The sequence below is a fragment of the Vipera ursinii genome (genome assembly GCF_947247035.1).
Source record: "Vipera ursinii genome assembly, chromosome: Z".
Classification (NCBI taxonomy): Eukaryota; Metazoa; Chordata; class Lepidosauria; order Squamata; family Viperidae; genus Vipera; species Vipera ursinii.
This window is the reverse complement of record NC_139517.1, coordinates 54,275,026-54,419,204: the sequence shown is the minus strand read 5'-3', so window position 1 is coordinate 54,419,204 and position 144,179 is coordinate 54,275,026. Positions and strand designations below refer to the sequence as shown.

Genomic DNA, 144,179 nt, shown 5'->3' with positions numbered 1-144,179 from the left:
TGCAGTCTGTTACTGTTTAAGAGAGTCTTGTTGACAACTTAGAAAATAGATAAGATACAAGCAACCTTGAAATAACAGCTGCAAGAAATTCAGCTCTGCTTCTCACTTAGTGGACTTTTTGATTGTAAGCTTTTAGTTTAATATTTATTTATTTATTTATTTATTTATTTATTTATTTTTATAAACCGCCCTTCTCCCGAGGGACTCGGGGCGGTGTACAGAATAAGGTAGGTATACAGAATGAACAATAGTGAAAAAACAAAACAAAAACAATAGTAAAAAAACAAACTGGGACCCCAATTAGAGCTATCAGGCCAGGCCGGACTGCTGGAACAGGTAAGTTTTTAAGTCGCGCCGGAAGGTGCGGAGGTCGGGGGCCATCCGGATTTCGGTTGGTAAGCTGTTCCAGAGGGCTGGCGCACCCACTGAGAATGCCCTCCCCCTGGGGGCCACCAGCCGACATTCCTTGAGCGGTGGCACCCTGAGGAGGCCCTCTCTGTGGGAGCGCACAGGACGGTGGGGTGCTGACATTGGCAGAAGGTGCTCCCGTAGGTAGTCCGGACCCATGCCATGTAGGGCTTTGTATGTCATTGTTAGCACCTTGAACTTCACACGGAAGGCAACTGGAAGCCAGTGCAGCGCACGAAGGAGAGGTGTGATATGGGAGTATCGGGAGGCTCCCAAGAGTGTCCGTGCCGCTGCACTTTACACCAGTTGAAGCTTCCGAGTGGATCTCAAGGGCAGCCCCATGTAGAGAGTGTTACAATAGTCTAGGCGAGAGGTCACAAGAGCATGGGTGACTGTACGTAAGGCATCCAAGTCCAGATAAGGCCGTAATTGGTGAACTAGTCGAACCCGGGAGAAGGCCCCCTTGGTCACAGCTCCTATGTGATCTTCCAGGGAGAGCTGCGAGTCAAGGAGGACACCCAGGTTGCGGGCCCTATCAACAGGGGGTAGTAACTTGTCCCCGATGTTAAGGGATGGGATGTTCTGAGTATCCTGGCTTGCCGGTACGTACAGCCATTCAGTCTTCTCCGGGTTCAGTTGAAGCCTGTTCCTCCCCATCCATTCCCGGACCGCTTTCAGGCAGCGGGACATCACGTCGAGGGCATCACTGATGTTGTTTGGAGTTGAGATGAAAAGCTGGGTGTCATCAGCATACTGATGGTACCCTACTCCAAAGCTGCGAATGATCTCGCCCAGCGGTTTCATGTAGATGTTGAACAGGAGAGGCGAGAGGACCGACCCCTGAGGGACTCCGCAAGCGAGAGGCCTCGGGGTCGACCTCTGTCCCCCTGCCAGCACCGACTGCGAGCGACCCTGGAGAAAGGAGGAGAACCAACGCAGAACCGTGCCTCCCACTCCCAGTCCCCTGAGGCATCGCAGCAAGATACCATGGTCGATGGTATCGAAAGCCGCCGAGAGGTCTAATAAGACTAGGACAGAGGAATGGCCCCTGTCCCGGGCTCTCCAGAGATCATTTATCAGAGCGACCAATGCCGTCTCCGTGCTGTAGCCCGGCCTGAAGCCCGATTGGTACGGGTCTAGATAAACTGCTTCATCCAGGACCTGAGGGAGTTGGTGCGCCACCACGCTCTCAACAACCTTCGCAAGGAAGCGAAGATTGGAGACTGGACGAAAGTTATTCAATGAGGATGGGTCCAAGGTGGGCTTCTTGAGGAGAGGTCTCACCACCGCCTCCTTCAAGGTGGTGGGGAAGTGACCCTCACTCAGAGAAGCGGAGATGACCGCCAGGAACCAGCCTCGTGTCCCCTCTCGAGCTGCATAAGCCAGCCAGGAAGGGCACGGGTCCAGTAAGCATGTGGAGGAGCTCAACCTCCTCATAATCCTGTCCACTTCCTTAGGAGTCACAGGATCAAATTCCTCCCAGATGACGTCGACAAGACTGTCCATGCCTTGTTCTTCCAGCTCAGCCCAGTTGGAGTCCAGGCCGGTTCGAATCCGAGCAATTTTATCCAGCAGATATTGACCGAATTCCTCGGCTCGACCCTGCAAGGATTCCTCCCTCACCTCTTGGTTCAGTAGGGAGCGAGTCACCCTGAACAAGGCAGCCGGGCGATTATCTGCGGACGCGATGAGGGTGGAAAAGTAGTTGGATTTTGCCACCCTTATCGCAGCGAGATAAGACCTGGTGAGGATTCTTAGTCGCAATCAGTCAGATTCGGATCGACTGGATCTCCAACGGCTCTCTAGGCCCCGTCTCCGACGCTTCATCTCCCGGAGCTCCACGGTGAACCATGGGGCTCGCTGGGATCTGCGCCGGGTCAGAGGCCGCAAGGGTACAACTCGGTCCAGAGCCTCCGTGGCTGCCTTTTCCCAGGCTTCCACTAAGGCATCCGCCGAGCTGTGAGCAGGGAGTGCATGTGCGTCCCCGAGCGCTGCCTGGAACCTATCAGGGTCCGTTAGGTGCCTGGGGCGGTACCATCTGGTTGGCACCGCGCACCCACGGCGGGGGGTGGCAAAGGGGAAGTCTAGCCGCAGGAGGTGATGATCGGTCCATGACAGGGGCGTAACAGTCGTGGCACCCCCACCGATATCATCGCACCACCGTCCAGACAAGAACACCAAGTCTGGGGTGTGGCCTCTCTCATGAGTCGGTCCAGAAATTATTTGCGACAGGTCCATGGCCGCCATGGAAGCCATGAACTCCCGAGCCAGATCGGACGATCCTCCCAGGGACGGTAGGTTAAAGTCGCCCAAGACCATGAGTTTTGGGAATTCAACCACCAACCCTGAGAGGACATCGAGTAGCTCGGGCAGGGCTGCCGCTGCAGTACGCCATTGGTTATTGTCGGCGACTGATCCTCGTTTCTCACCATCGCGAATGGTCGTAGGCCTGGCCTGTGTTATGGTACCCGGAAGGCCTGCCTTCCCCGAGCAGCCATACTCTTTTCCCGCCCCCCTCCCTAACCCGACAAAAAACTTAACAAGAAACTTAACCAGGGGCCTCTTGTTGGTCTTGTGATGGAGGCCCCTGACCCTGCCTGGCCATCTCTCAGAGGCCCAATGGTCGGGCCTGTCATCGAGGTTTGATGTATTGAAGGCAGGACGAACCCAGGAGAGGGGGGAACTCCTGAGGGCGAGTAGATCTATGCTAGAATATTGAAGAAGCATAGGGAGTATTGGGGAGCATTGGGAAGGCGGTCCCCTGGGTGGAGCATTAGAAGGAGGGTCTAGTCGGGTAGGTGGGTATCTGGACCGTCATCCAACCACTGCCACTTGGTTGGGTGAACCCCAGAAGCAGGCCACTCCCCATCCTTTCACGATGGGTTGTGATTCTGCTTCTGGGGGTGGTCCAGGACCCACTCTGGGTGAAGCATACCCCATAGAGCTCTCACCTCTATGGGGCTGCAGGTGTAGGACAGGCCACTCTGCCACCGTGGCTTACACCCAGGCCCATCATGTCCTGTGGGGCGAGGGAGGGCAGGGGGTTCGGAGCTGGTGGAGGCCAGATGTTGATGGCCTCGGTGGTCTAGTCGCCGTCATCTCCAACAGTCAGCTGCATCCTGGCGTCTTTAGGGGTGTTGATCGGCACAGAGATACCGTCGGCACCTAGGGTGCGGGCCGGGGACGCCACGCCGCATCTAGTGGTGCTGCCGTCGAGGGGTTTTCGGTGAGTTGGTTGACCGGGGCCTGGAGAAGCTTAGCGCCGCTGTCAAAGGCCCCTCGGTGGTGGTCGATCGGGTCCGCATAGCCGGTCTGCGGCATCTCCTTGATCCCAGGGAGATGCCGCCGTTGTTCAGGAGCAGGCCAGGAGGTCGAAGCAGGGCAACGACTCCGGTCCTGCTCAGGGCGGTTGCTGCGGCTGTCTCTTCCGCCGCCTAGCTGATCCATTTGATCCGCGGGGTCTTTCCTGATCATCCCAGGTGCCGCTGTTGCCCAGGGAGGCATAATAGGGAGCCGAGGGTGGAAGCACCGGCCCCACTCCGGATGGCTGCAGCAGTTGCAGCGGCTCAGGGGCAGGTTAGAGGCGCCCCATCGCCACTGCTCCCGCCGGTGTTCAGGCCCGTGGGGAGATGATAGGCTAGGGCCCCGCGGGGTTCTCGCCGTCGCCGTTGCCGACGATGCCGCTGCCTCTGCTACCCAGCTGGTCCGCGGCGCCTCCGTTGGTCGCTTGGGGACGCCGCCGGAGTTGAACAGGTGGGGGGGTCGGGGCAGGGCAGAGATGTTGGCCCCTCTTGGATGGCTGTAATGGTTGTGGTGGCTTAGGGGTGGGCCGGTGATGACTCGCCGCCACTGCCACCGTCGCTGCCTGGCTCCATGAATAGACGACCAGACTGGGGCTGGAGAGTCGTCGCCGCCATCGCTGCCGTCCTCGCCGTCGGCGTCTCCGCCGCCCTTGCCCGGTGATCGGGATCGTGGGGGATCGCGGACCAGGGCCCACGAAGCTCTCACTGCCGACGCCGATGAAGATGCCGCCGCCTCCGCCATCCAGCTGGTCCGCAACGTCTCCGCCCATCGCCTGGAGACGCCGCCGTCGCCCGGGAGCCGGTCAAGGGGCCGGGGCAGAGCAGAGCCTCCGCCCCCCCGGATAGCTGCGATGGTTGTCGTGGTCCAGGAGCGGGCTTGGAGACGCCCTGCCGCCACCGCCACCGTCGCTGCCGGTTCCCTGAATAGGCGACCAGACTGGGAAAGAAGAGTCGTCCCCGCCGCCGCTGTCATCCTCGCCGCCGGCGCCCCCGCCGCACAGCTGATCCGCGGAGACGCCGCTGCCGCCCGGGAGCCAATCAGGGGGCCGGGGAAGAGCAGAGCCTCCGGCCCCTCCTGGATGCCTGCCAAGGGCCAGGGGTCGGGCCTGGGGAAGCCCTGCCGCCACTGCTATCGTGGCTGCCGGCTCCCCGAATAGGCGACCGAACTGGAGCTGGGGAGTCGTCGCCATCGCCGCTGTAGTCGCCGCTGTAGTCCTCGCCGCCGGCGCCTCTGCCGCACAGCTGATCCGCGGAGACGCCGCCCCTGCCCGGCAGCATGAACAGCGGTGGAGGCAGGGCAGAGGTGCTGGCCCCCGTTTATAACGGTTGCCAACGGCCCAGGCGGCGAGGCGGAGATGTCCCGGCACCCCTGCAGCTGTTTCGGGAGGCAGCGGGCGGCACCATTGCCCAGCTCATCTGCCCGAATTTCTGGCCCCACCCCAGGGGTCTGCTGACATCCCTGGGGGGCTCCTGGGGGGACGCCTTACCGTTGGGGGCTACGGAGCTCTCCCCAGCGCGTCCGCCATCTTTGGAGCCGGGGAAAAAATATATACCACAATGGAAGAAGAACAGGAATGGACTTTTTCTATAGAGAAAGATCAGGAACAAATTCTTTGCAGGTTAAAAGCAATTGTTCAAACTCTTGTCACAGCTGGTGATGAAATAAGAAATGGCAGGAAAAAACAAGAAAGCAGTCTGCAAACTCAAATTGTGACTGAAACTAAAGAATTATCTATACAGAATTCTACAGAAAAAGTTGAACAATCAAATACTATGACAGAAGATTTAACTACTCAACAAATACAGATGATACAGAAAAGTTACAGAAAAGAAATTGATAAAAGAGAAAAAAGAAAGGACTTTCTTTATAAATCTGAAGCAACCTGAGGATCAAAAAGAAAAACTGATGAAAGAGAAGATAAACATTTTGGGACAACCACGTCAAGAGGGAAAATCAAGGAGATGACCTGCTAGATCTGCTAGTCCGCTCAAAAAGATGGCAATTGGATGGCCTTTTCAATGCCAAACAATAGCCACAGCAATACAAGGAGATCTGTTTGATGATTTAAAAGCAAAGACACAGAAGATGATTTGGCAAAGAAAGAAAGCTAGAATAAGACTGAAAAGGAACGGGGTTGTGATTTACACATGGGATTTAAAATAGAATATACTGAAATAGATAAGACATGTATTCTGAACATAAAACACTGTAATGACTTGACATAAAGAAAATTTTGGTTATGCAAAATTAGAAGTATAAATACTAAAATAAGAACATTATATTGTGTTATTAATTTGTTGAGGTAGATGGTAAGAATCTATATATAAGATGTGTATTACAATTTGTGAGGAATTGTGATAAAGGAACTGTGGTTAATTAAAAAATTAAAAAAATTAACTTTAAACATTACATTTAAATATTTTAGGGAAAATTAAAATGGGGGAAAGCTTATTAGATTACTGATTGGCTAAAAGATTGAATATGAAAACAACAAAGATTTGAATATAAGATATTGTTATGAGCTTTGATAAAGAAAAATTTTGGTTAGGTAAAATTTAGAAGTATAAACATTAATAATTAAATCTGATTATTGGTCTGTGGTAAAATGCTAATAGTAAAAAAATAGTCTTAAATATGAGATAGTAGACATAAAGAGGAAAAAAAGAGGAAATATTAAATGTGGAAATAAAAGAAATCTGGGTCATTAAATTTGAGATTTTAAGATACTTGAGGATTACTAGAAAATAAGAATATTACCTGATTAATTTGTATTGTATTATTACTTTGTTGATGTAGACGACAAGAATCTATACAGATATGTATTCTGAATACTAAACTGTGGGGTAACCATGATAGAAATTGGGGTCATTTAAATTGGGAAATGATAAAGATTAAACGTTAAATTTAAAATATTAACGGAAAATTAGAATCAAGAAAAATCTATTAGGTCATTGATTGTCTGAAAGATTGAATGTTAAATTAATTAAGATATGCATAAACTGAAGATTATTGATGAATGTTAGAAAGCTATTTTCTGTTTGATTGATAGAATAAGAATTGTGTTGATCTGAATATGAGACAGTACATATCAAGGGGGGAAGACAGGGAACTAGTTACTGTAATACTTTGAGATTTGTATTGATGATATTTAAATGTACTCAGCCACCACGTTGCTTTTCAAATATGTGAACGTAATACTGGAAAATTAATAAAAAACTTAAAATTAAAAAAATAACACTGAATAATTTCCTCCCAGTTTGCCCTATAAAGCTCCTGTAAAATATTTCACATCAAGCAAACTACAGAATCAAAAAATTACAGATCAGTCAGCTTGAAATCAATATTTTGGGAAATCTTTAAAAAGATAATTAAGCAATAGATTTGTGAATACCTAGAAATGAACAGGACAATTAATAGAAGCCAGAATGGGTTTATTAAAAACAGATCATGTTAGATAAGCCTTATTGCCTTCTTTGATAAAGTGACTAAATTAGTGCATCAAGAACTACTGTTGACACAGTATACTTGGAATCAGTACAGGATTTAATAAATGGATTAATAGTCCTCAATAGAACTACATCTACATGGAACGAGGCATGCAGTGGCATATCTCAAGGTTCTGTCTTGGCCCCAGTACTCTTCAACACTTTAATAAATTATCTAGATGACAGGATAGAAGAGAAACATATCAGATTTGCAGAAGACATCAAGTTGGACAATGGACTCAAGATTCAGAAGAATCTTGACAGACTTGAGCAGAATAAACAGAATAATAGAATTGGGAGGGACTTTGGAAGAGGTTTTCCAGTCCACCTTCCCTGCTCAAGGAGGAGATCCAATACCATTCCAGGCTGTCAGTCTCTTCTTAAAAGCCTCCAGTATTAATTGTTTGGGTATTTAAAATTGTGTCCCTCAACTGCAAGAAAAGATTGCCCATACATATTTGTAAATAGATCCATAACCAAAGTATATGAGATTTAAAAAGGAAAAAGACAAGATTGCCCACTGTCCCCTCTTGGTTTTTTTAGTTCTTGAAATATTGTATAGAGACATAAGACAAGATGAAAGGATTTAGACATACAAATTAAAAAACAGTCAAACATATTAAGAATTTTGCGAATGACTTGGTTCTGAATTTGCAGACCTTTTAAAGGGAATTGAACTTTTTACAAGTAAAGTAAAAACATGGGGCATTAGCAGTTTTCAAACAAAGACAAAGATGCTAACAAAAACATAAAGATACAGAAAAGAATAACAGAGTTGGACCTTAGAGATCTTCTAGTCTAACCCCCTACTCAAGCAAGAGACCCTATACCATCCCAGACAAGTGGCTGTCCAGTCTCTTCTTAAAAAATCTCCGGTGATGGAGCACCCACAGCTTCTGAAGGCAAGCTGTTCCATTGATTTATTGTTCTCAGTTTAGGAAAATTGTCCTTAGTTATATGTTGCTTCTCTCTTTGATTAATTTCCATCCATTGCTTCTTGTCTTGCCTTCTGGTATATCGGAAAATAGATTGACTACCTCTTCTTTGTGGCAGTCCCTCAAATATTGGAACACTGCTATCATATCACCCCTAGACCTTCTTTTTACTAGATTAGACATACTAATTCCTTCAACTGTTCTTCCTAATTTTTAACTTTCAGCCTCCTAATCATTTTTGTTGCTCTTTTCTGCTCTCTTTCCAGGATTTTGGAAAAGAGCAACAAAGAAAATAAAGAAAACAAAAAGCATTAGGCCCTATCCAAAGAGGTTCAGTTCAGTGATGAGAAAAGTAAGGACCTGTACCTATACAGTAGACATGTCAAACACAAGGCCCGGGGGGCAGATCCGGCCCACAAAGTGGTTTCATGTGGCCCGTGAAGCCATCCTGGAAACAGTGAGGGAACGGCCCCTGCTACCTTGGCTCTGGCCCAGGCCGGCCAGGAGCCAATGTACAATTTTGTGGTGGTCATCTATGCTGAAATACATTCAGTCTTAGCTCCACAAGGCCATCTGGAAACAGTGAGGGACTGGCCCCTGCTGCATCGGCCCCACCCTGGGTGCACGCTAGGGAGGCATCACCCTTTGTGAGGAATGAAGAAATGCACCATCACCTGGAAGTGGCCAGCACATGGCCCTGCCTACTTCAGCATTGTGCTTCTCTTCAGATTTGTGCCACCTGGCTCAGCCTCTCAGCGCTGTGAGGAGAGGGCTATGTGCTGGCCACTTCCAGGCGATGGTACATTTCTTCATTCCCCAGCTGTGTTTCTTGCCTGTTTTTCTCCCTCCCTCATCTCAAATATTTTCCCATCACTCTGTTCTTAGGAAGGAAGGAAGGAAGGAAGGAAGGAAGGAAGGAAGGAAGGAAGGAAGGAAGGAAGGAAGGAAGGAAGGAAGGAGAGGGAGAGTCTGAGGGAAGTCCTGCCTTAGTCCTTCCCTGCTGCCCTTTCACCATCCCCTTGCCCCCTCCTCCTGGCCTAATCTGGGTGGTCTCCCATCCTATTGCTAAGGAAGCTTTGGAAACAAAGCCAGGTCTCCTCACATGGAGAGGAAGTGGGCCTCCCTCTTGACGTTGCCCTCATACCCATCATGAGCAACCTGGCTAAGGAGAGCAAGCACAGCAGCTGGGCACCCCCTTGGGGAAGTGGGGGTGGTCTTAGTGCTGCAGGTGCTTGAGGGCTAGGCTGGGCATTTGACCTCTGCATCACTGTCCAGCTTCCCCCCCCCATGGCCTGAGAGGAACAGTGAGGCTCCTCCAGTGGACCATGCCTCGGCACTAGCCCCAGTCCCATCTCCTTCTGCCAGAGACCCTCAGATCTGTGCCACTCCTGCCCTTGATGCAAATGATGTAGAGCTGGCCACGCCCACCCAGTAGGACATGCCCAACCTGACCACACCCACCTGGCCCGCCAAGGGCAACTGCAATGCTGATGCAGCCCTCAATGAAATTGAGTTTGACACCCCTGGAATAGGTGGTACCTGACTAAACTGTAGTAACTGTGAGAGGGATCTAGTTTTCCTCCTGGACCATCCCTTAAGTATCAGTCAGCAGTGTGCTGCAGTTGCCAAAAAAACAGTGCAGTCCTAGACTTGATCAACTGAGAGATAAAATCAAGATCACAAGAAGTGATAGTACCACTCAATACTGCACCAGTGAACCCACACTTGGAATATGTCTAGTTCTGGTCACCACAATACAGAAAAGATACTGAGACCCTAGAAAGAGTGTAGAGAAGAGCAACAAAGATGAGAAGAGTTGTGGAGGCTAAACTGTATCATGGATAAGGGAACTAGATATGTCTAACCTAATGAAAAGAAGGATTAGGGGTGACATGACAGCAGGTTTCCAATATTTGAGGGACTGCCACAGAGAGGTGGGGGTTGACCTATTCTTCAAAGCACCTGAGAGCAGGACAAGAAGTAATGGGTGGGAGCTTGTTAAAGACAGATCCTACCTGGAGCTAAGAACTATTTTCCTAACAAGAGCAATTAACCTGTGGGAAGAATCCAGAGAAAGAAATATTTTGGGAAATATTAAAAAGGCAGAATATATTTCTGGAATATTGGAGAAGATCTTTAAAAGGCAGAAACTTCTCCCTCCCTCCCGCCAGAAAACTCAGCAGAAACAAGCTTTTAGAAATGCAGATTAATAATCAATTTAGGAAAGTTGGGGCCAGAAATCTAGAAGCTATGAGATTAGGAAGACAAAGACCTCTAAAATCTACATTCCCCACCCAAACTCTAAAAAACATGACCTTTGGGGACATAATAGGATTAACATACAAATACCAAAAAAGCACACTCAGATTCAGGTCAAAGTACATGACACAGGAAATACAAAGCCTCAAACAGGATCAGGAAACAACCTCAAGAGACCCAGAATGTATAAAAACCCACCACTCCCAGCAACATGTGGTCAGCTTTCCCAGAGCCACTTTTCTGTCTGGATCTGCTCTTCAATAAACTACTGTGTTTCTGGAATCATGGGTATAGAAATAGTCAAGAAAATAAAATATCTAGGGATTAATATTACGGCTAGATGCACCTCACTCAAAAAAGACAATTATGATAATGTAGTGAATCAAATAAAAGGTGATCTGGAAAGATGGGGAAACCTAAAACTCTTATTATTGGGAAGAATCGCTGTCATCAAGATGAATATCCTGCCCAAAATTCTGTTTCTGTTCCAGAATATCCCAATACAACTCGATTCTAAGTTTTTTCGAAATTTGAATAAATTATCATTAAATTTTGTTTGGCAGGGAAAAAAATCAAGAATTAAATTGAAATATTTACAAGACACGAAGGAAAATGGGGGTTTTGGATTGCCAGACTGGGAATTATATTACCACGCCGCGGCTCTGAGTTGGATTAGAGAATGGGTAATTTTGAAAAATAGAAGACTATTAACTTTAGAGGGTCACGATTTGCAATATGGCTGGCATGCTTTTCTATGGACGGAGAAACAAGGTCTTTTCTCACATTTTCAAAAACATCGGATTAGGCAAGCGCTACTTAATACCTGGAAAAAAATTAGATCTCACAATTACACTAAAGTACCGGTCTGGCTATCCACCCTTGAAGCGATTGTTTACCCAAATATATTTGATGTGGGTAACATAATTTCATACAAGGATATTATGAATGAGGAGGGGAAATTGAAACTTAGGAATGAACTAGAATCACAAGGTATAAAACTCGATTGGTGGGCCTACTTACAAATCCAATCAAGATTTAGGAAGGATAAAAAAGAATGGGGGATATATACCTCTGAAACAGCATTGGATAAAATATTATTGGGCCCAGACTCCAAACAGATAAAGAAATTATATAAATTGCTTTTGGGATATAAGCTGTTTGAAGAGCAAGTGAAGGATCCCATGTTGATTTGGGCTAACAATTTAGGACATAACATTGATTTAGGTACTTGGCAAACAATTTGGGACAGAAATAAAAGGATAACACTGGCCTCATCTTATAAAGAAAATTTATTTAAAATGTTTTATCGATGGCATCTTCCCCCAGCCCGTATAGCAAAAATGTATACAACAGCATCTCCCAAATGTTGGAAGTGCTCTGAGGAGATAGGCACATATTTCCATACGTGGTGGTCTTGCAGTAAAACACAAAAATTTTGGAAAATGATTTGGATTTGGCTGAAAGAAATACTAAAACAAGATATTGAGTTTAGTCCAGAACTTTTCTTGTTGGGAATTACGAAAGAGAAATATCCTAAAGATGTGCTATATTTGATGATCCATATTATCACAGCAGCTAGGAAGTCATTTGCGCAAAAATGGAAAAAGAATGAGATCCCAGGAGAAAAAGAGGTTATTAGGAAAATTTGGGATTGCGCAGAAATGGACAAACTAACTTTGGAACTAAAGAATAAAGATCAATCAGATTATTATAGAATTTGGAACAAATTGTATCTTTGGAGGGATAAAAAGAAAGGTCTCTATTAGGTTTTACAGACTAGCTTATTGTTTTAAATATTGTGTTATTTCACTGATTTGTAATTTAAGTGTATTTAAGTGTATTTTTGATGTACATATATACATGTATATATATATATTTGAACATTGTAGACAAGAAGGCTTGTCAGCCCGCTGGTACTGTGTCCAATGTTTTTAAACAATAAACTGAATTTTAAAAAAAACACAACTAAAAAAAAATAAATAAATAAACTACTGTGTTTCTTACTTTCTTTTGGGCTCTGAAGTAAGCAGTAGGATTTATTTTTAGAGAGGGTTTACTTTTTGCGAGTACCGATAGGCCGCGAGCATGTGGAGGTAGGGTGGGGGTTATGCATGGGGTGGAGAAGCAATGTGGCAGTGAGAGTGTGGTGCAGGGTGGGTGGAGTGTGCATGCCCTTCCCATGCCAGGCCAACCCCTGCAGCCCTGGGGTAGCCATGCTGGGCAGTGGTAGGGTGCCAAGGTGGCAGGTGGAATGCCAAAGGCTCAGGAAGGGATGGTGATGAAACAGGTGGGCATCCTGACATCAGCACCCATGCCTTTCCTTTCCTGACTCCCAGCCCCATGCCATTTTCCTTCATGATCTGCCGACACCGTGTGCAGGGAAACAAAAGAAATTTGTGTGTGGGGGGGGAAGTCAATCAATCAATTGCAACTTCTCACAAAGTTGGAATTGATTGACCTTTTTCCCCACCCACAAACTTGTTTTGTTTCCCTGCATGTGGCAGTGGCAGATCTTGAAGGAGAAACATCATGGGGCTGGGAGTTAGGTAAGGAAAGGCATGGGTGCTACAGCAGGAAGCCCACCCACTTCACCACCCTCCCTCCCCAAGCATCTGGCTCTCCACCTGCCACCTCGGCACCCTTCCCACCACTGCCCAATATGGCCACCCTGGGGCAGCACTTGGAGCCTCCAGGAGCTACAGGGATCCATGTGTGCCTTTTTCATGCTGCTGGTTTTGGTGCTGTGTCTGGCAAACAGTGTTTGCCTTGCTGTTTTTGGTGGCACTTTTTGGGGCGGCACTTTTTTATCCCCATTCACAGTGTGGCCACCATCCAATTACCATGCCGCCTCTCAGGAGGACAGTGTCAGCTGCCAATGCAACAGTGGGGAAGATGAAAGGCAAGATCAGCCTGGTGGGGGTGAGAAACTAAGCGGCACAAAAAACAGTGCTCAGAGCCTCCAGGAGCTGCAGGCATCCGGGCGTACCCTTTGCAGTCATCCTCCTGCAAAGTACAGCTTCTCCCTGTAAACAATCCAGCTTGCCCAGGGTTAGGTTGACCATCACAGGAGGCTCGTCCCACATGTTCAGTGGAGCTGGAGGACAGGGCCAGGCCAGGCCAGGCCTCACGCAACAGCCAACCTGTCTCCAGTTGAGCTGGATTGCTTCAGCTGTGAGGAGCCTGGCCTAAGGTTTCCTGAGGCTAATGGGAATTGCAGCCCACTGCAACTGAACAATTTAGCTGAGCTGCAAAATTGAACTCACAGCAGCGGGTTCTCAATGGCACTACATCCACATGGAGAGAAGGTAGCAGTGGGGTACCACAAGGTTTCATCTTAGGCTCAGTAGTCTTCAGTATCTTCATAAATGACTTAGATGAGGGAATTGAAGGGGAACTCATCAAATTTGCAGATTTCACCAAACTGACAGAAGTAGCCAAAACACCAGAAGACAAACTCAGGATCCGAAAAGATCTTGACAAACTTGAACAATGGGCCCTGTCCAACAAAATGAGCTTCAATGTGGAGAAAAGCAGAGTTTTACATTTAGGCAGGAAAAATCAAAAGCACAAGTACAGACTAGATGAGACCTGGCTTAAAAACAGTAACTGTGAGAGGGACCTTGGAATCCTAGTGGATGATCTCATGACCATGAGCCAGCAGTGTGCAGCAGCAGCCAAAAAAGCTAATACAATCCTTGGTTCTATGAACAGAGGCATAGAATCAACATAAGATAGAAAAATGTGTGTTAGATAGCATCACCACCAGATGGATTCGTAGCTGGCTGACAGGCCGTACTCAGCATGTGGTCCTCAATGGAACTGTATTTACATGGAAGGAAGTGTGTAGTGGGGTGCCCCAGGGCTCTGTTCTGGGCCCAGTGCTCTTCAACATCTTCATCAACGATTTGGATGAGGGGATAGATGGGGAACTCATCAAATTTGCAGATGACACCAAGCTGGCAGGAATAGCCAATACTCCAGAAGGTAGGCTTAAGATACAGGAGGATCTGGACAGACTCGAACACTGGGTACTATCTAACAAAATGAAATTCAATTGTGCAGGGGGTTGGACTAGATGACCTCCAAGGTCCCTTCCAACTTATGATGATGATGATTATCATACAAAGTATTAGAACCTCTTTACAAAACCCTAGTAAGACCACACTTGGAATACTGCAGCCAATTTTGGTCACCATATCACAAAAAAGATGTTGAGAGCCTGGAAAAAATTCAGAGAAGAGCGACTATGATGATCAAAGGCCTGGAGACTAAAACATACGAAGAATGGCTGCAGGACTTGGGTTTGGCTAATCTAAAGAAAAGAAATAGGGGAGACATAATAGCAGTATTCCAGTATCTGAGGGACTGCCATGAAGATGAGGGGGTCACGTTATTCACAAAAGCACCAGAGGCAAGGACAAGAAACAATGGTTGGAACCTAGAGAGAAGAGAGAAGCAACCTAGAATTAAGGAGAAACTTCCTGACAGTGAGGACAATTAACCAGTGGAACAGCTTGCCTCCAGAAATCGTGGGTGATCCATCACTGGAGATTTTTAAGAGGAGACTAGACAGTCATTTGTCTGAGATGGTATAGGTTCTCTTGCTTGAGCTGGACTAGAAAACCTCCAAGGTCCCTTCTAGCTCTATTCTATTCTAATCTTTGAAGGATAGAAGGCTGAGTCAATCTTGAGCAGATCAGGTTCAAACTTCTGGTAGTGGGAATGCAGTTATCCTACAATACTGCATTCTAACCACTGCACTACCCCTGCTAGAAAGCATTGACATCTAAATATAATAAAGTATTTGTTTTGTAACCTTGATTTTTTTAAAAAAAAAATAGCAAACAGGGGACCAAATTGTGTAATAGTTGCTGCTCATTTCTTTCCAGCTGAAGAGCAACACTGCCATCTACTGGAAAATGGTAGATTCTAGTCTTAATAATGATAATTTTATTATACTTTACTGTATTCTGCAGAATTCTCATACCTGTATGATTTGCATTACTAAGGTTTTTGAGAATATTAAAAGCAACATTGAGGAAAACAAAAAGCTACTCATTTTATGACAGATTCCAGTCTTCTCTTTTACAATTGCAGTATGCATTTCAATTCCCACCACCCACCTATCACCCCCTCCATCTCTTCCTTTTTGGTCACCCTGCTTTTGGCCACCATTGTCTATACCTGCTGCTTTCCACCAACCACCTTTTTTTCCTCCTGATGATGATGAGGAAGCATCCTTCTGAGGCAGCTGCTAGCTTTTCACAACACCTTGCAATGCCCCATGAGATCTTCACTATGCTTCCGTAATGTTTTTTCAAGAACTTCTTATTCTTTAATGTATGTCATGATCAGCTATGTCAAAAACCAATTTTTAACATTCTCAGCTTCTTTGATTTATAAACAAGGAGATTATTCAACCTGCCCTAAAACATAAAGGTCTCTCTCTAAAGGATGAATATTTTACAAAAAAAAATCTTGCTAAAAAATTAAACACTTTTTAAAAACTGAAATGATACATTCTAAAGAGACAGATATAGAACATAGAATTCGAAGGGACCCCTAGTCTTCTAATCTTTTAGTCCAACCCACTGCTCGAGCAGGAGATCCTATACCATTTCAACAAATGGTTGTCCAGTCTCTTTTTGAAAGCCTCCAGTGATGGAGCACTCACAATTACTGAATGCTAGCTATTCCATTGATTGCTTGCTCTTGCCATTAGGAAATTTCTTCTTAGTTCTAGGTTGCTTCTCTCCTTGGTTAGTTTCCAACCATTGTTTTTTGACTTGCCTTTTGGTGCTTTGGAAAATAATTTGATCCCCTCAAATACTGGAACACTGTTATCATGTCATCCCTAATCCTTCTTTTCATTAGACTAGAAATATCCAGTTCCTGTATCTGTTTTTCATATGTTTTAGCCTCTAGCTCCCTAATCATTTTTGTTGCTCTTCTCTGTACATTTACTAGAGTCTCAATATCTTTTTCTTATTGTGGTGACCTGAAATGGATGCATATAAGTAGCCCTTGACTTACAACAACAATTGAGTCCAAAATGTCTGTTGTTAAGTGAGACATTTGTTAAGTAAATTTTGCCACATTTTATAACCTTTCTTGTCTCACTTGTTAAGTGAATCACTGCAGTTGATAAGTTAGTAACCTGATTGTTAAGTGAATCAGGCTTCCCCATTGACTTTGCTTGTCAGAAGGTCTGAAAAGGGGATCACAGGACTCTGGGACACAACAACTTTCATAAATATGAACTGGCTGCCAAACATCTCAGTTTTGATCATATGATCATGGGGATGCTGCAAAGATCATAAGTGTGAAAACAGTCATGTCACTTTTTTCAGTGCTGTTATAACTTTGAATGGTCAATAAATGAATTGTTGTAAGTTAAGGACTACCTGTATTCCATGTGTGGTCTTACTTTGTAAAGCAATACTAGAACATCATGTGATCTTGATTCTTAACCCTCTATTTATGCAGCCTAGAATTGCACTGGCTTTTTGGCTGCTGCTGCACACTGTTGGCTCATATTTAAGTGATTGTCAACTAGGACTCCAAAATTCCTCTGGCAATTACTGGCATTAAGCCAAGTTTCATCTAACCTATATAGTTGGTTTTTCTTGCCTAAGTGTAAAACCATACTTTTCTCTACACTGAATTTCATTTTGTTAGATAGGGTGCAGTGTTCAGGTCTGCCAAGATCTTTTTGGATCTTGAGCTTGTTTTCTGGGATATTGGCTTAGTATCATTTGCAAAGTACCTGCCAGCTTAGTATCATTTGCAAATTTGATGAGTTCCCCTTCAATTCCCTTGTCTAAATAGTTTATAAAGATATTGAAGAGTACTGGGCCTAAAACGGTAACCTCTGGGTACCCCACTGCTTACTTCCCTCCAGGTAGATGTAGTTCTATTGAGAACTACACAAAGAATCAGATTTGTCAGCCTGTACAAATCTACCGGATGGTGCTGCTGTTGATCCTACATTTACTAACTTGACAAGAAGTAGGTTGTGGTCTACTTTATTAAATGCTTTACTGAAATCTAAATATACTATATCCACAGCATTTCACTGATCTACTAATTTGGTTCAAAAATGGAATAAGATTGGTTTGGCATGATCTATTTTTGACAAACCCCATGTTGGCTTCTAGGTGTTTGCATATTTGTTGCTTGATTATTTTTTCCAAGATCTTCCAGGTATTGATGTCAGTCTGATTGGTCTGTAATTTCCTGGCTCTGTTTTTCCCCCTTTTTTGAAGATGGGGACTACATCAGCTCTTTTGCATTCCTCAGATAATTCCGCAGTGATCCAAAACTTTGAAAGATATGTTTCAATGGTTCTGCAATCACACCTGCCAGTTCCTTCAAAATTCTGGGATGTAGTCCATCAGGACCAGTGATTTGAATCCATCTAGAGCTGGCAGGTGTTCTCTTACCTTATTTTTACATATTTTAATTTGCATTCCTAACCTGTCATTTATCCCTTTTTCCCCCTCTCAGCTGGTCTGAGAGTTCTTGGTGCAACCACGCTGGTTTTTTCTTTTTAGTTTTCTTGGTTTTCTTTTTTAGTGGTATTGAACTGGACTGGTCTTTTATAATCATGTTTTTCAGAGTTTCACATCCTTCTTGAGTTGAATTGCCTTTTAAGATTATCATCCATGGGCTCCTTCCCAAGCTGTCTCTGAATGTGTTAAAATCAGTTCTTTTAAGGTCTAAAACACTAGTTTGATTATGTTTTGTTATTATATTGAATACTAATATATCATGATCACTCTCCCCTAAAGTAAGTGCAATTTCAATCCCCTTCATCACTTCTTCTCTGTTGATAAGTATAAGAACCAGTATAGCTCTTCTCCTAGTTGCCACCTCTACCTTTTGGGTGATGAAATTATCAGCTAAAGGTAAAGGTAAAGGTTCCCCCACACATGCGTGCTAGTCGTTTCCAACTCTAGGGGCTGGTGCTCATCTCCATTTCAAAGCCAAAGAGCCAGCGCTTGTCCAAGGACATCTCCATGGTCATGTGGCCAGCATGACTAGACACCAAAGGTGCACAGAACACTGTTACCTTCCCACCATAGTGGTCCCTATTTTTCTACTTGCATTTTTACGTGCTTTCGAACTGCTAGGTTGGCAGAAGCTGGGACAAGTAACAGGCGCTCACTCTGTTACGCAGCACTCGGGATTTGACCCGCCAAACTGCTGACCTTCTGATTGACAAGCTCAGCATCCTAACCCACTGAGCCACTGCATCCCTACTTATCAGCTAGGTTGGTCCAAATAAATGTTTAATTTCCATGCTTTCTCTTCTGTCCAAGCCTAGTCTTTTCCTCCCTTCACTTTTTTCATTTGTTTGTTTGTTTGTCAGGCTTTGTTCTGAAATGATATATGAGAAATTAACATATTTTAAATATTATTGATAAGGTAAACCATAGAAGTAAAAAATTGGCATGGTATTTCTTCATACTGAAAAACCCTTGACAATTTGGAATGGCCTTTTGCATTTGCAGTCCTGGAAAAGATGGCTTGAGTCTCCATTTTCTTTAGAGATAAATTTATAAGAAAATATATTTTAAAAAACACCCCAAAAGCCAAAATTCTAGAGAATTGTCTCATCACCAGAATGTACTACACTGAAGGGGCAAGAAATAAATTATTCACAGTAGAATAGAATAGATTTTGAAGGTTGCAAATCCATTTCAGCCTAAAATATTCTTATTGAATTTCACCATATATTCCCTCTAATGAGATTGAACTAGATTTGTGTTTGCTAATAGCTGCAAAGATTTTTTGTGCTTTTTTGGGAAAGTATTTTGATCTTGTTAAAGAATGAGTAAATGATTTTGAAGATCAAACTGATAGTGAATACTCAGAATTCTGTTTTTTAAATAAGATAAGATCTGAATCTCATACTCACACCTGATTCTTATCCCACTGATTGAAACATCCAGCTCTAGTTTCCCCTTCAGATGAAATGATAATATGATAATAAGATTCACATACTTTGGCCATGCATAAATAGATAGCCTTGGATTGTGTTATATGCTTTTGACTCATTTGTTGAGTTCTCTATATCTAGTTTTAGAACTTATGTGGAGAACAAATAATGTTTTAAGTCATACTTATGCAGAAATATTGAAAATTCAAAAGAATTCAAGAAGGGAGGACTCTGTCCAGTATGGTGCTCTGAGCTAGCAGCACATATTTTTGTTCTGATAGACAATGGCTGGTTTGGTAGCTACAGAACAGGTCTCTGTAGCTACTTTGCTCCTGGATTAGAAAAGGAGTGGCATGGAATCACCCTGAAGCTTCTTGGATTGCATTCCTTGGCCAGGGGAGTGAATACTCAGTGTATTTCTTCTCCCTGGTAACTTTGCAAAAGAAGAGGATTGACATCATGTCTGCCCAGCCACTGTCTTCAAAGACACTGTTATGTTTCGGGTTCGGACAAGCAGGAAAGACGCCAGGCAGACGAGTACAGAAGGATAGTTGCTTTATTCATAACTTTAACTGTACTGACAGTTAGGGGTATCCATGCACTCTTTATATAGTCTCCCATAGTCTGAACAACCAATCAGATTGAACCCATCATTCCCGCCAAGTTGACTGTACCCTGGACTGGAAGTCCCATCTGTGTTGCTGGAGAACCGTTAGCTTTCCAGCGTACACATAATAAAGTCTTTCCAAAAGCTCAATACATACCACCCCTTCCCCTTTTAAGGAACAGACATTATAACCCTTGACATTTAAAGATTATGATTCACCTTCTCGGATGTGCAGTGTATAGGTTGCACACAATGAGACTAAAGACAGCTTTGCTATTCTGCCAGTAGTATTACACCACCTAAAAGTACAAGTGGACTACAACGAAATTAAAGAATGATTTTCTGAGAGATTTACTCTCTGTTAATCCCTTTTCAGTATGCAATGCAACCTAATACATGTTGATCCCCAGAAAACAATGGGCATACTCACAAGCTGGTAATCAAGTTTACACAATGCTTTGTCTTATTTGACTACATAGTCAGCAAGGTATGCAGGTGGCCTGTGAGGCCGTGAGGAACATCTTTGAGTTCCACCCACTTTGTGGTGTAGCAACTTATTTGGCGCCCAGGTGAGTTCATGGCCTTCTGTGCTGGAGAATCTGAGGATGGAGGATTGCTTTGGCTGTCCTCGCCCAGTAGGCCCACCCCAGAGTCAAAACTTGAAGCAGAGTGAGCGCAGTGGTCACTGGAGTTTGGCTGATCCGACTGATCAGGGGTTCCATGTTACACCTCTGTGCTGTCTTGGCCCTCTTCAGACTCAAAACCTGCTGTGTGCTGAAAATGCTGATAGGGAGGATAAGAGCTAGCCTGTGTGCCAGCTTGATAACTACAAGAGGGACTAGTACCCCCATACTCACTTAGTGACTGTTCTGGAAATCTCTTCCTTAGTTGGTCCACGTACCGTCTTACCACATGCCCTCCCTCCACCCTTACTATGTATGATAGTGGCCCTGATTTGTCAACCACCTTCCCCAGAACCCACAAATGTCCCAGCCCATAATTTCTGGCCCAGATCGAATCACCAGGTTGTAGCCCCCTCAGGGGTTTGGGTTGAGCAACATCTGATGCCACTCTGTCTGGATGGAGTCTGTCCAGCTTATTGATAAGGCGTCTGCCCCAGCAAAGCTCCGCAGGACTTTTTCCTGCGGTTGTTCAACGTGTGGTGTTGACAAAGTAGAAAGTCTGCTAGTCTGTGGTGCCAGTCACCTGTGATGATGTGCTTGAGTGCGTCTTTGGTCGTTCTCACCATTCATTCTGCTTGTCCATTTGATGATGGTTGGAATGGTGCAGATGTGGCATCTCTGATCATGTTTGCTCTGAGGAAAGCCTGAAACTCAGCAGCAGTAAATTGAGCCCCATTATCTGAAACCATGACATCAGGTAGCCCATGTGTACCAAAAAGTTTCTTCAGCACCTGGATGGTCCTAGCAGTAGTTATATTGGGGACTGGAACTACTTCCAGCCATTTTGAGTGGCTATCCACTACAATTAAGAATAGCTGTGCTTGAAAAGGCCCAGCGTAATCAATATGAATCCTGGACCAGGGCATGTGAGTTGCCTCCCATCTATGGACAGGTGCCTGAGGCATTTCAGGTCTTGACCTTTGGCAGATATAGCAACCCTGTACCTGCTCCTCAACAGCCTTATCTAAACCAGGCCACCACAGGTAGCTTATAGCTAATGCTTTCATGCAAGGACTGTAGTACTCTATACCTCAAAACTGAGGGAATAATGACTCTATTACCCCATAACAAACATCCTTTGTGTGCAGATAACTCATGCCTTCTGATAAAATAACTCTGGAATTCAGGGCCTGGACTTCTGTCTTGCCATCCCATGAATACCCATGACAATACTCTGCTTAGAATTCTATTTGTAGCAGTTTCAGCAGCAATGTCCCCAGCATGGAGGGGGAATTCAGGTAACTCGTGTATGGACAGTATTTGAGCAGCAGGGGCTGGATCAGGATCCATAAGAGCTAAGCGTAGCCTACTGAGGCCATCTGCATGGCCCATTTCCTTTCCAGGTTTGTGAATCATCTTGAAATTATAAGCAGACAAAAATATGGACCATCTGAGCATTCTAGGTGATAATATGTGGGGGGTTTGCTTATCTGTTGTGAATAAGCCCAAAAGAGGTTTGTGATGATGATGATGATAATAATAATAATAATAATAATAATAATAATAATAATAATAATAATAATAATAATAATAATAATAATAATAATAATAATAATAATAATTTTATTTGTATACCGCCCTTCTCCCGAAGGACTCAGGGCAGTGAACAGGACAAACATATAAAAGTACAAAGATACAAAAGTTAAAAAAGAATTAAACGAAATGCCCAAGCTAAAACAATAGGTAAATATATTTACAACAACAATAAAATCCCAACCCATCCCCCATCAGGCCAGGCCGGCTTGTTTGAACAAATAAGTCTTCAGATTGCGTCAGAAGGAGCGAAGGTCGGGTGCCATCCGGAGCTCAACCGGCAATTGATTCCATAAATCTGGGGCGCCCACAGAGAAGGACCTCCCCCTGGGGGCCACCAGACGACATTTGACTGGTGGCACCCTGAGGAGGCCCTCTCTGTGGGAACGCCCAGGGCAGAGGGAAGTTGATGCCGGCAGCAGGTGATCCCTAAGGTACTCCAGACCCATGCCATGTAGGGCCTTGAAAACCATTACCAGAACCTTGAATCTCACTCGGAAGACAACTGGGAGCCAATGCAGCTCATGGAGCAGAGGTGTAACATGGGAGTATAGGGAGACTCCCAGCACAAATCTCGCGGCTGCATTCTGTACCAGTTGGTGGTCCTCAAGGGCAGCCCCATGTAGAGAGCATTGCAGTAGTCTAACCGAGAGGTCACGAGCGCATGAGTGATTGTACGCAGGGCATCCCGGTCTAGATAGGGCTGCAACTGGCGCACCAGGCAAACCTGGGCGAAGGCCCCCCTAGTCACAGTTATTATGTGGTCTTCCAGAGTAAGCTGTGAATCTAGGAGGACTCCCAAGTTGCGAGCCCTATCTACGGGGGGTAATAGCTCACCCCCCATAGAAAGAGATGGAATATTCTGAATATCCCGAGATGCCGGTATGTACAACCACTCAGTTGAGTTGAAGCCTGTTCCTCCCCATCCAGACCCGAACCGCTTCCAGGCAACAGGACATCATGTCGAGGGCATAACTGGGGTGGTTTGGGGTCGAAATAAAAAGCTGGGTATCATCAGCGTACTGATGATACCCAACTCCAAAACCACGAATGATCTCACCCAGAGGTTTCATGTAGATGTTGAACAGGACAGGTGAAAGGACCGACCCCTGAGGAACTCCACAAGCGAGAGGCCTTGAGGTCGACCTTTGCCCCCTGCCGACACCGACTGCGAACGTCCCAGGAGATAGGAGGAGAACCACTGAAAAACTGTGCCTCCCACTCCCAATCCCCTGAGACGCCGCAGCAGGATACCATGGTCGATGGTATCGAAAGCCGCTGAGAGGTCTAATAGGACTAGGACAGAGGAATATCCCCTGTCCCGGGCCCTCCAGAGATCATTCACCAGAGCGACCAATGCCGTCTCCATGCTGTACCCGGGCATGAAACCCAATTGTTATGGGTCTAGATAATCAGCTTCATCCAGAACCAGAGGGAGCTGATGCGTCACCACACTCTCAACAACCTTCGCAAGAAAGCGAAGATTGGAGACCGGACGAAAGTTATTTAACACAGCTGGGTCCAAGGCAGGCTTCTTGAGGAGAGGTCTCACCACCGCCTCCTTCAAGATGGCGGGAAAACTGCTCTCACTCAAAGAGGCAGATATAACCGCCTCGAACCAGCCTCGTGTCCCCTCCCGAGCCGCATAAACCAGCCAGGAAGGGCACGGGTCCAATAAACATGTGGTGGAGCTCAACCTCCCCATAATCCTGTCCACTTCCTCTGGAGTCACAGGATCAAACTCCTCCCAGATAACATTGACAAGACCACCCGTGTCCTGATCATCAGACTCTGCCCAGTTGGAGTCCAGACCGGTCCGAATCTGAGCGATTTTGTCCAACAGATGTTGACTAAACACCTTGGCACAACCCTGCAAGGGTTCCTCCCTCACCTCCTGATTAAGGAGGGAGCGGGTCACCCTGAACAGGGCGGCCAGGCAGTTATCTGCGGACGCGATGAGGGTAGCAAAGTGATTAGACCTCACCGCCCTTATCGCTGCGAGATAAGACCTAATATAGGTTCTTAGTCACAATCGGTCGGATTCGGATCGGCTGGACCTCCAACAGCTCTCTAGGCCCCGTCTCCGACACTTCATCTCCCGAAGCTCCACGGAGAACCATGGAGCTCGCTGGGATCTGCACCGGGTCAGGGGCCGCAAGGGTACAACTCGGTCAAGTGCCTCCGTGGCTGCCCTTTCCCAGGCTTCCACTAAGGCATCCGCCGAGTTGTGAGCAACGGAGGCAGGTGGGGACCCCAGTGCTGCCTGGAACCTATCAGGGTCCATTAAGCGCCTGGGGCGGAACCATCTAGTTGGCTCCACACACCCACGGCGGGGAGTGGCAAAACCAGCCGCAGGAGATGATGATCGGTCCATGACAGGGGCATAACACAGCTCTCCTTGCATAATCATATAGGAGCTGTGTCTAGGGGGGCCTTCGCTCAGGTTCACCTGGTGCATCAGTTGTGGCCCTATCTAGACCGGGATGCCTTGCGCACAGTCACCTATGCACTCGTGACCTCCCGTTTGGACTACTGCAATGCTCTCTACATGGGGCTGCCCTTGAGGACTACTTGGAGGCTCCAGCTGGTGCAGAATGCAGCTGCGCGAGTGGTGGTGGGGGCTTCCCAATACTCCCATGTAACACCTCTACTCCGTGAGCTGCATTGGCTTCTGGTTGTCCTCCAGGTAAGATTCAAGGTGCTGGTTATGACCTATAAAGCCCTAAATGGCATGGGTCCAGGTTACTTACGGGAGCATCTGCTGCCGGTATCAACTTCTCTTCGTCCAGTGCGCTCCCACAGAGAGGGCCTCCTTAGGGTGCCGTCGGTCAAAGAGTGTCGACTGGCGGCCCTCAGGGGAAGGGCGTTCTCTGTGGGCGCGCCAGAACTTTGGAACTGTTTACCGGTGGAGCTCCGGACGGCTCCCGACCTTCGCTCCTTCCGACGTGACCTAAAAACATATTTATTTGAACAAGCCGGCCTGGTCTGATGGGTTTAGGGGTATTTTAACGTTTTGTATTAATCTATTGAATTGGGTTATTGTATTTAATATTTCTTTTAATTTTTGGGACTTCCGGTGGCTGCGCGGCGCCGGAGACAGCCTTCCCGGGCTGCCCGCGGCTCAGCTGTGTGTTTTTTCGCCCGAAACAGCGCCGATCAGCTGTTCGGGCGAATTTGAAGCCCCCTCCTCGGGAGAAGAGGAGGGGGTGAGGCCCCAGGTAGGGGTCGAGTTCTCCGGGGACGCCTGAGCTTGGAGCTTGGGCGGCTGAAGGATTGAACTCCCCCGAAGCCTGGGTTGCTCCCAGCTGGCCAGCGTCTCTGCTCCGGATTTCTTGGAGCAGAGCCAGGCGTCTGCGACCACCCCTGCCTGAAGAAAGGACTATGGATTAAAGGAGCAGGCAGAGCGGTACAAGAGGAAAAGGTGAAGAGGATTATTTTATTATACTCTCGAGCTTGATGGACTTTTTAAACTTTAAGTGAAAGTGCGTCACAATTGAAAAGTAAAAGATGGCGGCTAAACCTCCCCCTAAAACTCTTCGGAGTGGTGGATCTTCTCCGGTGCAACAATCATCATTACAGGCGTTGCACCCTCCTGATGTACTGACACCGAAGGACTTACGAGATGCTCTGGATAAACATGCCCAGGTACTTTTGGAATCAATTAATCAATCAATTGGTGATAAATTTGCACAGATGGAGGAGAAATTGGAGAAACTGGAGGAGAGAATGGAAGAGAGGATGGAACAGAAGTTCAGCGTGATGAAGGTAGACATTTTGTCTTCAGTGCATAAAGTGGCGGAATGTGTGGAAGATTTGGATGAAAAAGTGGATGATTTGACCCAAAAGAATGCAATATTAGAAGTAAAAGTACGGGAGAATGAAAATTTAAGAGACAAAATGGAAAGGGAGTTAAGCCTTGCCCAATATTACCAGATGCAGTTTGCTGTTAGAATCAGAGGTTTAAAAGAGAATATTAAGGAAGATTTAAAGCAGCTGGTTTCTGAGGCTCTCGAAGTGGTATTGAACCAGCCAGCATCTGAAATAAGAGCAGCTATGGATAAAGTGTTCCGTGTGAATTCATGGATTGCCAGACAGAGAAAGTTGCCTAGAGATGTGGTGGTTTACTTTGCAAAAAGAGAAATTAGAGATGAAGTTATACAAGCTGCCTATGATGCTAAAGTTGTGATTGCTGATCAAGAAGTCTTGGTTTTAAAAGAAATCCCTCCAAAGATTTTAAGGAGAAGGAAGGACTTTACATTTCTTGTGCAAGAGCTCAAGCAACGAGATATAAGGTTCAGATGGGAGATTCCAGATGGGCTGATGGTGATGTATGAAGGTAAAAGGTATCGGCTGATTACTGTGAAGCAAGCGCGTGATTTCTACAATAATGTTTTAAAAGCAACCCCATTAACACTTCTGGAAGCTGCAAAGGGATCTGGAGAAGGAGAACATCAAGAGGATGAAACAGAGGAAAATGGTGCTGGAGGAGATCAAGCTATAACTTCTTTGGATGATCTTAGAGAGCAAAGGGTAACGCGTGCTGCTTTAAAACGAGCAAAGAAAATAAAAGAACAAGATCAGCAAAAGTCTTCGGAACTTTCACAACGTACTTACAGCCAAGCAGTGGGAGGAGCACGGCCTAAAGAAGATAGTCCTATCAAAGCAGTGCTCCAAGAGCTTTGGGAGGATATGCATGGCAACTAAATTCTTAACCTGGAACGTTAATGGACTAAATTCACCACAGAAGAGGAAGAAAGTTTTTCAATATTTAAAACAATTTAAGATAGATGTTATATGTTTGCAAGAAACGCATATTAGAGTTTTGGATCAAAAGTATTTATCGAACTCGAGGTTGGGTACGCAATTTGTTGCTTCTGCAGAGAACAAGAAAAATGGAGTGGTTGTTTATGTTAAAAGTGCCTTAACAGCAGACTTAATTGAAGCAGATAAGCATGGAAGATATGTTATGATTGAGCTGCTGTTAGAAGGTAAAAAGACGCTTTTAGTTGGACTATATGCACCTAATCAACAACAAGCTGACTTTTTTAGTTTACTTCACACAAAGCTTACCCAGTTGGATTATAAATCTTTTATTTTTATGGGGGACTGGAATGGTGTTTTGGATGTACCATTGGACAAGGCTGGAGTTTTCAAGCGCATTCCAAGTCATGCTAGATTGCCTAAATCTTTTTTTGAAATGAAGGATGACCTGGAATTGCGACATATTTTGCGTGAGAGACATTTGCAGGAGAAGGATTATACTTTTTATTCTGATAGACATCAATCTTTTTCGAGGATTGATTTTATTTTGCTGACTAATGATTTTTTTTTGAGGACTAAAAAGGTGAAGATTTGTGCAAGAACTATCTCTGATCACAGTCCAGTTTGGTTAGAGATTGATAAGGAGAAAAGAGACAGGCGCTCGTGGCGCGTAAATGAGAATTTGTTTAGAAATCAGAGAAATGTGGAAGAATGCAAACAGCGGATGAAGGATTTTTTTGAGATTAACATGAATAAGGGTACCTCTATGGATATGGTTTGGGATGCTAGCAAGGCCTATATGAGAGGGGTGTTGATATATATGAATAATAAACATAGACGTGCAGTGGAAACTAGAAGGAAAGAACTGGAGAATGAAATAAAGGAAAAAGAAAAGGCTTTGATTTTGAACTCAGAGGATGTGAAGACCAAGGAGGCTATTAGACTGTTAAGAGGACAATTTGATAAATTAATGGCTGATCAAGTGGCAACCAATCTGCAGTTTGCTAGGCATAATACTTTTTGCAACGCTAATAAACCAGGCAGATGGTTAGCTTATAGATTGAGGAAAAAACAAAGGGCTTCTAATATAGATAAGATTGAGTATAAAGGAAGGGTTGTGTTTCAACAGAACCTTATTAAGGATGCTATTGTGGATTTCTATTCGAAATTATATGCTAAAGAGGAAATTAATGAAAAAGATATTGATATATATTTGGAGAATGCTAGCATCCCGGTTCTTACGCAAGTACAAAAAGAGGGGATTAATCAACTGATTACAGAAGAAGAAATTTTTACAGCAATTAAGGAATTGAAGGTGGATAAAGCACCAGGTACGGATGGCTTGACTGCGGCCTATTACAAAAATTTACAATTAGAGATGATAAAACCGTTAAAGGAACTGTTCCAGACAATTCAGAGGGGGGGAAAGGTGCCACCGTCTTGGAGAACAGCTTTTATTTCTTTGATTCCGAAGGAAGACCAAGATGCTACTCAAGTTAAAAATTACAGACCGATATCGCTTTTAAATACAGATTACAAGATATTTGCTAAGGTTTTGGCTAATAGACTGATGAGGGTTCTGCAACAGGTGATTCATGGGGATCAAACGGGGTTTATTAGTGGTAGGCAAATGAAAAATAATGTGAGGCATATAGTTGATGTGTTAGAGTTTTTGGAAAGGAACAACCAGATCGCTGCGGTGCTAATTTTTCTAGATGCTGAAAAAGCTTTTGATCAATTGAATTGGAAATTTTTGTTGAAAGTTTTAGACAAAATGGATTTTGGGGAAAATTTTTTACAACAGATTAGGGCATTATATCAAAAACAAACTGCCCGAATTATAGTTAATAATAGCTTGACAGAAGCATGTAATATTGAGAAGGGCACAAGGCAAGGGTGTCCATTATCGCCCTTGTTATTTGTGTTAACATTAGAGATATTATTGGTTAAAATTCGGAATTCAGAAAAAATTAAGGGGATACAAATTGGAGATCAGGATTATAGATTGAGAGCATTCGCAGATGATCTGGTTGTTACAGTGACCCAGCCAGAGAACTCTGTTGTGGACCTGATGGAGATAATAACACAATATGGGAAGGTTTCTGGATTTAAAGTTAATACACAGAAAACCAAAATTTTGGCCAGAAATATGACAGTTTCGCAAAAGGCTCTCTTAGAAGGATTAACTGGATTTGAGATTGTTAAAAGGGTTAAATATTTGGGGGTGATTTTGTCGCCCTCTAATACAAAGTTATATAAAAATAATTATGAAAAACTATGGGGGAAAATTCAAAAAGAATTGGAGAGTTGGGAAAAATTGCAATTGTCTTTGTTGGGACGGATTGCAGCAGTAAAAATGAATGTCCTGCCTAAATTTTTATTTTTATTTCAAATGATACCGATTCTTAAGAAAGATTCTAATTTGGAGGAATGGCAGCGAGGTATCAATAAATTTGTGTGGGCAGGGAAAAAGCCACGAGTTAAACTTAAGATTATGCAGGATACTCGTGAGAGAGGTGGCCTTAAATTGCCTAATTTTAAATTATATTATGAAGCTGCTGCATTAGTAGGAATAAGTGATTGGATTAATTTGATGCAAGGGAGGTTATTAAATCTTGAGGGCCATGATTTGTTGTTTGGCTGGCATGCATATTTGTTGTATGATAAGAAGGTAGACAATGTGTTTAGGGTGCATATTTTAAGACAGGCATTGCTGAGAGTTTGGAAGAAGTATAGACATAAGTTGAGTTGCAAGATACCATTGTGGGCAATTCCAAAACACGCAATAGAAAATATACATGCTGGCTTCAAACATGATGTGATTACGTACAAGGAGATTCTAACTTTGGAAAGAAATGTCTGGTGTTTGAAGTCATATAGCCTCTTGCAAGAAGAGAAGGTTGTTCAAAACTGGTTTCAATATACTCAGCTACGGGCCAGGTGGAAAGAAGACCAGAAAAATGGTTTTACAATGACTGATGAAAATTTGATAAAGCAAGTTAGAAATCAAGGACCAGCACATATCAAACGGATATATCTTGCATTGATAGAGATTGACTCAGAAACAGAGCTTGTTAAGGATTGTATGATAAAATGGGCCCAAAACATCCAGGAAGTTATCACAATGGACACGTGGGAAAAGATTTGGGTGAGGAACGTAAAATTTACTCAAGCTCAAAATCTAAGAGAGAACTTTTACAAAATGTTTTATAGATGGCATTTAGATCCTAAAAAGCTTGCAAGTATGTATCCGAATTATCAGCCTAAATGTTGGAGGTGCGGTGATGAAGATGCAACATATTTTCACATATGGTGGACATGTAAGAAGGTTAAGGCTTTTTGGATAAAAGTCTGGTGGAATATGCAGAAGATTTTTAAACAGAGGATAAAGTTTTGTCCGCAACTTTTTTTGTTGGGAATAATTGCAGACGCTACAGTTGTGGACACCAAGTTGATGTTGAACTTAATTACGGCAGCAAGACTTTTGATAGGCCAATATTGGAAGAAAGAGGAACTGCCGACCATAGAAGAGTGGACTTTAAAGGTTTCCGACCTGGCAGAGATGGCGAAGATTTCGGCCTATTTGAAAGATCATTCGCAAGAACGCTATATTATGGAATGGAGAAAATGGATTGAGTTTATCCAGAACAAGTATAGGGTTAAGAAGTTTTATGTAGCATTTGAATAAGTCTTCTTTCGTTTGTTTTTTTCTTTTCTTATTTTAGTTTCTTTTTATACATATTTAATATTACTAAGGCTTGTTTTATCCTATATAAGCTAGAGAGTGATGGATTTTAGAGTTTATAGTTGTTAGTATATGATTGTTTATGATTGCTTTTTATATATACACCTTGTATTTAGCTCTGGGAAGTCGGGGGGGGAGGGGGGAGGGGGGGAGGGAGGGGGGAGGGAGGAGGGAGGGGGAAGGGGGATTTTTAAAGGAAAATTGTATGTTAAAACTTTTCAATAAAAAAAAATATTTCTTTTAATTTTTATATATTGTATTTTATTGTATTGCTTTGTACACCGCCCTGAGTCCTTCGGGAGGAGGGTGGTATAAAAATTAAATTATTATTATTATTATTATTATTATTATTATTATTATAACAATTGGGGAGCCCCCACCAAGATCATCTAACCAATGTCCAGATAAGAAAACCAAGTCAAGGGTGTGGCCTCCCACATGAGTCGGTCCATGAATTACTTGTGTCAGGTCCATGGCCGTCATGGAAGCCATGAACTCCCGAGCTAACTCAGATGATCAGTGAATTTCCTTCCATATAAATAATCATGGAATTTTTTGACCCCAGCCACTATGGCTAAGGCTTCCTTATCAATTTGTGCATAATTTTTTTCAGCAACAGATAAAGTTCTACAATAATATGCTATGGTGACTTGCTTCACATTTTTTTCTAAGTGGCTTAGAACAGCTCCCATTCCATAGGGAAATGCATCACAAGCAATGCAAACAGGTTTAGGTTCTCTATAATGTGTGACAGTAGATTTGTCTGACAACAGGCCCTTAAGGTCCTGAAAACTCCTCTCATGTACATTAGTCCAATTCCAGACAGCCTTCATATCAAGCAGCCTGTGGAGGGGCTCTGCTATAGCTGCCTTATGAGGCAGAAATGTATGATGAAAATTCAATAAACCCCAAAATGCTTGTAATTCTGCTTTATTCTTGGGACTAGGAGCCATTTTGATGGCCTTTACCTTTGATTCTGCAGGGTGGATTCCACTGGCATCTATACGGAATCTCAAAAACTCTGTTGAAGTGACCCCTATACTGCATTTGTTTCTTTTCAATTTAAGGCCCGCATTGCGAAGCCTGTGCAATACAGCCCTGAGCCTACTGGCCAAAACCTCTTCAGATTCTCCTGTGATGAGAACATCGTCAAAGTATGGGCAAACACCCTGAATGCCCTTAAGTGTGCGTTCCATAATTTCTTGAAATATGCCTGGTGCAACACTTACGCCAAACTGCAACCGTTTGACCTTGAAAGCTCCTTTGTATGTGACTATAGTTTGAGCCACTGCTGTGGCCTCATTTACTGGCAGCTGCTGATATGCCTGTGCCAAATCGAGCTTAGCGAAAATAGCGCCTCCCTGTAAAGAGGCGAGAATATGGCTGACTATTGGAACCGGGTAAGCATGCTGGTTGAAAGCTTTGTTTAGGGTGCACTTATAGTCCGCACAAATACGAACTTCTCTATTTGGCTTAAGTGGGGTAACGATAGGGGTTTCCCATTCCCCCCCTTCAACAGGCTGCAACACTCCTTGTTCCACTAATTTATCTATTTCTGCTTCGATTTTGTGTTTTAACGCAAACGGAAATCTTCTTGGTTTTATTCTGATTGGCATTACATTAGGGTCTAACTTAAATCAAATAGGCGGCCCAGTGTAAGTTCCCAACTTAGAATTGAACACGTCTGCAAATTCCTCACACACAGTTCTGAGGTCGATACTTTGTGTTCGATTTATGCCTGTTATCTGGATTCCCAATGCCTCAAACCAGTCAAGTCCTATCAGACTTGTTCGTTGGCCCTCTACCACTACGACATCCAGGTGCCCTAGAAACTTTTTAAATTTTACTGACAGGGTGGCCTCCCCCTTGATTTTAACATGGGCGTTCTGAAAGTCGGTCAGAATAATGCTTGAGGGCCTCAATTTCACCCAGTAATTGCTGCGGCATAGTTAAATGTCTCATGCGAAATGATCGAGACTGCTGAGCTACAGTCTAATTCCATTTTACATGGAATGCCTTGTAATTTGATTGAAAGTTTAAGCTTGGATTTAAGGGGACAACGAGCCCCTGTGTGGCAGATACTCCTCCAGCTTTTAAAAAAACCCACACTAGTTGGACCTTGGGCCCCGGTACCTCTCCTTGTTGGCTCCCAGAACTGCTGCTTGTGTTGACCCTCTCTTTGATGAGCTTGGCATATGACCGCGATGTGTCCAGTCCTTCCACAGGCCCGACACGTGGTCATCTGGAACCTGCAGTTCACGTAGGCATGGTTGCCACCACAACCCATGCATCTAGGGAAGAGAACTGTCTTATAATTGTTCTCTTTTTGTTGAAGTCTGCATTCTTGTGTTCCTGCTTGCTTCTGTAGCTTATCTATCTCTGTCTCTTCCTCTACTGTGGTTTTGCCGCCATATTTTGCAACCTCGTGGTGGATTGATTCTTCTGTTTTGAGAGGTTTGGTGGTTTGCACTACTTGTACTGCACCTCCAGCTGCTTCGTCAGCCATTATTTCGTCTTGTGCCTCCAACAGTGTTAAATTTGGTTTTGCAAATAGTCTCTGTTGGAGGGCTTTATCATGAAGGCCGCATACTAACCGATCCCTCAGGCATTCTTCCAGGTTGGAGAATTTGCAAAGACGCGTGGCCTGGTGGCAGGCCTGCGATGAACTCCGATGCCGTTTCTCCTGGGCGTTGCACTCTCTGATCAAATTTGAATCTCCACGTCATTTTGGACATTCTCGGTTTAAAATGTCCATTCAACTTTTGCTTGAGGTCAGCAAACAATACTGACTCTATTGGCATGGAGGCAAATAGGGTCTCCGCTAGATCAAACGTTGCAGGTCTGCATATGCACAGCAGTGTTGCTGCCATGAGGCCTTCTTCAGTGATTTGATTTGCCCATAGGTAATTTTCGATCTGCCCGAGGTACAACGGCCAATCTTCAGGGTGGCAAATGTCAAACTCTCGGAGCTTGCCAACCTTTGGCATCTTCTCAACTCCTGCATTCTGGATCCTGCTTCATGAGCTCAGATGGGTAATGCTGAGCGTGTGGCCACTAGCGTATTAATACTAGCCAGCCAAAAGAGGGGGGGAAGATGCCTCTTCCCACCAGCATGTAAAGCCGACCCTTCATGACTTCAGCTCTTTGTGAAGCAGGATCCCATCCTTATTGCCACTATTATGTTTCAGGTTTGGATGAGCAGGAAAGATGCCAGGCAGATGAGTACAGAAGAATAGTTGCTTTATTCATAACTTTAACTGTACTGACAGGGGTATCCATGCAGTCTTTATATAAACTCCCATAGTCTAAACAACCAATCAGATTGAACCCATCATTCCCACCAAGTTGACTGTAGCCTGGACTGGAAGTCCCATCTGTGTTGCTGGAGAACCGTTAGCTTTCCAGTGTACACATGATAAAGTCTTTCCAAAAGCTCAATACATAACAGACACCTCTGTTTTAAGTTCAAGTTTTGCAATGGTTTTTCTTTTCTTTTTATGTTTTGCATGTTAATTACTGGCTGTGTGCTGGAATTTAGATCCCTTCCTCCTCGTGGACTCTGATTTAATAACATCAGAGGAGTGTCTTGAAATAATTAATCATTCCATATGGAAAAGACAAATGGCAATAAGGTTTGTTTTTTAGATTACAGAGAAAATGAGCTACTGATTTAATTATATTGAACTTCTACAAAAATGACTATATATTATTAACTTGAAAAGACTGTATCTTTACTCTATTTCTTCTGCATTCAGCATATAATTCTCAGCTTTCTATGATAAAAGTTTAGATACCTGGTTTTTTCCCCTCTACTTTGTGAATTTGTATATCAATACTCTTTCTCCTGCCAGCTGTATCAGACTTAAAACAAACTAATGAAGATGTTAAAAATATAGATTAGAATGGATAAGACAGACACAAAGTTAAATAATAATAAACCTTTATTGTCAAAGTACATGTGTACATTGAGATTAGCTGAGCCTCCCCCCGTGCTCTCTCCCCCCAACACACAGTGACAACAAACCCTCCATCCTACCACACCATGTGAACCAACTACACCACACACCAGCCTCCCAAGTCAATTCTGCATAAATTCACAGAGATTATGTCCCATTTAAAAGCCTAACAGCCCATGGATAAAAGCTATTTTTCAGCCTGTTGGTACAGCTGGCTATATTCCTATATCTCCTGCTGGATGGTAGGAGAGTAAAGAGATACCGTCCAGGGTGTGAGTCATCCCTGAGAATCTTCCTCACTCTTCCAAGGCAACGAGCCCTGGAGATGTCATCCAGTGGTGTCAGGGAACAGCCCACAATGTCTTGTGCTGTGCTCACTACCCTCTGTAATACTTTCCTATCCGCGGCTGTCAGACCAGCATACCAAACCACAATACCATACGAGAGGACACTCTCTATAGTAGACCGGTAAAAGAGGGTCATTAGCTGTTGTTCTACCCTGTTCTTCCGCAAGACCCTAAGAAAGTGAAGCCTCTGTTGGGCCTTTCTAGCCACCTGGGTTGTGTTAACTTTCCAGGTCAGATCTTCACAGAGGTAGACTCCCAGAAATTTAAAGGAGGAAACTCTCTCTACACAGTCCTCCCTGATGTAAAGTGGGGCAGGTTCCTCCTTTTTTTCTCTGGAAGTCTAACACCATCTCTTTCGTCTTGCCAATGTTTAGGTGCAAGTTGTTGTTATTACACCATATGGATAGTTTTTGTACCTCCGCCCTATATGCTGTCTCATCCCCACCTGTAATAAGACCCACCACAGTTGTATCATCTGCGAACTTGATTATCGCAGTGGATGGGTCAGATGATACACAATCATAAATGTATAAAGAGTACAGGTAGGGGCTAAGCACACAGCCCTGTGGCGTGCCGGTGCAAAGCTTCAGGGGGGTGGACAAAGCAGACCCAACCCTCACTGTTTGTAACCGATCCTTAAGAAAGTCTTGAATCCAATCACAGATGGCGGGGGAGAATTTCAAGTCAGTCAGCTTCTCTATGAGAATGCTCGGCAAAATGGTGTTGAAAGCCGAGCTGTAGTCGACAAAAAGCATCCTGACATAACTTCCAGGACATAAACCTTCTTAACCAAAATTTACTGTTATTGGATTTGAAACAGAAGGAAGTTTTTCTATGCCTCTAAGGAATTCCTGAACAAATTTATAACTTAAGTGATGTAATTGAAACAGAAATGAGTAAATGGTTTAATAAGACAGCTACCAAGAGATATTATGATCCAATTTAAAAGAAAATCTATCAAAGAGCAAGTAATTCAGAAACATTATCATCAATGATTCAACATTTCTGGAAAATAGGTGCAAATATTTAGAGAAATTCTATTTAAAATATTAAGGAAATGCAAAGAATATTTTTCCTAACAGATTTCCTAAAACAAAATAATATTCTTTTTCACTGTGATAAGCCTCAAGGGGTTATTTTTACCTTTAGAAATCAGTGGTGTAGACTAAACTCAGTCCTTAAAGCACAAGACTTTTTGGAAAAACATGGATTGGAACTACATTACTTTTCAAAATATAAAGATCAGAAAGAAAAAGATAAAAGAGGTCTGATGCTTATCAAAGACAGGCTGTGGAGATGAGAGTCTCATTTGGAATCCTTGCAATTTCCTATTTATAACAGATGGATTGCAAGATTTTGACATGGAATATTAATGGGGCAAATTCCCCACAAAAGAGAAAAAAGTACACCATGATCTAATATGTTTGCAAGAAACATTAAACAGACTGACAAAAAGTATTTAACAAATAACATCTTGGGTCTGGAATTTATTTCTGCTTATTCAAAGAAAAAATTAATCTGGTAATTTTGTACATAAAACCTCAACTACATACACATTTATTGTTTACTGATGATCATGGCAGGTATGTAATTGTGCAAATTGAATTACAGGGCATAAAAGCCATTGTGGTGGGATTATACATCCCACACCAAGAAAAAACTATGTTTTTTAAACATCTATCTGAACACTTACTCACCTATTCTTTTCAGTATTGGTGTGTAATTGGAGATTACAATGGGGTAGTAACTTCACAATTTGATAGACCAGCTGATAAAGGAATTAAAGAATCACAAATTTTGTAAAAATGAGAACTTACCGACTGAAGAAGTATTAATTAAGAAAATATTAGAGTGTGCAGAAATGGATAGATTAACTTTAGAGATTAAAGAGAAAGAGCAGTTAGTTTACTATAGAACTTGGAATAAACTTTATCAATGGGTAGATAAACGAATTAGAGGGAAAGGAATGTGATATGTATTTCTGACTTTATTTTAGTAAGAAAAAATATTATGGATTGAAAACTTAATATTGCTTATTATAATTTACTATGCTTATTATTATCAATTATTATTATTACCATTTCTATTTATATATATATTTACCCAGACAATATGCCAAATATTGAATGTTATTGGGGGAAACCCCAACCCTCATCCCAACCTTCCCTGTGTCATTGTTCCAATAAATGAGACAGTTCAAACAAAATGCAGGCATTGTTTATCTAAAAAGTCTTAATAATGAAACGAAACATCAGCACTCATGGAGGGATGCCAGAATCTCAATTCTCCTCCCCTTGACACATCATATCCTGCAGAATCTCCCTCTCTTAATTACATGTCATGAATCACGTTCACCAATTAGTTTTACATATGAAGTTTCACTTCTCTTTCTGTGCGTGGCTAATCTTATTTTCTCAAAATAGCCATTGACATTTCCCTCCCTTCAAGATTAAAAGTGAAGCAGTTTAAACAAAAGGCTGTCTCTTATATTGCCAGTGCAAAAATATGTCAATGTTTGCAGCATTGACATCCTGTACCCCAACCCTAAACTTTACCCTTTTATCCCCCTCCCCAGCCCTATAAAAACCAATAAAATCTTATTCCAAAAACAACACAAGGGAAACTGCTCCAAACTTTTTTTGCTCTGACCAATATTTTAGGTTTGATCAATGTTCCAAGGTGTAAAAATGGACTAACAAAAGACTTTACCTTTTTTCACAAATACTTTTTTAGAATTGATATGGTTTGGATTATAAAAAAAATCTGCTTCACAAAGCAACTAAAGCCATTATTCTTCCAAAAACTTTTTCTGACCATAATCCAGTGTCTTTACAACTTAAATTTGGTCCTCAGTCTTTTAAATGGAAAAGGGACGCGGTGGCTCAGTGGGTTAGGACACTGAGCTTGTCGATCAGAAGGTCGGCAGTTTGGTGGATCAAATCCCGAGTGCCGCGTAAAAGAGTGAGCGCCTGTTACTCGTCCCAGCTTCTGCCCACCTAGCAGTTCGAAAGCACGTAAAAATGCAAGTAGAAAAATAGGGACCACTACGTTGGGAAGGTAACAGCGTTCCGTGCTAGTCATGCTGGCCACATGACCACGGAGACGTCCTCGGACAAGCGCTGGCTCTTCGGCTTTGAAACGGAGATGAGCACCAGCCCCTAGAGTCGGAAACGACTAGCACGCATGTGCGGGGGAACCTTTACCTTTACCTTTACCTTTTAAATGGAGATTAAATGAGTCTGTTCTGCAGAGACAACAGATGGTTAAAGAATGTAAACAGGTACTTCAAGACCATTTTAATAATGATATAAGTAAGGGAATCATTTTACAACAGAATATAATTGTATATTTACAAAAATGTAGTGATAAATAGGTTGCATTACTCTTTGCATTTTGCAGAAAAATGCTTTTGACACATTGAACTGGGCCTTTATGTTTAAAGTAGTGGAAAAGATGGATTTTGGATTGGGCTTTATACAGGGACTGAATGTCAAGACCCAGTTCGGTCTGAGTCTGATCGATTGTGGTTAAGAACCGTCACGAGGTCTTATCTCGCAGTGATGGAGGCAGCGAAGTCTAATTACTTCGCTGCCCTCATCGCATCTGCAGATAATCGCCCCCCATAGATAGGGCTCGCAACTTGGGTGTCCTCCTTGACTCACAGCTCAGTTTTGAAGATCTTATAGGAGCTGTGACCAGGGGGGCTTTTGCCCAGGTTCGCCTGGTGCACCAGTTGTGGCCCTATTTGGACTGAGATGCCCTATGCACAGTCACTCATGTGCTCGTGACCTCTCGGATAGACTACTACAATGCTCTCTACATGGGGCTGCCCTTGAATACCACTCGGAGGCTCCAGCTGGTGCAGAATGCGGCCACGCGAGTTGTGATGGGGGTCTCCCGATACTCCCATGTAACACCTCTGCTCCGCAAGCTACATTGGCTTCCAGTTGTCTTCCGGGTGAGATTCAAGGTGCTGGTGATGACCTATAAAGCCCTAAATGACATGGGTCCAGATTATTTATGGGAGTACCTTTTGCCGACATTAACTTCCCATCGTCCTGTGCGCTCCCACAGAGAGGGCCTCTTCAGGGTGCTGTCGGTCAGGGAATGTCAACTGGTGGCCCCCAGGGGGAGAGCATTCTCTGTGGGCACGCCTGCCCTCTGGAATCAGCTCCCTGTTGAGCTCCGGATGGCTCCCAACCTTCACTCTTTCCACCACGACCTGAAGACTTGGCTATTTGAACTTGCTGGCCTGGCCTGAGAGACTGGGATTTTAGATTTTAAATTTTAAATTTTACATTTTAGAATGTGTTTTATTGTTTAGGGCTACTTGGTTTAATTTATTTTAATTTTTGTATATTATATGCTGTATATAGTGTTTTAATTGCCCTGTACACCGCCCTGAGTCCTTCAGGAGAGGGGCGGTATATAAATCCAAATAATAAATAAATAAATAAATAAATCCCACATCTTAAGAAAGCAGAACTCTTGGAAGCAATTTCTTCAAACAGGAATTTTATTAAGAGTAGTTGATAGCAGGCATAATAGACAGGATCTGAGATTTCCCATGCAGAATGATAGGCTAGGTTATCCCCCAAACAAGACAAAAGTGAGATTTGATTTTGGGTCAGAGGGGATAGATAGAAATGAAATAGGAATGAGGACTTCCTGTTCCTGTTTTCCAGCGAGCAGTCTGAAGATTCGGAATGCTGAACTCTTCGGCTAGAATTTCTCTTTGTTGGGGACCCTAAGGGGCCAGAACCCACCCTGAAGGGGTGTAATGAAAGAAGGAAATCCCAGAGACTTAGGAGACATGGCGGTCTCTCTGAATGGTCCAGGAGAAGCCTCCCAGAAACCAACAGAAGAAAGGGCTGACTAACTGGTTCAATTTTTGCTTGAAAGACCTTTAGCACTGGGGTTAATGAAGATGGAGTTTTCTCTAAAATAAGTTTGTTTAATTGGGCCATTCGAGCCACGGCCTTCTGAGCTCCGGCTTTTACATGCTTATTCCATTTACCATTTGTCTGGAATACTAGCCCTAAATAGGTAAATGACTGAACTTGTTCTATTCTTCTGCCATTTAAAACCCATCTCCTCATTTTTTGTTGCCTGCTAAATATCATTACCTTTGATTTCTCTAGGTTAATTATCAAATGATTTTTATACAATATGCTGCCAACCTTCCTAGTGACCTTCGTAGCCCCACCTGTGAGGCCGACAGAAAAATTATATCATTGGCATATAACAAGCAATTTACCTGTCTTGTTCCTATACTAGGCTCATGAAGTGATAAGTCTTCCAGACATTTTGGAAAATCATTTAAATATAAATTAAAAAGTGTTGGGACTAAAATGCAACCTTGTCTTACGCCCTTCTTAATTGGAATTGCATTTGTTACCGATCCTGTTTTGTTCACTCGAACTCTTACCTGGGTTTCCATATATAACAATTTAATATAGAAGTTTCTTTTCTATTCCCATGGCCTCTAATTTATCCCATAGAATTGATCTATCAATTGTATCAAAGGCTGCCTTCAGGTCTATAAATGCCACGTACAATGATTTTTTCCAAAACTTAAACTTTGTTATTAGATGGTCCAACACAAAACAGTTGTCCATTGTAGATCTTCCGCTCCTGAAGCCAGACTGTTCTTCAGCTAGAATGTTGTTTCTCTTTATCCAGTCTTCTAATTTATGAAGCAAATACTTATCATAAATTTTTGCTGAAATATCAATTAGACTAATTAACCGGAAATTATCCGGATTGTCTCTAGAGCCTTTTTAATGTAATGGAACAATTATTGATGTACACCAACTGGCAGGAATTTGTCCTGTTCTATTAATAAAAGTAGAGACCCACCAGGACAGGCACCCACCAGGCTATGTTTTCTTTAAATGGTGATGCCGGGAGCGCATCCTGTCCTGGAGCTTTGTTTGTCTTCAGGGAAGAAATTAACTGCCTCACCTCTGTGACTGACACTTCTGCCCACTGGGGTAAGGCTTCATATCCCTGTATCAAGCTCAGAGAGGATATCACTTCATCAGAGCTTTCCACAACTGCTGGAGTGGCCAAATGCCTCTCCCAACTTTCTGCAGTAATATTTGGGTCACTTATTGGTTTTCTATGTTTAATAATTTTTGAGACCCCCAATCTATGGGACAGAAATTTGGGGATCAGTTAAGCTGCCTGGGCAGGAAATTCCTCAAAATAAGTTCCTGAGGAGAATTTTGGCAGTGTCCCCTGGAACGCCAGCATGCATAGTAAGGGCAGAAACGGGAGTCCATGCGATCGGCACTACAGCCATGCTGAAGACTGTTTATTATTGGCTAAGAATATCCAATATGGCAGAAGGGAGGTTACCTAAGCCAGCGCTAATGGATCAGATTGTTTCAAGTAACAAATATAATTGGTTATCAAGAGTTTTGAAGCGGGTATCTAGCTTTGGTATTCTGTTAAACTGGCAGCAGTATGATCATAGGGAGATTCGATCTTGGATCGCACAGAGATTTAAGGACATAAGTGCACAATCAGACATCGCACAGGTGACAGTAGCAAAAGTTTGCCCCTGGTTATCGGCTAATAAACAAATTTTTAAAATAGAAAAATATTTAACGTTGCCTTTATCTCCCATCATAAGGAGATTTTTTACCAAGTTGAGATTGGACCAACTTCAATCAAACATGCTTTGGGACAGATTTAGGGGGATTTCTGTAAGTGAAAGTGTCTGTTTATGTGGGATGGGGGAAGTTGAAACAATGTCCCATGTAATTTTTGATTGCCCCCTGTATTCAGATTTGAGGGAACATCAGTTGGGCAGGATCTTTTATACTAGTACCCCTGTGTCTAAAGAGCGCTTCTTGCATCATTGTTTGTTGGGCTCTAATTTGCAGTTGGTGAAATGGATTGCCAAATATGCTGTAAAGTTGATGGAAATAAGAACAAAGTTGGTGCAGCAGAGTGTGGTAGATTGTAGGAAAGATCACTTGATTTAAAAATGTGATTTTAAAAGTAGTTTTAAGTCTGTTTGGAGTAGACGCAAGGGTGATATTGTAATATAATTTTAAGCATGTTTAACCTGTATCTTAAATCATTGTATTCTATCCTGATTTTATTTCGATTGTATTTTTTTCAGTTTCATTTAAATTGTATTTTATCCAGTTTCATTTGAATTGTTTTTGTCAAGTTTTAGTGATATTTTGTTTTTGGAACTTGGCAATTTGATATTGCCCAAGAGCTAATCAATAAATAAAGATGAATAAGGCTGACTAACTGCTTGTTCAGCCATAGTTGGAAACAACAAGAAGTCATAAGCTTTCAAATTAAGTGGATCAAAAACAGCATGCTTGAATCTGGGTAAGAATATTGATTTTCTCTATCCTACTTATTTTCCTGAAGAAGTAAGTCCCCAAAATAAGAGATCTCCAAAGAAGGAAGGGGAGGGGGACTCTGCTCCCTCCCTTTTGGTTATTGGAAGCAGCGAAATTTACCCTTTAGAGAGAGAATAAAGACTAGAAAGACCTGAAAAATGAGCAAATGCTGACACCTGCTGATGGGTGAGGATTTCTTTTTCCTCTGTCCCTCAAAGTTTTTAGAAAATGCAGCTGTGTAAACAAAGTGAGAGTAACAAAGCTGAAGCAATGAATACTTTACAAAATGAAACATGATAAGTGGCAACAATTTCAAAGGACAATGACTTTAAACTAAAAGAAATCCAGAATAACCTTGAGAGCATGAATCAACTTATTTCCAACTTAATTTCACTCCAAGAAATTTCCCAGGAAAATACAGTAGAGGTGATTGAACAAAATTCTGAGGATAGAGACTTAAAGATGGAACCGTATAAAATGAACACTTCACAAATGGAAACATATGATAAGCGGCAACAATTTCAAAGGACAATGACTTTAAACTACAAAGAAATGCAGAATAACCTTGAGAGTATGAATCAACTTATTTTCAACTTAATTTCACTCCAAGAAATTTCCCAGGAAAATACAGTAGAGATGGCTGAACATAATTCTGAGGATAGATAAATCATGATTTAATCCAAATGGAAAATATTTCCCTATTTCCTATAGGGTTGAGAAGTATTATATAGTATTTGAATAATTCTTTTTTCCTTTTTTTTCGGTTTGCTAAGGTTTGTTTTATCCTATATAAGCTAGAGAGTGATGGATTTTAGAATTTATAGTTGTTAGTACATGGTTGCTTATGTTTGCCTTTCTTTTTTTCTTTTTATATATGTACCTTGTATTTAGCTCTGGGAAGTCGGGGGGGGAGGGGGGGAGGGGGGGAGGCAGGGGGGGAGGAGGGAGGGAGGGAGGGGGGGAGGTAGGGGGGGAGGAGGGAGGGGGAAGGGGGGTTTTTTAAAGGAAAATTGTATTTTAAAACTTTTCAATAAAAAAAAGAAAATATTTCCCTTTTCTTTTTCTTTTCTTTCTTTTTTTTCTTCTTATTTTTTGTCTCTCTCCTCTTTTCTTTTCTTTTCTCTTTCTACTTTTTAACATTGATTAAGAAATATAAAAGCATGAGGGGGCTTATATGGGAAAAACAGAATTAAATCCACCAATGTAAATATAGTTAACTGTTGAAAAGAATGTCACTAGTAAGAATATTTAGAATTTGGGGGGAGAAATAAGCTGAAATAAACACAGTAACAGGATTTACGATAAGGCAACTAAAATGACAAATAGGATTATTGAAACTATATACTTAATTGTTGTTAGTTAAAATAATGAGAATTGTCTTAATCTAATGTTTTGCAAAGAAAGATACTTTGGGGAAAGGGGAAATCAAATGAAATTAACATATGGAATATACTGTAGCTCATAGAAGTTAATTGTTAAGGACTGTCTTATAAATGTTACCCAGACAACATACTCTTTACAAATTACTGAATGATTTATGTTATGTTAAAAAATTCTAATAATATATATATATATATACAAAAAAGAAATGAAATAGGAATGAATTATGACATCCTGCCCCCCCTTAAAAATAGGAGAGATCCACCTGTAGAGAAAACAAAACAGGTATAGAGGTTAGTCAAGTTTGTTGGGATATTCTGTATGAAACTTTTTTAGCAGTTTGGGTGCTCTAATGTGATGTTTGTGGACCCACTTGTTCTGTGAGGAGGGAAGGTGTTTCCATGCTACTAGGTTGCCCCATGGTACTTCTTAGAATCTAGGATTTCTTTTATTTTGAAGTGTTGTTCTCCTTCAACCATGATTGGAGGTGGTGGAGGGGGATATTTGGCCATAAGGGCAACTGTTGTTCTCATTTCAGCAAGCTGCAGTGAAAGATTGGGTGTATTTGTCTGAGGTTCTTTGGTAATTCTAATTCTACTGTTACTGGGTTTATGATTCTTTTAATTGGAAAAGGTCCTATATATTTTGGACCAAGTTTTTTACAGGGCTACAGGGATTTTAGGTATTTTGTAGACAAATATATCATTTCTCCTACAGTGAATGGTTTTGGTTCAACTCATTTTTTATCCGTTTGTGTTTTGTGTGCCTGTCCAGCTTCATCTTTCCTAACCACTGGTCAGGTGTTTTGTAATTGGGATATCCATTCTTTCAGTGATGGGATTGTCAGTTCATTTGGAGTTAGTTCTGAAATAGGGTTGAAACTTTGGCTGGTGGCTACTTGAAAGGGAGATTAGCCTGTGCTGGAATGGACTGTGTTGTGGTAGGCAACTTCTGTGAAAGGAAATAGCTCCATCCAATTTGTTTGCTGGAATTTAATAAAGCACCTTAAATATTACTCAAGTACTGAGTTCGAACATTCAGTCAATCCATTAGCCTGAGGATAATGACTTGATGATAGTCCCTGGGTGGTTCCTAAGAGGGATAAAAATTCTTTCCAAAACTGTGATTTGAATTGCATTCCCCTATCTGATATGATGCATTGGGCTGCCCCATGCAGTCTGTAGATGTGTTGTACGAATAGTTTCACTAAGGCTTTCATGGTGGGGATTTTTTGCCAAAGGATAAAGTGCACCTGTTTTGAAAATAGGTCTGTAGCCACCCAGATGACAGTGTTTCCATTGGTTTCTGGTAACTCCACTATAAAATCCATGGATATTTCTTTCCATGGGGCTGAGGGATTCACCACTGGTTGTAGCAGTCTGGGCGATTTCCCTTGCAACCTTTTAGCAGCTGCGCAAGTTGGGCAGCTGGCCATGTAGCTTTCTATGACCTTTTTCATGGATGGCCACCAAAATTATCTTTTGATTAAATGTAGTGTTTTTACAAATCCAAAATGCCCTGCTGATTTTGTATCATGGCACAGCTGCATGAAAATGACTCTCTGGTTAGTTGGTATATATAACTTCTCCCCCACACATGGCAGTCTGTCTTTGATCTTGCACGTGTTTATTCTTCTAAAACCATTCATCTTTTTCTAAGGTTTTCAGGAATTCAATTCTGGTTTGGCTACCCAGCTGCGGCTTTACCTTAGCTTGGTCCCTGGTGGTTACTGGTGCTGCCAATCATGGTTTGGGCATGAGTGGTTTAGAAATGGTGGCTCCCATGCTGTTATATTGGGGCATGTGAGACAGGGCATCTACCAGGAAGTTCTTCTCCTGTGGCAAGTGTTTGAGCATGAAGCGGAATTGGTGAAAGTGCTGGGACCAGTGGGCATGCTTAGGGGTGAGTTTTCTGGGTGTTTTTAGCACTTCCAAATTTCTGTGATCCATCCAGACCTGAAAAGTGATTTTGTTCCCTTCAAGGAAGTGGCGCCACTTGAGCAATGACCATCTCACAGTGTACGCTTCTTTTTCCCACATGGCCCAGCATTGCTCCATTTTGGAGAGTTTTTTGGATATGTACATGCACAGTTGCAGTGCCCCTTCATTATTTTCTTGTAATAGTACAGCCCCCACTGACACATTGCTTGCATCTGCCTGTATTGCGAAAGGTTTATCTGTGTCTGGGTGCCACAGTACAGGTTTGGTGGAAAAGAGTCTTTTTAATCTCTCAAAGGCCACTTGGCATTCCATCATCCATTTCAGTGGCTGTCTGGGTTTCACTGAGTTTTCCTCCCTCATTTTTAACAACTTCGTGATGGGCAGGGCTATTTGGGATGAATTGGCAGTAAAAGTTTGCGAAGCCCAGGAAACTTTGCAATTGCTTTCTTGTGTGGGGTGGTGCCCATTCCAATACTGCCCTGACCTTCTTGGAGTCCATTTCGATGCCTTGTGGGGATATGCGATAACCTAGATAGTCTATTTTTTCCTGGTAGAATTCACATTTCAATAGTTTGCCATATAGGCGGGCAGCCTGCAGTTTCTTTAAAACTGCTCTGACCAGTTTAACATACTCCTCTTTGGACTCGGTGAAGATAAGGATGTCATCTAAATAAACCAGGACCCCATTGAATAGGTGCTCCCTTAGCACCTCATTGATTAATTGCATAAATACTGTGGGGGCCCCTTGTAGTCCAAACAGCAAAACTTTGAATTGGTAGCATCCCAGTGGGCAATTAAATGCAATTTTCCATTCATCCCCTTCCTTAATCCTAATGCAGTAGTACACTTCCCTTAGGTCTAATTTGGTGAAAATTCTTCTTTTCAATAGGTGGGATAACCTGTCCTTCATGAGGGGTAGGGGGTACAGATTGCTTTCACTTTACACAAGCACAAAGTGCCATCCTTCTTTTCTCTGAAAAGGACCGGGGCAGCTATTTTGGGCTTGGCAGTTTAGATAAATCCCCTTTCTAGGTTTTTCTTTGTGAATCTTTTCATCTCCTCCTGCTCTTTAGGGCTCATGGGGTACAATCTGGGCTTCAGAAGTTATTCCCCAGGTTTGATTTCTATGGTACAGTCCATGGGTCAGTGAGGAGGGAGCTCATCTGCCTGTTCCTTACTGCAAACTTCAGCAAGGTCTCGGTATTCCTCCAGTATTTCAGTAACCCCTTTTCCTCTCCCATTGATGCTTTCTCCACTCCTGGGTTTGGTAGGGCTCCTTGGGGTGTCAAGTTTGTGTGATCTCCTTTCGTAAATCTGAACTCTGCTGTTCTCCAATCTACCTGGGGGTTCCACTTCTTTAGCCATGCCAGCCCTAGGGTCACTGGGCATTCCATGCCTAGGGTTACTACAAACATTATGTTTTCCTCATGGTCCCTGAGAGATAGGTGGATTGGTAAAGTGGCTAGGATAGCTGGTACCCCCCCCCATGCTATGGACCCATCTAATTGGCCAAATGAGATTGGCTGTTTCAGCCTACTCACTGGGATGCCCAAGTTCCCCACTAGCATTGGGCTAATGAGGTAGCGGGTGCAGCCAGAGTCTATTAGGGCTTTCACTTTGACAGCTTCTGGCATGGAGGGGGCTAATATAGTCAGTGTCTTGAGGATGGGCACAATGGGTCCACTTTCCAGGGGTATGCCCTCTGAGTTGTTGTCCGAGGAATCCGCCACTCCTGCAGTGTAGGCCAGAGTTCCCTGCCGTCTGGCAGAGGGTGGGGACTCTACAGCCTCTGTTGCCTTCATGGCAGGTTCTCGTGGCTTGGCTGGGGACCTCCCTGACTTTCTGGTTGGTGATCGATCTGGGTTGCATTGAGGGACTTTTGAGCAGCACTCTACGATGCAATGCCCCTCTCTCCCACATTTGAAACAGCCTGTTGACTTCTTGGCCATGGCCAGTGATTTTGCTGGTTCGCATGATGGTTCAAGGGGTGAGTGGCTCCATGGTTTTCCTCAGCAGTGCCTCTTCAGCAGGTCGATCTTTGCTTCCTCCGCCAGGACATACTATTCATCTAGTCCTAGGGTGTCAAACTGCCATCCAGAACAATAGGCTAGGGTATCCCCCAAGCAAGGCCCCAGCCCATAGTCCACCTGGCCAGTGTGGAATGGCCAATCCCCAGGTGTTAGGTCCATCGTGGGAAAAGGAGAGATAACATCAGCTCATCTCCAGTTCACACAGCGATGGTCGGCAGCTTTCCACACCTTCCTGTGAGAGCATAGAAATAAACTAGGCACTGAGGTTACATTCCTTATTCCCTCCATTGTTCTAGCTGACAGTTCAGGGAGATAAAGTTCAGAGAGAGAGAGAGATAATGCAGGAAGCAAACTGTTACATAGTAGCAGGTAGAGGACCCAGAGGCAATAAACGAAGCAAAAGGTTACACTGTAGCAGATAGAGGAAGCAGAGGCAATAAACCCATGGGCACATCCCCCCTCCCCCTTGGGAGTATGGCAGAACCCAGGGAAAAGTGAAATTTGATTTTGAATCAGAGGGGATAGATAGAAATGAAATAGGAATGGGTTCTGACACTGATGTATATACACTGCTACAAGATTCCAATTTGGTGCTGATGGGACGAGTGGAAAAAGCTGGAGCTCTGGCTTTCCAGTCCAATTTCTCTTCGCCCAGTGACCCTTAAAGGGTTGGAAAGTTGTCCTGGAGGGCGACAAAGAAGGAGGGACACTTCAGGAGCTCAGATCAGGTGGTGACCGATCAGAGAAGACTGCAGACCCCTCTGAAAAAGTGGAGGAAAGGCTGCCGGGTGAGCCAAGGCAGCCCAAGTCATCTCCAGCTGGAAGGGAAGCACTGCAAAACAGCTGATCATCAACTGCGTGCTGAGGCTGGGTGAGCCAGAACTTTTTTTCCTTCTCCTTGAGGATTATAAATGTTGAGCCTCTCATGGGAAAGAGCTGAAAAGTAAAGACCCCCAGAAGGACTAATTTAAAAGTGGTGAGTAATTACAAAGAGTATCGGACATTGATAAATAAGCCAAGGAGGACATCTAGTGGCAAAAGAAGAAACAACAGTGCTAATAAATAGTGAGAGAGAAAAAGAAAAGGAGGAAAAGGGAAAATGTTTTCTTAAAAGTGACCTTGAGAAGACACCTGCAAATAAAAAATGTGCCTTGTTGTGAGATTGTAAGGGGAAAGACTTTTTAAAGTTATTTCTGTTGACTTTGGCTAAACTCAAACAGATACTGTTTTGGCTTTAGACTGTAAGCTGCAAAATGAGTTCATCAAACATTACCAGACTTATGAAGAAAACCTCCTCTGCACCCTCTGTAGGACAAGCTAGTCCAACAACACAGGGGTCTATTGAAGCAATGCTACAATGTGAGAAAATAAGCACTGCTCAAAGTGAAACAGACCTCATTAAAATTCCTTCAAGAGATGATGCAAAGAAATCATGAAGAGACACAAAAAAAACCACGAAGAGACACAAAATAAACTTGAGAAAGTAAGTCAAGAAATTCTGGATACAAAGGCAAAATTTGAAGCTCAAAATCAAATGATAATTAAAAGACCAGTGACTCTGTCAGGTCCCAAACAGTTCCCCATTTTACTTACCTTTTTTCTGTCCTTCTATCTCTGGGACCTGCCATTATGTGGCAGGAAAGGGGGGAGCCCAGCATTACTTGCGTGTTTGCATTTGCTCACCAGTTATGTTTCCTTTTCCTGATTGCCATGGGGAGGGGTATGGTAGCTCTCCAAAGATGAGCATGACAAGCCAGAGGTCAGCAAAGACAGGAAGTCACATGCCAAAAGCAAAGGCTGATCACCCTGAGACACCAGCTGATTGGATACAATTCAAATCCCCACACGGCTTTGGTGGGAGGGGTTTTACAGCTTGGGTGACTAAATGGTGTTAACGAACTTTTACCTCAGACCTTGCCTTGATCCCCCACTGTTACTGATCCCCAAATAAAAGAATACTGTTTGCCTCAAGAGTTCGAATTCTTGGGAGAACAGCTGAAGTGGGTTGTTACAGAAGACAAGGTCTGCATGACACTCAACCTGGAGACGCAACTGAACTAGCGGGGGAGCCACAACTATTTCACAAATGGAGGAATTTCCATCAGAGAAATGTTCCAGAGACCTCCAATGATCGAAAGGTGAAGAAGGCCTCTTCAGGGAGATGGAAGCGGCTGGGCCGTCTGATGAAGGAAACCAAGCCAGATGGTCCTTTGGAATCGGTAAATCCGAAAGTTGGGAAGAGGGAGAATCCAATGTTACCCTGAAACTCTGGAATGGAATGGCCACTATCCTTGGGGCTAACATGGTTAAGAAATTTGAATCCCATGGTGGACTGGAGGGAGGGGAAACTCAGATTCCAGAAAAAAGAAACTATAAACCACTGTTATGATCTTGACAAGGGGGGGGGTGAAACAAAATGGGAGTTTACTGCTGCCCTTATTGAGCCATAGAGGCAAAGCCTACTAATGGAGTACTGAGACTTGGCTAAGGCATTTAGTAGCAGAGGGTGGACAAACGTCCCCGTCATTGACCTACAGACTGTGTGATTGAAATCATCCAAGGGGTGAAGTTACCAAAGGGAACTGGATGAACTAAAAAACTTTATAGATAAGAATTTAGAGTGGGGGTTCATTGAGCCTACCAAACCTCAATTGGCAGCCCCTGTGTAATTCTGCAAAAAAATATGGCTCTCTTCATCTCTGCATAGACTATAGGAGCCTCAAGGCAGTCTGCATGGAAAATGTATATCCATTACCGTTGATGAAGGACATGCTAGCACACCTGTCAAAGGGCAGTATATTCTCAAAGCTTGATTTAAGGGAGGCATACTACCGCATAAGAATTAGGGAAGAATACAAGTGGAAGACTGTGTTTAACTGCCCCCTGGGATGTTTCCAGTTTAGGGTCCTCCCATTTGGGGCACAAGGCACACCTGCAATTTTTATGCAGCTAATTAATGAGGTCTTACGTGAACACCTCTATAAGGGAGTCCTAGTTTATCTAGATGATATCCTCATATATACAGAATCCCTAGATGAACACACTAAACTAGTCAGGGCTGTATTAGAGAAACTGTGCTCCACCAAACTGTATGCTAAACAGAGGAAAAAAGAGGGGGCAGTTACAACCATGCACTTACACCTCCAGAAAACTTTCAGAGATGGAGCAAAGGTGGGCATCCTGGGAGAAGGAAGCCTACGCAGTGTGGTGGGCATTGCTAACTTGGAGACATTTTCTTGATGGGAATAAAATATCGTTCCAAGTATGAATGGATCATAAGAACCTACAGGCAATGATGACCCCTAGGAAACTTTCACCCAAGCAGGCAAGATGGTCTCAATATTTTCACCGTTTTAATTTCACTATCCACTACCTCCCTGAAGGGAAGAATTTTTTAGTTGATGCTCTTTCTAGTTTACCTCAATGTAACAGCAAGAAAGCTGAGATAGCTAAACTCTTCTTATACCCTTATCAATTAGCGGCTCACCAGGGCCCAATTAAAATTGAAAGTTCCGGTGAACAAAACTCTTTCACATGAATTCAAGTCAGCACTAGAAACTGATGAATGGCACTGCAGCCATAAAAATGTATGTAATATAAAGGATGGACCAGCATGGGTGGGGGAGAAAATCTATGTCCTGGCTGGAATGAGAATTAAGGTGATGCAGGCTGGACACGATTCAAAAATTGCCGGCCACTTCAGGTTCGTGAAAACATTACACTTAATTAAGAGACAATTTTGGTGGCCAGCACTCAAAAAAGATATTGAGTATGATCGAAAGATGAAGAAGACCTCTCCAGGAAGATGGAAGCAGCTGGGCCGTTAAACACATGAACCCAGACATTATGCTGTTTGCTAAATATTGAGAGTGTTATTTGGAAAAACTGCAACCCCAACCCTAATCCTAAACCTAACCCAAATCCCAACCCCAACCTCGACCCCACCTTATTCCTAACCCTGTAAAAACTAATAAAATCTATACAAAAAAAGAGTTTGTATTCTTGGGAGAACAGCTGAAGTGAGTTCTTACAGAATCTGAAGTTCTCTCAATAACTAGATTATCGGCAGGAAGGACAAGGGAGACGCGTCTTCCTTGAAACAGGTTTATTAGTCAGCCCGGACGCCGGGAACAGAGAACAACATGCTTATATAGGCGGCCGTCAATTAGGGGCAGCAAATCACCTGGGCGCAATTTCCCTCCAAGAATAGGGGGCCAATCAGACAGCTGTAGGGCAGAATTCCCCCCCAGCGACAGCGCTTAGTAGGTGTTTAGGCAGGGAATCCTGTCAGCTGGTTTTGGCGGGCGGCCGGCGTTTGACAGCTCGTCGCCGCGACTGCGCATGCGCCAATTTTGACAGCTCGCGGCGGCCGCCGGGGTTGCCGCGAGTTTGACAGTTGAGACGAGAGTGCGCATGCGTTAGTTTTGACAGCTTGCGGCTGCCGTTGTGGGGGAAGCCGCGATTTTGACAGCTTGCGGCTGTGTGCGCATGCGCGCCGTTTGACAGCTGTCAAACGGCCGCGGGTGTAGCGCATGTGTCAGATTTGACAGCTGTCAGTGCGGCCGCGTAAATGCGGCCTGTGACAGCTGTCATTATGGTTTGCAGAACATTGCACCCCTTTCCCCCCCCCTTGAACTGAACAAGGTAAATTAATTTTAACTTTTAACAGTGTTAGAACTTGTTGGCGCGTTCCCGGCCCATTCGAAGTCCAGTAAATACGCTGGCGGTCTTTTCGGTCGCGTGGATCTGCGAGGCGACGGTTTCTCCGTTGTTGCGGGGGCTTCCTCGGGAGGAAGGTCGGCTGGAGCGGAAACGTTCTCTGGGTGAATGGTGCTGGGGGGTGCAGGATCTTCTGCCGCTGTTTCTGGTGTGGGGGGGTTTGGGGGTGACCTGGGCCGGAGTTGGTCGGCATGTCTCCGTAGTGTGAGTCCCGAGCCAGCATTGATGGTGTATGACAAGGGGCCGGTTTGATCGAGAACCACCCCCTGGGTCCATTTATCCCTTCCCCCATAATTTCGGGCCCATACATTTTGTCCCTTAGAGAATGTTTTGTGTGGCAATTTGTTGGGTTTTTCGGCCGCTGGCCTGTCTGGGTGCAGTCTGTCAAGTCGAGTGACCAGTCGGCGACCCCATCTCAGTTCTGCTGGGGATTTACCGGTGGTGGATACAGGGGTGGAGTGGTGGGCGAGGAGGAAGCGGGCGAGTCGACGGTGCCAGTTTCCGACGATCATTCTGCGCAGAGAGTCTTTGGTGGTTTTTACCATGACCTCTGCGAGGCCATTACTGGACGGGTGGAACGGAGCCGATGTTGCGTGTCTAATACAGTTCCTCCTCGTGAAGATCTGGAAATCACGGGAGGTAAATTGAGGTCCGTTGTCAGTGATTATGACATCTGGTAAACCGTGGGTTGCAAAAACTCCCCTTAAGGCTTGAATAGTGGCCTCTGAGGTGGTGCTTGAAACCGGGAGAACCTCCAGCCATTTAGAGTAACTATCTACAATAATTAAAAATGTTTGTCCCTGGAATGGTCCTGCGTAATCGAGGTGGATACGGGACCAAGGGTTGGAAGTGGTTTCCCATTTGTGGACTGGTGCGTGCGGAGGGGAGGGTCTGGTTTGCTGGCAGAGATAGCAGCCGGCTACATGCTGCTCGATGTCCCTGTCTAAGGAAGGCCACCAAATGTAGCTGCGTGCCAGGGCCTTCATTTTTGAAATGCCAGGGTGGCCCTCATGAAGTGTTTGGAGAACTCTTGCTCTGTGGCAAGAGGGGATTATTACTCTGCAGCCCCAAAGAATGCAGCCTAAGTGAGTTGAAAGCTCTTGTCTCTTTGTAAAATAGGGTTGAATGGAGGGAGAGGGGCAGGTTGATTGCCAACCCGATGTGACCCATGAGAGTACCCTGCTGAGGGTGGGGTCTCTGGCTGTGGCGGTTGCAATGTCCTTGGCTGTTACTGGGCATTCTGTTAGTTCTTGGATGGCCAGGACCTGGCCGGCTGGGGCTGGGTCGGGGTCTATGTGGGGCAGTGGGAGCCTGCTAAGGCCGTCTGCGTGGGACATTTCCTTTCCAGGCTTGTAATTTAACTGATAGGAGTAAGCTGAGAGGAAGGTCGTCCAGCGAAGCATTCGCGGGGATAGAATTTGCGGGGTCTGGCGGTCCCATGTGAAAATGCCTAGGAGGGGTTTGTGATCTGTATAGATTGTGAATGGTCTGCCGTAGAGGTAATCGTGGAATTTTTTAATTCCAGCTACGATAGCCAGGGCTTCCTTATCTATTTGCGCGTAATTGCGCTCGGCCTTTGAAAGTGTCCTTGAATAGTAAGCGATTGGGGCTTGCGTGCCATCGTTAAGGGAATGGCTGAGAACTGCCCCGATGCCATAAGGTGAAGCATCGCAGGCGATGCATAGAGGTTTGGTCTCGTTGTAGTGCGATATGGTTGTATCGCTGGAAAGTATTTGTTTCAGTTGTTTGAAACTGTCATTGTGAAGTGGGGTCCACTTCCAGGGGGCCCCCTTGTCCAGAAGCCTATGCAGGGGTTCTGCTATAGTGGCTTTTGCAGGTAGAAATGAATGGTAGAAATTTAGGAGCCCTAGGAATGCCTGGAGCTCCGTTTTATTTTTGGGGGGGGGTGCGGCTTGTATTGCCTGGATTTTTGCGTTGGTGGGGTGAATGCCTTTGCTGTCTATCTTGTACCCCAGGAATTCTGCGGAGGGTACTCCGATTGAGCACTTCTCCCGTTTTAATTTTAAGCCAGCTGCGCGGAATCTCGAGAGGACTTCGTGCAGCCTGGTTGCTAGGGACTGGGTGGAATCGCCCGCGATGAGGACGTCATCGAAATACGGGCAGACTCCGGGGATGCCTTTGAGGGTGCGCTCCATGACTTCCTGGAATATTCCAGGTGCCACTGAGATGCCAAATTGGAGGCGGTTTACTTTGAACGCCCCTCTGTGCGTCACTATGGTTTGGGCTTCTGCAGTTTCCCTGGTTACTGGGAGTTGCAGGAAGGCATGTGCCAAATCTAGTTTGGCGAAAATGGAGCCGGACCCTATTTCTGTTAGAACGTCTCTTACTGACGGGACTGGGTACGCATGCGGGTTAAGTGCGCGGTTGAGGGTTGCCTTATAGTCTGCGCAGATTCTGACGTCACCATTGGGTTTGACAGGTGTCACTATGGGGGTTTCCCAAGTTCCGCTGTCTGTTGGTTCTAGGACTCCTAGCTTGAGCAACCGGTCTAATTCCTTGTCTATTTTCGGTTTTAGGGCGAAAGGAACTTTCCTGGCTTTTATTCTAATTGGTCCGACCTCTGGTTTAAACTTGAGGTCGATGGGGGGGCCATTATATTTGCCCAGTGAGCCGTCGAAAACATCCGCAAATTTTTTGCAGATATTATCTAAAGAGTCGGTTTGGATGCGGTTAGTTCCTTCGAGGCGAATGCCTAATGCCTCAAACCAATCTAACCCTATCAGACTAGTTCTTGGTTGCTTGGTTATTTGGGCTGTTAAATGGCCAGAGAATTTTTTAAAGTCTACTTTTAGGACGGCTTGTCCCTTTAAATCTATTTGCGCCCCTTGAAAATCTGCCAGCAAGACCCTGGAGGGCTGGATAGGGATGCGGTGATTTGTTTTGGTGGCTATCTTTTGGAGGGTGTCTCCTGACAGGATTGACACGGAGGATCCAGAGTCGACCTCCATTTCGCAGGGGATTCCCTGTATTTTGACCCACGTCCTAACTTTGGCTCTGGGGATGTTGTTAGCGGGGGTTTTTGTTAAGGAACATATGGACCCTATAACTCTTGGTTGAGGGCGGGGTGGGACTGTCCTACCTGCGGGGACCTCGTCAAGGTCGTGGAGGGTCTCCCGGTTTAGGCTGCGACATGCTGATCGGATGTGGCCGGTCTTGCCACAGCCGTGGCACTTCGCGTTCCTAAACCTGCAGGTGGCTCGGGCATGGCTTCCGCCGCAACTGGCACACTTTGCCCTGGCGTTGGTCTGCGGCTTCTTCGAGTTGGGGCCCGATTGTCGGTCTTGGTTGCGGCTTCTTTCCCGGCCGGCGGTCATCCGGTTGAAGCGGGAGAGAATTGCGTCGACCCCGGATTCGGGCTCCGGCGGCCCCTGGTCGAGTTCTCTGGCCTGATGGACAGAGTTGCCCGGGTTTTCGCCAAAAGACTCGGCCTCTTCGCGGTGGCTATCTTCGTATGCCATTATTTCTAGCGTGAGCTCTGCGAGGTCCATTGTGGGCTTTGCCACAAGTTTCCTCTGCAGGCGCGGGTTCTGGAGACCGGCGATGACTTGATCGCGGATCCGGTCCTCCAGGTCGGGGAAATGGCATTTGCGGGCGGCGTGCCTGACGGTCGCGATGAACGCGGTGGTGGTCTCCCCCGGCTGCTGCTTCCGACGGGCAAACGAGAGCCGCCAGTACAGTTCGGACCGCCTTGGCACGAAGTGTTTGCTGAGGCGGTCCGTGAGCTCGGCAAACGGAATGGTGGTGACCGGGTCCGGGCTGCAGAGGCCAACGGCGATGTCGTACACCGCTGGCCCGCTCAGGCATAGGAGCGCGGCGGCCTTGTGGCGGTCCTCCGTGATCTTATTCACGAGGAGGTACCCCTCGACCTGGCCCAAATGCGACTCCCATCCTTCGGGGTGCCGGACGTCGAACTCCCTTATGTGTCCTAGGGCTGCCATTCTGGGTCCGCGGTACTCGGGCGCCTGGTAGGTTGACTTGTCCGGTCGGTGACTTAGCGAGTGACTTCAGCGGTTGACCGGACAGCAACACTCCTGGCCCGTGACTTCAGCTAGTACCGGGATCCCACCCTCGTCACCAGGTAGATTATCGGCAGGAAGGACAAGGGAGACGCGTCTTCCTTGAAACAGGTTTATTAGTCAGCCCGGACGCCGGGAACAGAGAACAACATGCTTATATAGGCGGCCGTCAATTAGGGGCAGCAAATCACCTGGGCGCAATTTCCCTCCAAGAATAGGGGGCCAATCAGACAGCTGTAGGGCAGAATTCCCCCCCAGCGACAGCGCTTAGTAGGTGTTTAGGCAGGGAATCCTGTCAGCTGGTTTTGGCGGGCGGCCGGCGTTTGACAGCTCGTCGCCGCGACTGCGCATGCGCCAATTTTGACAGCTCGCGGCGGCCGCCGGGGTTGCCGCGAGTTTGACAGTTGAGACGAGAGTGCGCATGCGTTAGTTTTGACAGCTTGCGGCTGCCGTTGTGGGGGAAGCCGCGATTTTGACAGCTTGCGGCTGTGTGCGCATGCGCGCCGTTTGACAGCTGTCAAACGGCCGCGGGTGTAGCGCATGTGTCAGATTTGACAGCTGTCAGTGCGGCCGCGTAAATGCGGCCTGTGACAGCTGTCATTATGGTTTGCAGAACATTGCACTAACACCATCCCCTAAGCCAGATTTTATTTTTTAAAAACTCTATTTCTTCACCACCAGTGCTCCTAAATCTTTGGCTTTCATGTATAGTCTCTTTATATTGTTTTTTGGTTCGTTGTCATATTATTTGTCCCCACATGGAAGAGAAGAAAGTGTTAAAAATCTGTGGACTTGATTATTTTAATAAGGCTCTCAATCACATCTTTGATTTTTGCTCCTGGGAGAAAAAATACCTCCCTAGATTGAGTGTCCATTCTACAAACTGCTGATGCTGTTCTTCCATGAAGTGAATCTCCTAAATACCAGTATGTGCTTTGGGCGGGGGGGAAGAGTCCAGGTTTCTTTTCCTGCTATCACTGGATTGCTTGATAATGCCCCTTCTCATCTAAAATTAAACATTTTAAAAAATTTAAAATATTCTTTTGGAAAAATTTTAAACTAAAAAAATTCTATTCTTAAATATTAGTCTTTTAACATTTATTTTTTTATTTATTTTAATTCCATTTATATCCCGCCCTTCTCTGAAGACTCAGGGCGGCTTACAAGCTTAGCAGTAGCCTTCATTCTATGTATATGCTTGCTTATGAGGGCTTTCATACACCCCCCAAGCGGCATTATTACAAAGTCAGCTTAATTGCCCCCAACAATCTGGGTCCTCATTTTACCTACCTCGGAAGGATGGAAGGCTGAGTCAACCTTGAGCCTGGTGGGATGCGAACCTGCACTAATTAAATGCCTTAAACTGAAATCTTATATAGCAGTGATGGCGAACCTTTTAGAGACAGAGTGCCCAAAGTGCAAACCAAACCTCACATTTATCATCAGGTGCCAGATGGTCGTGGCCACTGGATGGGTGTGACCTACTTAGTTGGCGTGGCTGGTGTAGGCATGGCCTACCTACTGAGTGGGCATGGCCAACTCAATGTCACTTGTGTCAGGGGCACTTGTGCGGGCCTGGGCAGGCCTGGGGTGGATCTGAGGGTCTCTGGCGAAGGGAATGGGTGAGACCAAGGTGAGCGCTGGGACATGGTCCACTGGAGCAGCCTCACTCAGCCTCAGGCCATGCAGGGAACCACCAGGGATGGCAAAAGAGCAACAGGGCTGCTAGTGGCCAAGTGCTAAGGCAGGACTTCCCTCAGACCCTCCCTCCCTCTTATTCCAATCTCTCTCCTTCCTACCTTCCTTCCTTCCTCCCCTCTGTCTCTGCCTCCCTCCTTTTCATTCCCATCTCCTTCCTTCTTTCCTTCTCTTTCTTTCTTCCTGTTTCCCTCCTCTCCTTCCTTCCCTCCCTTCCTCTTTGCCCAGGAAGGGATGAGGGGAGGGGGAGAGGTTGGCAGTGCTTCTCTCAAAGAGTAAGAGAGTTGGAAGAGACCTTTGAGATCTTTTGTCCAAACCCCTGCTCAAGCAGGGGACGTATACCATTCCAGACAATGGAACATCCAATCTCTACTTAAAAGCCTCCAGTGATGGAGCATCCACAACTTCTGAAGGCAAGCCTTTTCACTGGTTAGTTGTTTTCACAAGTCCTTAGTTCTAGGCTGGTTTTCTTTTTAGTTCCCATCTATTATTGCCTACTGATGCTTTGGAAAATAGGTTGACCCCTTCTTCTCTGTAGCAACCATCAAATATTAGAACATTACTATCATGTCACCACCCCTAGTCCTTTTCACTAAGCTAGACACACCCAATTCCCACAAACATTTGGCATACGTTTTAGCCTTCAGCCCCCTAATCATCTATGTTTACCATCCATTTATACCAGATGGTCCCCCTGGTTTGGTTTATAAAATAGTGGCCATGAGCAGACCCTTCTCAGAGACAGCACCCCAATTATAGAACTTTTTTTTCCAAGGAAAAAATGAACAGTGCATCCCTCACCTGTTTAAAGGCAACTCTAAACACTGTTTAGCCAGGCATATGTAGAACAACACATTTTATGGTCAAACAGCACTAAGTAAACTACTACTAATATTTTTCTTTCTTAAAACACACACTTTTAATATTGTTTTAAGCAGTGTTGGTGATGCTTTACAATAGCTGCCTTTGAGAGTTTTTTTGTAAACCAGCCTAAATTTCTCAGAAATATTTAATTTCAAATTAGATGTTGATATAATAAATTAGGCAGAAGAAACAAATGTTTAAATACATCAGACCTACTGCCTCCTGTTGTGATTCAGGGTCAGCCTGTGGGTTCAGCAGTTGGGTCGGATGATTAAGAGGAGGAGGAGGGGTGTGTGGGAGAGGTTGCTGAGGGTGTTGGAGAGCTTGCTGATGAGAGCCCTCAGCCAGGCCCCTCCCACCTGGTTACGACGCAGACCCAGCTGTGTGAGCCTGATAGCGTGGATGAAGATGACCCACAGCTGGCCCTGTTCAAGGACGCCCGATGCAGGAGGCAGTCAATAAGGAGTAAAAAGAGGAAGGCAATGGGGCACCTCGGAAGGAGGCAGAGAGAAGCCACGCCCTGAACTGTTTAAAAGGGGAATGCATGGGAGGGCTGGTTTGCTGAAGGCAACCGTTTGAATAGCTCCTGTTTCATGGTTCGTGTCTTGTTTTTTTATTTTATTTTATTATTATTTTTTATTACATTTATATCCCGCCCTTCTCCGAAGACTCAGGGCGGCTTACAAGCTTAGCAGTAGCCTTCATTCTATGTATATGCCTGCTTGTTAGGGCTTTCACACGCACCCGAAGCGGCATTATTACAAAGTCAGCTTGTTGCCCCCAACAATCTGGGTCCTCATTTTACCTACCTCGGAAGGATGGAAGGCTGAGTCAACCTTGAGCCTGGTGGGATGCGAACCTGCACTAATTGCAGGCAGCTAGTGTTACTTAAGGAGGCATCAGCCCACTGCTCCACCAAGGCTCTATAAAGCTCTGTTTGCTTTTGTGTCCATAAATTTGGCAGGCTTAGTTCCAGAACACCTCCTAGGCGCATACTGCAGAGAAAATAAGGCACTGCATTTCTAGCCAGCATAGCCACAGGATTATGGGAACTGTGGTCCATGACACCCAAAAGACATTAGTTTGGGTTAAGGCTGGATTAAATTATAAAAGAGCAGATGAGAGAAAGTAGAAGCAAGAAACACTTTCCATGCCTCTGACAAAATAATTGGGAGGGGAGTTGACTCTTAACTTCCCATTCAATCCAAATAGTTCTAGGATTTTAGGGAGGGGAGGTGGCAAGAATAGACCACAAAACCAATCTGAGTTTGCTCTCTCACCTGCCTGCACACCACCTCCCTGACGCAGCACATGACTCCAAGCCATCTCCAAGCCAGAAGTCCTTTGCAGACAATTCCATATATTTCTTTCGGGCCTCTCACTTTTCTGAGAATTGCAACGCAACTAACCTGACCCCCCAAATGGCCTCACCTTCTCACTGGCCTTCTGCAAACTGCCTGGCATCTATTTTTGTCATCTTGCTTCTCTTTGCTGCCAGTGGCCATGGCTTTTCCATGCAGGGGTGGGGAAAGAGAAGCGCTCACAGGCTGTGATGCAGTGGGCCATGGAGGTGCTGTGGCAGGGGTGGCACTGATCTAAACTTCATGTCAGCCATCCAGAATGTAGTCAGTTTTAGATCCTCATGGCCGCACTGGAGGGGGATCGAAAGAAGGGGCCAGCCTGCCCACCACCTGGCCTGTGGGATGAAAGGCAGGGAGACGGGAGAGCACAGAGAGACAAGCTGAGCATCACCCTCTCCACCATGTGGTAGGGCTGTAGAGGGGGATGCAGCATTCATGCCAGATAAAGACAGCATGGAACTGCCAGCAGATCCCCTTTTTGTAAGTTTGCTTATGCTTTCCTTTCCCCACAATTTTTGCTTCCCTGCTGGCTCTCAATCTCTCTTTGTCTCTCTCCTTCACAAACAAAAATTCCCCCTGCTTTCTCCCTCTTCTCGCCCTTTTCCTCCAGCTGCACCTGGAGTGGGAGGAGGTTAAAAAAAGAGAAGGGGGGAAGAAAGGGGGAGGCTCCCCTTTTTTGTAACACCTCAGCTTCTTCCTCCTCCCCTCCTGGCTCTCTCTCTCTCTCTCTCTCTCTCTCTCTCACACACACACACACACACACACACACAGAGAGAGAGAGAGAGAGAGAGAGAGAGAGAGAGAGAGAGAGAGAGAGAGAGAGAGAGAAACCCTTCCTGCTTTCTCCTCCTTTCTCTTCAACCACCACACGTTGCTGGCCAACAGTAATTCCAATGGAGAGGGTGAATGGGAGCTGACCAATGCTCGGCTTGTGCCACTGCGTGCTACCATCTCTGCCCCTTTCATCCCATAGGCTGGGCATACACTGGGGCACTAGACTTACAGAACACCAAGGCCCAAGGGAGGAAAGATGGTGCAGCAGAATCGGACGAGAAGCCCAGCAAAGTGGGGAATGGCCAGGTGTGACGGGTGAGGCTAGGAGGGGTGGGGTGGGGCAGGGTGAGGCAAATGAGCTGCAGCTGCTGCTGCAAACTGCCCAGCCCCCAAGCACTCACCATTTCCTGTGGATGCACTGGGAGGGTGCCCAGCTGGGTTGGGGCGGGCCAGGGCTGGGGCAGTGGAGGCTGGTGCCTTGCCATTTCTGGGACAGCCCTGGGGGAGGGGGAAATTGAGCCCTCCCCAGACCAGCCCTACACCTGCTGCTTTGGTGGCTCCTTAGGCAGAGCTTCTCTGTCAGAGAAGAGAACTTTGCAGCTCTGCCTACAGAGCCACCAAAGCAGCAGGTGGAGGTCGGAGGCTCAGGGAGGGAGGTCGCTGAAATGGGCAGTTGGGCCATTGGCAAAAGAACAACACGTCTAAGCAGAAAATGGCCTCGGAACAAGTGGGGCAGGTAAGGAAAGAAATCCTTGTTCCCCCCCTCCCGAAACCTTTCTTTCCTTACCTGACACTCCAGCCCCATGCCACTTCTTCTTCACGATCCACCACCACTTTGTGCAAGGAAACAAAGGAAGGGGTTTTTTTTTTGGGGGGGGAGGTCAATCAATTCTAACTTTGCAATCTTTCATGTAATCTTTTTTCTCTCTCCAAGCCTCCAAGCTCTACCTGCTGCTTTGGTGGGCCTGCCAGGCCCCACCTCAATGCTCTGCCCACCGCTGCCTAGCATTCCTGCCCCGGAGCTGTAGGGGCTGGCCTGGCATGTGAAGGGCACATGCCCCGTCCTCACACCACCATGCAGGGAAAGGTTGCCCAGCCTGCCCTTGCTCATATGCTCTCACCTCCCCCAAGTGTTTTTTTTTTTTTTACTAACCTGGCTTTCAGCTGCATTCTGTTTCTCCATTCACTTCTCAGCCTTCACCACGTGTTTGTGGGACTATCAGTAAAAAAAAAAAGTTCCATCAGACTAACTTCTTGAGATCTCACAGAAAGTTAGAAAGTCTCATGGAACAATTTTTTTTTGGTCCCACAAACATGTAACCAATTGCTTTCTTACTAGGCTTTATCTTTGAACTTACCAGGCAACTAGAAAAGGGGGTGGGGGAAAGAATTACAACCCTCCAGGATCTGGTTTGTTTCTCCGAAGGAAGTGTGGAGGAGCTATGGAAATGATTGTGCTGCAAACAGATTTTTATCTTTCTTTTCCCATGATGGACTTACCACCTGGAGATTGGCTGATCTGGAACTGACCAAATGAACTGTGGGGGGAGTTTGCTTGGGGGCACTTTAAAATTATTGAGATATAAGGGAATGCCTCAGATCCTGTCTATTATGTCTATCTCCTATTTCTTAGTAAAAGATCCTGCTTGGAAAACCCTGTCTCCAAGAGTGCTGCTTTCTTAAGAAGTGGGAAGAGGTCATAAATCACATTTTTCTACTCTTCTAACTATACTAGCTTACTTAAATTTGCAGTTTTGCTTTGTGGTTAGTGAAAACAAAGCCTTGCCTTGCAACAATTACAGGTTCTTTAGCATAAACAAAGCTTTGCCTTGCAGTAGCCAAAGGGTTTATAAATGATCATTCAGTTTGTTCAGACCATTCAGTACATAGAAATTCATATTTAGTTCATTCATATAAATTCAGTTCAAAGTGATTATAATCCTTATAAATATGCAGCACTTATGGTTGGGGAAAAAATCTTTGCACACAGATTGCATTCAATTAATTTCATAAAGTATAATCTTAAAAGTATGCAGCTCTTAATATTAAAAAAAACTTTGCAGTTATATTGAAAAATTAAAAAGAAAATATTTATAGACATAAATTTACAGTTGATATAAAGCAAAAGAAGAAATAGTAAATACTGAGTTGGTGTGATTTGTCACCTCTCTCTTTGGTATAACAAAGAGAAGGGCTCCTCTCTCTCCGACAAAGAGTGCTGACAGTCATATCATTCACCTGAACTCACCAGAATAAAATTTTGCATCCAAGTAAAATTTTGTTTCCCACAAAATCTTTGCTTCTTTTCAAGTCCAGTCTTTTCTCCATTCACACATTTTCCTGTTGGCGTAATTCTGTGCTTGTTTAGGATTTCTTAGGATTTTTTTTTTGCTCATTGGTAAGGGCAGAGGGTGTTATACCTCTGTTCCCCAAGATTAGGAGAAGTTTGTGACTTCCAGCACCTGCTTCTGTGTAGAGATCAACTCACTTCCCTTGCTGACATGCTACTGCCATTGAAACTGCTCACTATCAATAAAGGATATTGTACCATGATTTGGGGTAACTAGCACATTGGACATGGGATCAAGGAAAACATTTTTACAGATTATTTCACACATTCTACAAGCTTTGTGTGACACTCAAAATTTACAAACCCCTTACAACCTGCAGTCATCAGGGATAGTACAATGAGCTAACAGGATGCTAATAACCCTATTAGATAAACTTTGTCAAAAGAAGCATTTATCAAAGCCCCAAATCCAGCCATAGCCTTGTTCCCCTTTCCTAGACCTAGGAAAGAAATAGAGATCTCTCCTTATGAGTTGGTGCTTGGGAAATCACTTGAGGTTATAAAAGGGCTACCGCCTAATATCTAAACGTAGAAATTGGGGCTGTCAACTTGATTGGATTTCACTGTGTTGTCTTTGGGCTTAGGTCTGAGAGAAACTGATAGTCTACTATTTGGTCATTTTCTCAATTCTGTTATCTGTGATAGATAATATGCATACTATATTATACTATATTACACAATAATATAGTTTAGACAGCCAGCTTAGTGTAGTAATTAAGGCATCAGGCTAGAAACCAGAAAATGAGTTCCAGTCCGGTCTTGGGTACAAAGCCAGTTGGATGACTGTTTGTTTGTTTATTAAATTTTTACCTTTCCCCTCTTAATGATAAGGTGAGTTACAGAAAATAAAAAGTATAGAAACAATTTAAAATTTTAAACACTATATAAAAACTAGAACCAAGGAGATAAACGACATTGGGATAAGATTTCTTCTTACTCTGTCAACCACTTCCAGCAGTGAATACCTCCTAAGGCAACTAGCTAAACCACGTTTTGGTACCCTTCTGGAAGGTTTGAAGAGTTGGAACAGTTTTCACTTCTGATCATAGAATGATCCACAGAGGTGGGGCTCTTTAGTGTAACAAAGGGAAGGGGAAAAGGCTCTTCTCTTTGACATTACTAGCTGGAATTTCTTGGCTGACGGGGTCCACAGCAAACTCCTTCCAACTGGAGTGGGTGGGGCAGGCTAGTCTTATTGGAGTGAGATCGCTCCTCAAATAGCCTAGACCCATACCAGTTAGGGCTCTGGACCAGTCACCTTTTCTCAGCCCTCAGAAGGAAGCAATGGCAAACAATTTCTGAAAAACCTTATCAAAAAAATTGCAGTCTTGTTCAGGCAGTCTCCAGGAACCAGAAAAGATTGAACGGAAGAATACCATCATCATCATCATCATCATCATTTTAGCCATTGTCTAACCACTGCAGGCCTCTTTCACGTTTCCAACCAATAAGGTCCTGAGCTTTCTTTTGCCAATTGGGTCCATCTTGTAAAATCTTAAATTTTATTCTAGATTTTCCCTGATTAAATATAAATCTGTTGAATGTTTTTTGCCATTCTTGCAAAGTTTTATATGGGAATAAAATTGGCTCCATTTCAGATTTTAAAAATTGTCTTGGGTAATATATTCATTTTAAGAGTCTCTGTTAATCCTAACCAGGAGAGTTTAAATTTTTCTACCTTTTAAAGTCTTTCACAAGTGTAACTACTAAGCAAAAATCATGACTATTGTGGCAATGGAGCACTTCCCTAACAACTGTATCATTCAGATGGTTCAGACTATACTAACTGATTCTCCAATCATGTCAGCTGTCCCTAATAGGAGCCCCTCACTCTCCATATATTGCACTGACACAAAGTCTTTGCAATATAAGCAGAGGGTGAAATGCTTACTGAATGGTAATTCTGTAAGCTTAAGTAAACTTACAGACTGAGAAATGAAACTATTTGTTTATTCTGTCTTTGCATTTTATATAATAGCAAAAAGAAGTCAGATGAGAGTCCAAGGGATACATAAGTTTTGTGCTCTGTGAAAATAGCTATATTTTCAGAATGCCAACAACCCTACACCAGTCCATGCTTATCCATAAACACCAGGTGGAAGCACCAAATAAATCATTTCATGCAATTTATGTTAGGACATATGCTATTTTTCATTTACATTCAGTCTAGCATATTTAAAACTGTTGCAACACAATCAATTCCTATAGTGATGAATAGCATTTGTAAGCCATTAAAATCAGTCTTTACTGTTTTTAAAGAAATCCTTGAAAATATAATATATTGAAATAACAGTATTAAAATTACAATATTTTGCTATTAAAATTTGCAAATATATTCTAGAGAAGGAATTCTGTACAAATATGAAATTATATAAACCCTCTAAATTATATTTGCAAACTTTAATAGCAACATATTATATTTTAATGCTATTTCAATATATTTTGCTCTTACATTTCTTGATATGTATGTTCCATTTGTTGGCTTGTGTCATTGTCTTTATGTTTCAGTGATGATTCCATACAAGAATTAATTTTGTAGACAGAAAGGCTTCTCCATTAAACATTTCTTGAAACAATCATTAAAAGACTGAAGTACCATTCAACAATGATTTATGTAATCAGATGAACTCCCAGTTTTTTTTATAACCAGTTAAAAATAGCCTCCTTTCCATATAGCCTCATTTCCATTATTTTTTTGGTGGAAAAACATTTTGTTCATATTGCCCAGAATTTACAATGTTGCCAGCAGGTTCATATCTAGCCACTACAAATGTGGAGCCATCACTTGCAGCTGCTTTTCCAACTCCCATCTTTTTTGTGTTCTTCCAAACCATTGCTGTAAAATGACCTGAAAAATCAAGTGTATTGTAAAAATAATGCATTAGCATTTAAAAAAATACTTTGGTCAAAAGTATCAGATCATACTAAGCAAAGAGAAAGAAATAACAAATTAATAGTTTATGAAAAAATGCTTCAAGTAATTACAGGATATTACATGTGAATGAAAGAGGTTTGCTTTTGTAAGATTCTAAAAATAAAAATGTTGTGGGCTAACTTAAACGGGCAAAGAATGCTTGATTATTTTCCTGTTTTGCCATAAGTCAAAGTAAATAGGACAGAATTGCCTCAATTTATAGTAAATTATAATAATGAATAGAAACAAACTATTCTTGGCTAAATGTAATACATACTTCCACATGCGTATACTTTTCCTGCAGCAAATGCAAAATATATTATTGATCAGAGAGATATATTGATTTGACTATATATATTATATTGACAGTGGCTTGAAACAACGGGCTCTTTATCTCAATCTCATTTCAGAATCATTGTTTTTTTGTTTTTATTAAAGAGTTTTACAAAAACAAGATTTTACAATATATATGTGCTTTAACTCCCCTTTAACATAACTACATACAAAGTACCAATAACAATGTCCCTCTAGAATCTACTCATAAGCTAAATGGAACTTTTTAGTCCCATATTTATTCTGAATATAATCTATCCATCTCCTCCAAACTGAAATATATCTTTCCTGTGAATGATCTTTCAAGTAAGCAGAAATCTTAGACATTTCTGCAAGATTCGAAACTTTAAACACCCATTCTTCTATAGTAGGCAAACTATCCTTCTTCCAATATTGTCCCACCAGTAGCCGTGCTGCTGTTATCATATTCAACATTAAATTGGTTTCTTTAACATCACAATCTACAACAATACCCAATAAAAACAATTGCGGAGAAAACTTTATCTTTCTCTTAAAAATCTTTTGAATGTTCCACCAAATTTTAACCCAAAAAGCTTTTATATTTCTACAAGTCCACCACATATGAAAATAGGTGGCTTCTAAACTACCACATCTCCAACATTTAGACTGTAAGTTAGGATACATGTTAGACAACTTCTTGGGATCCAGATGCCATCTATAAAACATTTTATAAAAATTCTCTCTTAAGTTTTGAGCCTGAGTAAATTTAACATTTCTGACCCAAATTATCTCCCAAGTGTCCAACGAAATTGGTTCCTGAATATTTTGTGCCCACTTTATCATACAATCTTTAACTAATTCCGTTTCCGAATCCAATTCAATTAAAGCATTATACATCCTCTTTATATGTGCACAATTTAGATCTCTAATTTGTTTTACTAAATTTTGATCTATAATTGTGATGCCAACCTTTTGATCTAACTTCCACCTAGCTTTCAATTGGGTATATTGAAACCAAGAGTGACTTATGTTTTCTTGTCTTAACTCATCTAATGATTTAAGTTGCCAATCATTCCCTTCCAATCTAAGTAATTCCTTATAAGAAACCATATCCAAACTCACTCCCATAGATACGCCCTCTATCGCGTGTCCAGGAATTCCCCAAATCGGTATTTTATAATTTAACTTATAATAATACTTTTTCCAGACACGCAATAAAGCACTTCTAAGAATATGGGATTTAAAAGCCCTGTCCACCTTCTTATCGTAAAGCAAATATGCATGCCATCCATATACCAAATCCCAACCCTCAAGATGAAGTATTCTCTTATTAGTTAAATTAAGACAATCACTAACCCACATCAAGGCAACCGCATCATAATACAATTTCAAATTCGGCGCCTTAAGTCCCCCTCTTTCCCTAGCATCTTGTAAAATCTTAAATTTAACTCTTGGTTTTTTCCCCGCCCAAATAAATTTATTAATACCCTTCTGCCATTGATCAAGGTTGGCATCCTTTTTCAATATAGGTATCATTTGAAACAAAAAGAGAAACTTTGGCAGAACATTCAACAACTGCAATTCTTCCCAGTAATGATAATTGTAATTTTTTCCAATTATTTAAGTCCCTTTGTACCTTCAACCATAGGGTTTCATAATTATTCTTATACAATTTTACATTTGAAGCTGCAATATATACTCCTAAATATTTAACCTTTTTCACTATTTCAAAACCTGTTAATTTAGATAACATATCCCTTTCACTCATAGATAAATTCTTAGATAATATCTTAGTCTTATTACTATTCACCTTGAACCCAGAAACCTTACCATACTGAGTTATAATTTCCATCAAGTCTATAACCAACTGTAATGGTTGAGATACTGTCACAACCAAGTCATCAGCAAAAGCTCTCAATCTATAATCATTCTGTTTTATTTTAATTCCCTTTATCATAGAGGACTCTCAAATTTTAATTAATAAAATCTCTAATGTTAAAACAAACAATAATGGTGATAGGGGGCATCCCTGTCTTGTACCTTTTTCAATTTTAAAAGTCTCTGTTAGCCCCCCATTAACTATAATTTGTGCAGTTTGTTGTTGATATATAGCTTTAATAGCATGTAAAAAAACCTTCTCCAAAATTCATCTCCTCAACAACTCTCAATAAAAATTGCCAATTCAATTGGTCAAAGGCTTTCTCTGCATCCAAAAATATCAATGCTGCGGAGACTTGGTTGTTCTTATCCAAATATTCAAGCAAGTTTACAATTTGTCTTACATTATATTTCATATACCTCCCAGATATAAATCCCAATTGATCACTATGAATCATTTGTTTCAAAACTTGCATTAATCTATTAGCCAATACTTTAGCAAAAATCTTATAATCTGTATTCAAAAGCGATATAGGTCTATAATTTTTAGGTTGAGTAAGGTCTTGATCCTCCTTTGGAATCAATGATACAAAAGCTGTCCTCCATGATGGAGGAACTGCACCTCCAGTCTGAATTTCATTAAACAAAATCTTTAAGGGTTCAATCATTTCGACCAACAACATTTTATAGTTGGTGGAGCAGTGGGCTAATGCCTCCTTAAGTAACACCAGCTGCCTGCAATTAGTGCAGGTTCGCATCCCACCAGGCTCAAGGTTGACTCAGCCTTCCATCCTTTCGAGGTAGGTAAAATGAGGACCCAGATTGTTGGGGGCAATTAAGCTGACTTTGTAATAATGCCGCTTGGGGGTGTATGAAAGCCCTAATAAGCAGGCATATACATAGAATGAAGGCTACTGCTAAGCTTGTAAGCTGCCCTGAGTCTTCGGAGAAGGGCGGGATATAAATGGAATTAAAATAAATAAAAATAAATAAATAGTAAATTGCTGTTAATCCATCTGTTCCCGGAGCCTTGCCCAATTTCAACTGTTTAATAGCTAAAGAAATTTCTTCTGATGTAATTGGGCAATTCATCTCAAGTTGTTGTTCTTCTGAGAGTCTCGGAAAATGAGCTCCCTGTAAATACTTGTCTATATCTAAAGCTTGTATGTTTTCTTTAGAGTATAATTTCGAATAAAAATCTAAAAAACTCCTCTTAATCAAATATTGTTGGTAGACTTCTTTTCCTTTATATTCTATTTTATCTATAGTACGTGATTTCTGTTTCTTCCTTAATTGATAAGCCAACCATCTACCAGGCTTATTAGCATTACAAAAAGTATTATGTTTAGCATAGCGCAAATTAATTGCTACTTCATCAGCCAATAACATGTTAAATTGTTCTTTCAGTAAATGTAGTGAGATCCTTAAATTATTATTCAATGGATTCAAAATAAGCTTTTTCTCCTTAGATTTAATCTCTTCCTCAAGATCTAAACGTTTTTGCATTTGCTTACGCCTGTAAGCATTGTTCATATAAATCAAAGCCCCTCTCATATAAGCTTTACTAGCATCCCAAACCATTTCCATCGATGTACCTTTATGCATATTTGTAACAAAAAATTCTTTCATATGTTCTCTACATTTCTGCAAGAACAAGTCATTTGTAAATAAATTCTCATTCAGCCTCCAGGATCTTCTACCACCATCTTCAGCAAAAAACTCCAACCAAACAGGACTATGATCAGACATTGTCCTAGGGAAAATCTTAATGTTCTTAACCGAAGAAAAAAGATCAGTAGTAATCAAAATAAAGTCAATCCTGGAGAAAGATTTATGTCTATCCAAAAAAAAGTAAAATCTCTGTCTCTCATATTCCTTTCCCACCATACATCTCTTAATTCCAGATCTTCCTTCAAATCAAAAAAAGCTTTAGGCAATTTCGAATTAAAAAAGTTTTTGGAGGATCCATTCTTGTCTTCAGATGGCACCAAAACTCCATTCCAATCCCCCATCATAATAACAGATTTATAATCCAATTCAATTAGTCTCTGATGTAAAAATTTGAAGAATTTTTGCTGTTGTTAATTTGGAGCATATAATCCAATAAGGAGAACTTTCTTTCCTTGTAGTATCAATTCAATACTAACATATCTCCCTTGTTTATCCGATTCAATCAATCTTGCCGAAAAGTCTTTTCTTAAATAAATGGCCACTCCAGCCTTCTTGTCCGGAGCAAAGGATGCATAATGTGTTTCCAATCGGGAATTAATCAGATACTTTTGGTCTTTTAATGCAATATGTGTCTCTTGTAAGCAAACAATGTCATTTTTATGTTGTTTCAGATAAAAATATACTTTCTTTCTTTTCTGTGGTGAATTTAAGCCATTAACATTCCATGTCAGGAACTTCACCATCTCTGGTGACCATGAGGCTTTGAAACATAGCCTGAAGATCAGCTGTTGCTCTCTTCGGACGTGCTCCTCCCACAGGCTCTGAGACGGCCACGTCTTGCGTAGTTGGACCAGATACAGGCTTCTGTTTTTGCTCTTTTTCCATACGCTTATATGAATCTCTTGTCATCATCTGTTCTTTTGGGTCTTCCTTTAATGCCAAACTCTGCTCCATAACCTCTGCCTGCCGCATCTCCTCGAGATGCAATGACATTGCCCCTTCACTCAGTTGTTTATCTTCTTGTCTTGCTTCTGTTCTTTTGATTCAAGGAGACGGTGGTGAGCCTGCTTTCAGGACCTTAGTGTAGAAATCTTTTGCTTTTAAAATTGTATCCAATCTGTATCTGGACCCTGTGTAGTTTACCACAATTCCATTGGGTATTTCCCATCTGAACTGGATTTGTCGCTTCTTAAGCTCATCGGACAGAAAGGCAAAATCTTTCCTTTTTCTAAGAATTTTTGGAGGTATCTCCTTTAAAAACATAATGTCTTGGCCTGCAATTTGAAATTTTTCCCGATAAAAGGCCTGGATAATAGAATTTCTGGTTAATCTCCTGGAAAAATAAATCACTACAACTCTAGGTAAATTTTTTTGCCTAGCAATCCAGGAGTTAACCCTAAATGTCTTATCCATTTCTTTAAGTAGTTCTTCAGGTTCACATTTCAAAACAGGAGCCACTGCTCGTGCTACTTCCCATTCCAAATCTTCTTTAGGATTCTCTTTAAGGCCTCTGATACGCAAAGCAAACTCCATATTCTTATATTCTGATATAGTAACTTCGTCCTCTGTTCTGTCAATCTTAGCCTCTGCTCTGTCAATCTTCTGTTCAGCATCAATGATTTTATTTTCCAAATTCTCCACATACTCCATAACTGAGTCCACACGAACATCCAGGCATTCTATATGTGCAGCCAAACCCTGGAGTGCAAGCATTATATCTTCCCTCATCTGGTTGTTTTGGTTAACAAATTCTTCCCTTGTTTCCTTTATTTCCTGCTGCAAAACTTGGGTTGACTGCATCACAACTTGCTGAATGTCTGTCAGTGTAAATGCAGGAGGTGGGGGGAGGGTGGTTGTACTGTAGATTTCATCGAAGTCTGCCCTACAGCTTGTGGTAAAGGTGAAGAAATAACATTCTTAGAAATTGGAGGCCCTCCCCCACGTCTCGCAGCCATCTCTTAAGTTTCTATTTCCTCTTTCACTGAGCAGAATCAAAGTTCAGAAAAAAGGGGGGGGGAAAAGAAGGGAAAGGAGAGAAAAAATAAAAGTTCTCCCAAAGTTCCTTAACCTTCAATAAGAAAAAGGGGACAAGCTTTCAAATAAACAAAATCCGGTACTGGGTAAAATCAGTTGCAAATTGTATCTCTTGCTATGTAGCAAAATATAACAGTTTTCCAACGCAGTCACTTCACACAGGAAAGAAACATTCCAGCACCATTTTTACTCCATTTCAAACTTAAAACTTGAAGAAGATAATGAATCTGAGTTAAAGTTAAAATTCAACTTGAAAATTCAGATCTTCCTGCTTTGCTCTGCCTGCTTCTCAAAGAACAAAATACTCACACTCCCATCTAAGCATCAGGTGCAGTTGTCGTGTCTGGTTCCACTCCTTTCGGAGCAAAAACGTCCTGAGAGCGGAGAAAGCCTGGGCTCCGAGGGGGCTCACCCTGTTATCCCCCAAACTACTTGGGAGGATCGCAGGGGAGCTCTACCTCTACCCAGGCAGGCTCGCCTCTCCCTCTTCTCCCAAGGGAGAAGCTCCAGCGCCATGGGACAGCTGATTTTCACTGCCTCCGAGCGCTTTGACGCTTCCCAGGATCGGGCGGCTTCAGAACGCTGCCATTCGGCGTGGCAGCACTACCAGAAGTCATTTCAGAATCATTTATTTATTTATTTTTATTTTAATTCCATTTATATCCCGCCCTTCTCCGAAGACTCAGGGCGGCTTACAAGCTTAGCAGTAGCCTTCATTCTATGTATATGCCTGCTTATTAGGGCTTTCATACACCCTCCAAGCGGCATTATTACAAAGTCAGCTTATTGCCCCCAACAATCTGGGTCCTCATTTTACCTACTTCGGAAGGATGGAAGGCTGAGTCAACCTTGAGCCTGGTGGGATGCGAACCTGCACTAATTGCAGGCAGCTGGTGTTACTTAAGGAGGCATTAGCCCACTGCTCCACCAAGGCTCATTGTTGATAAGCAGAATTGCTTTTCTTTTTAGACACTGAAGGAAACATTTATTTAACTGTATTGTTTGTATTACTTTATCACTGTGTTTGGGAATGCTGTTATTACTATTATATTTATTTTGATTCCGGGGGTGGGGTGGGAAATAAAGTTGAAATACTGAACTGAAACTCTACTATTTGTTCTCTTGTACCTAGCCTTGCTCTCAATTTTGTCCGCAAATTGGTATCAAGAAGCCTGCTCCTTTGTTATTAAATATAATTTTAATTAGAAGCAGTTTCCAGTAGATTTACTGGTAGATTAATAAATTTGTCAAATCCCCTTCTGAATCTCCATATAATGCCATGATGACCACCTTGTGATAGCTACTTTAAGGCATTTGTTATGCACTCTGGAAAAAAAGTTCCCCACCATTTCCCCCACCATTTAGTTTCATTCATTGTGTAAATATTTTAATACACATGATTTAATAAAATAATTAAATGGCTGGAGATTAAAACATATGCAGGAACTGGCTATAGCTAATCTAGAGAAAAGGAGGACTAAGGGTGACTGTCAACCTCCAGCTTGAGCATCCAAATAAAAGTCCAGGATTATTTTCATTTCTGAAAAGCTTACTATTTATTGAATACATGGCCTGGTAAAGATGAGGTAAAACTAACTCTATAGTCCCAAAGAATCAGACCATAGCACACAACAATGACTTTCACACCCCTGTCAGAACCCATTCCTATTTCATTTCTATCTATCCCCTCGAAGCCAAAAGCAAATATCACCCTTCCCTGGGTTCTGCCATACTACCAAGGGGGAAGGGGGTACATGCCCGCGGCTTATTGCCTCTGCTTCCTCCATCCACTACAATGTAAACTTTTGTTTTCATTTATTGCCTTTGATTCCTCTATCCACTACAATGTAACATCTTGCTCCCCTGTGCCTATATCTCTCTTCAAACCTATCTCCCTAAACTGTCAGCTAGAAGAAGGGAAAGAATAAACAATGCAAACTCCATACCTAGTTTGTTTCTACGATCCCAGAGGAAGGAGTGAAGAGCCATCAACCATCACTGTGGGATCTGGAGATGGGCCGATGTTATCTCCCCTTTTCCCACAACAGACGTAACACCTGGGGATTGGTCGTCCAACACTGGCTGGATGGACTATGGGGTGGGGTCTTGCTTGGGGATACCTTAACCTATCATTCTGTGTGGGAAATCTCAGATTCTGTCTAGTATGCCTGCTATCACCTACTCATTATAAAAGTTTCTGTTGGAAGAATTTGTTTCCAAGAGTTCTGCTTTCTTAAGATGTGGGGTTGAAATGAGTCCTGACATTAGACAGGATCTGCAGTAATAGTTAACCTGGAAGGAAGACCCTTACTGGGGGACTTTGCAAAATCTACAATGCTGGATGATGGCGCAGGGAAGAAAGATCCCACTGCAAAGGGGGAGCCCTCCCTCTGGCCGGGACTCTGCCAGCTGTCAGGATCTGAGATATCTTACTCCTCAGAAGAAGTGGAGGAAATGTGCAGCCACAAACCTCAGTGGTTGATGGGCATTGGAAAGAAAGATGAGTGGGAGAAGAGATCAAGAAAGGTGGCCCTGAGATGAGGCAGCCACCAACCTGGATGGAAGCAAGAAATGGAGAGATCCCTTCATCTTAGCAAAGAGGAAGATCACACACAGCACTCAAATGGATCCTAGAGAAAGCTATTGACCTGATGAAAAGAACCCTTGACTCTCTCAGGGATGAGAAACCTAAACCCCGTGGCTGCACCAATACCTTGGGCTGCAGCCAGAGAGACACTGAGGGGGAATCAGAAGCTGAAGTCCCAGGGACATCCACCGAGACTGTTGAGGCAGCAGCTATCGCTTCGGCAACCCCCACTCTCCGCCAGGCTGCAGCTGACAATGAGGATGTGAGGCAACACTGTCAGCGACAAAGATACTATCAGTCTGCCTAGACTGTCGAGACAGCAGCTACTACTTCGGCAGCCCCCACTCCCCACAGACTCACAGCTGCAGATCAGGATGGGAGAACACTGTTGGTGGTGAAGGGACTGATCCATCCAAAGATTCCCACCTCTAGAAGCAAAATGCAGGGGAGAGTCGCAACGCTTCGGGTCCTTCCTAACACAAGTCCTCAGCTGCATGGAAGAATACAGATGAGACATCCCCAGTGACAAAGCCCATATCTGTATCATGCAATCCACTCTGGATGGGGCGGCTGCAGAATGGATGGTGAACCTGCATGATTCTAATGCCTCAGAGCTCCATAACTTCAACCACTTCATGTCCTCACTGACAAAATAATTTGAGGACCCCCTGGCTGATCAGAAAGCCCATGAAAACATCAAAACAGTGAAGCAAGGCAGATGCCCAAAAAAATTCTGAGCCATCACCAGCAAGCTAAACTAGCCAGAAGATATCCTCCTTAGCCACTTCAAGGATGGCCTAAACTATGACCTGTAGAATGCTTGACTGTCCTAAGGGGGCCCATGCTGACTAGACGAATGGTACGTCCTGGTGGAGGAAGCAGAGATCGACCTACTGATGAGGGACCGCCGAGGGAAACTGTGGGGCCACTCACCTCCTGAATCGTTGTGTGAACCAGCAAAACCACCAGCCACAGCCAAGAAGTCAACAGGCTGTTTCAAATGAGGGAGAGAGGGGCATCACACTGAAAAGTGCCGCTCAAAAGCCCCTCAACACAACCCAGATCAATCAATGGCCAAGAAGTCAGGGAAGTCCCCAGCCAAGCCACGAGAACCTGCCATGAAGGCAACAGAGGCTGTAGAGTCCCCACCCTCTGTCAAGCATGTGCAGGGAACTCCAGCCTACACTACAGGGGTGGTGGATTCCTCAGACAACAACTCAGAGGGTGAATCCCTGGTAAGTGGATCCATCGTGTCCATCCTCAAGACAGTAACTATATTAGCCCCCTCCATGCCCGAAGCTGTCAAAGTGAAAGCCTTAATAGACTATGGCTGCACCCACTACCTCATTAGCCCAACACTAGTGGGGAACTTGGGCATCCCAGTTAGGAGGCTGAAAAAGCTTATCTCGTTCAGCCAGTTAGATGGTCCATAGCAGGGGGGATGCCAGTGACCCTAGCCATTTTACCAATCCACCTATCTCTGGGGAACCACCAAGAAGACATAACGTTTGTAGTAACTCCAGGCATGGAATGCCCAGTGATCCTGGGGTTGGAGTGGTTAAATAGGAGGATGGCAGAGCTCAATTTCCCAAAGGGGGATCATGCAAACATAACACCCCAAAGGGCCCCACCAATCCTAGGAGCAGAGAAAGCATCGGTGGGAGAAGAGAAGGGGTTACCAGAAATACCAGAAGAATACCAAGACGTTGCTGAAGTCTTCAGCGAGGAACAGGCAGATAAGAAGTGGAACCATCGGGTAGATTGGAGAACAGCAGAACTCAAATTCTCAAAAGGGGATCATGCGAACTCGACACCCCAAGGAGCTCTATCAAACCCAGGAGTGGAGAAAGCATCGATGGGAAAGGAAAAGGGGTTACCTGCAATACCGGAGGAATACCGAGACCATGCTGAAGTTTTCAGCAAGGATCGGGTGGATGAGCTCCCTCCTCACTGACCCACAGACTGTGCCACAGAAATCAAACCCGGGGCAAAACTCCTGAAGCCCAGATTGTACTCCATGAGCCCTAAAGAGAAGGAGGAGATGGAAAGATTCATAAGCAAAAACCTAGAAAGGGGATTTATTGAACCTGCCAAGCCCAAAGTAGCCACCCCTGTCCTCTTCATAGAGAAGGACGGCATTTGTGCTTGTGCATGGATTACCGCACCCTGAATACAATTGTTGTGATTCAGGGTCAGCCTGTGGGTTCGGCAGTTGGGTCGGATGACTCAGAGGAGGAAGAGGAGGGGGGTGTTGAAGAGCTTCCTGAGGGGGTTGGACAGCTTGATGAGAGCCCTCAGCCAGGCCCCTCTCACCTGGTCACGACGCAGACCCAGCTGTGTGAGCCTGACAGCGTGGATGAAGATGACCCACAGCTGGCCCTGTTCAAGGACGCCCGACGCAGGAGGCAGTCAATCAGGAGTAAACAGAGGAAGGCAATGGGGCTCCTCGGAAGGAGGCAGAGAGAAGCCACGCCCTGAACTGTATTTAAGGGGGAATGCGTGGGAGGGCTGGTTTGCTGAAGGCAACTGCTTGAAAAGCTCCTGTTTCTTGGTTCGTGTTTTGTTCTATTTGTTTTTGTAGCAATAAATTTGGCAGGCGTAATTCCAGCCTCTTGCCTTCTTGTAAAAGGGGTTGTCCCTGCCTTTTCTACAGGGCCGGTAGCAGGCTGGTACAGAACAACAATCAGTGAAAGTAACCTGTACCCCCTACCCCTCATGAAGGACATCACACCTATCAAAGCGAAGAATTTTTCTTAATCAGTTGGTTTTTTTCTTCGACGGTTTAAGGCTTAAAATGTTATTCCCCAAGTATACAAATGCCATTTTGTCAAAAAAAAAGGGGGGAGACGAAAAATAGGCTACCTGGGTTATCACATGTCCCCACAGGGCATTGAAATGGACCCTGAGAAGGTCAGGGCAGTGTCAGAATGGGCACCACCTCACACAAGGGAGCAATTGCAAAGTTTCTTGGGTTTCACAATCTTTTACCGCCAATTCATCCCTTTGTTCACCCAAATAGCTCTGCCTCTCACAAACCTGTTAAAAACAAAGGGGGAACCCTCAGTGAAACCCACCCAGCCACTGAAATGGACAATGGAATGTCAAGCAACATTTGAAAGGTTAAAGAGACTCTTTTCCACCGAATCCGTACTGAGGCACCCAGACACAGATAAACCTTTTGTAATACAGGAGGACGCAAGCAATGTGGCGGTGGGGGCTGTACTATTACAAGAAAACGATGAAGGGGCACTGCAACCATGCATGTACACATCCAGGAAACTCACTGAGATGGAACAATGCTGAGCTGTGTGGGAAAAGGAAGTGTATGCTGTGAGATGGTCATTACTTATGTGGCACCATTTCCTTGAAGGGAACAAAATCCCTTTTCAGGTCTGGATGGACCACAAAAATTTGGAAGCACTAAAAACACCCAGGAAACTCACTCCTAAGCAAGCCCGCTGGTCTCAACACTTTCACCGGTTCTGTTTCACACTTAAACACTTACCGGGGAAAAAGAATTTCCTGGTGGATGCACTGTCTCACATGCCCCAATATAACAGCACACGGGCCACTGACTCTAAACCACTTATTACTGAACAACAACTGGCAGTGCCAGTAACCACCAGGGCCCAAGCTAAAATGAAGCCATAGCTGGATAGCCAAACTGGAATGGAATTCCAAAAGTTTTTGGAAACAGATGAATGGTTCCAGAAAAATAGACATGTTATATATACCTGCTACCCAGAGGAACAATTTCATGCAGTTGTGCCATGATACAAAATCAGCAGGACTTTTTAGGTTTATAAAAACTTTACATTTAACTAAAAAGCAATTTTGGTGGCCATCCATGAAAAAGGATATAGAAAGCTACATGGCCAGCTGCCAAACATGCACAACGGCTAAGAGGCTGCAGGGAAAGTTGCCCTGAGTGTTACAACCTTCAGGCACCTGGAAAGAAATAGCCATGGATTTTATAGTAGAATTACCAGAAAGCAACAGGAACACTGTCATCTGGGGAGTTGCAGATTTGTTTTCCAAACAGGTGCACTTTACCCCTTGCCAAAAGATTCCCACCACAAAAACCTTAGCGACACTATTTGTCCAGCATATTTACAGACTGCATGGGCACCCCAATGCATCATATCTGATAGGTGAGTACAATTTACATCAAAATTTTGGAAAGAATTTTTATCCCTCTTAGGAACCACTCAGGGACTGTCATCTAGTCATCATCCTCAGGGAAATGGCCAATCGGAATGCTCAAACTCAGTAATTGAGCAATACTTAAGAATGCTTTATTAATTTCCAGCAAACAGATTGGATGGACCTGCTCCCTTTTGCAGAAGTTGCTTACAATAACGCAGTCCACTCCAGCACAGGCTACACTCTTTTTCAAATAGCCACCAGTCAAGGTTTCAACCCTATGCCAGAACTAATCCCAAATGAACTAGAAATCCCATCGCTGAAAGAATGGATTGCACAATTGCAAAACATCTGGTCAATTGTTAGGAAAGCTTTAGACAAAGCTAGGCAAGCATACAAAGCACAAGAAGACAAAAAGAGAGTCGAACCCAAACCATTCAGTATAGGAGAAATGGTATATTTATCTACAAAATACGTAAAATCACTACAGCCCTGTCAAAAAAACCTGGACCAAAATATATAGGATTTTTTTCCAATTAAAAGAATCATAAACCCAGTAACAGTAGAATTAGAACCACCCAAAAATCTTAGGCAAATACACCCAATTTTTCACTGCAGTTTGCTGAAAAGGGAACAACAGTCAATCTTATGGCCAAACCCCACTCCCCCAACTCCAATCAAGTTTGAAGGAGAACAGTACTTCAAGGTAAAAGAAATCCTAGATTCTAGAAGGTATCATGGAGCAATTCAATGTCTAGTAGCTTGGAAACACCTTCCCTCCTCAGAAAACAATTGGGTCCATAAACGTCACATCAGAGCACTGAAGCTGCTAAAGAAGTTTCATACAGAATATCCCAACAAACTAGGCTAACATCTATATTTTTGTTTCCTCTACAGGTGGATCTCTCCTATTTTTATGGGTGGCAGGATGTCAGAATCCATTTATATTTCATTTCTAACTATCTCCTCTGTGAAAAAAAAACAAATCTCATCTTCCCCTGGATTCTGCCATTCCTAAGAGGGAGAGGGAAAAGGCATGAGGCTTTATTTCTTTCACTTCCTCCATTAAATGTAAGCTTTTGTTTTTTCCACCTGTCTGCTATCCATTACAATGTAACCAATTGCTTTTTATACTAGGCATTCTCTCTGAACTTACCGGGCAACTAGAAAAGGGGGTGGGGGGAAGAATTACAACCCTCCAGAATCTGGTTTGTTTCTCCGAAGGAAGTGTGAGGAGCTGTGAAAATGATCCTGCTGCAAACAGATTGTTATCTTTCTTTTCCCATGATGGACTTACCACCTGGAGATTGGCTGATCTGGAACTGATCGAATGAACTATGGGGGGGAGTTTGCTTGGGGGCATTTTAAAACTATAGAGATGTAAGGGAATGCCTCAGATCCTGACTATTATGCCTGCTATCTCTTATTTCTTAGTAAAAAATCCTGCTTGGAAAACCCTGTCTCCAAGAGTGCTACTTTCTTAAGAAGTGGGTTGAGGTGGGTCCTGGCAATAAATCTAAGTGCTATGGCTAGAGCTATTTTATTATTTATTATGATTTATTTATTTTATGAGCATCAGAAAGCAACCAAAACTGTTGATCTTGTGTTCTGCATCTGTCTTTACACAAAAGGAAAAAAAATCAGACTTCCGGTGGCTGCGCGGCGCCGAAGACAGCCTTCCCTGGCTGCCCGCGGCTCAGCTGTTTGTTTTTTCGCCCGAAACAGCGCCGATCAGCTGTTCGGGCGAAATTGAAGCCCCCTCCTCGGGAGAAGAGGAGGGGGTGAGGCCCCAGGTAGGGGTAGAGTTCTCCGAGGCCGCCTGAGCTTGGAGCTTGGGCGGCTGAAGGATTGAACTCCCCCGAAGCCTGGGTTGCTCCCAGCTGGCCGTCGTCTCTGCTCCGAACTTCTTGGAGCAGAGCCAGGCGTCTGCGAACCATCCCTGCCTGAAGAAAGGACTATGATTTAAAGGAGCAGGCAGAGCGGTACAAGAGGAAAAGGTGAAGAGGATTATTTTACTATACTCTCGAACTTGTTGGACTTTTTAAACTTTAATTGAAAGTGCGTCATAATTGAGGATTAAAAGATGGCAGCTAAACCTCCCTCTAAAACTCTTCGGAGTGGAGGATCCTCGCCGGTGCAACAATCATCACTACAGGCGTTGCACCCTCCTGAAGTGCTGACATCGAAGGATTTGCGAGATGCTCTGGATAAACATGCCCAGGTACTTTTGGAATCAATTAATCAATCAATTGCTGATAAATTTGCACAGATGGAGGAGAAATTGGAGAAATTCGAGGAAAGAATGGAAGAGAGGATGGAACAGAAGTACAGCGTGATGAGGGTAGACATTTTGACTTCAGTGCATAAAGTGGCGGAATGTGTGGAAGATTTAGATGAAAAAATGGATGATTTGGCTCAAAGGAATGCTATATTAGAAGTAAAAGTACGGGAGAATGAAAATGTAAGAGGCAAACTGGAAAGGGAGTTAAGCCTTGCCCAATATTACCAGATGCAGTTTGCTGTCAGAATCAGAGGTTTAAAAGAGAATGTTAAAGAAGATTTAAAGCAGCTGATCTCTGAGGCTCTCGAAGGGGTATTGAATCAGCCAGCATCTGAAATAAGAGCAGCTATGGATAAAGTGTTTCGGGTGAATTCATGGATTGCTAGACAGAGAAAGTTGCCAAGAGATGTGGTGGTTTACTTTGCAAAAAGAGAAATTAGAGATCAAGTTATACAAGCTGCCTATGATGCTAAGGTTGTGATTGCTGAACAAGAAGTTTTGGTTTTAAAAGAAATTCCTCCAAGGATTTTAAGGGGAAGAAAGGACTATACATTTCTTGTGCAAGAGCTTAAGCAAAGAGATATAAGGTTCAGATGGGAGATTCCAGATGGGCTGATGGTGATGTATGAAGGTAAAAGGTACAGGCTGATTACTGTGAAACAAGCGCGTGATTTCTACAATAATGTCTTAAAAGCAACCCCATTAACGCTTCTGGAAGCTGGAAAGGGATCTGGAGAAGAAGAACAACAAGAGGAGGAAACAGAGGAAAATGGTGCTGGAGGAGATCAAGCTACAACTTCTTTGGATGATCCTAGAGAGCAAAGAGTGACGCGTGCTGCTTTAAAACGAGCAAAGAAAATAAAAGAACAAGATCAGCAAAAGTCTTCAGATTCTTCACAACGCATTCATAGCCAAGCTGTGGGAGGAGCACGGCCTAAGGAAGCTAGTCCTATCAAAGCTGTGGTCCAAGAGCTTTTCGAGGATATACATGGCAACTAAATTTTTAACCTGGAATGTTAATGGACTAAACTCACCGCAGAAGAGGAAGAAAGTTTTTCAATATTTAAAACAATTTAAGATAGATGTTATATGCCTGCAAGAAACGCATATTAGAGTTTTGGATCAAAAGTACTTATTGAACTCGAGGCTGGGTACGCAATTTGTTGCTTCTGCAGAGAATAAGAAAAATGGAGTGGTTGTTTATGTTAAAAGTGCCTTAACAGCGGATTTAATTGAAGCAGATAAGCATGGAAGATATGTTATGATCGAGCTGTTGTTAGAAGGTAAAAAGACGCTTTTAGTTGGATTATATGCACCAAATCAACAACAAGCTGACTTTTTTACTTTACTTCATACAAAGCTTACCCAGTTGGATTATAAATCTTTTATTTTTATGGGGGACTGGAATGGAGTTATGGATGTACAGTTGGATAAGGCTGGAGCCTTCAAGCGCATTCCAAGTCACGCTAGACTGCCTAAATCTTTTTTTGAAATGAAGGATGACCTGGAATTGCGAGATATTTGGCGTGAGAGACATCTGCAGGAGAAGGATTATACTTTTTATTCTGATAGACACCAATCTTTTTCGAGGATTGATTTTATTTTGTTGACTAATGATTTTCTTTTGAAAACTAAAAAGGTGAAGATCTGCGCAAGAATTATCTCTGATCACAGTCCAGTGTGGTTGGAGATTGATAAGGAAAAAGGAGATAGGCGCTCATGGCGCGTAAATGAGAATCTGTTTAGAAATCAGAGAAATGTGGAAGAATGCAAACAGCGGATGAAGGATTTTTTTGAGATTAATATGAATAAGGGTACCTCTATGGATATGGTTTGGGATGCTAGCAAGGCCTATATGAGAGGGGTGTTGATATATATGAATAATAGACATAGACGTGCAGTGGAAACTAGAAGGAAAGAATTGGAGAATGAAATAAAGGAAAAAGAACAGGCTTTGATTTTGAACCCAGAGGATGTGAAGATCAAGGAGGCTATTAGACTGTTAAGAGGACAATTTGATAAGTTAATGGCTGATCAAGTGGCGACCAATCTGCGGTTTGCTAGGCATAATATTTTTTGCAACGCTAATAAACCAGGCAGATGGTTAGCTTATAGATTGAGGAAAAAACAAAGGGCATCTAATATAGATAAGATTGAGTATAAAGGAAGGGTTGTGTATCAACAGAATCTTATTAAGGATGCCTTTGTGGATTTTTACTCGAAATTATATATTAAAGAGGACATTAATGCAAAAGATATTGATACGTATTTGGAGAATGCTAGCATCCCGGTTCTTACGCAAGTACAAAAAGAGGGGATTAATCAACTGATTACAGAAGAAGAAATTTTTACAGCTATTAAGGAACTGAAGGTGGATAAAGCACCAGGCACGGATGGCTTGACTGCGGCCTATTATAAAAACTTACAATTAGAGATGATAAAACCGTTAAAGGAACTGTTCCAGACAATCCAGAGGGGGGGAAAGGTGCCACCGTCTTGGAGAACAGCTTTTATCTCTTTGATTCCGAAGGAAGACCAGGATGCTACTTTAGTTAAAAATTACAGACCGATATCGCTTTTAAATACAGATTATAAGATATTTGCTAAGGTTTTGGCTAACAGACTGATGAGGGTTCTGCAACAGGTGATTCATGGGGACCAAACGGGGTTTATTAGTGGAAGACAAATGAAAAATAATGTGAGACATATAGTTGATCTGTTAGAGTTTTTGGAAAGGTACAACCAGATCTCTGCTGCACTAATCTTTTTAGATGCTGAAAAGGCTTTTGATCAATTGAACTGGCAATTCTTGTTGAAAGTTTTAGACAAAATGGATTTTGGGGAAAATTTTTTACAACCGATTAGGGCATTATACCAAAAACAAACTGCCCGAATCATAGTTAACAATAGTTTGACAACAGCATGTAATATTGAAAAGGGCACAAGGCAAGGGTGTCCGCTATCGCCCTTGTTATTTGTGTTAACATTAGAGATATTATTGGTTAAGATTCGGAATTCGGAAAAAATTAAGGGGATACAAGTTGGAGATCAGGATTATAGATTGAGAGCATTTGCAGATGATCTGGTTGTTACAGTGACCCAGCCAGAGAACTCTGTTGTGGACCTGATGGAGATAATAACACAATATGGGAAGGTTTCTGGATTTAAAGTAAATATACAGAAAACAAAAATTTTGGCTAGAAATATGACAGTTTCGCAGAAGGCTCTCCTAGAAGGATTAACTGGATTTGAGATTGTTAAAAGGGTTAAATATTTGGGGGTGATTTTGTCGCCCTCTAATACAAAGCTATATAAAAATAATTATGAAAAATTATGGGGGAAAATTCAAAAAGAAATGGAGAGTTGGGAAAAATTGCAATTGTCTTTGTTGGGACGGATTGCAGCAGTGAAAATGAATGTCCTGCCCAAATTTTTATTCTTATTTCAAATGATACCGATTCTTAAGAAAGATTCTAACTTGGAGGAATGGCAGCGTGGTATTAATAAATTTGTGTGGGCAGGGAAAAAGCCACGAGTTAAACTTAAGATTATGCAGGATACTCGTGAGAGAGGTGGCCTTAAAATGCCTAATTTTAAATTATATTATGAAGCTGCTGCACTAGTAGGAATAAGTGATTGGATTAATTTGACACAACCGAGGTTATTAAATCTTGAGGGCCATGATTTGTTGTTTGGCTGGCATGCATATCTGTTGTATGATAAGAAGGTAGATACTGTGTTTAGGATGCATATTTTAAGACAGGCACTGCTGAGAGTCTGGAAGAAGTATAGACATAAGTTAAGCAGCAAGATACCATTGTGGGCAATCCCAAAACACGCAATAGAAAATATACATGCTGGTTTCAAACACGATGAGACTACTTATAAGGAAATTTTAAGTTTGGAAAGGAATGTTTGGTGCTTGAAATCATATAGCTTCTTGCGAGAAGAGAAGGTTGTTCAGACTTGGTTTCAATATATTCAGTTACGGGCCAGGTGGAAAGAAGACCAGAAAAATGGATTTGCAATGACTGATGAAAATTTGATAAAGCAAATTAGAAATCAGGGACCAGCACATATTAAACGGATATATCTTGCATTGATAGAGATCGATTCAGAAACAGAGCTTGTTAAGGATTGTATGATAAAATGGGCCCAAAACATTCAGGAAGTTATTACAATGGACACGTGGGAAAAGATCTGGGTGAGGAATGTAAAATTCACTCAAGCTCAAAATCTAAGAGAGAACTTTTATAAAATGTTTTATAGATGGCATCTAGATCCTAAAAAGCTTGCAAGTATGTATCCGAATTATCAGCCTAAATGTTGGAGGTGTGGTGATGAAGATGCAACATATTTTCACATATGGTGGACATGTAAGAAGGTTAAGGCTTTTTGGATAAAAGTCTGGTGGAATATGCAGAAGATTTTTAAACAGAGGATAAAGTTTTGTCCGCAACTTTTTTTGTTGGGAATAATTGCAGACGCTACAGTTGTGGACACCAAGCTGATGTTGAACTTAATTACGGCGGCAAGACTTTTGGTAGGCCAATATTGGAAGAAAGAGGAACTGCCGACCATAGAAGAGTGGACTTTAAAGGTTTCCGACCTGGCAGAGATGGCGAAGATTTCGGCCTATTTGAAAGATCATTCGCAAGAACGTTATATTATGGAATGGAGAAAATGGATTGAGTTTATCCAGAACAAGTATAGGGTTAAGAAGTTTTATGTAGCATTCGAATAAGTCTTCTTTCGTGTTTTTTTTCTTTTTTTTTCTATTTTAGTCTTCTATATATATTTAATAATGCTAAGTTTTGTTTGATCCTATATAAGTTAGAGAGTGATGGATTTTAGAATTTATAGTTGTTAGTATATGGTTGTTTATGATTGCTTTTTTATATATATATACCTTGTATTTAGCTCTGGGAAGTCGGGGGGGGAGGGGGGTTGGGGGGAGGTAGGGGGGGAGGAGGGAGGGGGGAGGGGGGAGGAAGGGGGGAGGTAGGGAGGGGAGGAGGGAGGGGGAAGGGGGTTTTTTAAAGGAAAACTGTACTTTAAAACTTTTCAATAAAAAAAAAGGAAAAAAAATCAATTTATCAAAATCAGTACCTAAATAACAGTTTAGGAATATTGATTAAAACAGGCCAGAAAATGATAAGAGAACATCTATCCACTCTAGACATGTTCAAATAGAGGACCATGGATTATAGCCAAAGTTCTGAAGGAATGGCAGACGTGATTTCTGAACCATATCTCTTTCAAAGATCCTGGAGCACCAGGGAACTATCAGAGGACTGGAAAGGGGGTGATGTAAGTCCCCACCTTCAAAAGGGGGGGGAGTGAATTCAGGAAACTGCAAACCCATCATCCTGACATCAATACCTAGGAAGATTCTGGAAAAGATAATCAAGCAATGAAAACCTAGTGGCAAACCAAATCATAACCAAAAGCCAACATGGATTTGTCAAAAACAGATCATGCCAGACAAATTTTATTGCATTCTTTAACAAAGTGACAAAAACAGTGGACCAGAGAAAAGCTGTGGATATTATTTACTTGGACTTCAGTAAGGCATTTGATAAAATAGACCACAACCTATTATTTATAAGATAGAAAAATGTGGGTTAGATAGCATCATCACCAGATAGATTCATAACTGGTGTCAACTCTTCAATGAACCTGAATGAAGTCATTAGGCTTATTTTTGGTTGCCACCCGAATGGGAGGGGAGGTGGGATTTTTCTGCTAGCTTAAATAATTATCTGTCCCATGGGAACCTAGGTTATTTGTGCTAAACTGGGAGGCTGAGCTTTCTGTTAGAAAGCCCAACAAACTAGTTTTTTAAGAAAGTTGATTGCATAGTAATGGGGTGGGAAGTTTAACTTTGTATACTTTAATTTTTTGGAGGGAACTTTAGTCTTGGTTTCACTTTTGACAGTGCCAATACTTTGTAGCCAATAAACATGTTCTTAAAGGAAACATCAAGCCTCAGAGTTCTGTTTTAATTGGTCTCATCTATTGGAACCATGACAACTGGCTGATTAACCACACTCAATGTGTAGTCCTTAATAGAACTGCATCTACATGGAGGGACATATGCAATGGGGATCCCCAAGACTTTATCTAATGCCCAGTCCTCTTCAATATCTTAATCAATGACTTAGACAAAGGGATAGATGTGGAACTCATCAACTCATCAGATTTGCGGATAACACTAAGCTGGCAGGAATAGCCAACTCTCCAGAAGATACAGAAGTTACAGAAGAATCTTGACAGACTTGAACATTGGGCCCTATTAACAAAATGAAATTCAATGGTGAAAAAAGTAAGGTTCTACATTTAGGCAAGAAAAAACAAAGTATAGGTGGTACCTGACTCAATAGTAACTGTGGGAGAGAACTTGAAGTCTTAGTAGACAATCACTTAAATATGAGCCAGCAGTACTGCAGTTACCAAAAAAATTAGCTGTTTTAATTTTGGGGAGGTAGTAGAAGAGGTGTTTGGGGGTGGGTTGCCTTCCTCTTTTCTCTTTCTTTCTCTTTCTTCCTTTTCTTTCTTTCTTTCTTTCTTTCTTTCTTTCTTTCTTTCTTTCTTTCTTTCTTTCTTTCTTTCCTTTCCTTTCCTTTCCTTTTCTTCTTTCTTTTTTGTATTTAAGTAAGAAATGCAGGGACTTATCCAGGCTGACATAAGTGAATAGAAGAAAAAATATATAGATATACTACTCTCTCTCTCTCTCTCTCTGTGTGTGTGTGTGTGTGTGTGTGTGTATTTATATACTGTAGTTTGCATATTTTAAATATAATATTTGTATATTATATTAAGAGCCAGGGTGTCACAGTGGTTAGATTGCAATATTGCAGGCTAATTCTGCTGACTGCCAGCTGCCAGCAGTTTGACAGTTTGATTTTTACCAGCTCAAGGTTGACTCAGCTTTCCATTTTTCCAAGATTGGTAAAATGAGGATCCAGATTGTTGGGGGCAATATGTTGATTCTGTAAACCACTTACATAGGGCTGTAAAGCATTGTGAAGTGGTATATAAATCTAAATGCTATTGATATTGCTATATATTTTGTAAATAAGGCAAATTAATTAAGTCCAATACACAAATAAACATAAAACTATTAATAAAATTTCTAAGTAATCCATTTCTTTTCTGAGAACCTAAACTATACCTATATTTGAAATCAATGATGCTTTGAATTAAAATATTAGAGAAATATTTAAAATGTTATCATCCTCCATACACTCCTATGACTTAAAAATGTTTCTGTCAATATTTTAACATGGTATTCTTGTATTTCTGTCAGCATGAGCTTTTACAATCTGAGCGGAAACCAAATGTTTCTCTTTTTTTCTTTCTTTTTTTTAATACTTTATTAAATTTATTATTTAAAACATTGGACACGGTACAAACGGACTGACATACCTTCTTGTCTACAATATTCATACAGTATATATATATATACACATAAAATACACTTAAGATACAAATCAATTAAATATAATACAATACTTAGAACAATCAACCAATCTATAAGTTCAAATAGAGACCTTCCTTTTGTTCCCGCCAAAGATAAAATTTATTCCAAATTTTGTAGTAACCTGATTGGTCTTTATTTTTAATTTCCAAAGTTAATTTATCCATTTCGACGCATTCCCAAATTTTCCTTATTACCTCGTTTTCTACTGGGATTTCACTCCTTTTCCAATTCTGGGCAAATGACATTCTTGCTGCTGTAATAATGTGAATCATTAGATACAACTCGTCTTTAGGGTATTTCTCTTTTGTTATGCCCAATAGAAAAAATTCTGGACTGAACTCAACTTCTTGTCTTAATATTTCTTTTAACCATGCCCAAATCATTTGCCAAAATCTTTGTGACTTGCTACAGGACCACCACGTATGAAAGTATGTACCTAAATGTTTCTTTCTGTGCCATGTTACAGTGCCCAGTATACCTACCGGTTCCAGACGAAAAACCAGGGCTCTGGAAATTATAATTCTTGATTTCACTATACCATCTGTCAGCTACTTCACTTCCTGCAAGAGAAAGAAAACTGCACAATGGAATTGGAATGAAGTGAACCTCTTCTCTTCTCTTCTCTTCTCTTCTCTTCTCTTCTCTTCTCTTCTCTTCTCTTCTCTTGACAGTTAGAGATTATCCAATTCTTTTTATTAATTCCAGATTGATTAAGATATTGACCATTAGCCACGATAGTCTGATTTCTTAAGAAAATATTGAAATAGGTTAAAGGAAATTGTAAGCACATACTATTGAAAGAATTTTTTAAAGGCCTGGGTAGCTATAAAATAGCTTTTGTTTATGTATATACAGTCTGTAATTATTAAAATATTTGCCTGTTATTTTCTAAAAAAATTCATTTATTTAACATCAACATGCATATAAGAGCAAGATAAAGGAAGAATGTTGATGTTAAAGTACTAACCTATATTGAGAGTATTTAAACATAGATATAAGTACCCCATAATCATAAGAAGTGCGTGAGACTGGGGACAATTTTGTGCACACTGCCATATCAGAATGGGACACTGTGGCCAGCTCGCCTCTGCCAACTCACCATTACCAAGTTGCCACAAGACAATTCCACATGGACAACTCACCAGGGGAAAAAACTTGTTGTGGTTGGTCGGTCAGAAGAAGAGCCAGGTGGGCAAGGGGGAGGAGCAGGAAGGCAGAATGCATGAGGTGCAGCAGGCGAGCGGGTGGACAGGGTGCAGTGAGAAGATGGATTGCCTGGGCGGCTGGAGAAAGAGCCAAGTGGGCGACTGAATGGTGAGCAGAGTGGGTAGAGCACGCAGGGTGCAGTGAGAGGATGGATCACACCACCAGCTGCAGTAGCAGCAATAGCAGCCAGAGACACAAAGTGCAGAACGTGTCCCGCCATGCAGAAGCACCAGCCAATTGGTGCTCGGTGCAGGTTGCCATTGGATTACTGAAAATGAATCTGAGGCATAGGAAGCTCAGTGTTATTCTTTTTTTCTCTCTTGGGGGATATATGCATATTATCTGAAAGAAATAAGTTCCAATGGCTGGCTGAGTTGACTGAATTGAATTGTAGAAATCCTAGCTGCTGTGCTGGACTCTGGGCAGAAGAGAATGAGGATGGCAGGGGCAGCCAGGGTGGGCAGTAGATGGTACCAGCTGCACAAGGAAGTTAAGCTGCCCTGGCATCATCATGGTCACATAAGATGCATTGGACAGGGAAAGGGGTGTTCCAGATGCTATCTGTCATGGCCCATGCCAACTTGTGCCAAACACTTAGCAGCTGCTGGTGGCATGGTCCATCCTCTTGCCGCACCCACAAGCTCTGCCCACCTACTCACTTGCCAGCCACATCCCACACACTCTGCCCACCTTCTCACTCATCAATCTACCTGGTTATTCCTACAGCCACCCAAGGTTAGTTTTCCCACCAGTAAGTTTGGCAGTGTGGAATTGTCCTGTGTCAACTCAGAGAAGGCATAGTTGGCAAGTTGGCAGAGGTGAGTTGGCGGGGATGAGCTGACTAGGCAGACTAAGTAGAAATATTATCTAACCTCAAGTTATCCTACAAGCTTCATAATCAAATGAGGACTTGATTTGGATCTCACTACCTTAGTCTAATAATTTCACTACTTTTCTACTATAACTGATCTACCAAAAATATCCAGTAATAAGAAATTTAGGCACAGTACTAATAGATAATGTAGAGACAAGACAACTATTCAAGAATAATTCATTCCCGTTACTTGTGGCAACAGAGAATGTATGAAAGAACCAAGAATGCAAGTGCTTGATGTATTGCAAATTTTGGTAGCAAAATTTGTTTCCACCAAGGCATTTTAATATATTCTGTGATTTACTTTATTTCCTTTTTCCAAATATGCTAATATTTATATTTTACATATTACTTTTTAAAGCACACATTTGGAGATAAGATATTTAAATGTTGGAGATATATTTAAGCATAATTTTTTTTAAAAAATCTGCAAACTGATATATAAATAAGTCATGTTTATTGATCTACATAAGCAATCAGAAAGATTTATTTGCTCAGTAAAGGAGTGGTATGATATATCAGAATAAGGAATAGAATGGAGAGGATGTCAATAGGCTAGGTTTGAAGGAAATTCAAATTATTATACATTTTGTTCACATGGGTAGGAAAGAGACTAAAATTAGGGGAACCTTTACATATTTTAAAAAGTGCTAAATCCAAATTTCAAGAGGAATTAATGTTTTTTAAAAACAAGTTTTATTAGTTTTCCAATTTAACATCAAAATATTTAGAAAGCATCATGGTGACTGGGTAATCAAAGGTTCAATAACAGAGTTTTTAATACCTATCTCAGGTTACATTATCAGAACATCCTTCTCTCTTTCCCTTAATATTTAATATAACTTGCTTAAACTAGAAAATTTCTAGCACTAACATGCTCAGTTAAAACAATTATCAGTCTATTTTTAGTTATACATATCCATATCCTGTTTTTAAATTTTACCTAATTTTTAATTTTGATTATAGTATTCAAGTTTAGCTCTAACATCCATAATAGCATCCATAAACCAAATTTCCCTTATTTCACTACACAAAAATTATAACATTTTCTATTTCTCATCCTAATACATCACCTTACTAATATAATAACCTAGATTTGTCAATCTATTTTTACTTATGCATATCCATGTTCTATTCTGAATTCTAATTCTTAATTTTTAATTATAGTATTCAAATTTAACCTTCAACATCCATAATAGCATCCATAGCCCAAATTTCCATTGTTTCACTACCCAAATTATATATCTAAAATAAGCCTAGTAAATAGATAAACATATTCTAGTTTTATCTCATATTTTCTATTTCATAACCTTACTAAAAGAATAGCCTTTAGTAGCTCTCTAACAGTTCATTTTTAAAAAACCTAACTCTACCTTTCTTTTTCTGCTAACCAGGTTTCCAGACCAAAAATTTAGGTTGTCAAATAGGTCTCCCTTCATTCCAGCACATATTGCTTGAATCAAGGAAGACCATCTAGCGATCAATTATCCAGAAAAGCTAAACCATTTATAATCATTAAGTTGTTGCGCTGATGGTTCAAATCTCTGTATTTGCTCTAAAATCTTTATCTTCTCTTCAGTCTGGTCTCTTCCTTCCTCTGGTATCTTCTGATTTAAGTAGAAGGTCTTATCCAATTTTGTAATTATTGCTTGGTTGTCCAGGTTTTCAATAAGCTGTCTTTGTTGATCTTTAGCATCCTATATTTTGGTGTTACTTTCTTCTGCTTCATGTACTTTTCGAGTTGTAAGTTCTTTAGCTGGAGTCAAAATTTGGATGTTAAGTTTTTCAATATCTTGTTGTTCCTTAGAGTCCTCTGTCTTAGTGGTGGTTCCTTCCAGTTTTGTTGTTTTCTGGGTTATAAGTTCTTTAGTTGGGGTCTGGGTTTCAATTTGTGGTTTCAAGCTAGCACCTTTATTTTTCAGTCTGGAATTAATTATCTTCAAGAATTTTTTCAAGTATAAGCTTATAGTTAATCGAAGTTTGTAGCTGGTTTCCCTCCATTTCTGGAGCAGTTATAGATAGTCTTTTAGTGGAGGCTAATTTTTAAACAAGAGTCAGTAAATATTCACCTCCACAGTTTTTAGAAGCCAAATTCATCTCCCAACTGTTTCAAGTTTTTTTTTATCTTTAGCTAATGCCAAGGACAGATCTGAATTATAAATACCGGTAGATTTATTTGCCAGGTATATTTGCTTGCTGTATCAGGTTTAACCACAAGATGTCCCCAGTGTTATTTAAAATCCTTTTCAGAAAGAATAGGCTTTTATCAAATTTAAGTTCTTCGTCTTTTTTTTTCCTTTTTTGTCAAATGCATAAAATAGCCAGATCCCATGAAGATAGGAGCTTTTTAGGTCACCAAATGTAAGAGGGATGTAAGTCCAATTAGTTAATTATACTTTTTCAAGGTGCTTTTTTCCCCAGTGTATTCAAACACTGCCATTTAAGAGGGTGGGAGGAAAAAAAATCCCTTCCCTCTATTCTCACAGGGGGAAGCAATTTCAGAGGGCTTTTAACAGGCAAAGAAAAGAAAGTTGGGACAGGGAGAAGGCAGTTCTCACTCAGTTCCTCCACTGTGCTTTCAAGTGCTAGGTTGTTAGTTTGGCTTCAGCTGGAAATGGCATTAATGATGGGCCATGGGAGTGGCCGATCCTTTCTTCCTTGGTCTGAAGAGCTGCTCCAAATTGAAGGGGAGGGCTGCCACCCTCCCACAATCGATCGGAGAATCCTCTTCCCCACTCGTCGCCCCTCCAAGGCAACTTTCAACCCCCTTTCAGGGATCACCTGGCAAAAGAAAGCCAGATGGTGGGAGAAGCAATTTCCCATGTGTCTGCCAGTGCCGAGATCCAGAACCAGAAGGCAAGAGGAATTAATGTTGAAGCACCCTTTAAAATATTCCCATATCATTCTCCATAATGCAGAGTTCTCCTTTTCCAAAAAAATTAAAAAAGGATCTTTCCCCCATGACATACTTCACTTCACTCCATTAGCTACAGTCCATAAAACTCAAATGTTTCTTGATTTGGTCTGCTTATATTTCAGCTATCAAGTTCTATCAGAGTAATGTGAATGTGCATAAATGAATCTTGGCACAGAGCTGCCTCTTCTGGAACATGTGGGATAATTCATGTAGAAGCTTATATTTAGAATTCTAAATAGGATACAATATCTATGAAAGATTAACAGGCTGTTGAGCAGACATTTTAAATGCATTTATTAATTAGGGTTCTGTTTCTATGTGCTACAGATTACACTATATAGCAGGATTTGGTTTTTTACACTAAAAGGTTTAATACATGCTTTTCTTATATAGGAACAAAAATTTATTTTACCTGATTGATTGTATGAAGCCCATGCTAGATTTTCTCCACATTTTCCACTGCTAGATTCAGGACTGTGTTTGAGGATTCTTGTGCTAGCAAGTGCTTCTGAATACCTTGTTTAACAAATAAGCAAATATTTGCTAAATATAGAGTGCACTTGGTCTAAAGGGTTTAGCCAGAAGTACATATGATTTAATTTGAGAAGAAATTTTACACTTGTGAGAAAAAGCCATCTATCCCCCTTTCCCCATTTTATTGTGCAACCTCTGCTACCCTGTGGAGCATGATTGTCTGTTGGTTTATGGACAAGTGGATTGCTCTTTAATATGACTGTCTGACTGGGCCTACAGAATCCCAGCCCTAGCATGGTGCTTCTTGTATTTAATAAGATTGAACTTCTTGCATTTAAGGTTCCTCCTCAGTATTGAATTTCTGTGACAGACTCCATCTGGAACATCTTCAAATTTGAACCACATTCTAATTTGTACTTCTTGCTGTATTTAGTTCTTGGCACAAAGTTTGATTTGGGCAAGGAATACTGAATTCTATTGGTACAATTATTATTTCCTTTGAAATAGGTGTCTGTTTATTTCAATGCTCTTGCTCCTGGATTTGCAACAATTGTAACTGCTATTCAATTCTCCAATCTGAAGAAGCCAATAGCTGTTAATGTAAGTTAGGTTTAGTGTTACTTGAGCCCACAAATTAATTTGTTCTTCTGTTGGCAGAAGTTGTTTGGAATGGATTTGCACAAGTATGTTTTAGCAATTGCACTTAGACTTTACAGCACTCTCTGGGCCAGGGGTAGGCAACCTCAGCTCTTTTATGGCTCATGGACTTCAACTCCCAGAATTCCTGAGCCAGCTATGCTGACTCAGGAATTCTGGGAGTTGAAGTCCATGAGTCCTAAAAGAGCCAAGGTTGCCTACCCCTGCTCTGGGCAGTTTACAAAATCAGCAAATTGTCCCCAACAATTTGGGTCCCATTTTACCAACCTCAGAAGGATGGAAGACTGAGTCAACCTTGAGCCCCATCAGGAACAAGCTCCAAGCTGTGGGCAGAGTCTGTCTACATTTTAACACCACTGTGCCAATGGGGCTTCTGTTTTATGACCATCACTCAATTTGGAAGCTCTACCAATAGTTATTCATGCTTTAATTACCCTATTTAGCATTGTATATTATATAGGGCTATCCTTGAATGTATTAAAACCTTCAGAGAAATGCACTGAAGATAATCTGAAGTCTATGGTTGTTTTTTTAAAAAAATCAACATCAGAACCCAACTATGCCATCTATGAATAGTGTAAAGCAGCACATACATGAATCAAAAGATTAAGTCTTTTCAATCTGCCAGAGTATCTGAAGAAGAACCATGAACCTGAATTATTTGCAGAAGGCAAACAATCAGGCTGTAGGAAAGCAGAAATAGCATGTGTTGTATCTCTCTCTTCCTTCAAAAACAGATTTATTTTTCTACAATGCATAATGTGGATTAGACAATGGGTCTACTTAGTAGTAGTATTCATCCTCATTGCTGAGTTGCAATTCAGACTTAATCCATTAGAGTTCAACGTGCTGCTTCTATATATTAGGTGCTACTATGTACCACTTTCATCAGGTTGGTTATTTCCTCCCTACCCCCAGATAACAAAGAGACATTGCTGCCTTAATGTAATCAGCAGAGCTTCTTTTTCAATATCTGGAGCACTTACATATCCCTCAAGGGGCAATATTGGGATTATGCAATCAGATTATGCAATCAGATCTGCTTCTTGCCATTTTCAGAGTTAACAAGTCCTTTTGCAAGAACAGGTGGACTACTGTGAGGCTGATGTGCAACACAAACAGATCACTCAGTCCTAAGCAAGGAGTAGTGATGGTGATGCGTAAGATAGCCTCTTTTGAAATTACATGCATTCTTTTCATCTGTGGGCTAGATGGATACTTCAACTGGCTTCTATATAACGTAATGCCTATAAAGGGTCAAATCAGGAAAATGTTCAACCCTCGGAGGAAGGGGACAATGCCAGCTTTTCTTTTAAAAGGCAGTGGTGTACCCACTCATGAAGGGGCTTTCCCTAGATTCAATCAAATATTAGACATTATCCAAAGTTTGCCTTTTAAAAAAACGTTGTCATGGAGAAGTACAGAGATGATCTGGGAAAAATATGTGGTAATAATAATAATAATAATAATAATAATAATAATAATAATAATAATAACAACAACAACAACAACAACAACAACAACAACAACAACAACAACAATAATATAAAAACCAGTTTGGTTAAAAGCACCAAGCTAGAAACTAGGAGACTGTGAGTTAAAGCCCTGGTTTAAGCACAAAATGCAGGAAGAGGACAAGCTCTTTTGAAAATTTTGCTGAAAAGATTCATAAATTGAGGCATCTGCCAAGACTGACTTAAAAGCCTATGCACAGATAAAAAGATATATATAAATTATACACTACATTTGTTACTCTTGAAGAAAAATTATCCATATAATATATAAATAATATATTATAGAGGGATATTACTAATTTAAATTATTGTAGCATCAAATTGTTCAATTCTACACAAATGCATATTTATACAAATTACTTCACCAGATTATAGCATGTCACCACTTTTCCTGTAAAAAATGGCATTATCTTTGAAGCTAATATTTTGTAATCATGAAAAAGTATAAAACTTTGGTTTGAGTAAGTATATTCTTGAGATCCACATTGCAGGTAATCCTTGAGATACAATCTAATACTAAATAGCTATTGAAAGTCACAATGGACTACAAAAGCTCCATAAAATCCTGGTGGCTGCTTATGATCATTGGCCCTTATATCTGACCACAGGGACATTCTAGAACCTCACCACCACCACCACCACCACCTCTTTTCCTCTATCCCACCCACGCAAGACCTCGCCAGGCTTGGGCTTACTTCCCATGCCTCTACATTTCTCAAGCAGCACATTCTCAGTACTCTTAACAATTCCTTGTGGAAATGGCAACTGCTTTTGGAGCTTTATTCCCCAATCAGCTGGTCATTGGAAGATTGCAAACTTTTCCTGGCCCTTGCTAGGCTTTGGGGAAACCAGCCGTATGCAAAGATGGCAGCTTCAGGAAGAGCTTCCCAAATCTTTCCTTTGCTTAACCCCCTCCCTACCTCAGAAACTCATATTTTTTTCAATAAAGAAAACAATAAAACAAAAAAGCTCAGAGTGACAGACTTATTGATCTTTCTTCCTCCCCCTCAATTAACTACTAAAACTAAACACTCTGCCTTCCAATCTCAATCCCCTTTAACCAACTCATTTACTAAATTTACTGCATGCCTGGAAAGTTACTCTGTAAGTTGCCTATTTTACTGACGGGTTAAAGAGCTTAAGAAAGAAAAGAAGGAACGAAGGAAAGAATATCTTTTTGTTTGTGTTGAAGAGCTGAAGAAAAAATTCAGCTCAAAAAAAAAAGGCGCTAGGGCATAAATGTGCAGCAAATGGCTGCAACAAAAGTTCGGTCCTAAAGGGAATCAGACAGCAAAACGCTTGGAAACCTTTGGAAACTTTTTGCTGCATTATCCCGACAGCCAGCTGATCAGAGTAGAGGCCCATCCCACAAGTGTGGCTTCATTGATCAAGCATGGAGGCTTTTTGGAAGTCTCTCTGACATTAGAATGCAGTGCTGGGCCTCAATTTAGCTGTGCTCTTCCACCCTTCTGGACTGCTTTTGGCTTTGCAAGGCTTTTTGATGCTTGTCTGTCTCAGCTGGGTGATGGGGCTGCCCAGGGCCCCCTTCACCCATCAGGTACCCCTGTTTGCTTAACAACCTGCACATTCATATAACTCTGGCATTAGGGAGAGCAGGGAGTGGGGTTCATTAAGACATATTATGTCACTTAATATTTGTCATCATTTTCAACCATAACGGGCCACAGGTTCCATTACAATCATGGACTTCCTGTATCAAAAAGATTGTCTGCAACCCAAATATAATGCTATCATGTTTTTCAGTCAAGAAGATCTAATTGTACTTACTGCTGTGCTTCTCTATTTAATTTTTTACAGAGTTTTAGTGAAGGAACACCATGCTTCTTCCTGTAGTCATTGTGGGCTCTTAAGACTTCTTCTGAAAATTGCTTGGAGGCTAAGGGAGTATAAAATATTAAAAATATTACTAAATAAGAGTATGTCAAAATGCAAAAAGACCCCTGTAAAGAACAAAGTCAGTTTTACCAATTTATAGAAAACTTACTCTACAATATTTGAGTCTTGGAAATATGAACACTACAGAGATACATTTTGGAATTAAAATTTGAAATCAGTCAGATCCATCCATCCATTCATTGTTTTGTTCCACAATTGAATGGTTAATAAATTGAGGCACAAATGAAGCTAATTAGTTAACCCTAAGCTAATATCTCCTAATATTCCTATGGGAATTCTGCTGTTAATTTGAGGGTGGCTGTGCTGCTCTTTATTCATCCCTGATCTCTGTCTCAAAATACAGGTAATCCTCGAGTTACAAATGTAATGGAGTTTGCCCATTCCGTTCATAACTGAAGGATTTGTAGGAATAAATCTCATACCTTAAACGAAATCATTCCCTGCTTTTGCCCACGCATTTGCTAATCAAATGCATGGTTTGTTAAGTGCACATGAGGTATTTCTTTGCCTCTAAGGAAGAAGAGAGTCAATGGAAGCTCCTGTGTGCCTTAATATCGCACAAGTTCAGGCACCCATCCTCTTTTGCAGACAAAGCTTCCAGTCTCTGTCAACTCTCTATCAGGTCTCCATCCAGGAGAAAAATATTTGAATGCCTATGGGGTGCTTGGAAATGGAGTGATTTGCTCCCTTCTAAGTGTCTCATAGGTACTCAAATACTTTTCACCCTGACAGAGATCTGACAGAGGCTGGAAGCTTTGTCAGCATGCAAATGGAGTGCTTGGAAGCAGAGTGATTCATTCTGTTTCCAAGCACCCCATTTACAAGCAGACAAAGCTTCCAGTCTGACTGAGTGAAAAGTATTTGAGTACCTATGGGGTGCTTGGAAACAGAGCAATTTGCAAATGGGGCACTTGGAAATGGAGCAATTCACTTTGCTTCCAAACACTCCATTTGCACGCAGATGAAGCTTCCAGTCTCGTGTCAGGTCTCCATCCAGGTGAAAAGTGTTCTGATGGTGGCAGAAAGCAGTTGGGAGAGAGGAGCAGGAGACAGGCACTGCAAACACTTTTCATGCTGAGAATTAAGGTTTCTGCGGTCTGTGATCTCATGAGAGTTCAGGCACCTATTCTCTGCAAATGAGGTTGGGTGCCTGAACTCGTGCAATATTATGACACCCAGGAGCTTCCATCAACTCTCCTCTCCCTCAAAGGCAAAGAGGAGACAGATTTTTGCAAGGAAAGTGAGTCAGACATGGCAGGATGGGAGGAGAAAGTGGTTGTGTGGAGCAGGCGGGGAATAGTGTGAATGTTGCAGAGCTCTGCAGTTGTTCATAAGGCAAACAACTGCAGTGGTGCTGCAACATTTATAATTTCAGAACTTGCTCGCACATAACTTCAGACACATGCTAAGTGAATGCTCATAACTTGGGGATTACTTCTATATACAGGTAGTCCTTGACTTATTACCATTTGTTCAACAACCATTCAAAGTTATAACAGCAATTTAACTCCCACCCACCTGCCTATCTACACTTCACTGATGACTTTCATTGCCCTGTGCTCTGATACCCCTTTAACTTTTACTGTTTTCTTGCTCCTATTGCTGACACGGCATGCATAGTTGGCTGGGACAAAAAAAAGTCAAAAGTAGCCACAAAGTACCAAGAAGGCCCTAGGTGGGACAAGGAGGAAGAAGAGGAAGAGGGTGGTGGAGAAGGAGTAGGAGAGAGAAGGAAGAGAAAGAAGAGGAGGAGGGGATGATGATGAAGATGATGATTCAAGATCCCTTCCAAATCTGTTATTTTGTTAAAAATTCTACGTCTAACATGTATAATATTAATACACAGCTTCCATTTTCCATTGAACCCACATCTGAAGGGAAACATGGGATAATGTAGCTCGAGGGTTGTACCCGGATCCCCTCTAAGTGATTTGTTTTGGTGTAGGATGAGAGGCAAGTATCCGTCCTAGCCAGTATAAAGAAAAAATGATAAAAGGAAATTTGTGGGCTTTGCTGGGAAACCAATTTTGCTAAATAAAGGTACTTAAAAGGAAAATAAGATGTAGAAATAGTCTCTCTCTCTCTCTCTCTCTCTCTCTCTCTCTCTCTCTCTCTCTCTCTCCAACCATGTGATATGTTTAAGATGTGTGCCTTCCTTAATTTGAGTTAACTGAGATTTATGGTGGGAATGACCAGGATGTGTAAAGCTAAGACTTCTGTTTTCCTTTTCTCTTCTCTTTTCTTTGTCTTTGTGTTTGTACATGTGTCAAAGTCTTTGTGTGTGAGATAAATGTAACTGCTAATTTTCTCTAATCCAAAGAGAATTTTAAAAAACAATTCTGCTAGAAATTCTGCTTAAAATAAACCACCAAAAGGAAAATACCTTCACTCCTATTTTGTCTGGCCAACGAAGTAGAGTGAAGTGAAGAGAATTGAGTTCCCTTTTGCCTTTCCTCGTCAAGAGGAAATGTTTAAAGTTAATTTAGAGGAAAAAGTTTTATTTGTGCATTTTCTGTATGTGTTGTACATAGGTTTTATCTGTTAAATTTAGATTTTACCGACAAAGAGAGACTAGTATATCTATTATGAACTATTTAGCTCTTATCAGCTAGCCATACCCTTCTGAGATTTGAACCTGGGCTCATTAGACAGCTGTATTAACCTCTAGGCTGAAAGCCATTACAATTAATGATACAGGAGAATGGACTGGACTGGTTATGAGATGGAAGATAAGACAGCAAACTAATGTGATCAATGCTACTAATTCTATATTATATCCAAAGTTCTTTGCCCAAATTATCACTGCTTCTTTTACTTGTTCTTCCTCCATCTTTAAGCTAAACAGATATTTATAGAATTTCTTAATCAACTTTTCTTCTGGTTTTAGCAGTATTTGGTCAAATTCTGTCTGTTCTTTATAAAATCCCATTGTTTTAACATCTTTTTCATATCTTGTTTGGATTTGCAAATATGGCCATGATACCTTGTTCTTGTAAATCTTGTCTGTCATTCAATTTTTCTTCATTGTCCAAGATATCATTTTAGGTCACAACTTTGTCATAATTAATTAAATTTGGATAAGCAAAAGCTTCCATTGTTGAAAGCCTTGATATAAATTTTCGCTTTTATTTTTTCCCATTCTAAAAGAATGCATTTTTATAAAGCAGTTTTGAAAATAACTATGTATTTTATTCTTCCCATACCACAGAAAAGCATGCCAACCAATTTGTAGGTCATGCCCCTCTAGGTATAATAGTCCTTTGTCTCTAAGCATTATCTATTCTTTAAGCCATATTAAAATAGTTGCTTGGTAGTATAATGTACAGTCTGGCAGTCCAAATCCTCCACTTTCTTTCGCTTCTTGTAGCATTTTCAGTCTAATTCTAGCTTTTTTTTCCTTGCCAGATAAATTTCAGTATTGTTGTATTCAGTTCATCCAAAAAGGCTTTTCCCAGTCCTACAGGAATTGTTTGAAATAGAGTTATCTTTCACTGATTATTAATGAAGAATTAATAAGTAATAGTAAAGTAAAAGTAATAGAACATTGTGAGAAAATCATTGCATACTTTTTTATTTTAAGAGAAATTACAGCTGCAGGATGCAATCTGGGTCGGTCACCAGGACCAGAGTTTTTGTCTTGTTGCTTAGGGTGTGTTGATGGCTGGCTTTTAAGTCATTAGCTTTTAAGTCATTAGATTTTGCTGCCCAGCCCTCACCTTCTAAGTATTTGACAGGCTGGTGGTAAATCAGCACTTCTGTTGACTGACAAGGGGCCTGTTTCCTAGGCTTCAATCACTTCCCTGGTTATTTTGTGCCTACTTGTCCAACAATCTTAGTAGTTGCAAAATTGAATGTGTGTCCTTGTTCATTACAGTGTGAGGCTACCAATAAGTTTGAATGAACAAGTAATTCAGAAACATTATCATCAGAGATTTAACATTTCTGGAAAAGAGGTACAAATATTTAGAGAAATTCTAATTACAATATTAAGGAAATGCAAAGAATATTTTTCCCTGACATCTCCTGAAACAACATAATATTCCCTTTCACTGGGATAAACTGGAAGGGATTATCTTTACCTTTAGAAATAAATGATATAGACTAAACACAGTCCTTAAACCAGAAGACTTTTTGGAAAAACATGGATCAGAACTATATTATTTTTCAAGAAAAAGATAAAGAGGTCTGACACTTATCAAGGACAGGCTGTGGAGATGGGAGTCTCAGCTAGAATCCCTGGAACTTCATAACAGATGGATTGCAAGATATTGACATGGAATGTTAATAAGGCAAATTCCCCACAAAAGAGAAAAAAGTTATTTCATTATTTGAAAGAAGTGAACCATGATATAATATGTTTGCAAGAAACTCATATTAAAGAGACTGACAAAAAATAACATTTTGGGTCTGGAATTTATTTCTGCTAATTCAAAGAAAAAAATTAATGGGGTCATTTTGGATATAAAACCCCAACTACACCCACATATATTGTTTGCTGATGATCAAGGCAGGTATGTATTTGTGCAAATCAAATTACAGGGCATAAAAGCCATTGTGGTGGGATTATACACCCCACACCAAGAAAAAAAACTAAGTTTTTTAAACACCTGAACACTTACTCTCCTATTCTTTTCAGTATCAGTGTATAACTGGAGATTACCATGGGATAACTGGACAGATCAGCTGATAAAGGAATTAAAGAAACATCATTGTTTGGAGGTATAAAAATAGGCTAACAAAAGATTTTACCTTCCATCACAGCAGCTAGAATATCATTTGCGCAAAAATGGAAAAAGAATGAGATCCCAGGACAAAAAGAGGTTATTAGGAAAATTTGGGATTGCGCTGAAATGGACAGATTAACTTTGGAATTAAAGAATAAAGATCAATCAGACTATTATAGAATTTGGAACAAATTGTATCTTTGGATGGATAAAAAGAAAGGTCTCTATTAGGTTTTACAGACTAGCTCACTGTTTTAAATATTGTGGTATTTCACCGATTTGTAATCTAAGTGTATTTAAGTGTATTTTTGATGTACATATATACATGTATATATATATATATTTAAACATTGTAGACAAAAAGGTTTGTCAGCTCGCTGGTACTGTGTCCAATGTTTTTAAATAATAAATTTAATAAAAAAAAATTAAAAAAAAAAAAAAAGATTTTACCTTCCTTTCAGAGAGACACAAATCCTTTTTCTAGAATTAATATGATTTGGATTACAAAAAATCTGCTTCACAAAGCAATTAAATCTTATTCTTCCAAAACAATTTTCTGACCATATTCCACTCTCTTTACATCTTAAATTTCATCCTCAGTATTTTTTTTTGTAATATTTTATTTGTTTTCTATTTTTACAACTCATAGGTGCTTAGCAAACAACATATTGTCAGGGTCCGTTTGCTTTACTTATCAATACATATTAAATTCCTGGACTTCCGGGGCTGAGGTCACAGCAGACAAGCGGGTCCTGGAATATCTCTTCGGATTGCAGCTTGTTTTCCCGATACTGTGCGGCTCTACATAGCCATCGCCAGCTGGGGATCAGCAGGCGAAGAAGAGAGGATGCTCGGAAATTGCAGGGAACTTGCAAAATCCCTGCTTAGCAGTGAGAAATCCTCCCGTGGTGCCGGTATTGAGAGAAGGCACCTGAAGAATGGCTGCCCTGGAGCTGTAACTCAGCAATTTAGAAGGAAGCTACTGACATTCCAGGCAGAGTTAAGAGTGAATATCTAAAGAGAATGAGAATCCCCCCCTTCGTTTGATGATCGTTTGAGAGGTGAGCAGCATGAAGTATTATCCAGCCTTAATTGATTATAGCGGCAGACAACAATACAGGCTTTTAACAATAGCCGCCTTAGACTCACAGGCTGATTTGAGGATTCCAGTTACTTCTTTGGTGTTCTTCGATGGACAGACTCTTTCTTTAAATTTTGATAAGTGTTTTTATTTTTATTTTTTTATTTTCTCCTTTTGAAATATCTGGGATCTGGATGGTGATTTGTTAATTCGTTAATGCATAACAGCCTGGAGACCCCTTTTTTATTTGATCTGGCATCGGATTTTTCTTTCTGCTTTTTTCTTGGAGGTTTATTTAGTTGGATTGTAACATTGTAATATTTGTCAGCAGAGAAGAGAAGAGGAACTGAACAGAACTGAATTGGACTGCCACGCCTGCTCGAAGAATAAAAAATTTAAATATACTGAACTGGGTTACATCATCCTTTTTTTTGGATATTGGCTTATCCATATTATTACTTATTCACTTTCTTTTTTGCCATTGATAGGGCCTATTTACTATATTCTCTATATATTTTTCTTTTTATACCTTATATAATAACAACATATTTAACCCCTACTTTAATAAACTTAGATTTATTTATTTTTATAAAGGAAATAATTCTTCCATAAATTTAAAATTAAGTGATTAAAAATAATTAATTTACTAATATATTAACCAATTAGTTTTTGATTGGTATTATGGTTGAGATTTAGTATTGAATTGTGTGTATGGATAACTAATTGATTAATTGGCATAATTTGATAAGTTTTGATATAACTGTTTACAGAATATTTATAAGTGAATATTGGTTAAATATTAGGAGTCTAAAGAAGAAATTGGGTGATTAGGATAATATTGAGAGTACGAGGTGCTTGGGGAGGAGTCTTGGAGATTGGGTAAGTGTAGGCTATTTTGGAAGAGCACCAAAGAGTAACAGAAATGGCGACCATAACAACGTTTGCCAAGAAGAAGACCATAGTGCCTGTGCCCACACAATCCCCATCAACTACACCCCTGACAGCTTGCAAATTTCCGGATGAGACAGTGACAGGGAATAAAGACGCTTTATCTATACAGGGAGTTCAGGATATGTTCAAGTCACTTCAAGACTTAATGTTGAAAAATCAGGAAACTACAGCTATAGGATTTGAAGAGTTAAAGTGGGAAATGAAGGCTGAGATGGGTAACCAGATGGAAGGTTTAAAGGGAGAAATAAGGAGTATACATACGAAGCTCCAGGAAATGCAGACAATGGTAGTGAGTCAAGAGGAACAGACCCAGGTGGTAGAAACAAGAATGGATAAGACAGATGTAAAAGTGGAAAGTATGGAACACCGGCTGGTGATAGCTAATAAACGCTTGGAGGATGAAATAATTGCCCTTGAATTAGATAAATCTGCCTTCTTCCTACGTTTACAAAACATTGAAGAGGAGCAGTTGGAAACTATTGTGACAGAGATTTTGGCTGGAGTGCTTGAGGTGAACCCACAAGAGATGTTGAGGGATATAGATGACGTATTTCGGGTTTACACTAGTTATGCACGTTGAAACAAACTCCCGAGAGAGATACATGTTCGACTGAATAAAACATCAGTGTGGGAGCAGGTCCTAAGGAAAGCAAGAGAGAAGACTATATCTTTTAAAGGAAGATCGGTAATTATTCTTAAGCAGCTACCAAGAAGAGTAAGAGATCAGAGTAAAAAATATGATTTCCTAACAAGTCAGTTTAGGAAATTTGACATTTGCTACCGATGGCTGATTCCAGAAGGATTGGCTTTTATGTGGCAGGACAAGAGATATCATATTGATAACTTACAGCATGCCCATGTATTTTTTGAATCTCAGTTCAATCAGGAGAGTGAGGAGGAGTTAGAAGGCAAAAGCCAGGAAGAAGTTCAATTGGATTCCAAGGGGAGAAGTGGAGGATTAAAAGAAAAGAAGACTATAGATAAGGAAGATGCTGGGGAATTGGGAGGCTGGGGCCCTCAAATGGAGACACGGTTAGCAAAAGAAATAAAGAATACAGCGAAGCAGTGACATTCAGGAAGAGGTTCACCTTTTTTCTGTCAATATTAACGGTCTTATAATGCTCCTACTAAGAGGGAAAAAACTTGGTCCAAACTTTGTAAATTAAAATATGATATAATTTGTATCCAGGAAGTCCATATCATTAAAAGTCAACAGAATGTACTAGCGTGTCCAAAATTGGGGGAAGTTTTTGTGTCCCTGGCAGAACAAAAGAAAAGGGGAGTAGTGATTTACGTCCGGCGAAATATTGAGGCCCACTGGGTGTATTCAGATACAGAAGGTAGAGTAGTGATGGTAGAACTTCGATTGGCTCAGAAGAAGATCTTATTGATGAATGTGTATGCACCAAATTGTAATCAGTGTGCCTTTTTTCAAGGTTTATATAAAGTAATAGCAGGGTTAGAATACGAGCATATATGCATTGTAGGAGACTTCAATGCAATAGTAGATGTTGATAAAGACTATTCCCCTGGGCAACGTTTACTTAAAGGGCTAAAAAGAACATTGCCTAAGGTGTGGGATCAAGTGAGGGAGGAATTAGGTATATGTGATATATGGCGAGATTTTCACAGGGAAGAGAGGCAATATACTTATTTCTCTCCCAGGCATCAAACATGGACCCGAATTGATATGATATGGGCATCCCATGAATTGAAAGAGATGGTTAGGGAAATAGAGATTACGACTAATGACTGGGCAGATCACAGCCCGTTAGTTTTGGTTTGGAAAGGAGAAAAGAAGAGGTATAGATGGACAATGAGAGCAGCTCTTTTAAAAGAAGAACAATTCAAAAACTTGTTGAACCAGGAAATGGGATACTTTTTTGAGGAGAACAGAAGGGAAGATACACCAATTCAAATTATATGGGACACTGCAAAAGCAGTGATTCGAGGGATAGCAATTAAATATTCGGCATATAAGTGGAAGGGTTAAGAGATTGGAGTTGGTGGGAATGTTGACAGAGGCCGAGGAGGCTCTTCAGAAAGACCCGTCCTCAGTAATAGCGAGGGAGAGAAAAGATATTACGCGACACGAGATTTCCCTCCTGGATCAATGTGAATTAGCAGAGAAAATTCAAAGGAATAAACAATTTTTTTGAACATGCCAACAAGGCTGGAAAATGGTTGTCCTATAGGCTTAGGAAGCGAGCAATCGCGAGAAAAATAGAATGATTACAGGATGGGATGGGAAATATGGTGGGATCAAATGACCAAAAGAAAAAGGTGATTCAGGAATTTTTTACTGCATTGTATAAGAAAGACCCAATTTTAGAAGAAAGGATTGGAACTTACTTAGAAAGGGTGGATTTACAGGAGGTTCCTGAGAATGTAAAACAAATTTTGAATTCAGAGATCTCAGAAGGGGAAATAAAGGAGGCAATTAAGAAACAATCGAATGGGAAAACCCCGGGAACGGATGGACTCCCGGCGGAATTATATAAAGAGATGTTGGGAATGTTTAATGGCCATTTAAAAGATTTATTTAATGAGGTTTTGAGTGAAGGGAAAATACCCCAGTCATGGACAGAGGCTTATATATCTTTGATCCCAAAGGAAGATTCAGATCGTACCTTGGTTAAAAATTATAGACCCATTTCACTATTGAATGCAGATTATAAAAAAAGTTTTCCTCAATTCTGGCGGGCAGGCTTAAAGTTTTCTTAAGAGAATTTATACATCCAGATCAGAATGGGTTTCTTCCAAATTGGCAAATAAGAGATAATTTTCTGTTACTGATTATCTGGACCCATACCAATCGGGCTTCAGGCCCGGACACAGCACGGAGACGGCATTGGTCGCGCTGGTGAATGATCTCTGGAGGGCTAGGGACAGGGGTTGCTCCTCTGTCCTGGTCCTATTAGATCTCTCAGCGGCGTTCGATACCATCGACCATGGTATCTTACTGCGGCGTCTCAGGGGGCTGGGAGTGGGAGGCACCGTTTTACGGTGGTTCTCCTCCTACCTCCAGGGCCGCTCGCAGTCGGTGTTGGCAGGAGGGCAGAGATCCGCCCCGAGGTCTCTCATTTGTGGAGTCCCTCAGGGGTCGGTTCTCTCGCCTCTCCTGTTCAACATCTATATGAAGCCGCTGGGCGAGATCATTCGTGGTTTTGGGGTGGGGTATCATCAGTACGCTGATGATACCCAACTCTTTCTTTCCACCCCGAACCAACCCAGTGATGCCCTCTCCGTGATGTCCCGATGCCTGGAGGCGGTTCAGGTCTGGATGGGGAGAAACAGGCTTCGTCTCAATCCCGCCAAGACTGAGTGGCTGTGCATATCGGCATCTCGGGTTAACCAAGTTATTCCATCCTTAATGATGGGGGGTGAGGTGTTACCCCCCGTCGATAGGGCTCGCAACTTGGGCGTCCTCCTGGATTCACGGCTCAATTTTGAAGATCACATAGGAGCCGTGACCAGGGGGGCTTTTGCCCAGGTTCGCCTGGTGCGCCAGTTGCGTCCCTATCTGGACCGAGACGCCCTACGCACAGTTACTCATGCGCTTGTGACCTCCCGTTTGGACTACTGTAACGCTCTCTACATGGGGCTGCCCTTGAAGACCACTCGGAGGCTTCAACTGGTGCAGAATGCGGCCGCGCGAGTTGTAATGGGGGCTTCCCGATACTCCCATGTAACACCTCTACTCCGTGAGCTGCATTGGCTTCCGGTTGCCCTCCGGGTGAAATTCAAGGTGCTGGTTATCACCTATAAAGCCCTACATGGCCTGGGTCCGGGATATCTGAGGGAACACCTGCTGCCGGCATCAAACGCCCTTCGCCCAGTGCGCTCCCACAGGGAGGGTCTGCTCAGGGTCCCGCCGGTAAGAGACTGCGGCGGGTGACACCCAGGGATAGGGCCTTCTCGGTGGGAGCGCCTGCCCTCTGGAACCAGCTGCCAGTGGAGCTGAGAACTGCCCCCGACCTTCGATCATTCCGCCGGGGCCTGAAGACCTGGCTCTTCGAGCTCTCGGGCCCAGACTGAGGAGGAATTTTTAATTTGGGGTTCTTTTTAACTGACTACAGGGTTAATTTAATATTTTTTAATTTGGTTCTTAATTTTTGTATTTTGGATTTTTAATTCCCTGTAAACCGCCCTGAGTCCTCAGGGAATAGGGCGGTATATAAATATAACTAAATAAAATAAATAAATAAATAAATTTGAGAATAGTGATGAATACGTTGGAATATTATGATGCACCCTAGTAAACAGTTGGCAATGATGTTTCTTGACGCTCAGAAAGGATTTGACATGGTTAGTTGGGAATTTTTAATATGTCAGATATTAAAATGGGATTTGGACCAAATTTTGTACGAGCTATACAATTTACACTTGCAATCTGCCCGAGTATTATTCAATGGTGAAATGACTGGGAAAATTGATATACAAAAAGGTACGAGACAGGGATGCCCCCTTTCACCTCTACTGTTTATTCTGACTTTAGAACCACTATTGATTATAATTAGGCAAAATAATAATATTAAAGGATTAAAAATAAATGATCAGCAATATAAGCTTCAAGCTTTCGCTGATGACTTAGTTTTTATTTTGGAAGATCCATTGGAATCAGGCCCTAAATTATTGGAGGAAATTAGTGCCTTTGGAGAAGTAGCAGGTTTAAAGATTAACCGAGATAAAACTAAATTTTTGGTAAAGAATATTGGAACTGAATCCAAGGTACAATTACAGAGGTGATGGGGATCCAACTAGTTAAAAAAGTTAAATATTTAGGTATTTGGTTATCTTCAAGGTGTCCATCTATAAAGGAATTAAATTATCAAAAATTGATGATTGAGATGGAGAAGAAATTAAACAGCTGGAAAAACATTCAACTCTCAATCCTAGGACGAATCGCAGTGATTAAGACTCATATTTTGCCAAAGTGGTTATACCTATTCCAAACTGCTCCTGCAAAACTAGATAAGAATTTTTTTAAAAAAACTAGAACAGATAGTTGGTAAATTCATATGGAATAATCAAAAGCCACGTATTAAAAGGAGAATGCTGCAGGAGCATAAAACAAGGGGAGGACTGGGGCTCCCACATTGGGAGCTGTATTACCATGCCTCTGCCTTGGCTTGGATTAGGGACTGGGTTGTGTTATCTAGAAGGAGGGTGTTAACTATTGAAGGATATAACTTAACGCAGGGATGGCATACCTATCTCTGGCCAAGGAAGGATAATCAATATAAAGTTTTCTCTAATCATTATATTAGGGATGTATTGATAAACTCTTGGCGTATGGTGAGAGGGTGGATCTATACAAAGATACCTGGCTGGTTTACTCCTTTGGAAGCTGTAACTTATTCGACGTTACACAATCCAGACAGAAATTATAGGTATAAAGATCTCATAGATCTGAGAGGCAATCTTAAATCCAGGGAGGAGTTACATTCTGGGGGTATAGAGTTGGATTGGTGGTCATATTCTCAAATGAGCTCAAGGTTTAATAGGGATAAGCAGGAATTTGGAATCAATATAATCCCACAAGAATTAGACAAGATTTTATGGGGAAGTGATGCTAAATTTTTATCTAACACCTATAATCTACTTTTGTTCCATGGGATGGAAAGGGGAACAATAAATGATGTAATGATTGCCTGGGGGAGAAATATTGGTCGCACTATAGAATTAGAAGAGTGGGAACAAATTTGGAAGAAAATATAAAATTAACGTTAGCAACGGCATTTAAAGAAAATATGTACAAAATGTTGTATACTTAGCTCCTGCACTAATTTCAAAAATGTTTCCCAATGCAAATGACAAATGTTGGAAATGTGATTCTGCCAGGGGCACCTTTTACCATCAATGGTGGATTTGTCCAAAGGTTAGGTGTTACTGGACCAATATAAAAAATTGGTTATTTCAAATAACAGGATATGATTTTCAATTGGACCCAGCTATTTTCCTCTTGGGGATGAAGCCACAAGAAGTACCAAAAAATGTTTGGTATCTAGTAATACATATTACAACAGCGGCGCATATGACTTATATGCAATATTGGAAGACGAAGGAAATCCCAACGGACTATCAAGTAATAGAGAAAGTATTACTATGCGCAGAGTCAGATCGAATGACATATATTCTCAAAGGGAAAAGTGAATAACTTTTTAATAAAAGTTGGGACTCATGGTATTCATGGTTACAAAACAGAATATTTAATTTCAACGGGGGAAATACCATATGATTGTGTATTATTATTTGAGGTATAGAATCTGGAGATATATACAATTATAGATTTCTAATATTTGGTAATTAAAGGTTACTTAGCCTGGGATGTATGAGAAAAAGAAATTAGGGGTAGTATTACACTCCCCGGTCTTGTTTAATGTTGTTGTTTTTGTTTTTTGGTGTATAGGATGTTTTGGTGTTTTTCTATTTGACACACTTTTCAGTACTTTGTTGTTTTTTATTTAAAACTTGTTTAATAAAATTCATTTAAAAAAAATACATATTAAATTCCTAATCTCTACCCCATTTTCCCCGCCATTTTCCCCGTACTGAACAAATACGGTACAATTCTTACTGTTATTAATACATGCAACATTAAATATACACTTTCTTTATCATATTTTTCCAATATTATACATAGTAAAATAATTCTAGTTTAAAATCTACATATTTTTCAACATCCTTTATAGCCAAATATATATATTTATCACCTGATCAAACATTATCTGGCCTTTATAAAAACCATGTATTTTAGCATCTTTCTTATATCCCAGTTGTATCTACAATTGAAGCAACCATGGTAAATCAATACCCTGATCTTCCAACTCTTGTTTTGAATTTAATTTTCCTTCAGTATTCAAAATATCTCAAAATTAGTTAGATTTGGGCAATGCTTTTTTCTAAAAAAAAAAAAAAAAAAGGTGCCGGAACTCTCATCTTGTTAATCTGGCATGGGCGTGGCCTACTGTGTGGGCATGCCCAGCTCAACATCACTTGCATCAGGTGCACTTGTTCGGACCTGGGCAGGACTGGGGCAAATCTGAGGGTCTCCGGAGGAGGGGGGATGGGACCGGGGCAAACGCTGAGTCATGGTCCATTGGAGGAGCCTCATTGATATTAAAGGGGGTGGGGGAAGACATGATATTAAAGGGGGTGGGGGAAGACATGATATTAAAGGGGGTGGGTGAAGACAGTGTGTGAGCATCCAACCGAGTGGCAGTAGGTTGGTGGATGGCCCAAATGTTCCACGCCTTACCTTCGAACCTCCTTTTGGATTTTTTAATCATTGGACTGCCCTCTCTGGACTTGCTCGGACTGTATGCATCGATATTCTGATACGGATTTGCTCGCCCTCAGGGGTGCCCCCCTCTCCTGGGTGCGTCCCGCCTTCTTTTCTATCCCCAGTCTCGATGAAGGTCCCAATTATTGGGACCCGGAGAGATGGCCGGGTAAGGCCAGGGGCTCTCGACATAAATTTAATAAGAGGCCCCTGGTTAATTTTTTAGTCAAATTTTTTAGGGGGTTGGGGAGGGGGGTGGGGGGTAGTGGCTGTCTGGCTGTGGGGGGTGGCCAAACAACTGTGTTGCAGGCCAGGCCTGGGTCTGACGGCGTTCGGGGAGAACGGGGTGTGGTTACATCTGGGGCTCGGGAGCGGGTCGTGGGATTGCCGATTCCCACGACACTGGGGTATGGCAGCAGGCGTAGGGACAGAGGGCCGTATCGTTACCGGGAGGGCCGTCTCCGCTGTTTACAAGCGGTGAGGCGCTCCGACCCTCTGGTTCTTCCCCGAGGTGCCGGGAGCGAGGATGTGCAGCCTCCTGAGCTCCGGCTGGTGTACCTGAATGCCAGGTCCGTGGCTAATAAGGCTCCCCTTGTGCGGGATTTGGTGGAGGGTGAGCAGGCAGACCTGGCTTGTGTCACCGAGACCTGGTTGGGTCCAGAGGGTGGGGTCCCTTTGGTTGACCTTTGCCCACCAGGTTTCCGAGCGTTACACCGGCCTCGGGCTCAAGGTAGGGGCGGGGGAGTGGCGGTTGTTATTAAGGAGACCTTATGTCCGCGGGAGACCACTGTTCCTCAGATAGTCGGGTGTGAGTCTCTCTTTTTGAGGTTTGGTTCGGGGGCGCAGTTGGGCTTGCTGCTGGTGTACATTTCGCCTAGTCACACAGCGGCAGCCCTGCCCGTGCTACTCGATGTCCTCTCCGGTTTGGTGATTGAGTTCCCCAAACTTCTAGTTTTGGGTGACTTCAATCTACCATCCCTGGGAGGGTCATCTGAGTTGGCTCGGGAGTTCATGGCTTCCATGACGGCCATGGACCTGACGCAGGTAATTTCTGAACCAACTCATGAAGGAGGCCACACCCTTGACTTGGTTTTTTTTATCTGGACGGTGGTTGGATGATCTTGGTGGGGGCTTTCCATTTATTATGCCCCTGTCATGGACCGATCATCACCTCCTGCGGCTGGTCTTCCGTCTTGCCACCCCCCACCGTGGGGATGCGGAACCAACTAGATGGTACCGCCCCAGACGCTTAATGGACCCTCTCGGGTTCCAGGCAGCGCTGGGATCCCCACCTGCCTCCGTCGCTCACAGCTCGGCAGATGCCTTAGTGGAAGCCTGGGAAAGGGCAGCCACTGAGGCACTGGACTGAGTTGTACCCCTGCGGCCCCTGACCCGGTGCAGATCCCATCGAGCTCCATGGTTCTCCGCGGAGCTCCGGGAGATGAAGCGTCGGAAACGGGGCCTAGAGAGCTGCTGGAGGTCCAGCCGATCCGAATCCGACCGGTTGCGACTAAGAACCTTTATTAGGTCTTATCTCGGAGCGATGAGGACGGCGAGGTGCAATTACTTCTCTGCCCTCATCGCGTCCGCAGATAATCGCCCGGCCGCCCTGTTTAGGGTGACTCGCTCCCTCCTTAATCAGGAGGTGAGGGAGGATCCCTTGCAGGGTCGTGCCGAGGAGTTTGGTCAACATCTGTCGGATAAAATCGCTCAGATTCGGACCGGTTTGGACTCCAGCTGGGCAGAGTCTGACGATCAGGACACGGGCGGTCTTGTCAATGTTATCTGGGAGGAGTTTGATTCTGTGACCCCTGATGAAGTGGACAGGATTATGGGGAGGTTGAGCTCCACCACATGTTTATTGGACCCGTGCCCTTCCTGGCTGGTTTATGCAGCCAGGGAGAGGACACGAGGCTGGTTCCAGGCGGTGATATCTGCTTCTTTGAGTGAGGGTAATTTCCCCACCGTCTTGAAGGAGGCGGTGGTGAGACCTCTCCTCAAGAAGCCTGCCTTGGACCCAGCTGTTTTGAACAACTTTCGTCCAGTCTCCAACCTTCGCTTTCTTGCGAAGGTTGTCGAGAGTGTGGTGGCGCATCAGCTCCCTCTGGTCCTGGATGAAGCGGATTATCTGGACCCGTACCAATTGGGTTTCAGGCCCAGGTACAGCACGGAGACGGCATTGGTCGCTCTGGTGAATGATCTCTGGAGGGCCCGGGATAGGGGATATTCCTCTGTCCTGGTCCTATTAGACCTCTCGGCGGCTTTCGATACCATCGACCATTTTTGAAGCCTCTGCAGCTCGCATCGATGGCTGTGGGGTGATTTTGCGATGCTCCAGCGGCCTGATCTGGGCTTCGGAGGCCTGCAAAATGCTTCTGCTGCCCAAATCAGCCGTGGGGGGGGCAAGCGAAATTGCTCTGCAGCCCTAGATCTGGGCAGCAGAGGCATTTTGCAGGCCTCCGACGCCCAGATTGGGCTGCTGGAGCATCATAAAATCACCTCATGGCCATGGATGTGAGCTCCAGAAGTTTCGAAAATGCTTCTGCTGCTCAGATCGGCGGGGGGGGGGAAGTGAAATCACTCTGCAGCCCTAGAACGCACGAGTTTGGAGTTTGGGAAAGTGAGCAGGGCTTTAACATAAAAGGCTGGTTCTGTTTTCAAAAATAGAGAAAGGAGGAAGAACAAGTAAAAGAAACATTGATAACATGGGCAAAGAACTTTGGATATAATATAGAATTAGAAAACTGGCAAAAGTTATGGGAAAGAAATATTAAATTAACTAAAGCAGTGGCATATACTTATATAAAATTTTTTACAGATGGCATATGACACCAGTGAGATTAGCAAAAATGTTTAAAAATACTTCAAACAAGTGATGGAAATGCAAACAAAGACCAGGTACATATTATTATATCTGGTGGACATGCCCTAAAGCAAAATGATTTTGGATTAAAATACATCTATGGTTGGAGAAAATAACTAAAAAACAAATAGACTTTAAACCAGAATTATTTTTGTTAGGAATAAGGTAAAGGTAAAGGTAAAGGTTCCCACACACGTGTGCTAGTCATTTCCAATTCTAGGGGCTGGTGCTCATCTCCATTTCAAAGCCGAAGAGCCAGCGCTTGTCCGAGGACGTCTCCATGGTCATGTGGCCGGCATGACTAGATGCCAAAGGCACACGGAATGCTGTTACCTTCCCACCATAGTGGTCCCTATTTTTCTACTTGCATTTTTACGTGCTTTCAAACTGCTAGGTTGGCAGAAGCTGGGACGAGTAACAGGCGCTCACTCTGTTATGTGGTACTCAGGATTCGGCCCGCCAAACTGCCGACCTTCTGATCGACAAGCTCAGCATCCTAACCTACTGAGCCACTGCGTGGGAGCTAATTATGAAAAAGATTGCAGATATTTAATACTACACGTACTAACAGCAGTAAGAATTGTATTTGCCCAACACTGGAAAAATGAAAATTTACCAAATGAAGAAGAATTAATTAAGAAAATGTTAGATTGCACAGAAATGGATAGATTAACTTTAAAGATTAAAGAGAAAGAAGACTCAATGTACTTTAGAACATGGGATAATTTCTATCAATGCTAGAAAAATGAGTTATACAGAAAGGAATGTGATATGTAATTTTGAATATATATTAGCAAGAAGAAGGCTATTGAGTGATTAACATATTGTTTATGATAATTAACTATTACCTATTATTGTTTGTTAAACACATGAACCTAGACATTATGCTATTTGCTAAATATTGAGAATGTTATTTGGAAAAACCCCAACCTCAACCCTAACCCTAATCCTAACCTTAAACCAAATCCCAACCCCGACCCCACCTTATTCCTAACCCTATAAAAACTAATACAATTTATTCAAAAAGCTTCCCTTATTCAAACCCTCTTAGCATTTTCATATTTCCCTTCTTATACCAAAATATAATATTCTAGTTGTAAATCCTATCTTTCTAGTTATAATAATACTTTTATTTCTAACAATTATCTATTCTCTTAAACATCTGATTAATAGTATAATATCCCATGTAATGTGTCAAAACCTGTATTTTCTTCAGTCTTACTTTAGTTTTCTTCCTTTGCCAACTAATTTTCCAAGTCAATGCATTTGAATCATCAAGTAATTCTTCCTCTATTTTTGTGTATATTGTTTGGAATAAGAAAGACAATTTTATTAAAGTATTTTTGGAAGGACGCTCAACCCATTGATATTCATTAAACAGCCTCCCTCCTTCTCCAATTTCCCACAATTCTCCTAACAGCTCTATCTTCCATTCAATCAGCTCTTCTTTCTTATCCTCAAGTGTGTTCTGAGAACTTGACAGGTAAGATATCTTTTCCATTTCCGACATTATCGCTACATTTTTTAATTCTTCATTTGTCTGAGTCTGTTAGTTCCTTTCTTTAGGTCTTCCATCTTTGGATCTACTTCCTCTACTTTTCCTTCTATTTTCTGGGTGCTAGATCCTTCTTTGTAATCATTTTCTGAGTTTGTAGATTTAGATTAAATAATTGGTCTTTTATCTCCTTTGTGTTGTTTTTAGTCTCATCATGAGTAAGGTAATTGGCTCTTGTATTGATTTTAACATAGAAAGAATTTCTTTCTGAAATTCATCAACATTTTCTTGTTGGCATGTCAAACTGGGGACTTTGGGTACAGGTGTTAGAGATGGTTGTTTACCATTTGAAGCTAAGTATGGAACATCCATTTTGTTTTTGTATGTAGAGTTTATCATCCAATCTATTTAGGGATTTAAAAAGTTTCAGTCAATTGTCATTGGAACTCCTAATTATCCAGCTGGCCTATCAGTCCATCCTTAAGTCTCCCCTCAGCAAATATGAGTAAAGTTCAATTTTTTCAATTTTTTTCTGTCCAATGAAAAACACATCCTTTCTGTCCAGAGAGAGAAGAACAATTAAAAATTGTTCATCAATCAAAGGTTTATAATCTAAAGTATCCCATCATGTCAATCAATAATGCATGTTTCTTCTATAGGGAAATGGCTCCATAACACAGCTCTAAAAGTCAGTTAGTATTTATATTCATAGTACAGGCAGGCCAGTTTCAGAATAGCTTATTGTCTTTGCCATACAGATAAGTAGCCCAAGAGGTTTTTTCCCCTCTTTTCCCAGCTGCAGTCTTCAATAGTGAAAGTTTCTGAAAACAACAAAAGTCTTATCTGAGTCTGGGCTTACAACCAAGTTTTTTTTGAGGCATAATAAATTGTAGTGCTGTAGTTCACCACGAGATGTGGCTGATGCCATCTTCCAGCTTTTTACATCCAAACTTATATTACAAGCTTTTTAAGTCTCTTAAAAAAACAACAACCTCAAAAGCACTTTTAGTCCCCAAATTTTAAAGTTATATATGTGTATTGCTTCCAAATTAATCTTGTATTTTTTTCTATTTTTCCCCAAGCAATTAATTCACTGCCTTTCTTTTCCTGAGAGAATGGGGTGGGAATTCCCCTTCCCTCTCTCATTAGGGAGGATTCTTTGCTTTGAACAGTTTTCCCCCAGTAAAAAGTCTTAAAATCATAAAGAGAGAATAGGGTCTCACCAAGTTCCATCCACATTGTTTGAAAGTTGCTGATTAATGCTTATTTTCTTCGGTTGTCAGCAGTTCTGACTGGCCATACAAATGTAGCCACCATCTTTCCATGATCAACAAGAGTTGCCTCATTCTTCATTGTCTCTCCGGGGTGACTTTAGACCCTTTTAGGGCCCCCTGCCAGGGAGAAATTAGTCATGGGAAGCAGAACCCTGCTTTCCCTTGCCTGTGTTGCCATGATGCAAACCAGAATGCCATGCCAACTGGCCCAAATTTACCAAAAATCTTGATAAAACTATGTAGTGTGGTCACTTCTACCATAGATTCGTGATGGCAATAATTGCCTCAGCAAAAAGACATATATTTCAAAGTTTTAGAAGAGAGTACATCCCAGAATAGAATGAAAAGATTGAACGATTCTACCAGACTTTCTGACAAAACAGTGATCCAGAAATTGCTGACAATCTCTTACACAGCTTGGACGCAGCTCTGTGTAAGAAGTGGGAGCAATACACAGAATCACTAAATTTAAAATTTGAGCAAATCCAGCAGGAAAGCTTGGAACCTATTAAAGAACCTGGGTGGAGCTACACAACCTGCATAACAAACACCCAATGTAACTCTTGAGCAAATAACCTCTCAAATTGTATCTCTCTCCAAAGCTCCAGGGGAGAAAGGACACTCCATTCTCATCAAAAAAAATGGGCAAAGTAAACAGGTCTATCGAGATCCATCTGGTTCTTGATTCTATCTTCTAGGGTGTTGGCTATTCCTGTCAACTCAGTGTCATCTGCGAATTTGATGAGTTCCCTTTTATTCCCTCATCTTTGTTTATGAAGATGTTGAAGAGTATTGGGCCTAAAACGGAACCTTGGAGACCTCCAGTACTTACTTCCCTCCATGTAGATATAGTTCCATTAAGGACTACAAGTTGAGTGTGGTTTGTTAGCCAGTTACAAATCCATCTGGTGATGATGAAGTCTATCTCACATTTTTTTAGCTTAACAAAAAAAAGTTGTGCTCAACTTTATGAAATCCAAGTATGCTATGTCCAACTATACTGTGTCCAAGTAGATTATGAGCACTGCATTTCACTGATCCAGTAATTTAGGCACTTTTCAAAGAATGAAGTAGTTTGACATGATCCATTTTTGACAAACCCATGTTGGCTATTGGTTATAACTTTGCTTGCTTGTAGTTCTTTGCAGTTTGGTGTTTGATTATCTTTTCTTGGATCTTCCCAGGTATTGATGTCAGCCTGATTAGTCTCTAGTTTCCTGGATCTGTTTTTTTTTTCCTTTCTTGAAGATGCAAACCACATCAGCTCTTTTCCAGTAATTCTCTAGTTCTCCAAGATCTTTGAAAAATATAGTTCAGTGGTTCCGATATTTCTTCTGCTAGCTCCTTCAGTACTTTAGGATGTAATCCATCAGGTCATGATTATTTGAATATCTGCCCATGGAAAAAGCCAGCTTCCAAAAAGATCTAAGCTGTGTAGAACCGATTCTAAGCCTAACAGGCATTATTGATTCAGGATTCTAACGAGGCCTCAAAACCATGGCCATGTTCATAGACCTAACTGCAAAAATCTTTGTCGACTAATTAATAACATACTGAGCCCTTTCAGATAATAATGGGAGAAAACATCAGTAAGATAAGATGATTTAAAAAATGGCTTCCACAAGACTCTGTAATGAAATTTTCCCCCACTTCCATTCCAATTTCACTACAGAGCCACTTTTTAAATTTATTTTTTCTATTTTCTGCTCTAGCTGGAGACATTTTGCTCCTAAAGGGATATGATCTCTTTATTCCCAGATTATTGGGGGCAATAAGCTGACTTTGTAATAATGCTGCTGGGGGGGGGGAGGCGAAAGCCCTAATAAGCAGGCATATACATAGAATGAAGGCTATTGCTAAGCACATTGATTTGTGCTTCTTAGATTGTAAGCCGCCCTAAGTCTTCGGAGAAGGGCGGGATATAAATAAAATTAATAATAATAATAATTAAAATAAAATAAAATAAAATAAAATAAAATAAAAAATAAAAAAATTCTCACTCTGAAACAGTTTTCTTCAATTATAGAAAGCAGAATCTAGTTTTCATTCCCAATATTTCCATTGTACTTGAAATAACAAGCTTGATAACAAAATACAGAATTTGTTTCTTTTCGTTCAGCCAAACATTATATTGGTAAACATGCACAGTGTATTTTGGAAATGGAGGCACACAAATGTTTATTATGCACTGCAGTCATAATAAACATTTTCCTCTCCCCTGACTAAGAGGCTGCTCTCTCCTCTCAGTCACAATCAGTTCAGAAAGGCAGGTGTGTTTATTTCTTAGTGGTTCTGGTGCTACTTTAATTTTTCTTGCTTATTTATTAGTTACCCACTTGCAAATTAAATAATTTATTTTTCAAAGCTTTCAGTGGATTCTGAAAAATCAATCCAGTACAACTGGGCAAAGGGGAAAAGGAAATGAGTCACTTTTTTATCTGCAGAAAGAATGGTTTAAGATTGCAACATCAAAACCACCAGCCAAAAACCAGGTTCCTGTTTCCATTTCTAATTAAGGTTTATTTTCATGAATTTAATTATTTAGTTTAGTTATATGTTCTATCCTTATTTGTTAAGCAAAAAAATTACATGAAATTATTGTATACATTTTCTCCTAAACTTTGCACTTCTGCATTGGTTCGGGCTTACAAAGAAGTATATACAATATTAGAACAGAACAGAACAGAATGGGAACAAAACAGAACCTTGGAGGTTTTCTACTCCAGGAGAACCTATACCATCTCAGACAAGTGACTGTCCAGTCTCTTCTTAAAAACCTCCAGTGATGAAGCTCCCATGATTTTTGAAGGCCAGCTGTTCCATTAGTTAATTGTCCTCACTGTTAGGAAGTTTCTCCTTAATTCCAGGTTGCTTCTCTCTTTGATCAGTTTCCAACCATTGTTTCTTGCCCTCTGGTGATTTGGAGAATATTTATTTATTTATTTATTTATTTGTTTTATATACCGCCCTTCTCCCGAGGGACTCGGGGCGGTGTACAGAGCAACGTATGTATACAGTTAAACAATATTAAAAACAAATGAACTCCAAGAGCTGTCAGGCCAGGCCAGCCTGTTGGAACAGGTAAGTTTTTAAGTCGCGCCGGAAGGTGCGAAGGTCGGGGGCCATCTGGATATCGGTAGGCAAGCTGTTCCAGAGGGTTGGCGCACCCACTGAGAATGCCCTCCCCCTGGGGGCCACCAGCCGGCATTCTTTGACCGGTGGCACTCTGAGGAGGCCCTCTCTGTGGGAGCGCACAGGACGGTGCGGTGTTGACGTTGGCAGTAGGTGCTCCCGTAGGTATTCCGGACCCATGCCATGTAGGGCTTTGTATGTCATCATTAGCACCTTGAATTTCACTCGGAAGGCAACCGGAAGCCAGTGCAGCTCACGGAGGAGAGGTGTGATATGGGAGTATCGGGAGACTCCCAGAAGTGTTCGTGCAGCTGCACTCTGCACCAGCTGAAGCTTCCGAGTGGCTTTCAAGGGCAGCCCCATGTAGAGAGCGTTGCAGTAGTCAAGGCGAGAGGTCACAAGTGCATGGGTGACTGTACGCAAGGCATCCAGGTCCAGATAAGGTCGTAGTTGGCGCACCAGCCGAACCCGAGTGAAGGCCCCCCTGGTCACAGCTCCTATGTGATCTTCCAAGCATAGCTGTGAGTCTAGGAGGACACCCAAGTTGCGGGCCCTATCAACAGGGGGTAATAACTCACCCCCGATGTTAAGGGATGGGATGCTCTGAGTATCCTGGCATGCCGGTATGTACAGCCATTCAGTCTTGTCCGGGTTGAGTTGAAGCCTGTTCCTCCCCATCCATTCCCGAACCGCTTCCAGGCAACGGGACATCACGTCGATGGCATCACTGATGCTGTTTGGAGTTGAGATGAAAAGCTGGGTGTCATCAGCATACTGATGGTACCCTACTCCAAAACCACGAATGATCTCACCTAGCGGTTTCATGTAGATGTTGAACAGGAGAGGCGAGAGAACCGACCCCTGAGGGACTCCACAAACGAGAGGCCTCGGAGTCGACCTCTGTCCCCCTGCCAACACCGACTGCGAGCATCCCAGGAGAAAGGAGGAGAACCACCGCAGAACCGTGCCTCCCACTCCCAATCCCCTGAGGCGCCGCAGCAAGATACCATGTGTTGTGGTTCAGAACACCATGGTCGATGGTATCGAAAGCCGCCGAAAGGTCTAATAAGACTAGGACAGAGGAATGGCCCCTGTCCCGGGCCCTCCAGAGATCATTCATCAGAGCGACCAATGCCGTCTCCGTGCTGTAGCCCGGCCTGAAGCCCGATTGGCACGGGTCTAGATAATCCGCTTCATCCAGGACCTGAGGAAGCTGATGCTCCACCACACTCTCAACAACCTTCGCAAGGAAGCGAAGATTGGAGACTGGACGAAAGTTATTCAATGAAGCTGGGTCCAAGGTGGGCTTCTTGAGGAGAGGTCTCACCACCGCCTCCTTCAAGGCGGTGGGGAAGTGACCCTCACTCAGAGAAGCAGAGATGACCGCCTGAAACCAGCCTCGTGTCCCCTCTCGAGCTGCATAAGCCAGCCAGGAAGGGCACGGGTCCAGTAAGCATGTGGAGGAGCTCAACCTCCTCATAGTCCTGTCCACTTCCTTTGGAGTCACAGGATCAAATTCCCCCCAGATGACGTCGACAAGACTGCCCATGTCCTGTTCCTCAGGCTCTGCCCAGTTGGAGTCCAGGCCGGTTCGAATCCGAGCGATTTTATCCAACAGATATTGACCGAATTCCTTGGCTCGACCCTGTAAGGGTTCCTCCCTCACCTCTTGGTTCAGAAGGGAGCGAGTCACTCTGAACAGGGCAGCCGGGCGATTATCTGCGGATGCGATGAGGGTGGAGAAGTAATTGGATCTCACCACCCTTATCGCTGCGAGATAAGACCTGGTGTGGTTTCTTAGTCGCAACCGGTCAGCTTCGGATCGACTGGATCTCCAATGGCTCTCTAGGCCCCGTCTCCTACGCTTCATCTCCCGGAGCTCCGTGGTGAACCATGGGGCTCGCTGGGATCTGCGCCGGGTCAGGGGCCGCAGGGGTACAACTCGGTCAAGTGCCTCTGTGGCTGCCCTTTCCCAGGCTTCCACTAAGGCATCCGCCGAGCTGTGAGCAGGGAGTGCAGGTGGGTTCCCAAGCGCTACCTGGAACCTATCAGGGTCCATTAGGCGCCTGGGGCGGTACCATCTGGTTGGCTCTGCGCACCCACGGCGGGGGGTGGCAAAGCGGAAGTTTAGCCGTAGGAGGTGGTGATCAGTCCATGACAGGGGCGTAACGGTTGGGGAGCCCCCACCAATATCATCACACCACCGTCCAGATAGGAACACCAAGTCAGGGGTGTGGCCTCCCTCATGAGTCGGTCCTGAAATTATTTGCGACAGGTCCATGGCCATCATGGAAGCCATGAACTCCCGAGCTAGTTCGGACGATCCTCCTAGGGATGGTAGGTTGAAGTTGCCCAAAACCATGAGTTTGGGGATTTCAACCACCAACCCCGAGAGGACATCGAGTAGCTTAGGCAGGGCTGCCACTGCGCGGTTAGGTGGAAGGTACACCAGCAGCAGGCCCAACTGCGCCCCAGGGCCGTATCTCAGAAAGAGAGACTCACACCCGACTATCTGAGGGACGGTGGTCTCCCGCGGTCTAAGGGTCTCCCTGATGATTACTGCCAATATCTTGACCCCTTCTTCTTTGTGGCAGCCCCTTAAATACTGGAATACTGCTATCATGTCACCCCTATTTCTTCTTTTCTTTAGACTAGCCAAACACAAGTCTTGCAGCAGTTCTTCATGAGTTTTAGTCTCCAGGCCTCTGATATTCTTAAAGGATACTCTAAATTTGGATTTTTCTTAAGGAGATAGCACACTTAAAATATAAATGTAAAAGTTTATTTCATTTATTTTTTCTGGCTTTTAATTTAAAAAAATAAGTTGTATTTCTGGTCTTTTGAGGGTAAACTATGGTATTTTGCTTTTGCTAAACTAAAAAGACTCCTAGACTACAAAACAGTAAGAGGGGTATTACCCAAACCAAAAGAATAATGGCATTCAGGGATTCAACATATAGTCCATCAACTCAGGAACACCTGCCCCCACCTTAAGAATTGTCTAGACTAGGCAAATAAATCATTTTGATTCCTAAGCCACTATCCTCAGTTGAAAAGTACTACTGGCTTCTGGTTAGGCATCATGGTGTGACAGGTGCAGGAAGACAGGGCTCTGTCTTCCATGTTCAATTTCACCCTTCTGGGGTCCCTAAAAAGGGTTAAAGGTCACCCCAGAGACGTGACGAAGGAGGAGGGGACCTTCCATTTGATCTGAGGAAGCCCTTCAAACCGGCAGGGGAAAGACTGGCTACACTTCTGGGGCCAGTCAGAAGCTGCTTACAACTGAAGAAAATAAGCACTGAGCAACTCTTGAGCAATGTGGATGGAACTGGGTGAGTGTCAGAACCCTTTCCTATTTTATTTCATTTCTATCTATCCTCTCTGATCTAAAAACGAATCCCACCTTTCCCTGGGTTCTGCCATACTACCAAAGGGGAGGGAGGATGTGCCTGCAGGGCTATTACTTTCACTTCCTCTATTCGCTACAATGTAATCCTTTACTTTGTTTATTGCCCCAGAGCTCCACAACTTCAACCACTTCATGTCCTCTCTGAGAAGGCAATTTGAAGACCCCCTAGCTGACCAGAAAGCCCATGACAGAATCAAAATGGTGAGGCAGGGCAGATGCAAAGTAGCCGAATACACACAAGAATTCCAGGCCATGGCCAACAAGCTGAACTGGCCGGAAGACATCCTTCTTAGCCATTTTAATAATTGCCTAAACTAGAACCTATATGATGCTTGCCTGCCTCGAGGAGACCCATGCTGACTCAATGAATGGTATGTCCTAGTGGAGGAAGCAGAGATTGATCTACTGAAAAGACACTGCCGAAGAAAACCGTGGGGCTGCTCACCTCCTGAGCTGTTGCACAAACCAGCAAAACCACTGGCCATGGCCAAGAAATCAACAGGCTGTTTCAAATGCGGGAGAGAGGGGCATCACACCTTAGAGTCCGTCCACACAACCCAGACCGATCACCGGCCAGAAAATCAGGGAAATCCCCAGCCAAGCCACGAGAACCCGCCATGAGGGCAACAGAGGTAGTAGAGTCCCCACCATCTGCCATGCATGGGTAGGGAACTCTGGCCTACACTGCAGGGGTGGCAGATACCTTGGATGACAACTCAGAAGGTGAACCCCTGGTAAGTGGACCCATCATACCCATACTCAAGACAGTGACTATATTAGCCCCCTCCATGCCCGAAGCTGTCAAAATGAAAGCCCTAATAGACTATGGCTGCAACCGCTGCCTCATTAGCCTGACGCTATAGTGGGGAACTTGGGCATCCTGGTGAGGAGGCTGGAATAGACGATCTCATTTGGCCAGTTACATGGGTCCATAGCAGGGGGGGCATTGTACCAACTACCCTAGCCACTTTACCAATCCATCTATCCCTGGGGGACCACGAGGAAGATATAATATTTGTAGTGACCCCAGGCATGGAATGCCCAATGATCCTGGGGTTGAAGTGGCTAAAGAGATGGAACCCCTGGCTAAATTGGAGGAAGGCAGAGCTCAATTTCCCAAAGGGGGATTGTGCAAACTTAACATCCCAAAGGGCCCCATAAATCCTAGGAGCAGAGAAAGCATTGGTGGGAGAAGAGAAGGGGTTACCAGAAATACCGGAAGAATACCAAGACCTTGCTGAAGTCTTCAGCAAAGAACAGGCAGATAAGCTCCCCCTTCACTGACTCATGGACTGTGCTATAGAACTCAAACCCAGGGCAAAACTCCTGAAGGCCAGACTGTACTCCATAAGCCCGAAAGAGACAGAGGAGATGGAAAGATTCATAAATAAAAATCTAGAAAGGGGATTTATCGAACCTGCCAAACCCGAAGTGGCTGCCCCGCTCCTCTTTAGGGAGAAGGATGGCACTTTGCATTTGTGCATGGATTACTGCGCCCTGAATGCAATCAGTGAAAGTAACCTGTATCCCCTACCCCTCATGAAGGACATGTTATCCCACTTATCAAAAGGAAGGATTTTTACCAAACTAGACCTAATAGAAGTGTACTACCGCATTAGTATTAAGGAAGGGGATGAATGGAAGACCACATTTAATTGTCCAATGGGATGCTACCAATTCAAAGTTTTGCCATTCAGACTACAAGGCCCCCCCCCCAGTATTTATGCAATTAATCAATGAAGTGCTAAGGGAACACTTATTTAAGGGAGACCTGGTTTCTTTAGATGACATTCTTATCTTCACCAAGTCCAAAGAGGAGCATGTCAACCTAGTCAGAGCAGTTTTTAAAAAACTGCAAGCTGCCCACCTATATGCCAAATTATTGAAATGCGAATTCCACCGGAAAAGAATAGACTACCTGGGTTATCGCATATCCCCACAGGGCATCGAAATGGACCCTGAGAAGGTCAGGGCAATACTAGAATGGGCACCATCTCGCACAAGGAAGCAATTACAAAGTTTACTGGGTTTTGCAAACTTCTACTGCCATTTCATCCCTTTATTCGCCCTGACCCTCACGAACTTGTTAAAAATGAAGGGGAGGGGGGGGCTCAGTGAAACCCAGCCAACCACTGAAATGGACAATAGAATGCCAAGTGACATTCGAGAGATTAAAGAGACTTTTTTTCCTGCCAAACCGGACCCAGATAAACCCTTCATAATACAGGCAGACACAAGCAATGTGGTGGTGGTGGGTGTATTATTAGAAGAAAATGACGATGGGGCAATGCAACCATGTGCATCCTGCACCATATACGCCCAGAAAACTCACTGAGATGGAACAACACTGGGCTGTATGGGAGAAGGAAGCGTATGCTGTGGGATGGTCGTTACTTATGTGGCACCATTTCCTTGAAGGGAATAAAATCCCCTTTCAGGTCTGGATGGACCACAAACCTTGGAAAAACTAAAAAAAACCCAGAAAGCTTGCTCCTAAGCAAGCCTGCTAGTCAGTACTTTCACCAATTCTGTTTCATGCTCAAACAGTTGCCAGGGGGGAAGAACTTCCAGGCAGAAGCCCTGTCTCGCATGCCCCAATATAATACCACACGAGCCACTGATTCTAAACCACTCGTGCCTGAACCACAACTGGTAGCACCAGTAATCACTAGAGCCCAAGCCAAAATAAAGGCGCAGCTGAGTAGCCAAACCAGAATCAAATTCTGGAAAACTTTAGAAACAGATGAATGGTTCCAGAAAAATGGAGATGTGTGCACGATCAAGGATGGGCCGCCATGGGCGGGGGAGAAGTTATATATACCAGCCACCCAGAGGGTCATTTTCATGCAGCTGTGCCATGAAACAAAATCAGCAGGGCATTTTGGATTTGCAAAAACTTTACATTTAATTAAAAGGAAATTTTGGTGTCCATCAGTGAAAAAAACATAGAAAGTTATGTGGCCAGCTGCTCAACCTCTACAGCTGCCAAGAGGTTGCAAGGGAAATCGCCCGGACTGCTACAACCAGTGTTGAATCCCTCAGCCCCATGGAAGGAAATATCGATGGATTTTATAGTGGAATTACCAGAAAGCAATGGAAACACTATCATCTTGGTGGTTACAGACCTGTTCTCAAAACAAGTACATTCTATCCCTCGCCAAAAAATCCCCACAGCAAAAACCTTAGCAAAACTATTTGTGCAGCACATCTACAGACTGCATCATATCAGATAGGGGAGTGCAATTTACATCAGAATTCTGGAAAGAATTTTTATCCCTCTTAGGGACCACTCAGGGACTCTCATCTGGTCATCATCTTCAATGTAACGGTCAGATGGAACTTTCAAACTAAGTACTTGAGCACTAGTTAAGATGCTTTATTAATTTCCAGCAAACAAATTGGACAGACCTACTCCCTTTTGCAGAAGTTGCTTACAATAATGCAGTCCACTCTAGCACAGGCTACACTCCCTTTCAAGTAGCCACTGGTCAAAGTTTCAACCCTATGCAAGAACTAACCCCAAATGAACCGCAAATGCCATTGCTGAAAGAATGGATATCCCAATTACAAAACACCTGGCCAGTTCTTAGGAAAGCCCTGGATGAAGCTAGACAAGCATACAAAGCACAAGCAGATAAAAAGAGAGTTGAACGTAAAGCATTCATTGTAGGAAAAATGGTATATTTTTATTATTATTATTTTATTATTTATTCAATTTGTATACCGCCCTTCTCCCGAAGGACTCAGGGCGGTTAACAGGGCATATATAAATAACAATACAAAAATTAAAAAGAAATTAAACAAATGCCCAATTAAAATACAATAACAATAAAAACAGTAAAAAAAAACCCATTAAAAAACCCTAATGTTCCCCATCAGGCCAGACCAGCTAGTTCAAATAAGTGGGTCTTCAGCCCGCGCTGGAAGGAGCAAAGGTCCGATGCCATCCGGAGCTCAACCGGCAGTTGGTTCCATAACGTCGGAGCGCCCACAGAGAAGGCTCTCCCCCTGGGGGCCACCAGTCGACATTCCCTGACCGGAGGCACCCTGAGGAGGCCCTCTCTGTGGGCACGCACAGGGCGGAGGGGAGTTGACACCGGCAGCAGGTGGTCCTCAAGGTATCCCGGACCCATGCCATGTAAGGACTTAAAGATCATAATCAAAACCTTGAACCTCACCCGGAAGACAACTGGTAACCAATGTAGCTCGCGGAGCAAAGGTGTAACATGGGACTACCGGGAAACTCCCAAGACAAATCTTGTGGCCGCATTCTGTACCAGTTGGAGCCTCCGAGTGGTCTTCAAGGGAAGCCCCATGTAAAGAGCATTGCAGTAGTCCAGGCGAGAGGTCATGAGCGCATGAGTGATCGTACACAGGGCATCCCGGTCCAGATAGGGCCGCAACTGGCGCACCAGGCGAACCTGGGCGAAAGCCCCCCTAGTCACAGCCACTATATGGTCTTCCAGAGTAAGTCATGAATCTAGGAGGACTCCCAAGTTGCGAGCCCTATCCACAGGGGGTAAGGACTCACCCCCCATAAGAAGAGATGGAATATTTTGAATGTCCCGGGATGCCGGAATGCACAGCCACTCAGTCTTGTCAGGGTTGAGTTGAAGTCTGTTCCTCCCCATCCAGGCCCGAACCGCCTCCAGGCAACGGGACATCACATCGAGGGCATCACTGGGGTGGTTTGGGGTCGAAATGAAAAGTTGGGTATCATCGGCATATTGATGATACCCAACTCCAAAACCACGAATGATCTCACCCAGCGGTTTCATGTAGATGTTGAACAGGAGAGGCGAGAGGACCGACCCCTGAGGAACTCCACAAACGAGAGTCCTGGGGGTCGACCTCTGCCCTCCTGCCAACACCGACTGCCAGCGTCCCAGGAGATAGGAGGAGAACCACTGAAGAACTGTGCCTCCCACTCCCAATCCCCTGAGACGCCGCAGCAGGATACCATGGTCGATGGTATCGAAAGCCGCCGAGAGGTCTAGTAGGACAAGGACAGAGGAATGTCCTCTGTCCCGATCCCTCCAGAGATCATTCACCAGAGCGACCAATGCTGTCTCCGTGCTGTACCCAGGCCTGAAGCCCGATTGGAACGGGTCTAGATAATCCGCTTCATCCAGGACCAGGGGAAGCTGATGCGCCACCACACTCTCAACAACCTTCGCAAGAAAGCGAAGGTTGGAGACCGGACGAAAGTTGTTCAAAACAGCTGGGTCCAGAACAGGCTTCTTGAGGAGAGGTCTCATCACCGCCTCCTTCAAGATGGCGGGGAAATTACCCTCACTCAAGGAAGCAGATATAACTGCCTGGAACCAGCCTCGTGTCCTCTCCCAAGCTGCATAGACCAGCCAAGAAGGGCACGGGTCCAATAAACATGTGGTGGAGCTCAGCCTCCCCATAATCCTGTCCACTTCCTCAGGGGTTACAGAATCAAACTCCTCCCAGATAACATCGACAAGACCGCCCGTGTCCTGATCGTCAGACTCTGCCCAGTTGGAGTCCAGACTGGTCCGAATCCGAGCGATTTTATCCAGCAGATGTTGTCCAAACTCCTCGGCACGACCCTGCAAGGGTTCCTCCCTCACCTCCTGATTAAGGAGGGAGCGGGTCACCCTAAACAGGGCGGCCGGGCGATTATCTGCGGACGCGATGAGGGCAGAGAAGTAATTGCACCTCGCCGTCCTCATCGCTCCGAGATAAGACCTAATAAAGGTTCTTAGTCGCAACCGGTCGGATTCGGATCGGCTGGACCTCCAACAGCTCTGTAGGCCCCATTTACGATGCTTCATCTCCCGGAGCTCCGAGGAGAACCATGGAGCTCGTTGGGATCTGCACCGGGTCAGGGCCCGCAAGGGTACAACTCGGTCAAGTGCCTCAGTGGCCGCCCTTTCCCAGGCTTCCACTAGGGCATCTGCCAAGTTGTGAGAAACGGAGGCAGGTGGGGACCCCAGCGCCACCTGGAATCTATCAGGATCCATTAAGCGTCTGGGGCGGTACCATCTAATTGGCTTCGTACCCCCATGGCGGGGGGTGGCAAAACGGAAGACCAGCCGCAGGAGGTGATGATCGGTCCATGACAGGGGCATAATAGCCCCCACCAAGATCATCAAACCACCGTCCAGATAAGAAAACCAGGTCAAGATTGTGGCCTCCCTCATGAGTTGGTTCAGAAATTACTTGTGTCAGGTCCATGGCCATCATGGAAGCCGTGAACTCCCGAGCTAGCTCAGATGAGCCTCCCAGGGATGGTAGATTGAAGTCACCCAAAACTATAAGTTTGGGGAACTCAATCACCAACCCCGAGAGGATATCGAGCAGCTTGGGCAGGGCTGCCACTGCGCGACTAGGTGAAAAGTACACCAGCAGCAAGCCCAACTGCGCCCCCGGACCAAATCTCAAAAAGAGAGACTCACACCCGACTATCTGAGGAACGGTGGTCTCCCGCGGACATAAGGTCTCCCTGATAGCTACCGCCACACCCACATCCCTACCTTGAGCTCGTGGCCAGTGTAGCACCCGGAAACCTGGTGGGCAGAGGTCAACCAAAGGGACCCCACCCTCTGGGCCCAACCAAGGCTCCGTGATGCAAGCCAGGTCCGCATGCTCACCCTCAATTAAATCCCTAACAAGGGGAGCTTTGTTAATCATGGACCTGGCATTCAGGTACACCAGCTGGAGCTCAGGAGGCTGCACATGTAAGGACTTAAAGGTATTTTAGGTATTGTCTACAAAATACCTAAAATCCCTGTAAAAAACTTGGTCCAAAATATATAATACATTTTCCAATTAAAAGAATCATAAACCCAGTAACAGTAGAATTAGAACTACCCAAAAACCTCAGGCAAATACACCCAATTTTTCACTGCAGCTTGCTGAAAAGAGAACAACAGTCGCCCTTACAGCCAAAACTCCCCCCTCCACCACCTCCAATCATGGTTGAAGGAGAACAACACTTTGAGATAAAAGAGATCTTAGATTCTAGGAAGCATCATGGGGCAACTCAATACCTAGTAGCCTGGAAACACTTTCCCTCCTCACAAAACAAGTGGGTCCTCAAACGTCACATCAGAGCACCCAAACTGCTACAAAGGTTTCATACAGAATATCCCAACAAACCAGACTAACCTCTATACCTGTTTTGTTTTCCCTACAGGTGGATCTCTCCGATTTTTAAGGGGGGGCAGGATGTCAGAACACATTCCTATTTTATTTCATTTGTATCTATCCTCTCTGATCTAAAAATAAATCCCATCTTTCCCTGAGTTCTGCCATACTACCAAAGGGGAGGGGGGATGTGCCTGCAGGGCTATTACTTTCACTTCCTCTATTCGCTACAATGTAATCCTTTACTTTGTTTATTGGGTCTGTATCCTTGACCCGCCCACTGAAATGTAACAACTCGTTTCCTGCATTCTCTCTCTCTCTCTGAACGCTATCTTTTAAACTGTCAATTAAGAACAAAGGAGGAAATAAGGAATGTAACCTCAGTGCCTGGTTTATGTCTACGCTCTCAGAGGAAGGTGTGAAGAAGGGCTGACCTCACTGCGTGAGCTGGAAATGGGATGATGTTATCTCCCTGGTTCCCACAATGGACTTAACACTTGGGGATTGGCCATCCCACATTGGGCGGTCGATCTATGGGGTGGGGTCTTGCCTGGGGATAGTATAATCTACTGCGCTGTGTGGGAAATCTCAGATCCTGTTTATTATGCCTGCTATCACCTACTCTTAATAAAAGTTCCTGTTTGGAAGAAATTGTTTCCAAGAGTTCTCCTTTCTTAAGATGTGGGTTTGAATTGGGACCTGACAGTGAGACTATATCCTCTCTTTATGACTTTAATACTTTTTTCCTGGAAAAAAAGCACAAAGCAAAGAATCCCCCCCGATGAGAGAGGGAAGGGGAATTTCCACCCCATTCCCTCAGGAAAAGAAAAGTGGCAAACTAATTGCTTGGGGGGAAACAGAAAAAATTACAAGATTAATTAATTAATTAATTAATTAATTAATTAATTAATTCAGATATATAGCTTTGAAATTTGGGGACTAATAGTATTTTTGAGACTTTTTTAGAAAAGAGACTTGAAAAGTTTGTAACATATGTTTGTATTTAATTAGCTGGAAGACATGCTAATGACATGTAGTGGAGAACTACGGCACTACAATTTATTATTAAAGGAACTTGGCTTGAAGCCCAGACTCAGATAAGACTTTGGTTGTCTTTGTAAATTTTCACTTTTGAAGACTGCAGCTGGGAAAGGGGGAAAAAACCTCTTGGGCTGCTTCTTTCTTGTTCCTGGAAACTTTCATTTCTGGAGACTGCAGCTGGGGAAAGGGGAAAAAACTCTTGGGCTGCTTATCTGTGTTGGGGACCCTATTCGACTATAAAGTCTGCAAATAAAAACAAAATGTGTGTTTCATACTTAGCCTTAAATGGTAAAAAATCATCTTTAACACTTGTCTCTGAAGCTCCTAGTTTAATATACCAATAAGAAAATGAATCTCAGAGATAAATTCTTTTTATGTTGAAATGAGTCCAACAGACAATTGTTTTATTTCATAATAAGACTAAAAATAATGCAAATGAGATAAAAGAACAATTTTCTAATCTAACCTTACAAATCCAGACTGTGACTACAAAGAAGGAATTGGTAACCTAGAAAACAGAAGGAAAATTAGAAAAAACGGATCCAAAGATGGAGGACCTAAAGGAAGGAATTAACAGACAGATACAGACAAATGAAAAATTAAAAGATGCAGTGGTAACACTGGAAATGGAAATGATATCTCACTTGTTAAGATCTCAGAACATATTTGAGGGTAAGAGAGAAGAGCTGATCGAACGGATGATAAAGCTGTTAGAAGAAATGCTGAATACTGACAAGAAATGAAAAGAAAAACTGAATGAGAAAGATGAAGGCTGTTTAATGAATATAATGGGTTTAGCATTCTTCCAAAAATACTTCAATCAAATTCTCTTCCTCATTCTAAGCAATATATACAAAAGCAGAGGAAGAATTACTTGATGATTCAAATGTACTGACTTGGAAAGTTATTTGGCAAAGGAAGAAAACTAGAGTAAGATTGAAGAAAATAGAGGTTTTGTCCTATTAGATGGGATACTATACTATTAAACAGATGTTTGAATATGGTTAAGAAAATAGCTGTTAGAAATGAAAGTATTATAATTAGAAGGATAGGATTTGTAACTAGAATACTATATTTTGTTATGAGGTGGGAAATATGAAAATTCTAAAAGGGTTTGAATAAGGGAAGTCTTTGGTTACCCAAATATAATTTATTATGAGGAAAAATATCAGGATATTGATTGAACAAATGGATTTTAAGTGCAAATGCAATTGAGATATGTTTTGGCTAGAAAAGATATCATAAACCTATGCTATCGATATTATGTACAATGTCAGAAAACTGAGATGAAGATGTCTATATTTAATTGTATATGTATTAACAGTAACAAGAATTTGTATTTTCTAAGAGGTCACTTCGAAATGCAACCATCCAGGCCTTCTATCAACAGATATTTCAAATTGCAGGTCAAGATATTATAATTTTGAAAGAAATATCTCCTAAAATGTTGAGAAAAAGGATTTTGGTTTTTTGTCTGATGAGCTTAAAAATCGACAGATTCAGTTCAGATGGGAGATACCTATTGGAATAGTGGTAAACTATGCAGGAACACGATATAGACTTAATACGATTGCAAAGGCAAAAGAGTTTTATACCTATGTCCTGAAAGCAGGTTCACCACCATCTCCATTACTTAAAAGAACAGAAGAGACTTTGGAAGATAAACAAGTTGAAGGGGCAACATCACAGTTTGTTGGAGAGGCGCAATTGGCTGAATCTACTGAACAGAGTTTGCTGTTAAAGGGTAATCCAAAAGAACAGAGAATGACGCGTGCTGTGCATAAACGTAAAGAAAAGGAGCAACTGAAACAGAAGATGGACTCTGGGCCTATGATACAAGGCCCTGTTACTACAGAGCCGGTGGGAGGGGCGCGACCAAAGAGACCAACTGCGAATCTTCAGGCGGTGTTCCAGAGGCTCCAGGTCGCTAAGAATGGCAATAAAGCTTTTGACATGGAATGTTAATGGCTTAAATTCACCACAAAAAAGAAAGTATTTCACTATCTGAAGCAACATAAAAATGATATTGTTTGCTTACAAGAAACTCATATTTGTGCAAAAGATCAAAAGTAGATTAATTCCCAGTTGGGATTACACTTTATAGCATCTGCTCCAGATAAAAAGAGTGGGGTGGTTATTTATCTAAGAAGAGACATCTGCTACATTAATTGAGTCTGATCCACAGGGAAGATATGTTATTATTGAATTATTGTTACAAGGCAAGAAAATTCTCATTATTGGATTATATGCTCCTTATCAACAGCAAAGAAAGTTTTATAAGTTTTTACATGATAAATTAACTCTATTGGATTATAAATCTGTTATTTTGATGGGTGATTGGAATGGTGTTTTGGATTCAAGCAAGGACAAGAAGGGATCTTCTAAAAACTCTCCTAACTATTCTAGATTGCCTAAAGTTTTTTTTTATTTGAAAGATGATTTGCAATTAAGAGATATTTGGCGGGAGCAAAACTAGGAGGACAGAGATTTTACTTTTCTCTCGGACAGGCATCAATCATTTTCCAGAATTGATTTTTTTTTAATTACTGGTGATCTTATTTCTAGGGTCAAGAACGTCAAGATTTTTCCTAGAACATTGTCAGATCATAGTCCTGTATGGATGGAGCTACTTAGAGAAGATGGGATCAGAAGATCTTGGAGATTGAATGAAAATTTATTTAGATATGATGTACTTTCATAGAAATGTAAAGATTATTTGAAAGAGTTTTTTTGTTTTGGACATGCATAAAGGAACACCGATTGAAATGGTTTGGGATGCTAGTAAAGCTTATATGAGGGGGATTTTGATTCATATGAATAATGGTCATAGGCATAAGCAGATGCAAAAACATAAAGAATTGGAAGAAGAGATTAAATTGAAGGAGAAAGCTTTTATTTTGAATCCATCAGACAAGAGACTAAGGATTTCAACAAATTTGTTGAAAGAGCAATTTAATATGTTAATGGCGGATCAGGTTGCAACTAATTTGTGATATGCAAAACATAATACTTTTTGTAATGCAAATAAGCCTGGTAGGTGGCTAGCTTATCAATTAAGGAAAAAACCCAGAAGTTACGTACTATAGAGAAAATAGAATATAAAGGTAAAGAAAGATATCAACAAAATTTGATTAAAAAGGTGTTTTTTTTGGATTTTTATGTAAAGTTATATGCTAGCGAGAATATACAAGCTTTAGATATAGATAAATATTTACAGGAAGCGCATATTCCTATGCTTTCATATGAACAACGGGAAGGGATGAATTGTTTAATTACTTCTGAGGAAATTATATTAGCAATTAAACAGTTAAAAGTGGGTAAGGCTCCTAGTACAGATGGCTTAACAGCAATTTATTATAAAACCTTACTTGCAGAGATGGTAGAACCTTTAAAAGAATTATTTAATAATATCCAGGCTGGAGAGGAAGTGCCTCCATCCTGGAGAAGGGCTTTTATATCATTGATCCCAAAGGAGGATCAAGATCTTACTCAGCCTAAGAATTATAGAACTATATCGCTTTTAAACACAGACTATAAGATTTTTGCAAAAATATTGGCAAATAGATTAATGCAAGTCTTGAAACAAATGGTTCATACTGATTAGTCTGGATTTATAACTGGAAGATATATGAAATATAATGTAAGACAAATAGTTAACTTAATTGAGTATTTGGATAAGAATAACCAAGTCCCTGCGGCATTGATATTTTTGGATGCTGAAAAAGCTTTTGATCAGTTGAATTGGCAATTTTTATTGAAAGCTGTGGATAAGATGAATTTTGGGGATAATTTTTTGCAATCTATTAAGGCCATATATCAACAATCAGTGCAAATTATAATTAATGGGGGATTAACAGACGCATTTAAAATTGAAAAAGGTACAAGACAGGGGTGTCCCCTGTCACCATTACTGTTTCTCTTAACATTGGAGATTTTATTGATTAAAATTCGGGAATCATCTAAAATAAAGGGAATAAAAATAAAGCAGAATGGTGCTCAGAATTTTCAAGAAGTTATTACAATGGATACTTGGGAAAAGATCTGGGTGAGAAATGTAAATTTTACACAGGCCCAAAATTTAAGAGAGAACTTTTATAAAATGTTTTATAGGTGGCACTTAGATCCTAAAAAATTAGCAAGTATGTATCCGAACTGCCAGCCCAAATGTTGGAGGTGTGGTTGTGAAGATGCAACGTATTTTCATATATGGTGGACCTGTAAAAAGGTTAAATCTTTTTGGATTAAAATTTGGTGGAATATGCAAAAAATATTCAAGAAAAGGATAAAGTTTTGTCCGCAATTGTTTTTACTGGGAATTATTACAGATACTACTGTTGTGGACACTAAGTTGATGTTGAATTTAATTATGGCAGCGAGACTTTTAGTAGCGCAATATTGGAAGAAGGAAGAACTGCTGACTATAGAAGAATGGACTTTAAAAGTTTCCAATTTGGCAGAAATGGCAAAGATCTCAGTGTACTTGAAAGACCATTCGCAACAGAGAAGAAGAATGAACTTTAAAAGTTTCCAATTTGGCGGAAATGGCAAAGATCTCAGCGTACTTGAAAGACCAGTCGCAACAGAGATATATTGTGGAGTGGAGAAGATGGATTGATTACATCCAGAATAAATATGGGACTAAAAAGTTTCACCTAGCATTTGAATAAGTATTGATGTGTTATATAAATTACTTGTAGTTATTTTAATAAGAGTTAAAGTGCGATAGAACTTAATATTTTATTGTTGTTTGCATATGGTAGACTATGATTGTTTGTATTTTTATACCCTGTATTTAGCTCTGGGAAGTCGGGGAGGGGGGAGGGGGAGGGGAGGGAAGAGTTGGGGAGGTTTGGGGAGAGGGGAGGGGGTTGGGAGGGGTTTTGTTTTTTAAAAAATGTACTGTAAAACTTTTCAATAAAAAAATAAAATAAAATAAAGCAGAATGATTATAGGTTAAGAGCATTTGCGGATGACTTGGTTGTTACATTATCCCAACCGATTCAATCGGTTATAGATGCGATGGAAATTATAATTCAATATGGGAACGTTTCGGGTTTTAAGGTAAATAATAATAAGACTAAAATATTATCTAAAAATATGACCATGAATGAAAAGGAAATGCTAGTAAAATTGACAGGTTATGAAATAGTGAAAAAGGTTAAATATTTTGGAGTATATATTACAGCTTCTAATGTGAAATTATATAAGAATAATTATGAGATGTTATGGTTAAAAGTACAAAAGGATTTAAATAATTGGAAAAAATTACAATTATCTTTGTTGGGAAAAATTGCAGCTGTTAAAATGAATGTTTTACCAAAGTTTCTCTTTTTGTTTCAAATGATACCTATTTTGAAAAAGGATGCTAATTTGGATGAGTGGCAGAAGAGTATTAATAAATTTATTTGGGCGGGGGGAAAAACGAGAGTTAAACTTAAGATTTTACAAGACACACGGGAAAGAGGAGGACTTAAGGTGCCTAATTTGAAATTATATTATGATGCGGTGGTTTTAACACTGGTTAGTGATTGGCTTAATTTAACAAATAAAAATATACTTTATCTTGAGGGATGGGACTTATTATATGGGTGGCATGCATATTTGAACTATGATAAAAAAGTTGACAAGGCTTTTAAATCTCATATTTTAAGAAGTGCTTTATTGCGTGTTTGGAAAAAGTATTATTATAAGTTGAATTATAAAATACCAATTTGGGGGATTCCTGGACATGCAATAGAGGGTGTATCTATGGGTGTGAATTTGGATATGATTTCCTATAAGCAATTACTTAGATTGGTAGGGAATGATTGGCAATTAAGGTCGTTAACTGAGTTAAAACAAGAAAATATAATACAGTCTTGGTTTCACTCAACTGCAAGCTAGGTAGAAGTTAGATCAGAAGGTTGGTTTGACACTGATGAATGAAAATTTGGTAAAACAGATTAAAGATCAAACTCGAGTGCATATAAAGAGAATTTATAATGCTTTAATAGAATTGGATTCGGAAATGGAATTAGTGAAAGACTGCATGGTAAAGTGGGCTCAAAATATTCAAGAACCGATCCCATTGGATGTTTGGGAGGTAATTTGGGTTAGAAATGTAAAATTTACTCAAGCCCAAAATTTAAGAGAAAATTTTTATAAAATGTTTTATAGATGGCATTTGCATCCTAAAAAGCTGTCTTGTATGTTTTCCAATTTATAGCCCAAATGTTGGAGATGTGGTAGTTTGGACGCTACTTATTTTCATATTTGGTGGACTTGTAGAAATATAAAAGCTTTTTGGATTAAAATTTGGTGGAACATCCAAAAGATTTTTAAGAGAAAGATAAAGTTTACCCCACAATTATTTTTGTTGGGGGTTATTACAGATTGTGATATTAAAGAAATTAACTTGATGTTGAATTTGATAACAGCTGCAAGGTTATTGGTAGGGCAATATTGGAAGAAGGACTGCCTGCCTACTATAGAGGAATGGACGCTTAAAGTGTCAAATTTAGCAGAAATGGCTAAGATTTCTGCTTATTTGAAGGATCATTCACAAGAAAGATACATTTCGGTTTGGAGAAGATGGATAGATTATATTCAGAAAAAACATGGGACTAAAAAGTTCCATTTAGCTTATGAGTAAATTTTAGATTGTTATAATTTAAATTTTTCTCTTTTTTATTATTAGTTATTATATATATATATATATATATATATATATATATATATATATATATATATATATATATATATATATATTACAGTATTATTATTATATTAGTATAAGTTGGATACTTTTAGGTTGTTTGGAAATATGTTATAGGCGGGTTAAAGTGCATTATGTATTTGGTTATTTATATAGTTGGTTAATGTTAGTTAGATTATGATTATTATATATTTGTAACCCTGTAATCAGCTTTGGGAAGTGGGGGAGGGGGAGGGGGGTTTAGGGGTGGGTTGGGGATGGGATAATATTGTAACTTTTATAGAACTTTTCAATTAAAAAAAAAAGAATTGTATTTGCCCACTGTGGAAAAATGCACCAGAAGAAGAGATGATCAAGGAAGCACTGGATGGTGTAGTATTGGAACTATACTGAGAAAGTTAATATGTACCACTGAATTATCAATGGACCCAGACAACAAATTGTTTATTAAGTACTTATGATTGTAAAATTAAAAAATTAATATTTTTTTTTAAAAAGAAAAGTACTGCAACTGAAAAAATTCATCAGATGCATAGAATATAGTTCAATATATACTGATATTTACTGCATTACTTATCATTTAGTAATTGGTTATGGGAATGAGTAATGAAAGAAACTGAAGGAAAATAAGCAATATGGACTGGATTTCTCTGTTGAACTCTTAATGTGTATTTCCTTTTACAAAAAAAGAAATTACAAGTACTGCCAGTTTAGCACTTTATCAGAAAAAAATTTTTTCCTCAAGATGGTATTGATACATACAGTTCCTTCTTATGCCTATTAATCCTCAATGACTATAAATCTTGCAAATGTCTTCTATATGGCCAAATAACATTAGATGATGTTGAACTGAAATGACATTATTTGGCCATGGGTCATTAGGGACCATAGTCTTTATTACTGATAGAGATTCTGAAAGTGTCATAATTAGTGGGGTTAATGCATTTGTTTGGTCTTTTGGGGGCGGCATGTTGTACTGTTTATTGTGTAATGTATATAAACACACATGTATAAATGTTATTAACAAGTTATAATCGTTTATTACTATGAGGTAAACACCACTGACAGGGAAACACGCGGGAACTTTGACAGCTGTCAAAGTTCCCCGCCAGAGCGCAGGCGCAGCCATTTTGACAGCTCGCGGCTGTCAAAACACAGAAGCCGACTCACCACGCGGAGAGAAGAACTGTCAAGACGCGACGGCGGTGATTGGTTCTACAAGACGTGGCGCCAACAAACCTGATTGGACATCACTGACAGCCGCCGGCTATAAAAGCCAGACAAGTTATACTGTTCTTTGCCTTGTTCCTAAATAAATCCTAGTTGTTTAACCTGTCGTCCAGAGTGGTCCTTCAGCCACTTCATATTGTTCTAGCAGTTTTGGTCTATAGGCAACCAGGTTTTGGTCTTTGGTCAAGAAATCTGTTTATGTCAATTTTGTTTTAATTGTTTGGAGAGGGGGATTTTGTTAGTTAGCCAATGTCTTCTGGAATGGCAACCATATCAAATCTAATCTAATTAAATTAAATGTGTTATTACTAAATCTCTTATGATGAAAAAACCAACAATATATTGCCACTTTAACAAAATTTAAAAGCTTTGTCAGAAATTAAATGTGATAATCAGACAAGGCACAAAATCAGTAGTGAGGAATACTAACCATTTTCAGGGAATTAAATGTCTTTTACTCTGCATGTCTAATCCAAGATAACATTAATCACAAAAATAAAATATATTGAATTCAGAGCAGCTTCTATAAAAATTACATTGTTTCCAGAGGTTTATAAAGTTTTCTTTTTCATGATTTTTAGAGGATTCTTAAAATACAGTTTTATTTTGCTGGACCTTCAGCCATAATTAAATTTTTGGTAATCCATCTTGATGGAGGTAAGGACTAAATTTATTATTACTATTGAGTTCCATAATTTAGCCTTTTCTATTATTACTTTTGTAGATTGAATGTGTTTATTTATTTTATTCATAATGTAACTTGCTCAGAAATTTTAAAGTTGCTTGAGTAAGATGGCTATAAAAACTGCAAAATAAATACATAAGTTATAAAATATAAAAAATAATGAAACAGGTTACCATTTGTTGAAACAACATAATCAGAGATAAGAATGTTTTGCTTCATCTTAGATCATCCAGAACAGCTGCTAATTCTACAAACAATATAAAAGCAAGCATCTGAATTGACAGATATTCTTACTACTCACTATTTCTTATAGCATTAATCAAATCTTTCTATGACAATAATTAATACACAACTAATTATGTTTCTCTAAGAAAAATGGGGATTGATTGGTTGGTAGGGTTCTGTAAATCAGCTTTTAACTACTACCCCCTCTGGAAGTTCAAATGATACCAAATTTTAAATGTAACTGTATTATTTGCTAGAAAGAAATTCCTTCCAGTCTAAGGGTATAGCTAAATTTGAATGAATAATCTTTAACAATGTAAGGTACCTATGAAAACATGGGGCAAAACAAATAAATGTATGAACAGTGTAAATTATAATCATTTACCAACCTGATTTTCCCATTCTTATGATCTTGATTTAATAAGCTTCTTCTTTAAATCCTCCCTTTTGCTAGAAACTGGCTGCAATTTCCTAGTAGTAGATTCAAAGAATCTGCTGCTTCTTTAAATGCTGCCTTTTGCTAGAAACTGGCTGTAATTTCCTGGTAGTGTTCTAAGCAACTTGACTGCATGAAACAACTATGCATAATAAACTGCAATCATCCATTCACAGTGCTCAATAGTCTAATGATGCCATATAAGGAATAAATATTTTTTTCTTCCTCTAAACTTGAAGCTTCCTTGTAATCAAAGATTCTTCATCCTGGGAGTAGCACAGCAATGCAAAAAATACTGAATGATTTCATGTATCACTAAAAACAAGAGGAAATTGGAGAGAAAGAATATTAAAGCAAAATATGCTAGGGGCTTTCAGTGATACATATTTTAGCAAGAAGAACAGGATTATCCAAATGAGTTGAGTCTCTTCCTATGCTAAAATCCTAAAATGTTACTGTGTGTGCACTACTGATCTAGGAAGTCATCGCATATTGCATTTTTAACAATATAAACTTTTATTATGTGCATTTTTGTAATTCCAAGATTTAATAGAGCTTATACAAGCAAAATACTCAAAGGGTTTTGTCATGTTTATATCATTGATCCTTGTTGCTGCCTGATAATGTAACCAAGTAAATAGATTTAAAGCTAATCCTAACATTTTACCAAACACAGCACCTTATTTGTTGTCTCTCTTACAATTCAAGCCAAAATAAATGTAGAGGGTTTGCTTAGCCATGAGAGCAGTTCAAACATGAACATAATTTCCTGTCAATTCAAGGATAATATTAAAAATAGTAAAATAGCCCTGAGGGAGTGCCCATAATCAGGTACAAAGTAATAGCCCAAGAACACTTCTAGCTTGTTTAAAACTGAACTGAACTCCAACTCTTCCAACTTTTAGGGTGCTTGTAAATTGCTAAACAGCATATTGTTTTCTCTCATTTCCAGAGGATTAGCCAATCTAAGATCTCTGGGAGCTTTAGAGTTTGGTAATAACCAGTGCTTTTTTTCTAAAAAAAAAAAAAGTGCTGGAACTCTCATCTTGGGGGGGCGCAGGAGGTGGGGGGGTGGGAGGGCGGTGCTGCTGCAGTCACAGGTGCGAAGGGTGTTGGCGGCGGGCTCCCCTCCCTGGGGCTAGAGCCGGCATGGCAGGTGCTGTGGGAGCAGCAGAGCCTACTCTATATGGCGGGGCTGCGCAATGCGGGCAGCGGAGGTGGTACGGGCCAGGCGATGTTTTAATCTTATGATTTTAAAAATATATTTTTTCTATTGTAAGTTTCCCCAAACCTTGCCATGTGAATTGCATACAAATATTATATAATTGGTAAATAAAGGTAGAACATATGTTAAATATACATCAAATGATAATATGTTTCCCTACAAAGTCAATTTTTGCTGAATGACAGACCAAGGAGTTAACTCGGAAAGCCAAGAGGAAAATCTAGAAGAGGTCTGTGCAGCTCTTCAACATCTTCATCAACGATTTGGATGAGGGGATAGATGGGTAACTCATCAAATTTGCAGACAACACCAAGCTGGCAGGAATAGCCAATACTCCAGAAGATAGGCTTAAGATACAGGAGGATCTGGACAGACTCGAACACTGGGCACTATCTAACAAAATGAAATTCAATTGTGAAAAAAGTAAGGTTCTACATTTAGGCAGGAAAAATCAAATGCACAGGTATAGTATAGGTGGTACCTTGCTCAATAGTAGTAACTGTGAGAGAGATCTCGGAGTCCTAGTGGACAATCACTTAAATATGAGCCAGCAGTGTGCTGCAGCTGCCAAAAAAGCCAACACAGTGCTAGGCTGCATTAACAGAGGGATAGAATCAAGATCACGTGAAGTACTAATACCACTTTACAATGCCTTGGTAAGGCCACACCTGGAATATTGCATCCAGTTTTGGTCACCACAATGTAAAAAAGATGTTGAGACTCTAGAAAGAGTACAGAGAAGAGCAACAAAGATGATTGGGGGGCTGGAGGCTAAAACATATAGGGAACGGTTGCTGGAATTGGGTATGTGTAGTTTAATGAAGAGAAGGGTGAGGGGTGACGTGATAGCAGTGTTCCAATATCTCAGGGGCTACCACAAAGAAGAGGGAGTCAAGCTATTCTCCAAAGCACCTGAAAGCAGGACAAGAAGCAACAGATGGAAACTAGTCAAGGAGAGAAGCAACCTAGAACTAAGGAGAAATTTC

The 144,179-nt window shown here is 42.0% G+C and overlaps 1 protein-coding gene across 2 annotated transcripts; it reads right to left on the bottom strand.

The window, feature by feature from the left end:
- Positions 1 to 64,285: 64,285 nt before the first annotated feature.
- GLIPR2 (GLI pathogenesis related 2) lies at positions 64,286 to 142,064 on the bottom strand. 2 transcript variants are annotated; one of them, XM_083377182.1, is made up of 6 exons: positions 141,922 to 142,064; positions 141,481 to 141,554; positions 98,199 to 98,307; positions 94,178 to 94,281; positions 89,251 to 89,328; positions 64,286 to 66,331 (listed from the first exon to the last, which is right to left on the bottom strand). In XM_083377182.1, the coding sequence occupies exons 2-6, from the start codon at positions 141,524 to 141,526 to the stop codon at positions 66,171 to 66,173; spliced, it is 498 nt and encodes a 165-aa protein (XP_083233308.1). In that variant the 5' UTR covers positions 141,527 to 141,554; positions 141,922 to 142,064; the 3' UTR covers positions 64,286 to 66,170. The 2 variants fall into 2 exon arrangements, with proteins under 2 accessions (XP_083233308.1, XP_083233309.1); XM_083377183.1 differs by lacking the exon at positions 141,481 to 141,554 and having other exon boundaries at positions 141,922 to 142,057.
- Positions 142,065 to 144,179: the final 2,115 nt, after the last annotated feature.

Coding starts and splice junctions, on each gene's coding strand:
- GLIPR2 (XM_083377182.1), bottom strand. CDS start 141,526: ATGAAGCAAAACATTCTTATCTCTGATTATGTTGTTTCAACAAATG. Junction 98,308..141,480: donor TTATGTTGTTTCAACAAATG/GTAACCTGTTTC, acceptor ATACTCCCTTAG/CCTCCAAGCAATTTTCAGAA. Junction 66,332..89,250: donor TGGTTTTTCGTCTGGAACCG/GTAGGTATACTG, acceptor TTGATTTTTCAG/GTCATTTTACAGCAATGGTT.